The sequence below is a fragment of the Podarcis bocagei genome (genome assembly GCF_964188305.1).
Source record: "Podarcis bocagei genome assembly, chromosome: 2".
Classification (NCBI taxonomy): domain Eukaryota; kingdom Metazoa; phylum Chordata; class Lepidosauria; order Squamata; family Lacertidae; genus Podarcis; species Podarcis bocagei.
The window spans coordinates 25,987,085-26,094,195 of NC_138126.1; the positions used below are offsets into that span (position 1 = coordinate 25,987,085).

At 46.0% G+C, this 107,111-nt stretch overlaps 3 protein-coding genes and 1 long non-coding RNA gene across 10 annotated transcripts; all 4 read left to right on the forward strand.

The window, feature by feature from the left end:
* The first annotated feature begins 11,744 nt into the window (after nucleotides 1-11,744).
* Nucleotides 11,745-46,197, forward strand: QARS1 (glutaminyl-tRNA synthetase 1). Its single transcript, XM_081182116.1, has 24 exons — nucleotides 11,745-11,903; nucleotides 15,473-15,620; nucleotides 18,220-18,329; nucleotides 19,246-19,321; nucleotides 20,217-20,281; nucleotides 21,461-21,514; nucleotides 22,402-22,462; nucleotides 25,089-25,160; nucleotides 26,570-26,655; nucleotides 27,757-27,843; nucleotides 31,310-31,409; nucleotides 31,865-31,943; nucleotides 32,050-32,158; nucleotides 33,095-33,225; nucleotides 34,064-34,156; nucleotides 35,160-35,297; nucleotides 36,411-36,498; nucleotides 37,627-37,773; nucleotides 37,900-38,004; nucleotides 40,357-40,449; nucleotides 41,910-42,037; nucleotides 43,518-43,584; nucleotides 44,889-45,014; nucleotides 45,985-46,197. The coding sequence occupies exons 1-24, from the start codon at nucleotides 11,781-11,783 to the stop codon at nucleotides 46,033-46,035; spliced, it is 2,337 nt and encodes a 778-aa protein (XP_081038242.1). The 5' UTR covers nucleotides 11,745-11,780; the 3' UTR covers nucleotides 46,036-46,197.
* Nucleotides 46,198-53,096: 6,899 nt separating this feature from the next.
* On the forward strand, nucleotides 53,097-82,206 carry QRICH1 (glutamine rich 1). Of its 4 annotated transcripts, none has more exons than XM_081184780.1 (11): nucleotides 53,121-53,221; nucleotides 55,499-55,561; nucleotides 61,780-62,112; nucleotides 68,206-69,231; nucleotides 74,295-74,472; nucleotides 75,258-75,412; nucleotides 76,024-76,138; nucleotides 77,472-77,580; nucleotides 78,445-78,596; nucleotides 80,193-80,283; nucleotides 81,211-82,206. In XM_081184780.1, the coding sequence occupies exons 3-11, from the start codon at nucleotides 61,801-61,803 to the stop codon at nucleotides 81,401-81,403; spliced, it is 2,331 nt and encodes a 776-aa protein (XP_081040906.1). In that variant the 5' UTR covers nucleotides 53,121-53,221; nucleotides 55,499-55,561; nucleotides 61,780-61,800; the 3' UTR covers nucleotides 81,404-82,206. The 4 variants fall into 4 exon arrangements, with proteins under 4 accessions (XP_081040905.1, XP_081040908.1, XP_081040906.1 ...); XM_081184781.1 differs by lacking the exon at nucleotides 53,121-53,221 and adding an exon at nucleotides 53,494-53,877; XM_081184779.1 differs by lacking the exon at nucleotides 55,499-55,561 and having other exon boundaries at nucleotides 53,097-53,221.
* A 4,590-nt stretch (nucleotides 82,207-86,796) lies between these two features.
* IMPDH2 (inosine monophosphate dehydrogenase 2) lies at nucleotides 86,797-105,678 on the forward strand. Of its 4 annotated transcripts, XM_081182728.1 has the most exons (16): nucleotides 86,797-87,015; nucleotides 88,184-88,237; nucleotides 91,177-91,225; nucleotides 91,479-91,580; nucleotides 92,571-92,645; nucleotides 93,339-93,545; nucleotides 94,830-94,917; nucleotides 95,569-95,768; nucleotides 95,992-96,082; nucleotides 96,846-96,941; nucleotides 97,396-97,467; nucleotides 101,335-101,478; nucleotides 102,648-102,792; nucleotides 103,145-103,288; nucleotides 103,540-103,623; nucleotides 105,361-105,678. In XM_081182728.1, exons 1-16 carry the CDS (start codon nucleotides 86,918-86,920, stop codon nucleotides 105,380-105,382), a joined length of 1,671 nt encoding a protein of 556 aa, XP_081038854.1. In that variant the 5' UTR covers nucleotides 86,797-86,917; the 3' UTR covers nucleotides 105,383-105,678. The 4 variants fall into 4 exon arrangements, with proteins under 4 accessions (XP_081038854.1, XP_081038856.1, XP_081038855.1 ...); XM_081182730.1 differs by lacking the exon at nucleotides 97,396-97,467 and having other exon boundaries at nucleotides 86,798-87,015; XM_081182729.1 differs by lacking the exon at nucleotides 88,184-88,237 and having other exon boundaries at nucleotides 86,799-87,015.
* LOC308581376 lies at nucleotides 97,474-98,616 on the forward strand. Its single transcript, XR_014005029.1, has 2 exons — nucleotides 97,474-98,473; nucleotides 98,522-98,616. It is a non-coding gene; the product is annotated as an uncharacterized lncRNA (long non-coding RNA).
* Nucleotides 105,679-107,111: the final 1,433 nt, after the last annotated feature.

A 107,111-nucleotide genomic window follows, 5' to 3' on the forward strand; every position in this document is an offset into this window, starting at 1 on the left:
TCCTTCATTGAAGGTTTATCAAGAGAGGCTAGGTGGCCGTCTATCAGGGATCCTTTTAGCTGTGATTCCTGCATTGCTGGGAATCAAGACTAGTTGAGCCTTGGGGTTCCTTCCAGCTCTACAGATCATCTTTAGGACATTGTCAAGAACAGCGTGGAGAAAATACAAGTCATTTCACTGCTCTGGCTCCCGAATGTCCTCGTTGTTTCTTCTTGCTCACGCTGTTGACCCTTGGCTTGCACCATGCTAGTATTAAACTATGACCCCTCTGGGGTTGTCATGCACTTGCATCATGTGAGTTTCAGGTGCACGGCAGAATAACACATAGAGTTGCCAGAGAGGGGGAAAGGTCCCTGCTGTTCATTCAGGTGTTAAGGAAAGCAACTCTGCACTTGCGCCCCACTCCCTCTGTGGGCCTTGGTCCACCCATTGAGCTTGCGATGGGGGAGGGAGGCAGTTAATGGGGTCTCTTGATGTTGCCTCTGGAACCGAAAGTTGGCCCCTTTCTGCTCTTCGAAAGGGTCAGGTCACCACTACTTGGTGATTCAGTGCTGTCAATCATTGATCCGGCGGAGACCTGGCCGTGTCGTAACCTTTGGCCTAGTTAAATGTTCTGCAAGGAGAGGGGAGGATCCTGCCTGATGAAATTAAGCAGCCCTTTGGTCTCAACAAGGCATGACATTGATGACTCTGTGGAAAAGACGCGGACATTTGGCCCAAATAAAAAAAAATGTTTACAGCCTTGGGAGCCCAATCCCTCTCTTGCAGGGACTGCTGAATCAACTTCGGTGAAAGGACTGGATTTGTACATGCGGAGGAATGAGTCCACCTCCTGATATTATTCTGGAAGGCCTCATGTACAATAATATGAAGAGTGTTCCCTCTAGGATATCCCCGTTGTCCCCTACCCATTAGTTAACGGTTGTCGCGTCCATATAAGATGTGTAAGAACGAGAATCGGCGTTATTCATTTTTGAATGTGATGGAAAAGCTGCCTTAGTTCTCCCAGGTCTTGAAAGGGAAAGGTTCCGAGCTCAGTTTCTGGAGCCTCAAGACCAATGTCCTGGAAAAGATCTCTGCTGTAGACTCCAGAGAGGTGCTGCTGCTGCTCAGGGGTAGATCCTTAAAGCTGATCCAAAAACACCAGCGGGTGCAGAATGCTGCGGCGAGGCTCCTTACAGGGTCCTTGCCGCAGGATCACATTCATCCAGTGCTTTACCAACTGCACTGGCTCCCGGTGGAGTACAGGGTCAGGTTTAAGGTGCTGCTTTTGAGCTTTAAAGCCCTATGTGGCCTAGGAACCACGTACCTAAGGGACCGCCTCTCCTGTTTTGCCCCGCAGAGGACCTTAAGGTCCACAAATGACAACATTTTGACGGTCCCAAGTCACAAGGTGGTTAGTTTGGTGTCCACTAGCGCCATTGCCTTTTCAGTACTGGCCCTGACTTGGTGGAACGCTCTGTCACAAGAGACTAAGGCCCTGCGGGACTTGACATCTTTCCGCAGGGCCTGCTGTTCCATCTGGCCTTTGGTTTGGACTCAGTCTGACCCTTATGTTTCCTTCCTCTTATGGTTTTGATCTATGGGCTATGATTAAAATGAGGCTGCATTTTAAATTGTATTTTTAACCTGTATTTTAAATTGTTTTTTCCCCCCTATTATGTTTTTATTGTAATTTTACTGGTATTAGCCGCCCTGAGCCTGGCTCTGGCCGGGGAGGGTGGGGTATAAATAAATAAAAAAAATATTATTATATTACCGATGCCATGTGTAAGCCAAGATGTATAGAGGGGTTTAAAATCATATAGAGAAAGTGGCTTGGGAGAGGTTTTTTCCCCTTTTCTCCTTCTCTCTTATAATGCTAAGGTCACAAGAACAGGAGCCTGGTGGGTCAGGCAAGTGGCCCTTCTAAACCAGGATCCTGTTTGCACTGTGGCTGACCGGATGTGTGCGGTGAGCCTACAAGCAAGACTTGAGTGCCACCGCCACTCTCCCCACCTGGGATTCCCAGGTACGCAGAGGCATCATGCCTCTGGCAGTGCTGGTAAAGCAGATCCTCCATGAATTTGTCCTAGTCCTCTTTGAAAGCCATCCAGCCATCTAATGAATCTGAATGGCTGACAAAATGAGGTCTTCAAACACCACACAGTTAAACTAAGTTGCTCCCGTGTAATGTGATGGCGGCCACCAACGCGGATGGATTTAGAAGAGGGCTGGACCCATTCGTGGAGTATAAGGCTTCTAGCCACGATGGCTATGATCTACGTACCTCTAATGTTGGCAGCAGTATGCCTCTATAGCAGTGCTTCCCCCCCCAAAAAAAAATGTTTAGGGGTACTCTCATTTTGACTCAAGAAAATCACAATTTTTATAGTTCAAATCGGGAAAAATAAATACAGTAAAGGGACAAAAGTACAAAGATTCACAAACTGTTTAGGGGAATGCGTACCCCAGCATCCCCCCAGAAAAAAGCACTGCTCTATAGTAAAAATAATAATCATAATAATTTGATTGTTTATACCCAGTCCATCTGGCTGCGTTTCCCCAGCCACTCTGCGCAGTTTACAGCATACAGTGGTGCCCTGCAAGACGAATGCCTCGCAAGACGGAAAACTCGCTAGACGAGAGAGTTTTCCGTTTTGGAGGTGCTTTGCAAAACGAATTTCCTATGGGCTTGCTTCTCAAGACGACAATGTCTTGCGAGTTCCTGATGGTTTCTCCCCCCCTTTTTCTAAGCCGCTAAGCCGCTTATCAGCTGATCCGATCAGCAGATAAGCCGCTAAAAGCCACTAATAGCGCTAATCCGCTAATCCATCAATGGGCTTGCTTCGCAAGACGAAAAAACCGCTAGACGAAGAGAATCACAGAACGGATTCTTTTCGTCTTGCGAGGCACCACTGTATATGAAAACATAGCAAAAAGTCAAACATTCAAACTTCCTGATACAGGGCTGCCAGTTGCTGGATATCACAGTTGGGGGTATCCAACATTTGGAGCCAGTGTGGTGTAGTCGTTAAGAGCGGTGGACTCGTAATCTGGTGAACTGGGTTCGATTCCCTGCTCCTCCACATGCAGCTGCTGGGTGACCTTGGGCCAGTCACACTTCTCTGAAGTCTCTCAGCCCCACTCACCTCACAGAGTGTTTGTTGTGGGGGAGGAAGGGAAAGGAGAATGTTAGCCGCTTTGAGACTCCTTCGGGTAGTGATAAAGCGGGATATCAAATCCGAACTCTCCTTCTTGGCTCCTGCTTGTGGGCTTCCTAGAGGTACCTGGCTAGCTGCTGTGAGAGCAGGATGCTGGACTAAATGGGCCTGATCTGCCAGGGCTCTCCTTATGCTCTGATTTCACCTATGGAGGAGGCGCATGGTTCCGTGTGACAAGACTGTGCCTCTGCCCCTCTTGTCTCCAGTTCCGCATCTGCCTCCTGCTTGGCCCCCTCCCATTGACTGGTCTAAGTTCTCTCCCATCCCAAAGGAGGCTCAGTGCTCTCAGGAAGGGCAATGGAGAGTGCTGGTGGATCTGCTCCCCTTTTTCCAACATTTGGAGTCACAAAGGGAGGACCTCTATACCCAGAGAAAGACCTTCAAGCTGCCCCACCCTGCTTCTTCCCCTTCCTCCTCTTCCTCCCGCAGCCATCAAACCATGCCAGATCCTGATGGAACAGAGGGCTCATGGCAACGTCTCCTTTTCTATTTTTCAGCCATTTTGTACTTTTGGGGCTGAGCCTGACTTATCCTATGATCTGCATGGTGCCTCAACAAACTATTTCAAGCATAATAATTTGTGTGATTATTAAAACAGGCTGGTGCTGTTATTTCAAAACCCTTCCCATCAGTTCAAAGTACTTTCAAAGTGGTTTATGATCCACAAAAATTTAAGTGTATGTAAAGGTAAAGGTAAGGGACGCGGGTGGTGCTGTGGGTTAAACCACAGAGCCTAGGACTTGCCGATCAGAAGGTCGGCAGTTCGAATTCCTGCGACGGGGTGAGCTCCCGTTGTTCAGTCCCTGCTCCTGCCAACCTAGCAGTTCGAAAGCACCTCAAAGTGCAAGTAGATAAATAGGTACTGCTCCGGGAGGAAGGTAAAGGGCGTTTCCGTGTGCTGCTCTGGTTCGCCAGAAGCGGCTTAGTCATGCTGGCCACATGACCCGGAAGCTGTACGCTGGCTCCCTTGGCCAATAAAGCGAGATGAGCGTCACAACTCCAGAGTTGGCCACGACTGGACCTAATGGTCAGGGGTCCCTTTAACTTTTAAAGGTAAAGGTAAAGGACCCCTGGACGGTTAAGTCCAGCCAAAGGCGACTATGGGGTTGTGTCGCTCATTTCGCTTTCAGGCTGAGGGAGCCGGCATTTGTCCACAGTCAGCTTTCCGGGTCATCTGGCCAGCAGGACTAAACTGCTTCTGGTGCAACGGGACACCATAACGGAAGCCAGAGTGCACAGAAACGCTGTTTACCTTCCGACCACAGTACCTATTTATCCACTTGCACTCAGGGACGCGGACTTAGAAAAAATATTGGGGGGGGGGGCCGGGAAAGCTCATGAATAATAAATAAGCTCATGAATATGCAAATAAAGTGGCTCTGGCCCTAAATAGGGCAAGCCACGCCCCCAGCCAGCCGATTGGCTGGCTGGGAGGTGTGGCCAGTCGGGATTCCCCTGTTCTCGCGGGATTTCCGGCAGTGCCTTGGCAGTGGCGGTGGTGCTGCGAAGCAGCGAGGCAGGAGCCCCCGCCCCCGGGGATTCCCTAATCTCGCGGGGGACGGCCGGGGCTCTCCGATTAGGGCACGCGGCTGGCTGGCTGGCGAAGGAGCAGGTGGGGAGGAGGCGGGGGACGGCGGCGGCGCTCTGCTGGAAGGGCGCCCGCCCGAGATTATTGGGGGGGCTGAGCCCCCCCATAAATTTTTTTGAGGGGGCTCGAGCCCCCTCAAGCCCCATGGAGTCGGCGCCTATGCTTGCACTGGCCTGTGTCAGGGAACTGCCATCGGAGGGACAGGAGGTGGAAGGGCTCACAGAGGTTAGGAGAGACTCAGCAGCTGAAGAGGGAACCAGCAGGGGGAGAGGAGGAGCTCCGAGGGAAAGTGAGCAGGAGGGATGGCTCAGAGACACATCCAGCGAAAACAGTGGGGAGGTTTCAAGACCTCCTGTAGGGACACCTACTCCTCGCCGGAAACTGTCACGCCGAGAGTCCAGGAGACGTGTTTCCGTTAAGGAGCTTTTATGTTGGAAGAGATTCCGTAAGCAACCACTGTCGGAATCTGCCAGCGACTGACGGAGCCATGTTTAAGGGGCTCCGTTACAGACAGAGGTTTGCAGACTTGAACAAACTCTGAGGGACTTGGCTTTTACGCACAAGCAGCTCATCATCCCATCACAGCCTGCTTTTGAACTGCTAGGTTGGCAGGAGCTGGGAGAGAGCAATTGGAGCTCACCCCATTGCTGGATTCGAACCGCCAACCTTCTGATTGGCAGTCTCAAGAGGCTCAGTGGTTTTAGACCACAGCGCCACCTGCATTCCCACTTAAGTGTATGTATGACACAGCAAGGACAATAACTAAACCAGGGCAACAGAACTGGAAGAAAACAGAAGCCTTGGTGCTTTTAAAAGGAATCTGGCCTAACCAGACAACAATCAAAAGTGGTTTCACCAGATGCCTTATTTTCTTTCACATGATGTTGATCTTTATCTTCTAACCTGCCCTGGGACCTTGTGGTGAAGGGAGGGCAAGGAATCAAAGTAAATAAATAAGTTCAGTCCTAAATCAAACAGACCTTGCATTTCTGTAGCAGTAGTCTGCTTTAGGCCTGCTATTCTGTTGTGAGATACAGAAATGTTATACTGTTAAAATGGACTATAAATTAAATTTGCTTCCATTTTTTGTTTCCCCCTCCAGAGCTGCTTGCCCCAAAGTCAAATAGTGAGTTAAGCCTTGGATTTTTTCTGGTGAGCAGCAATCAGGGTCGGATGTTTCATCAAACAAGGAGTGAAGGTGCTTAGTCTAGCCTTTTACTGTGTGTTACTCTCCTAGTAGGCAAAAATTGCTTCACATCTTAACGCAGGCACTCTCTCCCTCTCCCTCTCCCAGACATAAACAAGTCCTAGACTGACAATTATTCTGTCTGGAGATGGGACTTCCTGATGACTTTTGACACCATTTCTCTTCTCCTTTGAAGGTTGCAAGTGACAGCTTGCTCCCAGGGCTCTATGATAGCTATGATTTTGCAATAGCACATGGTCTTTAAAAAAAAATAAAGTTTTTTATTTATACAACAAGAAGGGGAAAAAACAAAAAACCCAAATACCAAATTACACACAAATTACAAAAGTAACCATAGACACATAATTTTCTTAGCAAACAATAAAACATCTATTGGTCTTAACACTAAAGACCCAACCTCCCGTCTATTCCATATTTCAAATTCATATTACTTATTGCCAATACACATTTTTTTCATGATTAAACTTATTCTCAATAAATCTAATTTCTTATATCTACCATGCAACTATTACTGAAGTTCCTTGAATGCTGCAACAGAATTTAAACTACTATATTTATTTTTCAGATATTCTTTGAAAATCTCCCATTTAGAAACAAATTCCTGTTTTGATTTATTCTTTATTTTTTCTGATAAACCATCTAATTCGGCATATTCTGTCAGCTTTTGGATCCAATCTTGTATAGAGGGGATTTCATTACTCTTCCATTTTGCTGCGATCAAAACTCTTGCTGCCATCGTCACATATAAAAAGATACCCTTCCTCTTTTGTGGAATATCCAAATCTGTTATTCCTAGGAGGTAGGCCTCTGTTTTTTTATTGAAAGAGATCTTTAGCATTTTTTGCAGTTCTGCATGGATACTCTCCCAGAATACCTGTATTTTCCTACATGTCCACCACATATGGTAGAATGTTCCTGAGTCTCCGCATCTCCAACAATTACTTGACACATTTTTATACATTTTTGAAAGTTTCCATGGTGTTAGATACCATCGATGTTGCATTTTTTGAAAGTTCTCTCTAATCGTGTAACAATTTGTGAATTTCCAATTGATCTTCCATAAATTTTCCCATTGGGCCATGGTTATTGAATGGCCAAAATCCTGGGACCACCTCACCATTGCCACTGTTACGTCCTCCTCCTTGACTGTCCAGTCAAGGAGGAGTCGGTAAGTTTTGGAAAGAGTTTTTCTTTTAGAATTTACAAGATCAGATTCGAATCGGGAAATTTCTGTTGAGATCCCCTTTTGTTTGTCAGATTTAAATTTTTCAAATAACTGATGGTATTGGAACCAGTCTGAAATGTGCTCTCTTATTTCCTCAATTTTTTTAATTTTATTTGATTACCGTATTTTTCGCTCTATAACACGCACCTGACCATAACACGCACATCGTTTTTAGAGGAGGAAAACAAGGAAAAAAATTCTGAATGAAACAGTGGATGTATCATTTTTGTGCTTCATGCTGTGGCCACAGACATGTGATCTGATGGTGAATTTGGGGTAGCTCAATGCAAAGATCCTGAGGATCCATGTGGATCCATGCTTTTTAACCACATTTTTGCACCATTGCAGCCCCAGGCAACAGTGGGTGTGTGATTTTTGGGGGGCAGGCTGCTATGTGATCTGATGGTGAATTTGGGGTGGCCCAATGCAAAGATCCTGAGGATCCATGTGGATCCATGCTTTTTAACCACATTTTTGCACCATTGCAGCCCCAGGCAACAGTGGGTGTGTGATTTTTGGGGGGCAGGCTGCTATGTGATCTGATGGTGAATTTGGGGTGGCCCAATGCAAAGATCCTGAGGATCCATGTGGATCCATGCTTTGTAACTACATTTTAAGTGGGGAGTGAAGGAAAAACACAGAAGGGACAAGAGAGCGTTGTGCAGAGAAGCAGCTGGCTAAGAAAGCAGGAGAGGGATTTTACGGGAGGGAGGAAAGAAAGGCAAAAGTTTCCACAAACCGAAGCCAGCTTTCTCTCTCCTCCTGCATGTTTTCTGGCTGCCTGCGAGGAGCACAGAGAGGAATTACTAGAAGGAAAGACCTCTGCTTTCCCCTCTGCTTGCCTGGAGGGGAGGGGATTTGCCTGCTCTTTGTTCCGTTTGAGCAAACACAGCAACGAAACAGAGGAGGGTGGGCAGTAAGACCCTGAGGCAGAATGCAGGAAAGCTGCAACTTCCTCTTTTCAGGTTTCCCTCTCGGACACAACGCACAATTGATTTTTGCTGATTTTTGTTCCTGCGCTCCCCTAATCGGCTCCAGGGACCCCCCCCCCCACATTCGCTCCATAATACGCACAGACATTTCCCCTTCCTTTTTAGAAGAAAAAATCTGCGTGTAATAGAGAGAAAAATACGGTATCTTCATATGTTGGCCAGCTTTCCTGAGTATTTTTCCATTTTACTGCTATGGCTTCTACTGGAGAAGTCCACCATGGGACTTTAGGCTCCATCAGATCTTTATATTTTTCCCATACAGCAAAGAGTGACCTTCTTATTATATGGTTGGTAAAATTTTTATGAATTTTCGCTTTTCCATATATTAGGTAGGCGTGCCTGTTAGGATATTTCCGTTCCACCTTAAAAGGGAGCAGGATGTTTGTGTCACAGCCTGTGTATTTCCTGTTCACAGGATGTTTCTGTTGTGTCTATGCTTTCGTTTTCTCTCTGTGCCTGAGACATCAACGCAGGCAGTTATGTTTTCTTTGTTCTGACCAACGCTGAATAAACTTGTAAATAATGCTCTCCTGCGTGCATCTTTCGCTGTGCATTATCTGCTGATAGAGCGTGCATCAGCTCTGGAATGTGGCAAGCTATTTCTGGAGCTCGTGTCGCTAATTGCTGATACTGTATCTACGGGAGATCGATGGATCGTCCGGAGGCGACGTGGCGTCATGATGGACTTTGTCTCCCTGGCAGTATCCCAACAGTGCCATCCCCAACAGTTGTCAAAACCTTCCAGGTCCAGGAGGTCCGGATCCTGCAACGTGCACCAATATTTTAACCAGGTGAAACAGGCAGCCTCGTAATAAAGTTTTAGGTCGGGTGCCATAGCATATGGTCTTATTGTGTTGTGAGAAAGCAATTTCTGTTGGTTTGTAAAACATTTCCAGTCTTCCATCAGCCTCTAGCAAAGGGAGAGATGAGACTGCAGGGCATCTCTGTCAGCTCTGATGAGAGATCAACAACTTTTGGCTCCTTTTCTCCAAATGGTTCTGTTCCAACTGGTCATTACAAGAACAAGTTGCCAAGCTTCTTTTTCCCCCTCTGCCCTCTCAATCACTTTTCCTTTTGTGTCATGTCTTTTAGATTCTAAACCTCAGGGTAGGGGCTGTTTTATCGCTAATATTTATAAGTGGTCCTGGAAGCCTTTTCTGACGAAGATGAAATATACTCGGAGTCGAGTGTGGATTTCATGCTCTTTATTCAGCTCATAGTAGTGAGGAATGAAAGTTTCCCCAAAATATCTGCTTTATATACATTATTTACACAATGGGCCGCACGTGATTGGCAAATTATGGGATTCTCCTGTAGGCCAAACAGGTTGCAGATTCATTTCCACCTGGAGCTGGATTGGGTGGCTCCTGCGGACCAATCATATTGCTGCATTGTTCTAGGACCAATCAGACTGCTGAATTCTGGACCCTATTGTTCTAGGACTGATCAGATTGCCGCATTCTGAATCCTATTGTTCTAGGACCAATCAGACTGCTGCCTTTTGGATCCTCTTCAACTCAGTACATAACAGAAGAGCAGGATGAAAACGCTATAAATGAATATTTTTTTAAGCCCTGCAAATGCTTCCTGACTGAGTGGTCAATTAAAATCATTCTTATTGAATATAGGGTGGGAAACGTTCAACAGTATTATCTCCATATTGTGGGTAGTGCAGTTATATGTATTGTGGGTAAAGGTAAAGGGACCCCTGACCGTTAGGTCCAGTCGTGGCCGACTCTGGGGTTGCGGCGCTCATCTCGCTTTATTGGCCAAGGGAGTCGGCGTACAGCTTCCAGGTCATGTGGCCAGCATGACTAAGCCACTTCTGGTGAACCAGAGCAGCGCACGGAAACAGGCTCTGTAGTTTAACCCACAGCGCCACCCGCGTCCCTCTTGTATTGTGGGTAGTCCAGAATTATTTGTATTTCCAGATGTGGAGAGAAGATTCGTGATAAGAGAGAGATGATACTATGTAGTCCAGAATTATTATTCCCCACATTTTGTGTGTGTGCTGGGTCAGTTCTGACAATCAACAAGAGCATCCTTACTGAGACAGAAAATTAGGGATGTTATCAGAGTTTAAACCGCTGGCTTCACTAATGTCCAAAAACACTGCTGCAAAGGATTCCTCCAACGATTCCTCCGGTTGCTGCAAAAACCCAATGCCAGTTCTCAAAAAGCATGTAGCTGTGCACATGCCCCATTTACTTGCACAACACTCAAGACCTCCCATAATAAACATCTTTAGCATAAAAGGTTCTTAAGTGACCATGTAGTGCACGCCAAGGTTGCAGGTTCAATCCACTGCACAGGACAGTTGCATAGTCCTCAGGGTCCCTTCCAACTCTACAATACTATGATTAAAATGTAAAGGGACCCCTATGGTTGTTGTTGTTGTTTAGTCGTTTAGTCGTGTCCGACTCTTTGTGACCCCATGGACCAGAGCACGCCAGGCACTCCTGTCTTCCACTGTCTCCTGCAGTTTGGTCAGACTCATGCTGGTAGCTTCGAGAACACTGTCCAACCATCTTGTCCTCTGTCGTCCCCTTCTCCTTCTGCCCTCCATCTTTCCCAACATCAGCATCTTTTCCAGGGAGTCTTCTCTTCTCATGAGGTGGCCAAAATATTGGAGCCTCAGCTTCACGATTTGTCCTTCCAGTGAGCACTCAGGGCTGATTTCCTTCAGAATGGAGAGGTTTAATCTTCTTGCAGTCCATGGGACTCTCAAGAGTCTCCTCCAGCACCATAATTCAAAAGCATCAATTCTTTGGCGATCAGCCTTCTTTATGGTCCAGCTCTCACTTCCATACATCACTACTGGGAAAACCATAGCTTTAACTGTATGGACCCCTATGATTACACAAGTCAAAGTACTGGCCCATCTAGCTCAGTATTGCCTAATCTGACCGGCAGCAGTCTGCCGGGATTTGGGGCAAACCTACCTGGAGGGGTCAGGGATTGAACTCAGGACCTTCTGCTGCCTTTCTCTCTACTCTCTTTCTTTCTTTCTTTTTTGATAACAATTTATTAATTTTCCAGAAATAACAATACAAAAAAACTAGGAAAAAAATCATAACCAAATTAAACCATAAATTTGGGTCGACTTCCCTCCACTCTCTGTCTTGGTTCCATTATAATATACTTGTTTATGCACGTCCATAAAACCTTATAAACAATCCAATTTTAAAACCTCCTGCAACTTATTACAAGTGACTTTTAATGTAAAAATCTGTTCACAAAGCTCTCTCTACCCTCTTTCTATCTCTATGGCCACCTGATCCCTCGCTCTTCAAAACAAACGTCACCTTCGAGTGATGATGCAACGAGAAGCAACCCGCCGGCCCCGCCCAGCGCCACATTCGCCTCTCTCGGATTTGCCGCGGGGCCATGGGGAGGCGGGCGTTCCTGGCGGCGCTTCCCATTGGCCGAAAGACCTACGGCAGCTTCGGGTTGGCTTTCCCCCGCTCCTTGCCCCGCCCCCTACCCACTCTGCGCATGGTTAGTTGGGCTGGGAAGCCGGCGCGCCCTACGTCGGGCGGAAGTAGAGGCGGCTGCGAGGAGCAGCATGGCGGCCGACGAGCCGGGCGCGCTGGAGCTTTTCGTTAGCATCGGTCTGAGCGAAAGCAAGGCTCGCGAGACCCTTCGGAACCAGGCGCTCAGCGCGCTGCTTCGCGAGGCCGTCGTGCAGGTACCGTCGCTTTGCCCCTAAGAGACTCCGTTGGTTTCAGTTCCCAGGCTGCCAACTCTCCCCCTCTAGTCTCTCTCCCCACACCGGCAGTGCTCCTGTATCTTTGAGAGCAACCTGACAGGCTGAAATCCAACAGGTGTAGCTCACCCCCATCACTGCATTTCCAGGCCAGAAAATGCTGCAGAGGGGTTGAAGTTCTGCTTCTCATATAACTGCTCGAAGAAGGAATGGGGCGACCCTATCCCCTTCAAAAAACCCTTCACTCTCCTCCATTCCTCTACAGTGGTACCTCGGGTTACATACGCTTCAGGTTACAGACTCCGCAAACCCAGAAATAGTGCTTCAGGTTAAGAACTTTGCTTCAGGATGAGAACAGAAATCGTGCAGTGGCAGCAGGCCCCATTAGCTAAAGTGGTGCTTCAGGTTAAGAACAGTTTCAGGTTAAAAACGGACCTCCGGAACGAATTAAGTACTTAACCCGAGGTACCACTGTATACAAGTGGTACCTCTGGATACAAACGGGATCTGTTCCGGAGCCCCGTTCGCATCCTGAAGTAAATGTAAGAAGCGACTGCGCGGGTCACGTTTCGCTGCTTCCGTGCATGTGCGTGATGTCACTTTGAGCGTCTGTGCGTGTGTGAGCGGCGAAACCCAGAAGTGACGCGCTTCGTTACTTCCATGTCGCCGCGGAGCGCAACCCGAAAATACTTAACTTGAAGCGACTTCAACCCGAGGTATGACTGTATATGACACAGTTCTGAATGATCTCTCATTTTTATCATGCTTCAGTGACTCTTCACAGAGATAACGCAGTTTGGCAAACCCTCTAAAATTAGGAGATCTGCAAGTCTTTGTCAAAGAGAGGGCAGAGGATAGATAGACTGGATGTGACTGTAAGAAAGGATGGTTTCCGAGTTCAGTGTTCTGTCCTGTGATCTCCTGCAAAGGGCGAGAAGATATTTTTTATTTTAAAGGTTTATTTCAAATCTGAACGTGCTGCACCATCATGCCTCAGGAGCTGTCCCTAGGTATTTTAGCAATGCAATCTTAAATGCACTTCCTAGGCAACTGGACCTCTTGAGCTAAATGGCAGTCACTTCTGAATAAGCCAGCATGTAGTCCTGTCCTACTCAAGATGTGACTACTGTTGAATTCAGTGGGGCTTCCAGGTCAGTGGGGTTAGACTGTGGTTTGGGGAGACCTATCTGTGAGTGAGGCCAGTTGAATACAGTAAGACCTATTTCTAAATAAACATGCTTAGGATAGGCTGTAAGACTGGATTCTGTCCCGGTAGATTCTGTATGGGGTCACTCTGGAATCTGTTCCCTGCCACTTGTTGGTATATGTTTTAACTGCCTGTTTTCATCTGAGACTCAGATTGATGCTCAGTTTGAAAATTGGTGGTCAGCTATACCTCTGCAATTTGAAACTCCCAAGAATGAAAAAGAAGAACAGAATAATAATGTCAAATGTTTAATAAGTATTATCTGTTGGGTTAGGAACCGAGTTTTGGAACTGAACTTATTAGGGCCTCCTGTGAGTCCCCAATGGAGGTGATTCAAAGCACGGATAACGTCTCAGGAGCCTTTTGTAAGTCCTCTGACTTGTTTACTGTTGTAGGCTGGACTCAAGTTCTAGCTGTGGTTCTGTCCCATTTCATGAACTCTCTTGTTTTTATTGGCCTTACATAATCCACTTTGGGACTTTTTTGGGATGAGGAAAGAGGTAGAAATGCTTCAAATAAACAAATTTCAGTTGTTGTTTCAGATGATCAAGTTACTATGAGTTTTTTCCTGCTGCTACATGAAGGATAGGGACGCGGGTGGTACTGTGGGTTAAACCACAGAGCCTAGGGCTTGCCGATCAGAAGGTCGGCGGTTCGAATCCCCACAACAGGGTGAGCTCCCGTTGCTTGGTCCCTGCTCCTGCCAACCTAGCAGCTCGAAAGCACGTCAAAGTGCAAGTAGATAAATAGGTACTGCTCCGGCGGGAAGGTAAACGGTGTTTCTGTGCGCTGCTCTGGTTCACCAGAAGCGGCTTAGTCATGCTGGGCACATGACCCGGAAGCTGTACGCCGGCTCCCTCGGCCAATAAAGCGAGATGAGTGCTGCAACCCCAGAGTTGGCCACGACTGGACCTAATGGTCAGGGGTCCCTTTACCTTTACCTACATGAAGGATACATTTCATTTGCTTGTAGCATGGCTTGCAATTTGTGGTGGCATGGGAAGAAGAGAGAAAGGGAGCTGTGTGTACTTGGGCTTAATTCAGTTTCAGGATGAGGACTAAAAAGCAGGTGTGCGTTCAGATTTACTTTCAAGGTCAGCGTATGTTTCCGTGTTTATGTGATTAAAAATAAGGTTGGTGGAAACGTTTCCGACATATTCTAGCTTACCACGTTGCAAGCAGTGACTTTTCAGACAACATCAGCCTTGTTCTGCAGCGGAATTTCCTTCTGGAAATGTTTCCAAGAATCTGAAAGTGAAAGTTCTGCTGGTGCTGAGAAGGAGCTCCTTGAGAATAACCAAGAGAGCAAGAAGTCAGCTGATTTTTGCGCTTGTTTCCTGTTTTTCTTGACCAGGATGAAATCATTGGGGTGGGGTGGGATTGGCCGGTGTCTACTTACAAAGCAGGGTGTACCCATTCATTCTGTCATTGGAGAGTAGACTGTTCAAATTATAGTTCCCAAAATATAGATGATTCACCTACATTGCTGCAGAGAGATGCAAGGGTTTCTTCACAGAGTTTAATGAACCACAGCCATATCCGTTTGGGGCTGCCGTAATACAACAGCATGCTGGGAATTGCTTGTTGCATAGTTATCCCTTGTGCATAGGCACCCAAACACAACGGTGCAGCAACCCAACAAAACGACACGGGCGTTGCATAAAAACCCCTCTGCTGGTTGCTGGGACTTTCCCCTCTGCAACCAGGGCAGTTCTGTAATGCTGGCTCTTAAGTTGGGAAGGGGCAGGGTGGAGATGGTGTCCTCCTGATGCACAAGAAGTTAACTGGGAAGAGAATGATCATAGCTTAGTGGTAGAGCATCTATCCAAATTCAATCCCTTGAAGGTACGATGGGGAATGTTTTCTGCCTGAAACCATGGAGAGCTGCTGCCAGTCAGTGTAGACAATACTGAGCTAGATAGATCTCAGTGATCTGACTCAGTATATGGCAGCTTCCTATGAGCTCCTCTGTCTCATTCTGCAGAAACCTCTCCTGTCACCTCTCCTTAACATCTTTAGACGGACATCAGCCATTACAGTGGTACCTCTAGATGCGAACGGGATCCATTCCGAAGCCTCATTCGCATCTAGAAGCAAATGTAACAAGTGACGCCATGCCTGCACACGCATACGTCGCTTTTCGCCGCTTCTGCACATGCACGTGACGTCATTTTGAGCGTCTGCGCATGCGCAAGCGGCGAAACCTAGAAGTAACACGCTCCATTACTTCCGGGTTGCTGCGGAGCGCAACTCGAACGCACTCATCCCGAAGCGCATTCAACCCGAGGTATGACTGTACACCAAACCAGCTTTTAACTTTTGTTGACCCCTCTCTCCCTTCTAGGCTCAAGAAATCCTTGGCTCAGTTGCTGACAAGGCAGTTGGCACCCTGTTATACAATGTGGCCTCCAGGCTTAAGGACCCAAAGCACCTTGGCTTCCTTGTGGAGTATATCGCTACCAAGAAAATCGTTACAGACCTGCAGCTCAACGGTACACATTTAGGGTTTATGCCGGCTGCGGCAAAGATGCTCCTTTCATGAATTTCACCCTTTTAATTGCACAGCTCTGTCTTAAGTCACCAAGCATCACGCTGAATGAGCAACCAGGTGTTAGGGCAAAGGTCGCCGACGTGGTGCCTTCCATGTGTTGTGGACTACAACTCCCATCATTCCTGATCATTGGCAATGCTGAATGGGAGTTGTAGTCCAAAACATTGGGAAGGCACCTTGTTGGCTGTCTGTATATTAGGGTTGTGTCTCTCTTGAGTTTCTGGAACAACAAAGTTCTCTGGCAATGTAATTCACATTCCATCAGTATTTTTCTTCTCCTGCAGCTTAATCCCAGTGTAGTCAAAATGGTGCCCTCTGGATGCTTCACAAACTTGAACATGAGCCAACAGTGTGACGCGGCAGCTAAAAAAGCCAATGCAATTCTGGGCTGCATCAATAGGAGTATAGCATCTAGATCAAGGGAAGTAATAGTGCCACTGTATTCTGCTCTGGTCAGACCTCACCTGGAGTACTGTGTCCAGTTCTGGGCACCACAGTTCAAGAAGGACACTGACAAACTGAAACGTGTCCAGAGGAGGGCAACCAAAATGGTCAAAGGCCTGGAAACGATGCCTTATGAGGAACGGCTAAGGGAGCTGGGCATGTTTAGCCTGGAGACGAGGAGGTTAAGGGGTGATATGATAGCCATGTTCAAATATATAAAAGGATGTCACATAGAGGAGGGAGAAAGGTTGTTTTCTGCTGCTCCAGAGAAGCGGACACGGAGCAATGGATCCAAACTACATGAAAGAAGATTCCACCTAAACATTAGGAAGAACTTCCTGACAGTAAGAGCTGTTTGACAGTGGAATTGGCTGCCAAGGAGTGTGGTGGAGTCTCCTACTTTGGAGGTCTTTAAGCAGAGGCTTGGCAACCATATGTCAGGAGTGCTCTGATGGTGTTTCCTGCTTGGCAGGGGGTTGGACTCGATGGCCCTGGTGGTCTCTTCCAACTCTATGATTCTATGATTCTGTGCTTCAGACTACAGTTCTTATTGGCCCCACTCAATGGGGCCAATTGTCAGGGATGATGGGAGTGGTCGCCCAAATATCTGGAGGCCAGCACATTGGCTATCCTAACAGCCTCCTGAACCTAGGGTGTTCCATGCGGAAGGCAGTGTTTGGCCTGGTTCTCCCATGCTGGAGGCTTCTGAAAGTGGCTTAGTAAAACAGTCCAGGTGGTTCACACAGACTGTCACAGGGAAACCTGGCACAAGAACCTGCCAAGGTTGCTGGCTAGTCTTGCCTGTGGACAAATCCTTCCTTGAGCCCAAGCTGCGAAACTTACCGGCAGAATAAGAAATCAAGATAACCAACTTTTTATAAAATAATGGAAATGGTTTGTTGAATATTTGCAGATACATTGTAAACAGATGAAAACGTTAGCAGGATTATTGTAATAACCTGCAGTTTTATAAGAGTATATATTTACAATAGATAATTAAATGAGCAGGTTAAACGCATTTGGATATGCAGAAGATATTACAAAATAAATTTAAGGAAGCACAGAAAGGGGGGGAAGGAAGTCAATTTTTGAAGTGTTAAAATGGTCGTAAATCTAATGAAATGAATAAATTTGAAAAGTATAAATAAAAAACTTTTTAAACAAGGAACTGAATCCTGAGCATAATGTAAAATGCCGCCGCCAGCCTTGCCTTGAGAAGGCTTGTCTTGCAGGGCCAGGGCTGCTGCTTGTTTCTCCCAATGACTTTTCTTTCCTTTGATTTGTTAATGTGTTGATTTATTGGGGGTAGCTCAGTCGGTAGAGCATGAGACTCTTAATCATAGGAACGTTGGTGCGAGCCCCACATTCTGCACATTATTCCTCTGTTTCCAGGTGATCCTCGTGGTCCCTTCCAAATCTTCTACAATTCTATAGTTTAATTGTAGTCTCGCCCTCCAAGGAGTTGGGGGTGATGAAGATTGGCGATTCCTCTCTCCCCACCCCGATGTTACCTTCATAACAACCTTGTAAGGTTGGTTAGGCTGAGAGACACTTAACTGGCAGAGAAACACCAGATGAGCTTTATGTTAGGATATAGCTCCGTTCCACCTTAAAAGGGAACAGGCATGACTGTTGTGTGTCCCATGCCTCTTTAATTTCAGCGCAGTCTGCTGGAAACTTCTGTTTGTATGCTGCTTTTGCTATCTTGTTGTTTTGCTGGAGACGAAGGGAAGCAGACATGTTTTTTCCTTTGTTCCTGAACTATGCTGATTAAATGCTGTACACATGTCTCTGTCCGCCACTTCTGTTGTGAGGATTTATTCACTCTGCTGATAAGAGCGTGCACAGCTTCTGAACGTATCTGAGCCTCGTGTCGCTGATTGATCCTGTACCGGGAACCGGAGTGTCGCCCGGCTGCCGACCGGTGGCTAGAGCCAGCTGGGGGCCTGCCAAATGCCCCCCGTCTCCCCAGCAGCATCCCAACACTTTATAGCTAAGTGGGGATTTGAACCCAGGTCTCTCTCCAGTCCACTTTATCCACTCTTAACACACAGGCATTCCTTCTCGTAATACATCTGCGTTCTTTGTGCCTGCAGTGGCTCTGGAGTACGTCAAAAGCCACCCCGTGGAGCCCATTGACGCAGCAGACTTTGCCAGGGAATGTGGCATTGGCGTGATCGTGACGCCAGAGCAGATCGAAGAGGCGGTGAGTGTCAGCCCTTGGTAGGAGCAGCAAGTGGCGCCATGCTCCAACATGGGCATGTCCTCCACGCTTGCAGCTGGGCAAAGGGTGTCTACCCAGGCTTCTGTGTGTCTTTGTGTTTTTGTCAAGAGAGACGTGTGCAAGGCAAGGTCTGTGTTGTTGCTTAAGCCTGAATCACAGAGAATCCTGCCAAGCACATCCACTTGGGTAGTTGCCTGGCCAAAAGAGGATCAGGGCTTTTAGGAAGACTCAGATATCCAGGCCCAAAGGTGGGAAAGTGTCCTAATGGCTCAGTAACTTCCCTCCCGTGTCGGGGAGGGTTTGGGAAGCTCTGTCTGGCAGGAAAGAGGCTCTGTTGTTCGGCAAAAAAGGAAGAAAAGTGTGATGATGATAATGATAATTATTATTATTATTATTAGTAGTATTATTAGTATTATTATTTATTATTTATACTCCACCCATCTGGCTTGGCTTCTCCAGCCACTCTGGGCAGCTTCCAACAAAATATTAAAATGCCGTAATTCATTGAACATTAAAAGCTTCCCTAAACAGGGCTGCCTTCAGATGTCTTCTAAAAGTCTGGTAGTTGTTGTTTTCTTTGACATTTGATGGGAGGGCGCCACCACCGAGAAGGCCCTCTGCCTGGTTCCCTGTAACTCGGCTTCTCACAGTGAGGGAACCACCAGAAGTCCCTCATCGCTGGACCTCGGTGCCTGGGTAGAACGATTGGGGGTGGAGACGCTCCTTCAGATATACTGGACCGAGGCCGTTTAGGGGTTTAAAGGTCAGCACTAACACTTAGACCTTTCCCACCCCACCTTATTGCCTTGTATTTAGCCTTGTCTGGAAGCCACTTGAACTGGCTCTAGTTTCTCTCTCTCTCTCATTTTATAATCATATTTTCTCTTTTCCTTCCTAGGTGGAAGCTTCCATCAGCAAACACAGAGCCCAGCTCCTTTCGGAGCGTTACCGCTTTAACATGGGGCTTTTGATGGGTGAGTGACAGGCTGGGCAGGGGAGTCTGCAAGTACGTTCCCATTGTGAGACACGTGCTTCCTGCTGGCGCGTCACTGTGCTCATTCCCCAACCTGACCCTGTGCGTTTTCCAAACTCTGCTCATTTCTTCTTAAACCCGCCCACTCCCTTTGCAAACTCAGCCAGTGCACTCCGCCATAGGACTAACCGTGAACACAGGAACATATTGGAAGGGGCTGTAGCTCAGTAGTAGAAAATCGCCCTTGCATGCAGAAGAAGATCTCTGGTTAAATCCACCCCAGGTAGGGCTGCTTCCCTGTCTTGAAATCCTGGAGAGCCGCTGCCAATCCGTCCTGTCCAGGGTTCCCCAAACTGGGGTCTCCAGCTGTTTTTGGACTACAACTCCCATCATCCCTAGCTAGCAGGACCAGTGGTCAGGGATGATGGGAACTGTAGTCCAAAAACAGCGGGAGACCCCCGTTTGGGAAACCCTGCTCTAGACAGCGCTGAGCAAGATGGGCCAATGGTCCGATGAAGACAGCTTCCTGTGTTCCTAAGGTACGAAGAGCCCTGCTGGGCCAGACCAAAGGCTCCTCTAGTTGGGCATCCTGGTCCTGCAGTGGCCAGCTAGGTGCCTGTTGGAATCCCACAAGCAAGGCATGAGGGCAGCAGCCATCTTCCACCTGTGTTTCCCAGCTGCTGTTGTCCAGAAGCCCTAAGAACACCAGAAGATCCCTGCCAGATTAGAGCATCATTCCAGTGTCCTGCTCCCACAATGGCCAGCCAGACGTCTCTGGGGATCCTGCAAACTGGGCATGAGGGCTGTGTGTGGCTCCATTGGGCCCTGGACCTGTGCTTCAGAGTCCTGTTCAGCGGATTGTCAACGACTGCTCTGATTTCCTTTCTCTTTTGCAGGGGAGGCGCGGAGCAAGTTGAAGTGGGCTGATGGGAAAATCATTAAGAATGAGGTGGACCTTCAGGTGAGTCGGGGGGGCCTGCAAATCTGGACAAGGGATTTTGGAGAAGGCAGGTGGGGATTGGCTGGGTCGTTGCAACAGAATCAGCAGGTCCTCCCCCTTAAAGAACCAGGGTGATGCAGAGGCTTCTAAGTGCCAAGGGTCAGCCCTGGGGAGACCTAGGTTCAAATCCCCCATCGGCTGTGAAGCCCAATGGGCCAGCTGATCTCTCTTAGCCTAACCTACATCGCAGGATGGTTGTGCAGGTAATATGAGGTGTGGAGAGAGCCTTTTGCACCACTAAGCTCCCTGGAAGAAGGGTAGGGTTAAAAACGTGTTTTAAACAAAAAATAGGTTCCATAACCAAGACTCGGCGCTGCAAATTTCTCCTGCAGTGCTGCCCTGTGACCTGTGTATATTATGTAACTACATTTGCATGCCCCTGTTTTGCATATCCGTTTCTCAGATTTTTGGGAGGGGCCAAGGTGCTAAAAGTTCTGCGCTTTGCACACTGGGACTCCTGCTAAGTCTACAGTGATGACCAAACTTGGCCCTCCAGCTGTTTTGGGACTACAACTCTCATCATCCCTAACTACCAGGACCAGTGGTCAGGGATGATGGGAAATGTAGTTCCAAAACAGCTGGAGGGCTAAGTTTCACCATCACTGTGCTAAGACAACTGCCTTGGTTTCTGAGATCTTCATCAGCATCACCCACATCCCTTCAGGTCTATTTTTGTAACTGGAAACTTAAAACAAAAAATAAAAGTCCTGGCAATCTCAGGATGCTGTTTTTTCTACCGCATGCTTCCTTACCCGGTAGAAACACTGCATTCACAGTGGAACCACAACTGTATCCTCCTATGTGGGCTCAAATCACGAAAAGATGCTGTAGCATCAGACTAAATTTTGTGCTCCTACAGAGACACGCTGACATTTACGCCGGATCAGTGGGTTTTGCTTTCTTGCTTTGGCCTGGTGTGTTTTTTGTAAGGCAGTGTTGGGCCAGCTGTCGCTGAACTCCATTGGCTAGGCTGAGTGGGGCTGGTGGGGGCTGGAGGCCAGCAGTATCTGGTTCCCCATCTCTGACATAAGAAGAGTTCTGCCCTGGGGAGGGGAGGTAGAGAGAAGGAACTTAAGAGGGCCAGGTCAAACCCAAGGCAACCAATCAATTCCTTCCTTCTGTGCTTTTCCTCTCCTGCAGGTGCTCCACTTGCTGGGCCCAAAGACAGAAGCTGACCTGGAAAAGAAATCAAAGGTAAGTGTTTATCTTCCTTTCCCTTCCTTCCTTTCCCTTCCTTCCTTCCTTCCTTCCTTCCTTCCTTCCTTCCTTCCTTCCTTCCTTTCTGGAGTGTGTTAGTGGTTTCCACTTCAGGTGTGCAATAGAGTGCAGAGGATTCATCTAAAACCCCCAATCCCACAGCCCTCCCAGATGCTGACTACAACTCCCATCATCCCTGACTCTTGGCCATGCTGCCTGAGGCTGATGGGAGCTGGAGCTCAGCAACATCTGGAGGGCCCACAGGTTCTCTCCATCCTTGCCTAATATGGGCAGAAACCATTAATGGTGGGGATGTGTGAGCCTTTCTTTGAAACCTCCGCTACCTTGGGGTATGTAGGTAGCGGCACCCGTGCTCAGGACACGGTGTCTGAGGGGCCAATGAAACATCCATCCCATCCCACCTCAGTCTTTAAAAGCATGCTTTATGGATTCTTCCCATTTATTTTGGCCTGTGTGTCTCTGAATCTGGGAATAAGGCAGCGTTGCAAACTTGTGATTTCCATTGTATGCAGTAAGCCGGGGAGAGCAAAGAATTGTCACTTGACATAGGGATTCTAGGGCAAAGGTTTTTTTAGGAAAACATTGACCTCCTCGTCTTTAATTCCCCACTCTTTCTTTCACTGCCATTTCACTCTTTCTTTCACTCTTTCACTCTTTCTTTCACTGCCAAGTTTTAAAGGCAGCCCCGCACACAGAAATCTAGCAAGTAAAGCTTCCATGGCTTGTCTCTGCACCAGGAAGAGCTTTGCCTGCTAGATTTCCGTGTGTGGGGCTGTCTTTAAAACCTTGGCTCCTCTTCACCACGGAGGCCCTCAAGGCCAGGTCCAGTTAAACTCAGTAGCTCTTCCTTGTTGCTTTGTCAGGCCCCGAAGGCCCGTGCCACCGAGCCAGACAAGAAGGGAAGGGCAGCAGTGGTGGAAAACGGTAAGTCCTTGGCTGAACCTGCTCCCTCTTGTGTTTGTTTTGGAGGCCTCCGAGCTGCTCTGGATGTTTGCCTGGCAAGCACACAGCTCTGCCGGACCCAAGCGCCCTTCTCTCTTAGGAAAGGGCACACAGAGGACTGGGAGGGTGGAATGCTGGCAGCAGTATCTTCCCATTGTGTTTGCTGTGTCGCTTTAAAAAGAATAATCACGCAGCACACTATGGAACCCGCTCCCCCAGGAAATCGCAGGAGGGCAGCGTGCTCTTGTGGTTCCTGCTCTGGTCGCTGGTTTCCCCACAGGCATCTGGTGAGAACTAGATGCTGGGCTGATCCAGCGGGTGGTTCTTAAGTTCTTAATAATAACTTGCTGCCGTGGAAAATTCCGCTCACCTGCTGGAATCTTCATGTGATGAGCTTTGGCAGAGATCTAGTGCGCCCTCTAGTGTTCTCGAGAAGTAATTCATTGTGACAACAGCCTTACAAAGGCTTTCTGTAGCTGTGACAAAACTTGGTTTTGCTTCTCTGCCTTTCTCCTGTTGTGAGAAGCTGAAGATCGTATGTATAGGTTTCCCAAGGAAGGGCAGTAACTCAGCGGTAGAGCATATGCTATGCATGCAGAAGGTTTCAAGTTCAGTAGGGCTTGGAAAGGGAGATGCTCTGCCAGCCGGTATAGTCAGAGCTGAGCAAGATGAACCAATGGCCTTTGTCCAAGGCAGCTTCCTCCATTCCTGTGTAGGGAGATGTAGGCATGAAGCAGACCCAGGCCTGCATTAGGGAGGCTGCTGCATCACGTGACCTCTGACCATAGCCAGGGCTGTGAGTCCTTCAGGCTGTAGCATGTAACGGCTATGAGACTCCTGACAAATGCTTTCCTTTTACTTCTGGCTGCCCCCCCCCACTATGAATGCTGTCTCTCTGTTCTACAGTGTTAGTGTTAGTTAAGGCAGTGTTTCCCAACCTTTTTTGGGCAAAGGCACACTTGTTTCATGAAAAAAATCTCGAGGCACACCACCATTACAGCCCCGTGACGTCAGCGCGCAGCGTCACGCCGGGAGGGACATGAATTGCTAGCAAATTACATAATCACCTCCTTGAGGGCTGGCTCATCTTCTCCGAAGGCAGAACCCCATTAATTAACAGCACAGACTCACACCATAGCCAAGACGAGGGGGGAAAACCTCAGTCATGCACAGTCATGCACATGTGGGGGCTAAATGAGGACGAAGACCGGGCAGAGAGCAGGGTTCAAATCACCCCACCTGGCCAGGACAATCCCTGGGTGCTCCCTTGGGCCACTCGCCTGACCCACCTCGCAGGGCTGTTGTTGCGAGGATAACACGGGGAGAACCACGCGCGCCCCCGGGAGCTCCTTGGAGGAGAAAGCGGGCGATGAATGCAATGCACGAAATATATGAGAGGCGACCAGGTTTTGCAGGTGAGGGGCCCCCGCCAGCCTCCGCTTCCAACACCCGGCGCAACGATGCCGAAGTTTCCCCCCGGGCTCGGCTCGGGGAGCAGCGCTGCTCCCCCCGGCTCCCCTTTGCCCTCCCGGCTCTCTCTGCCGCCGGTGGAAGTTGCATGCATGCATGCAGGGCGCCGCGTTGCCATTGCATTGCACTGCACTCCATGCAACGCCTGCACGCATGCATTGCCTTGCACGCCCGCCAAGGGGTCTCCCCGCGGTCCGATGCGTCCCCTCCGGCGCGGATGCAGCATTGCAAAAATAAAAAAACCCCGACGCAGCCCTACCTGGGGGGCAGCCTCCGCCTCTCCGCCTCCGCGGGGATCCCCGGGCTCCATCCTGCCGCCCGATCTCCGCGGGGGCGCAGGCAGGCTGTGCGGGGTCTGTGCGGAAGAGCCCCTGCCCGCCCGGCCGCCGCCGCTGCGCTCATTCCATGGCCGGGAGAAGAGCACTTCAAACAAAACGCCCGGCCCGCCAGGCCACGCTGGGAAATGTAGTTTGCGCACCCCGCGCGGGCGCGGAGCCCAAGGGCGAGGGGACTACGGATCCTGGCAGCCCCCGCGCCGGGGACGGAGGGGGATAGGCCGGGTGCAGGGATGGAGGGACGGGTGGGCGAGCGAGTGAGTGAGTGGCAGCTGCCAAGCCTTGGCCGAGAGCCAGGAAGGGCCTCCCCGGAGGAGGAGGAGGAGGAGGAGGAGGGAGGCGCAGAGTGGGAGGGAGGGAGGGAACCCCAGGGGTCATCTAGTGACGGCGCCCCAATCGAAAATTTGACTTTGAAAAAAAAATCTTTCGAATTTTTTAATTTTTCCCGCGGCACACCAGGCAACATCTCGCGGAACACTAGTGTGCCGCGGAACAGTGGTTGGGAAACACTGAGTTAAGGTACGTGGCCGAGTGACGAGCAACAAGAGAGAAGCCCTGCCTGGAGGAGTTTCCAACGGGAGGAAAGACATAGGAAGCTGCCTTATACTGAAACAGACCATTGGTCCAGCTCAGCATTGTCTACACGGACTGGCAGCAGCTCTCAGAATTTCAGGCAGGAGACTGCTAGCTGTATGTGGAGATGCTAAAAGATGGCAAGGGAAGGAAGTTATCCCAGTTGCTGCTGCGAAAGGGGGTCTGTTTCTTGAGTCTCTGGCTTCTGACCTCAACTGCTTTCCCTCCAGGCGATGTATGCCAAGAGACGAAATCCCTTATGGAGCAGCTGAGGGGCGAGGCGCTTAAATTCCATAAGCCAGGTAAGCTGCCCTGGAGGTCGTGTCTCTTCTCACCTTCACCGATGAGCTCCCTGATATGCCAGGAAACCACAGATATCACCTGATGTCAAGGAAAGGAGTGATTGGGGTCAGGAGGGCCAGTATCCAGTTGTGCTGTGCTCATGCATATGGTTGTGGGAAATGGCACACCCGGAGCCTGCCTGTGAGTTTAGGAGATACTTTATTTATATATTGGGATATATTTGCACCCTGCATTTCCATGACAAGACAGAACTCAAGGCAGCTTACCGTACAAATCCTTGAATGTTATCATTGTAGGCTGTGGTGGGCCTATAAAGACAGATGAAAACAAAACCGTACAGCGTTGGTCAGTATCGGGTTACAGTTTTTTCTTTGATCATCATCATCATCATTTATTATTTATACCCCCGCCCATCTGGCTGGGTTTCCCTAGTCACTCTGGGTAGCTTCCAACAAAACACTAAAATACAACAACCTATTAAACATTAAAAGCTTCCCTAAACAGGGCTGCCTTCAGATGTCTTCTAAAAGTTTGGTAGTTGTTTTTCTCTTTGACATCTGGTGGGAGGGCGTTTCACAGGGCAGGTGCCACTACCGAGAAGGCCCTCTGCCTGGTTCTCTGTAACTTGGCTTCTCGTAACGAGGGAACCACCAGAAGGCCCTCGGTGCTGGACCTCAGTGTCCAGGCAGAACGATGGAGGTGGAGATGCTCCTTCAGGTATACTGGACCGAGGCCATTTAGGGCTTTAAAGGTCAGCACCAACACTTTGAATTGTGCTCGGAAATGTACTGGGAGCCAGTGTAGGTCTTTCAAGACCCGTAATGGAAACGTCCCCCCCCATAAAAACTTTAATACATGCCTACAGGCGCACGGATATGCATATATAGAAGCTAAATCACCGCAGAATTTAAAACAAAACAGTAGCAAAACAGCATCATAGCACAATCTGATTTGGGGCAAAATTGCTGTGGCCTTGCTTGTGCTTTTGAGTGTGGACCGGGATCCCTGCTTCCAAGTCCTGCTCTGATGGTAGCACTGCTTATATTTAGGCTTTCGGTGGCTTATCTCTTGTAGGTGGAGTTGGCCCCACTTGCCACCAGGCGGCACCCAACAGCACCTGACTCTGCCAAAAAACAAGTGCATTTGGGGGTGGTAGGTAGGGGAGATCGCTTATGAAGCCACAACCCCACATTACTAAGCCCCGCAAACCTGGGCAAATGATCAACTAAAGAATGACAGTGAAGAAACTTTAATGCAAAATCATCCCGGTTCTGTGACTGGTGTGTTTTGATTTGTTCCTTCTGGGCACAGAGATTTGATTTTAATGCAGAAGACTATTCAGCCGCCACTGCCTGCAGTTCGCTGATTTGCATACCGCGTGCTGATCATGTCCCTTGTACCTTTCCAGGTGAGAACTACAAAACGGAAGGCTACGTTGTCACACCCAACACCATGAACTTACTGAAGCAGCATCTGGAGATCACAGGCGGACAGGTGCTCTTGGGGGGGTGGAGATCTTCCATCCTTCTTCCTTCGGAAGGCTGGGTTCACGGAGCAGCTACCCCCGTAACTTGCATCTCTCAGTCCCTGTGAAACCTTGTGACCCCTGAGCTGCTGTTATGGCAAAACCGATATTTGGGGAAGCAGTGAGATGCCACAGATGCATAGCTCTAGCAGGCCTAGGACAAGGGTGTCTGTGCATGGGAGCAAACCCCCGGCATTTTCCAGGTGCCAGATTTACTCTTTCCTGCCCAGCAACAGAATAAATTTGATGCCAATCATGTGCAGGTGAACAAGGGTTCGCCTTTGCAAAGGTTTTTGAGAAGTAGCAGAGACCTCTGTTTTCCCTGGTCCTCACTTCCTCGGTGGTGAAGCTGCTGTTTTCCATGTCCTAAATCCCTAAGGATGTACTGTGCATAACGAGAGGGACCAGAAGCCCTGCAAATGAGGCCTCATAGACAGCCAAATTCTCCCCCCTGCCTTTAGCACGTATGTGATGTCAAGTTGTAAGAAAAGAGGACACAGCCATGGTTGCTTAGTGAGCTGGATGTTGCTGCAGACTCCTGCAGGGTCCGCTGTGGTCTAAACCACCGAGCCTCTTGGGCTTGTTGATCAGAAGGTCAGCGGTTCAAATCTCCATGACAGGGTGAGCTCCTGTTGCTCTGTCCCAGCTTCTGCCAACCAAACAGTTCAAAAGCAGGCCAGTGCAAGTAGATAAATAGGTACAGCTGTGGCGGGAAGGTAAATGGCGTTTCTGTGTGCTCTGGTTTCCGTCTTGGTTCTCCGTGCACCAGTAGCAGTTTAGTCCTGCTGGCCACATGACCCGGAAAGCTTTCTGTGGAGAAACGCTGGCTCCCTCGGCCTGAAAGCGAGATGAGTGCTGCAACTCCATAGTCACCTTTGACTGGACTTAACCGTCCAGGGGTCCTTTACCTTTACCTTTTTACCTACATTTTTGTCATAGCATATGATCTGGGGGAGGCCCCATCCTGGCCTTTGGGTGGGGCTGGGTGTGGGGTGTCTTTGAGGTTTTGAGGAGGAGACTGCATCCAGAGAGATCTCAGTTAACTGCATTGAAAATGTCTTCTGCCACAGGTGCGCACTCGGTTCCCTCCTGAGCCCAATGGCATCCTGCACATTGGCCACGCCAAGGCTATCAATTTTAACTTCGGCTTTGCCAAGGTGAGAGACCGGGCACTTTTCCACACTCTGCCGTGCTGCAAACTCAGCTTTTTGCTGAACTGGGGTCGGGGTGGAAGGCGATGGTGAGTGGGGAGGGACAGCCTCATCTTCATCTTTTCAAAAAGATAGGCCCCAAAGTGGCTCATAGCATATAAGAACATATGATAGATATATAGGCCAGAAGACATAACAGTAGGATTATATGTACCTTGTTTGAAAGCACACATTTATTAATTTGCTTCAGTGTTTTATACATTGTTAGTGTGCACTGTACTCCCTACATGTTAAATTGAAGTTTCAAATTGGAACATGTTAATTCTACTTATTTATTTTTTGAGGTAACATCATTTTTCTCCATTTTCATCTTTAAACTGTTTTAACACATTTGCGCTGAGCTATATCTTTGTTCACATTAAAGCATATGACGTGCAACTATTACATAAAATTAAAACTAAAAATTGAACAGTGAACACTCAGATAAACATTTCCGAATATATCGACCAAGTTGCGTCAAAGTGTGTGTGTATGTATGTGTATATATATATATATATATATATATATATATATATATATATATATATATATATATATATTTGCTTTCGTAGATTTTCACGGGTACAGGAATGTAGGTTTTGGTGTCTTCGGGTGTCTTCCCGTGTAAGAGTTGGGGTGTCTAGGCGACGTTTCGACGAGGTCTCACTCGTCATCTTCAGGCTGGTGCTTTCGGCTTCTTGTTACTAGAACAGAGCAGGATCTCAGTGTTTGAGTTCCTATAAATACTGTTGAGGGGGTGTGGTGTATAGCCTCCAACGTTCTGGGCAGAGAGGAAGTTCCTAGGTTAATGTGCCTTTTCTTCTTTTGTTCATTAATTACTTGAGGGATATCTTGAGTGATTACTTGAGTGATATTCTGAGTACCACTTAGGAGGGTCATTAGGTGTGGATTAGTTGCTAAAGCTTTCGTGTCTTGACCTCTTGACCTTGTGAAGAGTTTTTCTGAGAAGATGGCTGTACTGCACTTAGTTGTGCTCTGGCTTGGCTTCGTGTATAGGGGCGAGCTGTGGTTTTGTGCCCTGTGCCAGCCAGATCTGTGTAGGGATTGCAGGGGGGTGCAGCATCCGGAGGTGCCACTATGGTTTGGCTACTGGATGGTGTCTGTAATTTATCTGTGGAGAGGGTCTGGGTTTGGGTCTGGTGTGGTTGATTGGAGATGGCGTTCTGTGTGCCTCTGGTTCTGGTGTCGGTTTTTGTGGGGAGGGCTAATTTCCAGATGTCTGGCAGGCGGGACGTGTCGTCACGCTTGTTCATGTTGTGAGGGTGTTTCTCTATCTCGATGGCTTCCATGATTATTCTCTTGTGGTGATGTTCCATGTTAAAGAGCAATTTGGAATCTGCAAAATTAATTTCGTGTCCTGTTTCTTTCATGTGTTGGTAAAGAGAGGAAGTTTTTTCTTCTTTTTTGACGGCATTCTTGTGTTCTGCGATACGTGCATTTATTCGTCTGTTTGTTTGTCCAATGTACGTGGCTGGGCAGACTTTGCAGGGTATTTCATAGACCCCTTGGTTTTCTGATAAAACTGATAAAATCCAGTTAGAAAACCAAGGGGTCTATGAAATACCCTGCAAAGTCTGCCCAGCCACGTACATTGGACAAACAAACAGACGAATAAATGCACGTATCGCAGAACACAAGAATGCCGTCAAAAAAGAAGAAAAAACTTCCTCTCTTTACCAACACATGAAAGAAACAGGACACGAAATTAATTTTGCAGATTCCAAATTGCTCTTTAACATGGAACATCACCACAAGAGAATAATCATGGAAGCCATCGAGATAGAGAAACACCCTCACAACATGAACAAGCGTGACGACACGTCCCGCCTGCCAGACATCTGGAAATTAGCCCTCCCCACAAAAACCGACACCAGAACCAGAGGCACACAGAACGCCATCTCCAATCAACCACACCAGACCCAAACCCAGACCCTCTCCACAGATAAATTACAGACACCATCCAGTAGCCAAACCATAGTGGCACCTCCGGATGCTGCACCCCCCTGCAATCCCTACACAGATCTGGCTGGCACAGGGCACAAAACCACAGCTCACCCCTATACACGAAGCCAAGCCAGAGCACAACTAAGTGCAGTACAGCCATCTTCTCAGAAAAACTCTTCACAAGGTCAAGAGGTCAAGACACGAAAGCTTTAGCAACTAATCCACACCTAATGACCCTCCTAAGTGGTACTCAGAATATCACTCAAGTAATCACTCAAGATATCCCTCAAGTAATTAATGAACAAAAGAAGAAAAGGCACATTAACCTAGGAACTTCCTCTCTGCCCAGAACGTTGGAGGCTATACACCACACCCCCTCAACAGTATTTATAGGAACTCAAACACTGAGATCCTGCTCTGTTCTAGTAACAAGAAGCCGAAAGCACCAGCCTGAAGATGACGAGTGAGACCTCGTCGAAACGTCGCCTAGACACCCCAACTCTTACACGGGAAGACACCCGAAGACACCAAAACCTACATATATATATATATATATATATATATATATATATATATATATGCAGGTTTTGGTGCCTTCGGGTGTCTTCCCGTGTAAGAGTTGGGGTGTCTAGGCGACGTTTCGACGAGGTCTCACTCGAAACGTCGCCTAGACACCCCAACTCTTACACGGGAAGACACCCGAAGACACCAAAACCTGCATTCCTGTACCCGTGAAAATCTACGAAAGCATATATATATATATATATATATGTAGGTTTTGGTGTCTTCGGGTGTCTTCCCGTGTAAGAGTTGGGGTGTCTAGGCGACGTTTCGACGAGGTCTCACTCGTCATCTTCAGGCTGGTGCTTTCGGCTTCTTGTTACTAGAACAGAGCAGGATCTCCGTGTTTGAGTTCCTATAAATACTGTTGAGGGGGTGTGGTGTATAGCCTCCAACGTTCTGGGCAGAGAGGAAGTTCCTGCCCAGAACGTTGGAGGCTATACACCACACCCCCTCAACAGTATTTATAGGAACTCAAACACGGAGATCCTGCTCTGTTCTAGTAACAAGAAGCCGAAAGCACCAGCCTGAAGATGACGAGTGAGACCTCGTCGAAACGTCGCCTAGACACCCCAACTCTTACACGGGAAGACACCCGAAGACACCAAAACCTACATTCCTGTACCCGTGAAAATCTACGAAAGCAAATATATATATATATATATATATATATATATATCAGCATTATTACAGATATGAAATTATGTATAGCAACGTGCATTGCTTAAGTTGGCGGCCATAAGGGAGAGGTATTTTGTATCAGTAATGATTAGAATTTAAAGGGATTTGTAGGAAGAGGGGAGGGAGGGGAATGACAAAATGGAATTACTTTTAGGGACCAAACTGACGTCTTGCTGAACTCATGGGTGGCTTAATTGTACTGCTTAATTCCTCTCCCCACAACCAGGCAAATGGCGGGATTTGCTTTTTGCGCTATGACGACACAAATCCTGAAAAGGAGGAGGAGAAGTACTTCACAGCCATCAGGGACATAGTGGAATGGTTAGGTATGTGCGTCCTGTGCTACAAAATGTGGAAATGTTGCCTGGGCGAAAGAGAGCTATGTCTCTGGGTGGGCCGGGGTGGGGTGGGGGGAAGGCCGTTGGCTTTGTGGACCCCATACTAGGTTAACATCAGTGCTTTCCTAGAAAAACAGATGCCAGTACACAATTACAATCTGTGCCACACTTTTAACCAGTGGCTTCTCTTCTCTTTTGTTGGAAGCCGCCCAGAGTGGCGGGGTATAATAATAATAATAATAATAATAATAATAATAATAATAATAATAATAATAATAATAATAATAATAATAATACCACCAGTGCTGGTAACCTCAGAAAAAACAACCACTGGTTAGCCCAATTTGCACCATGGTGTGAAGCTCAAGTGCAACAATGAGGCCCTTACCAAGTATGGCATGAAGGGGGCACACTTTTTTATGACCTGGCATTATTTCCCCCAGGATACACCCCCTATGCGGTGACGCACGCCTCCGATTACTTTGACCAGCTGTACACCTGGGCGGTGGATCTCATCCGGAGGTGAGGAGGCTGGATGCTGAAAAGGGGGAAAGGGTTAACACCTGACTTCCGCCACAGGTGCATTCTTCCTCCCCTTGTGACTGGTTGTGTCCTTTCCCTCCCTCAGGGGCCATGCTTACGTTTGCCACCAGAAGGTGGAAGAAATCAAGGGACATAATCCTCCTCCTTCTCCATGGCGAGACCGGCCGGTTGAGGAGTCGCTCCTGCTTTTTGAGGTACTCCCATTTCATGTGGGCAATCTAGGGTGGCTTCCCCTGCTAGAGAATTCAGCATTCTCAGCCTTGCCTTTTTGGTTTGTTTTTTTTAGAACAACCACCACAAGTTTCTAGCCCCCATGGTTATGCCTGTAGTAATCAATGATGGCTCATAAAATTATACAGGTGTGCTTCCAGCAATCAGAGTCCTTATTTTATACACCTTTCTCCCTGCCCTCCTTAGATGGCTATTGTCCTTTGTCCTAATCTGGGGATAGCCAACATGGTGCTACAACTCCCATTAGCTTTAGCCAGCATGGCCTATGGTCAGGCATGATGGGAGTTGTAGTCCAACAGATAACTGAAGGATCGCATGTTGACTACCTCTATCTGGGCCCTTCCACTTAGTTTATTTCCTTTCATTACTGGTCAAAAACTCATTGAAATAACCAAATCTTGGAAGCAGGATTAATTTTGTAAAATAAGTAAAAAAAAAACAACGTTGCTCTGATTGCATTCCTTGGGCTTCATTGGCATGAATTTGGCATTTTGGGGAGCAGCCTTTGTTGCACAGTACAGTGGTACCTCGGGTTAAGTATTTAATTCATTCCGGAGGTCCGTTCTTCACCTGAAACTGTTCTTAACCTGAAGCACCACTTTAGCTAATGGGGCCTCCCGCTGCCGCCGCGCCGCCGGAGCACGATTTCTGTTCTCATCCTGAAGCAAAGTTCTTAACCTGAAGCACTATTTCTGGGTTAGCGGAGTCTGTAACCTGAAGCGTCTGTAACCCGAGGTACCGCTGTATATACATGTGTCTGCCTGTAGAGCAGAACAACTGGAAGGCTGCTCCTGCCGGGGCAAAAACTGAGGCGGCAGAAGCTGCTGTTTTTTAACCTCGTGGCGAGCTTTTAAGTCTTTTACTGGCTTAAAGCTCCAGTGTGGGTTCCTCCGCTGCAGGACATGCGCAAGGGGAAGTTTGCGGAGGGCGAGGCCACCCTGCGCATGAAGCTGGTGATGGAAGATGGGAAGATGGACCCCGTCGCCTACCGCATCAAATACACCCCACATCACCGCACCGGGGACAAGTGGTACGCGAGGCGGGGTGTGTGTGTCTGGTGTGGGTACTGGAGGGTTGGGTGGAAACCCTGTGGAACATCTCGCTTGGGGTTGCTGGTTCAGAGATGGGTTAGATGTTTCTGGCCCGCATTTTCTGTTGGGACGGATGACTGTGCCATAGGGCTTAATGTGTGTGCAGCAGCCCCTCCCTCCCGTCCCCGGGGCTGCTTAAGAAAGCCCTGCGTGCCCTGAAGGGAAATGGAAGTGAGGGAGACTAGGCCAGGGAGCACACCGATCACCAGGCCCTGACAGAACCATCCATGGTCTGAGGAGAACCATTTTGGCGAGAACTTTCCCTGGGGCTTCTAAAGACCTGCGTGCTCTGAGGGAAGGTGGAAGCGAGGGAGGCCAGGCCAAGGATGCCCCCATACCACCGGCTCCCTGTTGGCCCCCATGGGACTCTTGTCTCTTTACGTTTCATATCATGTGTCTATTTTGCTGTTTAAAACTTACAAACCACCTCAGGGGCCTTGGCAAAATGGTGGCTCACAAATCCAGTAAACGTTTTTGACAACTGTGGCTGGCGCTCTCGGATTTGGGAACGAAGGGAAGGGGGAGTGCTTCTGAATTTGAGCAGGATGGCTACAGTTGACCCTTGTTCTCCTCAGGTGGGAAGGCTGGCCTTTCCCCTAAACAGACTTAAAAGCAAGGGCACACGCCATGGTAGTGCGGTGGATCTGCAAGAGCATTTTGAGGGATGGGGTTGATGGCTGGGTAGGCTGTGGGGGTGGGGAAAGAGTTGAGCTGCATAGAGGTGGGCTGGTTCTGGTTCTGGAGATCTTGACCTTACAGCTGTACCCTGGGTTCCAGGTGCATCTATCCCACCTACGACTACACACACTGCCTCTGCGACTCCATAGAGAACATCACTCACTCGCTCTGTACCAAAGAGTTCCAGGCCAGGTGAGAGACAACAGAGCTCCTTGCTCGACTGGGAAGTGGCTGAGACGCTCTCCTGTCGTGGGGAGCAACCACAGGCCTGAATCCCTTATCCTATGTGGAGAAATAGAATCCCAGATTTAGGAGGCTTGGGTTTCTATGGATGTAGACTCCTCATCTGTACAGGGGCAGAATCTGCCACTTGGATATCCTATCCTGAGGATTCTGCTTTTACCTCTAGTGGAACACAAGCCTCTGGCCCTCATGGCAAAGGTGAAAACTAGATCTAATGGGCTTAATTTAGAGAAGGGAAGATTTCAATTGGATGCTAGGGGAAACTTCCTGAGGATGAGTTCAGTGGTGGAACTAATGACCACTCACTCCTTCAGTGGAGGCCTTTGAACAGAGGTCAGATAGTCGGCTGTCTGTCAGGGGCGCTCTGCCTCTGGATTTTCTGCCTTGAGCATCCAGCAGGATTTTAGTAGGTCCCCTGTGACTGGGTCTCTGTCCTGCTCTCATCCTGACCGCGCATAATTATTTTTGCTCAAAAACAGGAGTCCCGAAAGCCAAACAAATTCTGCAAAGCTAGTCACAAGCAGGTAGCCGACATCAGCCTCTTGACAGGAACCAATCTGCTATTCCCTGTTATAGAGGACCTGTCACAGGGGTGTGGAGTCTTAGGCCCAGGAACCAATGTGACTGCCTCAAAACTTTTTTTTTTGTCCAACCCCCAGGACTCACCTCTGGCCACACCCCTCACTATCCAAGCTTTGTAATTTCCTTGACTTTTTTTTTTTTGCCTTGTTGAACCTCTTGGCTGCATGTAAGCAGGATAGGGAAAGCTGTGTGACAGCGTAGAAAGCAGACTGAAGGCAAAATGCTCCACTTGCTCCTGTGACTGGTTTTGCCTCTGGCTCTGTCCACCATGTGGCCCTCGGGAGGTTGCCCAGCACGGAATGTGGCCCCCGGACTGGAGAAAGTTCCCCACTGCTGCTCTGACAGCTGCTGCTCTTCTCTCTCTTGGCAGACGCTCCTCCTATTTCTGGCTGTGCAACGCCCTGGATGTCTACTGCCCCGTGCAGTGGGAGTATGGACGCCTCAATCTCCTCTACACAGTGGTCTCCAAACGCAAGATCATTCGCCTGGTAGATTCAGGGGCTGTCAGGTGAGGAACAGAGTTTGATTTTTAAAATTATTATTATTATTTGAAGTACTTGTACCTTTCAGGGCAAAGCACCACTTCCAAGGTAGTTCACGAAATATAATTGGCTTCAGATTCATAACAGGAACATGAGGCTCCCAAGTACAGTGGTATCTTGGGTTACATACGCTTCAGGTTACAGACGCTTCAGGTTACAGGCTCCGCTAACCCAGAAATAGTACCTCAGGTTAAGATCTTTGCTTCAGGATCAGAACAGAAATCGTGCTCCGGCGGCGTGGCAGCAGCAGGAGGCCCCATTAGCTAAAGTGGTGCTTCAGGTTAAGAACAGTTTCAGGTTAAGAACGGACCTCCGGAATGAATCAAGTACTTAACCCGAGGTACCACTGTAATTTTATGGAACAATCCACTTGCAATATACCCTGAATGAGCTTCTTTTTACCCATCTCTGGGCAAAATCTGTGATCCATCCCCAGAGTTGTTCCCAGCCCTTATTGCTGCCCCTCCCCACAGCCCTGGGTTCACGTCCCTCCTTGGATGGCCCAGCGCCTCAGGCTGTGAAGGTTGGTTAGAACAGCGGAAAGGGCTTTTGTAATATGAGCAGCGCTCCCTTCCTGGTATGGTGGGGAACCAGGTGCCTGCAGACGTCGTTGGACTGCAGCTCCCATTATCCCTTGCCATTTAGCCGTGTTGGCTGAGGCTGGTTGGAATAGCAGTCCAAGAACACCTGGAGGGCTTTCTGAACGCCAGAGCCCTTCACATCTGCCTAAGAAGGCAATAATTCAGCTGGATAGAGGGGTCCGTTGCTGCTGCATCCTCTCCCTCTGGCAGCCTCAGACATTTGAAAAGATCTATAATCCCACCTTTTGATGTAAGGATCCTCAAAGTGGCTTGTAGGAGAATCTAGCACATGCATACTTCAAACCCACCCATCCAAGCGGCCCTTAGGCCCTTGGTTGCTGAACAAGGCCCTATTTCACTTCAGCGCTGTAGTCCCAGGTTGGGGGGGAGGGAAGAAGGGATGCATGAATGGCATGCTGGGAAGAAACTAGGCCGGTATGTTTTGGAGCAAGGCTTCTTTCTGCCTCTTGCCACTCACTGCTGCCATTGCCATTCCAGGGACTGGGATGACCCACGACTCTTTACGCTGACAGCTCTGCGGCGCCGGGGCTTCCCGGCAGAGGCAATCAACAACTTCTGCGCCAGGGTAAAGACATGTCCTTTGGGGTTCGGTGCAGCTTGGCCAAGGGGAAAAGCGTGGGTGCCTAAATGCCATGGGGTGCTGGGTACAGAGTTCAGGCCCTGTTCCGGGTTTTGCTTGCGTGTCATGGAGCTTACGTGCCACTTTTTCCTTTGGGGCATGGTGTGAGCAGCAGGGCGCACCCCCAGCACCTTTGTTGTGGAGATGCTCCTCAGTTCCATGGCTTCAACGTGGACCTGGCTAAGGAAGCTCTTGGATTCCTGCTAAGCAGCCACAGGGTGCCACCTCTGTCTCCATGCCTCCAGAGGCAGCAGGGAAAAGTGCCATCTCCCTGGAGCCATATGGGCATTGGAGAGATTGGGATTGTGGCCCCTGAAAACGGCCTGGGTGTTGGCATAGGAGCCTGCCTTAAACCGAGTCAGGCCATTGGTCCATCTAGCTCAGTATTGTCTGCCCTGATTGGTGGCGTCTCTCCAGGGTTTCCCAGCACTGCCAGGGATTGAAGCTGGGGCCTTCTGAATGCATAGCAGATGCTCTGCCTCTGAGCGACATGGCGGCTATCTTCCCCTTAGAGCCGGGATGAAGAACCTCTGCTTCATGGGCCTAATCCATCTTGTCAGACTTCTTAATCGAGACTGCCCCACACCCCCTCCAAGCCGTGCCTCCTTCCCCCTGCCGTTCCTATGCTCAGTGAGCTGATCATTCAAGAAGAGATTTGTTCCCATGTCCTCAGATCCCTTTCTTTCCAGTTTCCTGTCTCTGTGTGGGAGCCGAGCAGAGGAAAGTTTGTGAGCGAATAGGGTGTGCGTCTTCTGGCACCTCCCACTACAAGTGTGTAGCCCCCCCCAATTCCCCTGGGGACCACTTTCCCCAAAGGGAGTTCAGCCCTTGGAGCAGCGGTTCTCAACCTGTGGGTCCCCCGATGTTGTTGGACTACAACTCCCATCACCCCTGAGCTCTGGCCTTGCTAGCTAGGGGTGATGGGAGTTGTAGTTCAGCAACATCTGGGGACCCACAGCTTGAGAAAGGCTGCCTTGGAGAAAGAGAGAGAGAGAATATGTCCCCCACCTCTTGCTTGGAGCTGGTAGCTTGCCTTTCCCTGTTGCTTGGCTCACTCCAACCTCTTCTCAACAGGTGGGCGTGACAGTCGCCCAGTGCACAATGGAGCCTCATATGCTGGAAGCCTGTGTGCGGGAGGTGCTGAACGAACAGGCACCCCGGGTCATGGCCGTGCTGGAACCACTGTGCGTGACCATCGTCAATTTCCCCGCACCGCACAAAGTAAGCCTGCGGCCTTTGCAGCGTGGGGACTGGGTGGCTTGCCACCTTGCCCACCTCCCTGTAAAATCTAGACCTCTCTTAGCACCCCCATCGAGTGTGCATCAATCCTTCCTTTCTTCCTTACAGACCTTAGAAGTTGACGTACCCAATTTCCCAGCTGATGAGACCAAAGGTTTCCACAAAGTCCCCTTCCAGCCAACCATCTATATTGAGCAGAGTGACTTCCGGGAGGTGAGCCTGTGGATGGTGGCGGGGGGTGGGGGGAGGGAGAGGCAGTGCATTGAGGAAGAGAAGAAAGCTGATACTTGTGACGCTGGGGGCACAGAATGGGGTGCTGCAAAAATTGTGGGCTCCTCAACCGCATGCCAGCTGGGCGTACTTCATCCTGCTGTAGGACTCTGGAGCAGACGAGGCATCATCTCTTCCTCGCTAGAAAGCGGGGTTTGTAAAATGTGTCAGCACAAAGGCTCTCTCTTATTTTAAAGGGACTTTGCTGTCTCCACTCATCCCTCCTGTATGGGAGGGTGTTTTAGGTTATGTATCTTCAAGTTGCCCATAGTTCCTGGTGGTCTTGGCAGTCACCACTGTCATTTGCGGTTCCACCTTTATCATTTTTTTCAGCAATTTTGTGTAGCTTTTGCATTCTCTGGACGGCAGCCATGCCTGCACTGCAGATTAATTCACTTCTCTTGGTAGCGCTGGCTCCTCTGACTCGGAGAGTGTATTTTGGATCTGTTATTGGCTGTTTGTATTAGAAGTCCACCTTGTGGCCACTTCTACTGGCCTGGACCATCTCTGCACGATCTTTTAAAAATACAGATTTTTAAAATTAGAACATGTCTCGTGGCACCCAAAGGGGCCCTGTTCATGTAGGTTGGCTTTCCTGCCAAAACTAGGCCTGGTGGTAGATAAGCTGAACCCCAGATCCATGTCCTTTGCTCTGTGCTTGGACAGATTGGCAGCTTGCAATCGGCACCTGTCTTACTTGGGAAGATGCTCCTTGTCCAATAATACAGTGGTACCTCAGGTTAAGTACTTAATTCGTTCCAGTGGTCCGTTCTTAACCTGAAACTGTTCTTAACCTGAAGGACCACTTTAGCTAACTATTTCTGGGTTAGCGGAGTCTGTAACCTGAAGTGTATGTAACCTGAGGTACCACTACATGTGACATAAAAAATATAAAAAATTACTGCACTGCCCAATATAAATGTTATGCATTTATATGTTCCTGAGTGTTTGTATACACACACGATTATATTATTAAAAGGTATGTTTTGTCATGCAAACACATTATAATGAGGCTTATTTCCACCCACCCCCCAGTCTTCTAAGGGCACACCTTTCCCTCGGCTCTTGTTTTCTGTCTGAGCTTCATTTGCCAGTCTGTTAAACTGGAAGCAAATTGTTTGCCTTTTTCATCTGGAATATCCATGCCCACTTCTACTAAGGGCTGTTCTCTGACCGCCCACACCAGGCTACATTCTGCAGGCACATTAACCAGGTCATCATCTTGGCCAGATTTCACCAGGAGCCCTAACTCTGCCCCCTTCCTGTGATTGGTGAATCCTGAGCCAAGACAGGGCCTGTTCGTACAGAGCGTTGGAGAGTTCAGGTGCCCAGCTGATTGCTAGCTATGTGGTTCCGGCTGAGGCTGCCATGTCCTGTGGAGAGATGCTTCTGAAGAAGTGTCTCCACCACCATCGTTCAGCCCGGACACTGAGGTCCAGCTCCGAGGGCCTTCTGGTGGTTCCCTCCCTGCGAGACGTGAGGTTACAGGGAACCAGACAGACGGCCTTCTCAGTAGTGGCGCCTGCCCTGGGGAACGCCCTCCCGTCAGATGTCAAGGAAATAAGCAATTATCTGGCTTTTAGAAGGCATCTGAAGGCAGCCCTGTTTAGGGCAGTTTTTAATGTTTGATGTTCTATCGTGTTTTTAATATTCTTTCCGCAGGGTCTGTAAGACAGAGTTGTTCCGCCTGGCCTTTGGCTTGGAATCAGCCTGATCTCCCCACCCCCTTTCCTTTTCCTTCTGTGATGGAACTCCTATTTGGGGACTTCCCTGGCTTTTTTCTGGCCCACGTGGGACCAGTCTGGATAGTTGGCCTTGGTGAAGATTTGACGTTTTCATCCCCAAAAAGTTTTTGAGTTTCTACTGAAATGAGGCTGCATTTTAATGTTGAATTTTAATCCTGTTTTTAACTTGTATTTTAATCAGTTGTTTTTATACCTGGTGTTAGCTGCCCTGAGCCTGGGGAGGGCGGGATATAAATAAAATTTATTATTATTATTATTATTATTATTATTATTATTATTATTATTCTGTTGGGAGCTGCCCAGAGTGTCTGGGGAAACGCAGCCAGATGGGCGGGGTATAAATAATAAATTATTATTATTGTTATTATGGGGATCTCTGAGAATAACTACGGGGAGCTACGTTGCAGATCCCTGCTGTGAGGGAGGTGCCTGGCCCCATAAGAATTGGCAATTTAGTACAGAACGTTTTTACATCCATGTGCCAGCGGATTGAAGTGATTTGATTCCCCTTGTTTGGTCTCCACTGACGTTAGCATCTCTTCCCTGGCAGGTGCCAGAGAAAGGTTACAAGCGCCTGGCGCCCGGCCAGCCAGTGGGTTTGAGGCACACGGGCTACGTCATTGCTGTCCAGAGCATAATTAAGGTGAGTCTGCCGTGGCATCTCCTTACAGCCCTCTTACTGCAGCTCTGCAGCTATCCCTGTAGATCAGGGCCTAAGAGCTTCCCATAAAAGAAAACATCAGCTGTGGCACTCGGCTTAGATCAGCCTCATGGACCATTCCAGCAGCTATGCTTACAGCTCTGTAAGACTCCTTGAGCCAGCTGTGGCTCTGCTAGGTCTTTCTCCCATTTCGCTACCTGCTTAGTGGTTTTCGTCTGTCTGCACAAGCAAGCGGTGAAATCTAGTTCTTTTTTTAAAAAAACAACATAGATCTCACACCTGCCTTTTGATCAAATAAGCCTTGAGGTTGCTTGCAGTAGTAGAAAATGAAATCTCTCTCTCTCTCTCTCTCTCTCTCAAAATGAAATCTCTCTCTCTCTCTCTCTCTCACACACACACACACACACCAGTTCCTTGGCTCTCCTCCAGTGATTTCTGAAGCTTAAGTTGTATCTCTCTCGCTAAGGCTAGAACTACCCAAAGTTGCTGCAGGCACTGTGTGATTAAGCCCATCTGGCCCAACATCCTGTTCCTACGTTACATTCTCCAGTTGAATATTTCGTCCCCGAGATTGGAGTAAAAGAGGAGGAAATCCATTTTGCTGCTGCCTATGCAGTTGCATAAACCGGTACTATTACTATGAGGAGTTAACTGCAAGAGCACAGCAGGGCCTTTTCTGTGGTGACCCTATAAATTTTTGTAAATGAAATTCTGATGAGCCCAAGTCTGTTTATTGGCGTTTCCCGCCCCCTGCCCCCACCCCATGCTTTTAAAAGAAAGTGTTGTATGTCCAAACATTTTCTGGCATTTGATATATTTGTGGCCTGATAATTTTGCTTTTGGTTCCTGTTGGGATTGTGATTTTGATGAATAGTGTCTTGAAGCATTTCATATTTGTAAGTTCCTAGTTTCTTCTGTGTCCTGTTGAAATAGCTTATATGTGTGGCAGATCAACTCTGAATCAACTTTTTTGGGGGTGGGGGGGTGTCATCCTGCAGTTGTTGAACAGCCATAGAATCCTTTTTCTTTCTCCCTGATATGAAGAAACAACCAAAATGTCTCTTGATTATGAGGCAGAGTGTGGAAAATAATTTCTTGACTTCTCTGCAACTGGCCAGATAAGCTAGCACCAGTCAGTTAAATGGAATTGCAATGAACTTTTAGGGAGATACAGACATGGATTTGAGGTCTGCAATGTTAAATGGAACTGCAATGAACTTTTAGGGAGATACAGACATGGATTTGAGGTCTGGGCTCATGCAAGAGCAAGTGAGCTGGTCGTTGCAAATTCATTCCCCTCCTCTGCACTGAGCAGAAGAGACGAGGAAGGCAATCTGCTCCACATTGCAAGGGAGTGTTTTTTGAGAGGAGCTAGATACCTGAAGCATGATGGCAAAGTGGCTGGGTGGCCACATGGAACTGACCTTCATCTCCTTGCCTAGGACACCAATGGACGTGTGAAAGAGCTAGAGGTGACCTGTACAAAGTCGGAGGCAGCAGAGAAACCCAAAGCCTTTATCCACTGGGTGTCAAATCCTCTTGTGTGTGAGGTTCGACAGTATGAGCGACTGTGAGTATTAGGATCACTCCCTCTTTGCAAATCTGTTGTTTGAGAAGGCTCCCCATGTACCTCTTGACCTTGGATATTATTATTCCTGGGAAGTAGAATAGGTAACAGGGGTCAAAACCACTTCCTTATCTTGTCTCTCTCCTCCCCTGGGTTTAGCTCACAGATGCTATATATTCAAGCATTGCATAGTGGTGTTATGTATTCAAAGGTGGGTTGACAGAACTAGGTACCAACACTTTTTGAGTTTATCTTGAAACACGGTTTGTTTTAATCAAACTTATAACTATATCTGGAAGGGGGGGGTGGTTCTGGGGAAATTGATTATACCGTTCCAATTTATTTACTTGTTTCCTTAGGGAATTTGTACGCTGCTCTTAGGACTATTCTTTCGAAGCAGCTCAAATAACTAAAATAGTTCTGAAACTCATCAAAACAGAGACAGCAGAGCGATGAAGACTTTAGCTAACATTTCCCAGTTCTGACTACAGTTAACTATGGATTCCTGGTTGTTTGCTCAGTTGCATGAAGGGAGCAGCAAAGCAACTATGCATAGATGTAGCCTTAATAAAGCAAGATTCACTAATCTGTACTCGGCCATAGTAAAAGTCAGGTTTAAACCTGTGGAATTCTGGGTAGTCTGGGCAAAAAGAAAGCCATCTGGCACCAGAAAGACTTCAGCTCAGTGCCTCAGAAGTCTCCAGGTGAAGGAGGGGGGAGGTGTTCCAGATGCTACAGCTGAAAGAAGCCTAATACTGGAGAAAACACACACACACACACACACACACACAGACACACACAGACACACACACACACACACACACACACACACCATGTAGGGCCTCGGAAGATGATCGTCATGTTTCATCCTTGATATTCAGACAGATTCATAGGCAAGTAGGACAGTCTTGGAGGCCGCTGGGCCCAAAGATATATAGCACCTGGAAATGAACTGGAAACCAGTGCAGATCTTCATAGATTGGCAAAAGAAGACTTCCGGCACTAATCTTGGCAGAGAAAACCCAAACAGGCAAGGCTAATTGCCTCCCGACCTAAAGCAAAGTGTCTCCACTCCATCAGCTTAGTAGCTAATGGGGGAGTTTACATCAAGTTTGTCAGCTGCCCCATTACAAAAAGAGGAGTTTCTCCCTGAGATAAGGGTTTTGCTGTTGCTTCCTGCCAAGTCAGGGTTGAGATGAGCTCATTGAACATGGGCTGGACCTTCTGTGAGGCTGGCCCTGGCCGTCTGCATTGCCCAGCTTTCTCCATTCAGTGAGTAGACTTGACACCATAGGTAGAAGTAACATCGAGCCCAAGAAGGACTTGGCTCATTCCCCAGGGCCTACAGAGAGCATCTGGAAGAGCCATGCTTGGGATACGAGAGTGCCATTGGCCGGCCTGTGCAGCAGAAGCCTCTTGTCTTCTGTTCCGGCAGCCGAACCTCCTCCTCAATGTGACTGTAAACCCATTTGTTGGCTTGCAGGTTCCTGCACAAGAACCCCGAAGACCCTGCAGAGGTGCCACAGGGTTTCCTGAGTGACGTCAATCCTGTGAGTGCTGAGCCCAGAAGAGTGTTTTATTATTATTAATGCCTTGGACTAGGGAAGACAGAATCAGGGAGAAGAAAGAGGTGGAGCAATGTTGGGAGAAAGAAATGGTGTGGCTTGAGAAGCAGGGGGTACTCAATTTTTATTTTTTTAAATGGAAAAGTAGAAAATTGCAAGAACAAGAAGGTATCACATTCCATTATATAATATGACAAGATTAAAGGAGAGGAACGAGAGGGCATAAAATATTAGAAATTGACATTTTTATTATTAAGAGGTGAGGTTAACAATGCAGAAAGAAACTGCCAGGGAAGCATCTCATTGTCCTAACAATGCACACCTTGCTAAGGAGTTTTGTAAGGTGCTTCCTGCTAGGCCAACACCTTCTGTGTGTGCAATTTGGTAGGAGGTATAAGTGAATTAAGGGACGCGGGTGGCGCTGTGGGTTAAACCACAGAGCCTAGGACTTGCCAATCGGAAGGTCGGTGGTTCGAATCCCCGCGACGGAGTGAGCTCCCGTTGCTTGGTCCCTGCTCCTGCCAACCTAGCAGTTCAAAAGCACGTCAAAGTGCAAGTAGATAAATAGGTACCACTCCAGCGGGAAGGTAAACAGTGTTTCCGTGCGCTGCTCTGGTTTGCTAGAAGCGGCTTAGTCATGCTGGCCACATGACCTGGAAGCTATACGCCGGCTCCCTCGGCCAATAAAGCGAGATGAGCGCCGCAACCCCAGAGTCGTCACGACTGGACCTAATGGTCAGGGGTCCCTTTACCTTTACCTATATAAGTAAATTGGAGCGGATCAGTGTGCGCCTGCCAACCTGGGCATCTCCTCCCAAGCAAGCCATGTAAAAATTGGTGAAGGCAAGAGCTCATGCGCTGCACCCGTGAGTAGCAGGGCCGGCCCAATTCCGGGCCAGGAAAGAAGGGATGAGTGAAGATCTACATCAGGAACAAGGGCAGGAGAAAGAGACTGCTGTAGAGGCAGCATGGTGGGGGCTTCCAAGGTGGCGGCAGATAGGGTCTCAAAGGAGCACGCCACACCCGTCCCTGCCACCATGGCAGTAGCAGGTAGCGCATTCCCTGGAGGCCGGATCTGCTGTCTCTGTGGATCCCGTTTCCTGAGATGATCACCTCACTTTGCCTTCTGGGTGGGGCGTCCCTGGTGAGTAGAGAAAAGTTGCATATTTTAATCAGCAGGGCTAAAGACTCTTTGGCCTGCCCATCTGAGAGAAGTTCTGTTGCCTTGTTTTAGTCTTTCCTGCCCGCTCCTTTCCATCTTTCTCTCTCTGTTCTCTCTCCCATTCCAGAACTCACTCTCTGTGATTGAGGAGGCTCTGGTGGACAGGTCTGTGTGTGGGGCCAAGCCTTTTACCAAATTCCAGTTTGAACGGCTTGGCTATTTCTCAGTCGATCCTGACAGCACGGGTGCAAAGGTCAGTTCCCAAAAGGGGCAAAAACCTGGAAGGGTCCCGTCCCCCCCGTTGAAATGGCAAGGAAAGGAAAATTCACTTGCACATGAGGGATAACTTCTTGACAGGACGAGCGGTTGGACGGTGAAACAATCAGACTGCTTTGGAAGGTGTCAGACTCTCTCCTTTGATAGAGGTTTTCAGCCAGAGGCTGGATGGGGCCTCCTGCCAGGGATGATATACCAGTAGAGACCCTGTGTTGACAGGGAACCTTTGACTTTCCAGGTGTTGCTGAACTACAACTCCCAAGCTGCCGGCTGTGTGGCCACTCTTGCTGCAGCTGATGGGAGTCGTTCAGCAATGTCCGGAGGGCCAAATGTTCCCCGGAACCTGCCTTTGAGCTTCCTTCTATCTTTTAACGGTTCCTGTAAAGGCCTCAAGGTCAGATTAATAATTATAATAATAAAATTTTTATTTACGGTATATCCCGCCCTCCCCAGCCGAAGCCGGGCTCAGAGCGGCTAACAACAATAAAATGATACACATTCTAAAATCATTTCATTATAAAATTAATTCAAATCAGATTAATGCCAACCAACTGGGCTAGAGTTCTGTGAGGATTGCCGAGGGAGGGAGTCAGGCTGTGCCCTGGCCAAAGGCCTGGTGGAACAGCTCTGTCTTGCAGGCCCTGCGGAAAGATGTCAAGTCCCGCAGGGCCCTAGTCTCTTGTGGCAGAGCGTTCCACCAGATCGGAGCCACAGCCAAAAAAGCCCTGGCTCTGGTTGAGGCCAGCCCAACCTCTCTGTGGCCTGGGACCTCCAAGATGTTTTTGTTTGAAGACCGTAAGTTCCTCTGTGGGGCATACCAGGAGAGGCGGTCCTGTAGGTACGAGGGTCCTAGAGAGAAAAGCCGCTCTCTAAAATGGGAGGTGATGGGGAGGAAGAACTTGGCTGGCAAAGGACTCTTGCTAATGTTGCTTGCTTTCCCCCTGCAGCTTGTGTTCAACCGGACGGTGACTCTGAAGGAGGATCCTGGGAAAGTGTGATGATGCTTCTGCAGGCGGTTTCTCACCTTGCCCCAAGTTGCTCAGGAGTCACGTTCTTCCCCTGCATGGCAGGGGGTGATGGTCGCATGCAGCACCAGCACAGTTGCCTTAACATGCATCCTGGTTTCAGATCCATCACATCAATAAAAGGGAGCCTCTTTATGTTTTCCTGTGTTATTGGCTATTGCATGCAAGGGTGTGTGTGTATGGGTGTGTGTACACTGATTTGAATCTGCAGGTTCAAAGAATATTTATTGCCTTTCTGAAGTGGGGCTGCAAACTAGAATTATGATTCCTCCCCTTCAATTTCTTGGTGCTCGCCCCGCACCTGACGGGTGTGTTTGGAGAGGAAGGCATGTCGTGGAGAGAGTCCCGATGGGCAGATAAGTCGCATCTGATTCTGAGCCTCTCCACACCTCCTCAAGCCACAGTTTCCCACAGAAGTAAGATTCTAGGTGGGTTGTATGTCTAGGACTAAGGATGAGGCTACCACCTGCACTTAGATGGGGCTAAAGGTATGAATGATTTTTTAAGAGTTGTCCTCATCTCCTTCAGAGAGCATTTCCAGCTCCCATTCCTCCTTGCAGTCTTTCCTTCTGGCGGTTCCCTCACTGCGAGAAGCCAAGTTACAGGGAACCAGGCAGAGGGCCGCCTTGGTAGTGGCGCCCACCCTGTGGAACGCCCTCCCACCAGATGTCAAAGAGAACAACTACTACCAGACTTTTAGAAGACCTCTGAAGGCAGCCCTGTTTAGGGAAGCTTTTAATGTTTGATGCATTACTGTATTTTAATATTTTGTTGGAAGCCGCCCAGAGTGGCTGGGGAAGCCCAGCCAGATGGGCGGGGTATAAGTAATAAATTATTATTATTATTTCCGCATTTCATCTCCATCTGAGAGTTGCCTTGCACTTCAATAACAATGGATCAGAAATGGGCAATGGGGAAGAGAGCCTTTCTCGTCGGTATTTTAAATCAGACCACTCTTTCAACCAGTGTTGTTTTCAATAGTATTTGTAAAAGAAGGCAGCCAAGGTCTGACCTCGTAGCTCTACGTTTACAAGGGAGGACATTTGTTGGCCATATGTCGTCCTTTTCCAGGACACATCCTCTTTTTTCATGGATATGTAAAGTGAGAGTTGTGTCGCAGCAATCCATAATTAAAAGCAGAAGTCGGCAAACGTGTCCTCTTTTTTGCTCTTCAAAAAATGGCAACCCTATAAGGAGTGCCAGGTGGCACAAATGGTTCCCCTTGCAACTCCCCATTTTATCTTTAGAACCTTGAGTTTTGGCCCAGTGTTGATTTTGTTAAATTAAACAAAATCAACACTGAGGACGTAAGACAAGCCTGCTCCATCCATCCAGGGTCCCACCTCGTCACCATCCTGTTCTCAGTGGCCAACCAGAGGCCTTTGAGCAGCTTGAAAGCAGGAGCTGAACGCAACAGAATCCGACCCACTTATGATTCACAGCATCTGGCATTCAGGGGCATACTGACCCCAATTGTGGAGGTACAGCCTTGTCCTCCATGATTTAGATCTAGATACCCGAAATTCTTCGTAAAAATTATGTGGGCTTGAAAACGGAAATGTCAACAAATCCCCACGGACTGAGAGCAGCTATTAAAATATTCAGAATGGGCAGAAATGGATAAATTAACTGATAGAAGAGAAGATGGCAGAATACCTACTTTGTTGGGAGGTGGACTTGATTTGCCAGTTACTGGAATTTACGACCGATGGCAACAAAAATAAACCATAGCAATAAGCAGCTGAACAGAAATTTCAGCGACCTAGAGTATTTGGGGGGGGGGGTAGCAGAAGCAATCTTGGGGGGCAGGGGGGAGGAAGTGCACTCAGCTCTCACCTGTGGCTCCTAAAAACTGTCAGCATGTGACACAACCAGCAGACAGCTTTGCTGGCTCAACCAGGTGGGAAGTGAGGGGCAGATGGGGCCAGTCAACCTGGGAAGAAGGCAGACTCTGATCCTAAACTTCTGCCTTGCCGTACATTTGGGGGGACGGACCCTATGGAATAAACCCTACACAAATCCCTAAGCGGGTTGCAATTCCTGCAGCAAAGCTGGTGCATTGTTCTGCTTTCCTTTGGACCGCATCGGCGAGTCTTGTCGCCTGGGCAGCCCAGGACCGCCATACACACTGCCCACCCAGACTTGCACCCTGCAGAGGTCACTTTGGTGCTGCTAACGTAGCGTTTTGGCTTCAGCCCCGGAGGTGCACGCCATTGTCTCTTTAGATCAACGGATGCCAGCAATTCCTGGTATCCCGTCAGGGCCGCCCCCCCCTTTCCCCCGCAAGCCCTTTATCAATGACAAAGGCAGGAACGCTCCTTCCGCGCCTGTCCGGCTCTGCAAAAGGCAACCCTTTCAAGCGCTTGATTTGCAACCGCCCAGCCGCGCGGTGCCCTTTCGGGTTTCTCCCTCTCCTCCTCGCCAAGCCCCGAAGCAAGCCCGCCCTCCACTGTCAAGGCCTGTCCGGCTCGCAGTACCCATTGCGGCGCTTGCTTCTGGGAAATGCGGACTGCTTCCCGGCTCTCCGCCCTCGCCTTGCCCGCTTGAGCAAAGCACACGACACCGGCTGCGCCATCGGAGGGTCCGCGCGCGTAAGAGCCGCCGCTGCGCACGAGGCTAGGGATCCTTCTCTCTCTCCCTCCCTCGGTTCACCTTTGGCCCTGATCGGAGAGGCCTGATCCCGGGCCATCGCTCGCTCCCTCTTGCACGGGTGACTCGCCCGCCGCCTCCTCCTCTCCTCCCAGAAAGAAAGGCTGGATGCGGGAGGGTCGCTGCACCTTTAAAGTCCTGCACATTTTCTGCAGTGTGTACAAACACCGAGGTCTAGCTGCGAAGTTAGCAAGCCTAGGCCCTTGTTAAGGTGGGCTGGAGGAGGGTTGGCTCGGAAAGCCGCGCGGGTCGCTCTGTGCGCGCCCCCCCCCCAGCAACCCACGCGCGACGGGTGCTGGCTGAGCAATGTCGCTGCTGCAAAAGAATAAATAGAGAGAGTACGAAATGCAAAACCCGCGCGCCAGGGGAAGCTTGGCCGGAGGAAGCCGAGCAGCGGCGGCGTCTCGCTCTGCTGGAGTGATGGCAGCCGAAGTTGTGTCACCTGCTGCTGCTGCTGCTGGCCCGTGCCACCTTAAGGGCCGGTTGTTGGTGCTGTGGAGTGGGAGGTTGTCAGCAAGCACATGGGGATATTAAAGCAGCCTGTGCTTTTCCTTTGCAGGCTTGGCACAGCCCGGCCTGGTCTCTGGGGTGCGGGCCGTAAGAGATGGAGGCAGGCTGGGCCCTCTCCCTCCTGGGTGAAGCACCTGCCGGAGGCCTCGTGGCAATCGTCCCCCCGGGCCCACGCGACAGACACCGGGGCCAACGTAGCGTGGTGGGTTAGGATGGCAAAAGCCTCTCTGAGCTCCGCAGGAAAGCTGAACTTACACCAGAGCCACCCACATGATGGGCTATTGCAAGCTTGTATTTTAGGGAGCTGGTTTCTTGTTTTCAGCCTTGCAGCAGCAGTACCTAGCTGCACACACTTAATGTGATCTCACAACAATCCTATGAGGTAGGCTATGGTTATTCCCATTGTAGAAGAGAGGAGAAACGGAGTGATATAATGCCAGTAGTAGTAGAAATATGTCCCCAGACATGGATCAGACCACCATACAGGTTTTCCTCCATACTGGAGAGAAGGTATATTTGATACTTTTCTAGCAAACCATGCACATACCTTACATTTAAAGCACATCAACTCCCCCAAAGGATCCTGGGAATGGTAGTTTTTATAAGAGTGCTGAGAATTGTACCTTCATGAGGGGTAAACTACACTTCCCAGCACTCACTGGGGGACACCATGTGCTTCAGATGTATGGTGCGTATGCCGCCTGTGACAAAGGGGAGGAAGCTAACCATGTAATTTTTAAAAAAGTACCAACTAGTACCACAAATATGGTTTAGATGCCTTGAATGCTCTGCTGCAGCAAGCTGGAAAGAAGTAGTTAATAGTGCCAGCCAAGCGGTGTAGAGTTATTTCATCCAGATGCTAAATCATTTCCCATTTTAAGCAAAAAACCAAACTTGGACATGTTTATTAATTTTTCTGTACTGGTCTCTGTGTGGCATGTGAGCTGGCTAGGTTTGGTTTGTCAATAATGTGATACTCTTCAAGAGAGAATAGCTTTACTGTAGGTTTGGGAGAGAATGGTTGCTTTCATGTGATTGACTGTCCTCTCTCCAGCCATAACTGGTGTGATGTTTCTGCATAGTATCAGTGAAACTAAAATATTCAGCCTTTGGTTGAACTGGCTTCAAGTTCAGGTGGACTCATATTGGTCTGCTGAGCCCACAGCTGCTTCTGTTGTCATTTCAGATAATAGAGACAGTTTTAGTAGCCACTGGCAGCAAAGAGCAGCATAATTTAACAGCAGGAACTGCTTAAACAGTCAATTAGCCCATCAGAGATATATTGCTAGGTTAGTTACCTTTGTTTTCTAGGGGAACTACTCTGCAAGAAAGGAGAGGAAATGTGCTTGTCATAAAAGAATGTGCTTTCTAATTTCCGTTTTGTGCTGTGGGATTTTGTTGGAGATCAATTCTTATTTATTAGCTTGCCGGTCTCCCCACTGCTGAATCCCTTTTCACTTGAATAAGGCTATTGGGAACAAATGGAAATCAAATTAATGTTGCAGTCCTGTATCCACTTACCTGTCCCACTGAATTCAGTGAGAATTCGGAGCAGATTTTACATTATTTCATACAAATGTTGTTTTTGCATCTGAATGTCACATATTTGCATAAATCTCAAATGAGCAAGCTGCATTACTGCTATTAAGATTCCTTATAAACTATTTGTATTGCTAACATGCATGGGGAAGGGCGGAGTTCTGTGTGAACCAAGCTGGGGCTATTTCTCTGAATTTCTTAAGAGAAACTTTGCTGAAGCCTAGGGAAAGGTTTTGGATGGTGAGGATTGCTTGAGATGCAGCTCCATGTTTCATAACTGTGGACTTGCTGGGGAGATGCGGAACACTGTGTTGATCATTCTCTGAATTCTTTATTCCTGGAACAGACTCTGTGTCTGCAAAAGTGTTTCCTTTGTTCAGTACTGCTGCACAGAGCAGGTGTTAACCTCCTTTATTATATGATCTGATCTCTCAATAGCTGTAAAAGATTTGTGCCATTCTGAAAGCTCTTCTACTGAATCGTGCCCTAGAGAGCTCTTCAGCTGCTCCATCATGAGAACTCTTCTAAGATTTATCTATTACTTTGTATTAGCTGAAAATTAGGGATTTTTTCTTCCTTAAAGGCATGTTTCTGTAGATTCAAACTGTGAGTTTTCAAACTGTGGCTATGAAGCTTTAAATTTGTGATAGCAGGATTTTCCCTCTTTGAACTGAACTCCTGTGGGTAAAAAAAAAAAATCTTTTCATTGCTGCCACAAGCCTTTACCAGTAGCTATAAAGTTTCAAAAGGGGTGCAACTCTATGCAAGCTGCTGATTAGATATTACAGCATTTTACCTAAGCTGCAGACAGAGGCCTATAGCTGCTTGGCTTTTCTTCACTCCAAACTAGAATTCATTTCAACTGAAAAAGAATACCAATCTGCTCCGCAGAACGGCATTTCAAATCTCAATGTGCATATTGCCTGCTACTCATGAAAACAGTGTGCGACAGTTTGGGATTTTCTCTGAACCAGCATGTTATGGAAATCTAGGTCTTTTATATAAGGTTATTTTATAATACAAAACATAAAGACGAGCGATTAATTGAGATTGGGAATTTCCCACAAGGTTTGTTCGCTCCTTTCTTCTCGAATAAAAACATTGTATATTTTATGAAACTACTCTTCCTGGCCTAGGTAGTGTTTCTTTCTTTTAGGAATGATTCCTGTAATACTTTCACAGCTTCCTAGACTCTCTGTCAGGCTTGCCCAGAAGCAAGGGACTTGCACTGGAAACTATGGCCTGCTTACAAAAATATACTGCGGAAATATGTCAGGTTACAACGGAGGGGTGTGCGGGGGGAGTGCTGTCTAACAAAAAAGGTGATTTCATAGTTCTGTAATGGCTTATACAGTTGTAGAAGGGACTGCTTATTCTTGCTAGAATATCTACTAGAGAAAAATCTTATTAATCTGTAAGGTTGTGCATGATTCCTCATTCGTTGTGGGATACCAACTCCCATTAATCTGTGACTATTAGCCATATGTCTGGCTGTTGGGACGTTGACCCAGCCACATCTGCCCTAGGAGTAAGTGTACAGATTAACACTGGGGGGGGGGTTGTCCTTAAATCCCTTGGTGCCGCTAGCTTTTCTGAGCCGGCACAAAGGAGCAGAAAGGGATGCCCTATGTAGGGGTGAAGCAGAATTTAACCTTTTGGGGGAGGGGGCACAGTATGCCAGGGAAGGGGAACCTGTGGCTCCCCAAATGATGCTGGACTGCAAGACCTATCCCTAACCACTAGCCCTGCTGGCTGCAGCTGATGGGAACTGGCATCTAACAACCTCTGGAGGGTCCCAGGTTGGGGGGGGGAGAGCTGTAGGATTGGAGTGGGGCCTTGAATTAGAGATGGGCAAGAGCAGGCGAGCCGGACAACCTGCCCCTCAGCCCTAAGCTACTGATGGTAATGGGGCCCTTTATATGTCCAGCTGTCCTTTGTCAACAACAAATTGTCACTGTTTTTTGTGTTGAATATATGCTATATGGCAATTTATGGACCTAATCGGTATCTAAAGCCATTTGCACATAACAAAATATGTATTTTATCAAAGTAACTGTTGAACTGAAATACAATGAAGAAGTATATTAATAGTGAAATACAATTAAGAAGTAGTATATTTTGGGGGGGGGCCTCCAAGAGAGTGGGGCCCTAAGCTATAGCTTTTTTATCTTATGCTTAAATCCGGCACTGGGGCCCCTGGCACCCTCATCCCTCATTCCCCCTTTCTGGTCCCTCCCCCGCCTCCTACCCCTCCCGTCCCCTCCGTCGTCCGCTTTAAGGCGAGGGGCGTCTACTCGGCGCGCAGCTCTCGCGCGGCTTGGAGGCGGAGCTGTCGCGAGCTCGAGCCCGGGCGCCGATTGGTTGCGGCGGGTTGAATGTAAGATGGCGCCCAGGGACCTGTGAGGGGAAAAAAGACGCGGGGCCTGAGGTGGCGACGGCGCGAGGCGGCAGAGGGGCCGGGGTGAGGCGGCGCTGGGCGGGGACGTTGACAGCCGAGCGGCGGACGGGAGGGCTGGAGTGGGGGCGGGGGCTGGTGAAGAAGAAGAGGAGCTGCCTCAGACCGGGCGGGGTGGAGGAGGAGGAGAAGAAAAAGAATAGCGGCGGCGAGGGGGAGGGGTAGCGGGGCCGAAGCGCGCTCCCGCGAGCCCGGCTGTTGTGTGTGTGGCGCTGGGGAGCGCGTGCGCGCGCGTTCCGCGGTGGTGGGGGGCGGGCGGTGGGGGGGGCAAAGAGAGAGGACCTCTTTGCGTGCGTGTTGGAATTGGAGACTCGTAGGGCGGGATCGGGCCGCGGCGCGCAGACTTCGAGGCCTTGCGTCGTTCGTTCCACGGTGCCCGCGGCCCCGCCTTGCGCTCCCGACTCTTCCCCTAACCAGCCCCCAGCTCCCCCTCCCCGGTTCCAGAGGCGGCAGTAGGCGCGCGCGTTCCCGGCGTTTCGCGCGCTGGGAAGTCCACCACCAGGGCCCTGTGGGGCCGGGCGCGCGCCTTGGGTTTGCTGCTGCGGGCGCGCTCGCGCCGCTTCTCCTTCAAAGGCGCCGACTCGGGTGCAGCAGCAGTCGCAGGCGAAGTTCCAGGATGAGGCCGGCGGGCCCTAGTGCTGCAGAGACCCTGGGGAGGCGGGGTGAGCTGCCACGGTTGTGGCCAATTTTCCTCACTCTTCCCAAACCCCTTCGGCCGCCGCCGTTGCTTCTTCTCCTCCTCCTCCTTTTCACCTAGCCATTCGCGCGCCAGTTTCTTTCGACCAAGGATGCTCATCCCCACCCTTGGCCAGAAGGCTAGAATAAATGGAGGCGAGGCGGATCAAGGCGGGGCCTTTTCGGTGTGCTGGCCTTGTCTAGGAGCCTGCAATATTTACAAATACTGTACCTAAAAGCGCTTCGTGCTGTGCATTACAGTGGACCGTTGAGTGTAGCCTTGTACAATACCTCTGACAGGACAGTTAGGCTTACTTGAGTGATTCTCTCTCTCTCTCTTCCCCCACCCCATACACAAGCTGAGTAACTTTCCCTATTCAGCTGATTTCAGCTCTATGATTATCGGTCTCCGGATTTCGTTTTCCTTAAAACCGATAGATACCTTTTAACACTGCTGTTTCCCTGCAACCAGTGACTGGGGGATTATTTGCCCTATTTATCATTACTAATGATAAAGAGATGAGTGGAGGAATCTACCATGGGCCCTTTCCTGGCTTTCAATTCCTGTGGGTCTGTTGTGTGAACTATTCCTTTAGCATCCCAAAGAGAGTTTTGTAGTACTTGAAAACCTAGGTTTTTGTGGATAAGACCACCTTTTGTTCCTGTGCATTTTCTTAGGGCTCTTCTAGGCTTTCGGACCCTTGGCTGGAGCATTTGTAAATGTAAAGCACAATATGCTACCATTACTATGGAAATGCACTAATCAACTTTTATGCTAGCATGTGCCTAATGTCACAAACATGTCTTGATCAGTAGGGTGGGCAAAAGATTTGCCCAGATGGAACTGAGAATCTTGCTGCTTACTTGAATAATAGCACTAGTAATAAACAACTGTAGTGGGTGGGTGCATATAAACAAGAGGTTGCAGGTTCAGCCCCCCCACAATCTCCAGATAGGTCTGGAAGTTACATTATTCTGAAACACTGCGGTCCTGCAGATGTTGCTTGACTACAACTTGCTTCATCCCAAAGCATTGGCTGTGTTGCTTGGGGATGATGGAAATTTCATCAGTATCTGCAGGGCCAGAAGTTTCCCACACCTGGTGTAGACGATACAGATGTTCAATACTTCCTGTATCTACTGCAGCCATGCCTGTGTTCTTTCACTTGCTTCCTCATTCAAGGTTTCTGAAACCTTATCCATCTGCAAGCTTTTATGCTAACACATTTTTACCAAGTTAGTTTATATTCTCCTATTCCTCCATCACAGAGCTCAAGGCAGCTCATAGAAGTAAAGGGAGCATGTCACATACACATCACATAATTCAGCATGGAATACTGAGTAGTTCTTGTTTCAGAAAGTTTGGGTTTTAATTTTATTTTCTTAAAAGGCACTGGAATTAGAAAAGCTCTAGAATTGCCCTTTTAAAACAATGAAGTAGCTAGAAATGTGAAAAAAATGGGGAAAGGTGGGGGATTGGACTTTTTTGGAGGGGCCTTCACATCTCTACCAACTTTGTCATATAACATTGCCTTCTCCCTTTATATTTCTTAAATAAATACAATTAAAGTGGGGATGGAAAGGGTTTCTTTGTTCTGTCTTCTCCAGAATGTCACGAGTCTAAAAGAGTTCAGGACACGAATATCAGAAATACATACAGCATGGTGCCTGGTGAGTTTAGATTGTCTGCATACTACAAATGTGTGTGCTTTCAATAATGTTTAAGTTCTGAGAACTAACTGCTTGCTAATCAGTTGGCTTGGCCTGACTTTCCAGATTTAATATTTACATGAAAATGCAGATAAAGGAATACTTGTTTCCTTAGGCAGGAGTTGTTGTTTTACATATCATTTATTTCAATTTTTCCTGAAAGTTGATGGAATGCACATTATACCAAGGTCATGTAAGGATGAAAGCTCAGTAAACAAACAACTGATCTTTGATTCATATATGATTTCTGCAGCAATGGTATCATTAACATAAATGCATTTCTATATTTATGGATGTTGGCTAAAGCATTAACGCACTTGATGTGCATTACTTTTTTCTGGATGGTATCTTGGCACAGTGACACTAGGCTGAAGAATATCTCCTGCAATTCACTGGTGCTTGTAGCTTATATAATGGAAGGTGATTGCTTCAAGACTGGAAGATTCCAAGGAGGTAAAATAGCTTGTGATGGTTCAACTTGGGGTGAGCAAATTTCCATTGTAGAATTCTTGTCAACTTTTGTCCTATACCACTTTAAGCTTCCTCCAGAGTTGATCTTGCTGCTTCTAAAATATTTGGTAAATGAAAGCTTCAAATGTTTAACTACTAATCTGCCTCAGTTTTATGAAACAGTGGTAGTGACAGTAGTACCTGTGAAAAGAAAAGTTGTTTCCTACCAGTAAATTACCGTATTTTTTGCTCTATAAGACTCACTTTTTCCCTCCTAAAAAGTAAGGGGAAATGTGTGTGCGTCTTATGGAGCGAATGCAGGCTGCGCAGCTATCCCAGCAAGAGGGATCGCTGATTTCGCTGCGCAGTGATCCCTCTTGTTGTTCTGGCTTCTGAGATTCAGAATTTTTTTTTCTTGTTTTCCTCCTCCAAAAACTAGGTGCATCTTATGGTCTGGTGCGTCTTATAGAGCGAAAAATACGGTACATTAGGTTACAAAGGTGTGGACAAGGTAGGAAAATACTGTAACTGTGAATTTCAACTGTTCGCCAGTATTTAATTGGAAAAAGGATCTTAGAAGCAGTGGTAAAGTATTTCATGAGTTGGTCAAATCTTCTGAGGTAGAGAGTTATCAACCCTTACTGTATAATGTGTCTGGATGTGTCAAGATTTACAGAAAAGGAAAAATATATTTCTGGGTAACATCTGTCAAACAACTTAGACTTGCTGTTGCTTCTTTTTGAAGTGGTGGCAGAAAAAGGCAACAGTTATAATGTTAGGCCAGATTTTTATCTGGATTTCAATCATTGGTTCTCAAAAGTATGAGATGTGTGATCCACCCTTTAATAATTTCATAGAAATAGAAATTAAGATCTTAAGTCCTAATTGTATTTAAAGGTACAGTGGTACCTCGGTTTACGAACTAAATCCGTTCCGGAAGTCCGTTTTTATTTTTTTATTTTTTTATAAAATATTTATTGAGATTTTACACAAAAGAAAAACAGTGTGACAAACAATACCAAAAAACAATACAAAAAAATAGACATTCAAAAAAGTAGAAAAAAGAAAAAAAATCTTAAAAAAGAAATAATCCATTTTTCAATATCTTTAGGTTCATTTGCTTATTTCCTTGACCTCCTCACACCTCCCCTTTTTGTATTCCCGTTTACCAAGTCCTTTCAGCAAATCCTTACCCTCTTTCATTTATCTTTACTCTATATTCTTAACCTATTATAACTATAAATTCTCTTCCAAGTAACTATCTATATTTACATATTCTTATAAGCCTTAATACCAAAACCACTTATTTTCAGTCCAACATCACTTTAACATTCATTAATTTTACAGTATTTCTGCAAATAGTCTTTAAATTTCTTCCAGTCTTCTTCCACCATTTCTTCTCCCTGGTCTCGGATTCTGCCAGTCATTTCTGCCAATTCCATATAATCCATCATCTTCATTCGCCATTCTTCCAGAGTGGGTAAATCTTGTGTCTTCCAATACTTTGCAATAAGTAATCTTGCTGCTGTTATAGCATACATAAAAAAAGTTCTATCCTTCTTTGGCACCAATTGGCCGACAATGCCCAGAAGAAAGGCCTCTGGTTTCGAAGTCCGTTCTTAAACCAAATCCGTTCTTAAACCAAGGCACGCTTTTCCTAATGAGGCCTCCCGCTGCTGGTGCCCTTCCACCGTTCGGATTCCATTCTTAGACCGAGGTAAAGTTCTCAAACCAAACCAAGACACTATTTCCGGTTTTGCAGAGTTTGTAAACCAAATTGTTATTAAACCGGACTCTTCTTAAACCGAGGTACCACTGTACTTTGAAAGGCAGGCTCTTGAATATTGTATGACATTCTCTAGCTAGTATATTTGTGGAAATCATATCAGCCCTAGAAAATGGGGCCCATGAATATTTCCCAATGTTATAATAATACTTTATTAAGTAAGAATACTTTATTAAGTAACTCAGAATCTTATCCGTTTACATAAGATTGAGGCAAACTAAAAGGGTCTGCATTTCAAAATCCACTGATTTGAAAACAATGATGACTCCTTCAGTGTCTTGATAGCCATAATGTTCCAGAATCCATATTGCCTTCCATTGGGCCAACCCAAATGCCCACAAAATAGCATTTATCAGGCTATTTGACTGGGGAAGCTACTTTGTCTGCATCTGGTCAGAGTCCTAAATGGAATGTGGGAGGTAGTAGACATTTAAATGAACCTCTCTTAGATATTATACAGGTTTCAGTTTTCACCTAGGACTTATGGGAAGAAGGAATGGTTAATTCCTCAAATCCAGCCATATGTCTCCATTGTTAGCTACTCCTAAAATTTGCAAAAATTGCAAAATTAAGGCGGTGGGCAGGGGAGACACACAGACTGTTCTTGTAACTTTTCCAGAATCTGACTATCCTTAGCAGCTTGATTAAATGTAAATTCCCTTGAGTAAGTGGGGCTTAGCAGTATGTTTGGAATTGGAGTATAATTTTATTTCAGTGTGAGGTCCAGTATTAAACCTTATAATTATTACCCCATTCTGTGACAGCAATGCATTTGAAAAGGCTACTTCTTTGGCTAGAATCAGCTGATTCTAGCCAATGCCACCAAATGCTTTTTTGCTGGAAAAAGTGGTGTGTCAAAATGTTAGATTTAATCTCCTTTGCTGTTGGGGAATTGTGTTTACTGGGTCAGCAGCAAAGGGAATAGCATCATTAGTTCTGCCTTGCACAGCCAGAACATTTTTGCCACCTGGAACCTTGATTGGAAAAGTGGGGATCTTTTTTATTAAGCATCTTAATTTGAATACTTAAGTGGCTAAAATATGGGAGCAATATGTTTAACTTACAACTTTCTAGAAAAAGTAGATCAGATTTACTAGTTAAATATAAAGACTTCTCTAGGCAATGTGTATACCCTGTATTCTGCCCCTCTAAACTTTAACTATTAAATAGGCCTGATTTGAAAAACATTCTGTGACAGTGGCAGTCAATTTATGTGTCTTATTTTAAAAACATAATTACATTTTTGGCTTGAGTCTCTTACTTTTTGGATCCATCTGCATCTGATGATGTATCTGGCATGGCAAGTTTGCAACTATTCTTGTAGCAATTGGGCCTCATGTACGTTAAATGTAATTGATTCCTTTAGGTTTGCTTGGTGTGATATTGATGCCCATGATCTGTGGGAAAGTTTCTAGTGCTTTACTTTTCTGCAGAAAATTTTCCATAAATTCAGTAGCAACAATGAATGGGTGCCAATTACAGATACAATATTGTGCAAGTGTGGCAGTTTCAAAGTTTTTAGCCTTGCTTTCTAAATACAGGTAAAATGAGTAATATTTTATATATAATAAAATATATGAATTAGATCACTCTCGTAATTTGCATAGGATCCCACCTGAAAATCTACATAATTGTTGGGGCCTCATTTATACATGGAGTACTGCATTTGCTGCCTTCCTGATGGTTGCTGCCACATGACAATTGCTAATAACTGCAATTTCCATCCTCACAGAGTGAATCATGTAGTTATACCATGATGCCAATTTGACCCAATTTGGTTATTCATTGCTGGCATGGTATGTTCCATCCTAATAATGTAGATGGAAGTTGCAGATGACACCAAGAGTAGTGCAGGGAGCCACCATGGGGCAGCAGCATTCACGGTGCTCCAAATAATATGTAGCCAGGGCCAGAGACGTCTGCCTGACTATTCAAAAACAAGAAATTTGATAGAGGGCCCAGACATCATCTTCTGGTCTCAATGGTAGCTGAAATCTGAGACATGTGTTTGAGTCCTACAGTAGTCCACCTTAGGTGATTATTGTTAATATATGTCTTGTGAGCAGCTCTAGAGGTGATACGACTGCATGCAAGGCTACCTTTGTACAATAAATGTATTAATGTGAACAAATAAATGCCTAGATGCTGGGTGGCTTCACTTCAGTGATTATTGAAGTGATGACTTTTCTCTCACCTCAGGCTTTCTCACTGTGTAGTAACTGTGGCGGTGTCTCTCTTGAGCCTTCATTTCTCTTTAATTGCAGAATTTCTTTGGTAGTGGAAACTACAGTATAATGCTTTATGAGTGAGACACTGGTTTGTATGTTGCTACGCCTTGTCACTCAGTACTGTTAAGCGTTCAGAATTATTAGCAACGCTTATGTTGCTTAAAAAACAAATCCTGCTTCTCAGGGTTTATGCGTATTGACCAGGGATGTGTGTGTTCTGTATACATTTTTCACCCCATTTCATCTTTTTCATAAGGAAACACAAATTCTATACTTATACCGTCGTATCTTGGAAGTCGAATGGAATCCATTCCGAAAGTCCGTTTGACTTCCAAAACGTTTGGAAACCAACATGCAGCTTCCAGTTGGCTGCAGGAAACTCCTGCAGCCAGTCGGAAGCCGCAGAACCTGTGTTGGACGTTTGGGTTCCAAAGAACGTTCACAAACTGGAACACTCAATTCCAAATTTGAATCGTTTGGGAGCCAAAATGTTTGACTCCCAAGGCATTCGACTTTAAAGGTACGACTGTAATATGAAAAATATTAGGCAACCTAATGTATATATATATATTTACTTTGAATTTATTTTCCAAAATCTTTGGACTTTTTGAATGGCCTATGTTGTTCAACTGTAAGTCAATAGATTTGGCAAAGCCTTTCCAAAACAATTAATTTTGCTTAATGGAAACTTTATCACTGTGGCCTGTCCACCAATTGAAGGAGGCCTTGCAGCCTGCAGATTTAGTGAATCTTATGCAAGACTCAGTGGGTATACAGTAAAAAAAATACTCTAGCCTGTATGAGCTATGCAGATTGATTACCTTGCTTTGCATAATTATTTTAGTCATTAGGATACATACTAGGCTAAACAATAAGGTCCTACTAATCCCTCCCAGTTCCTGAAATTTCGCTGGGTGCTGACCCTTCCACACTTTAAATAGAAACTTGGTGTGCATGTTTAATGGAAGCTGAGATCATTTAGGCATTAAATTGTACACTTGTGCAAAATTTCCAGGCCCTGATGAATCATTTCTACTTAGTGTGTGGTTGATACTGAAGCCATGAAACAATGTGTTAGAGCATCCACAAAAAGGAAGGTCTCTTTACTTGGAGCAATGATCCACTTATTCTCTGAATCAGAATTAGCCTGAATGTTTCCCTTTTGGAAATTGGGAACCTTCTGGAGGGATTCCCTCATCTTCCCTCTCCCCCCACCCCACTTCCTTTTAGATTTTCCTGTCCTTGCACCATTGTGACTTGGTTTTGGGTGCTGAGCAATGTTATGCTACGTTGCTAGGAATGGTTACCTTTTTTGCATGCACAGAGAGACAAACATTTCAGGGGAATCAGTAGCCTGTTGGAGTTGTGGAACCTTTTTTAAAAACAACAGCAACAACTTTTATTCCATGCCTAGTGGGAACTCCCCAGTTTTTACAGAGGGTACCATATATCAGTGGAGACTTTAATCCTCTGATTTGGATTGGGCTTGACTCTGCCTTGAGTTGAGGTTCTCATTGAAAGACAATGGGTTTGTAGATTAGTGGATCTTAATAGAAAGCTGCATGTGTCTGTTATGCATGACTTTTCAATAAATTAACCTGTGGTGAGTAGTCAGAATGACCCGAATAATATTTCTACCTTATTGATAAAGACATCAGAAATGTAGAGAGAGTGGCTTAGAGTGTAATTGTAATGGCTTGCTTTGTTTTTTTAAGGAATCCTGAGTACCTTGCAATATGAATAATTCTTTGGATAACACCATTTCCTTTGAAGAATACATCCGTGTCAAAGCACGAACGATCCCACAGCATAGGATGAAGGAATTCCTGGACTCCCTTGCCTCCAAGGGTCCTGAAGCCTTACAGGAGTTTCAGCAGACGGCTGCTACCACCACCATGGTATATCAGCAAGGTGGCAACTGCATCTACACAGATAGCACAGAAGTGGCTGGATCTTTGCTTGAACTTGCTTGCCCAGTTACAACAAGCGTCCAGCAGCAAACACAGCAAGAGCAGCAAATACAAGTGCAGCAACCCCAGCAAGTTCAGGTAATCTTAAAAGGTTGCACATCTTACTCTTTGCTGCTTTCATACATAAAAGCATGCAGGAATTTGTGCTCTGGGCAGCTTTCATAGACAACTGTAGAGACACACTCCTTGCATTTTCTCTCCTCCAAAACAAATTAATTGAAAAAGAATGTAGTTGTTAGGTACAAATGTTTTTGTTCGTCGCTCAGATAGGTTAAAGAGTTTATTTAGTTTTCTATATATCTGTTACATGGACCAATCTAATTCAAATCAGAAACTTAATTTAAATTTCTCCACCCTGCTAATTTTGCTTTTTCTTTTCATAGTGCACAAAGTACCTGTGTTAAGTACTTGGGTGACATTCAGCTGTCCAAATGTTGGGCATGAGTGGGGCTGCAGAGGAGAGGAAGGGGAAAGTCCTCTCAGTGTTGGATATCTGTGAATGTTCTTTAAAAGCAAACATGACCATAAGATAAATTATTAAGAGTATTGTATAGTCCAAAGAGCAGAGGAATAAGGCAAATCAATTTTAACTTTACTTCCCAAATGCCACTCTTTCAAACAGTGTATCCATATTTCTAGAGGCCTGGTGTATCTTGAATTTTCAGACATATTCTTCTGCAGAAGTGACTTTTAAAGCACATTTGCACAAAACTTCCTGACTGCATCTAGTGTTTCATGTAAACCAATAATACCCATCATTCTGGTGAATACCTAATGGAAAACAAATGGCTTACTGTAACTTATATGATTCAGTGTTAATAACTGAGTCATGCGTTCCTTAGGAACTTTGCATTTGCCTGCTGGTGAAAGGAAAGCAGAGAGGGGGCCAACCTTGTCTCCCATGGAAGAGAGTTTACAATCTGGGAGCAGCCACTCAGAAGGCCCTCTCTTGTGCCTTCACTAAATTTACCTGTGATGGTGGAACCAAGAGCAGGGCCTCCCCTGAAGATAACAAAGCCTGGGCAAGCTCATATAAGGAGGTACAGCCCTTCTGATAGCCTGGATCCAAGCCATTTAGGGCTTGTCTAGCAGTCAGGTCCATAACTTCTCTGTCTTCTTCCTTTCCCTTTCAACCCTGAACTGAATTCAATCAACATAAACCTGATCACAAAAGTTTTGAGTTTGTCATCATCGAGCTTTACATTTTGAATAGTGACTGTGGAGAGATTCTTTCAAGGCTCTGCATCAGCACTGGCAGTAGGACTCCTGGGGTCAATTGGCTGTCACCCAAGGCCAAATTCTACTTGTGGCCTTATGGTTGCCAGTTCCTACTGTATATGGAATTATAATTGCATACATACATGAATCTGAGTAACAGGGACGATTAACCTTAGATATGGAATCATAATTGCATACATACATGAATTGTGAGTAACAGGGACGATTAACCTTAGATTTGTAATACTGACTCCTAATATTTGATTCTGCCAGTCCCCAGTAATTGGAAACACAGTGAGCAGTTTAGTTCACCCTTGATTTAGGAATTATTAATTTTCCCTATGGAGGAATTTAGACCTTACTTTATTATACTACTTGAAGCAAACACATGTTTTGTGGCCATATTGTGTTTAACTTGAAGTACAGACAATAACAAACTAGCAGAAAATGTAGTCATGCTTCAGAGCTTAGTAGACTAATCCTATATTTCTCTGTATTATGAAACCTAATGTGAATCAAAAGTACATGGCTCTTTGCTACTGTGTAAACAGTTACAGGCTAGTGCTTTCATTTGGATTTCTTCAAAGAGTTTTATTTACATTAGAAAAACAGGACTTGTTCAGCAAACCTAGGTGCCCCTGACATTTAATTAAATGCAACAATACCTAGGCAAAGCACTCAGCTGTAGGTCTCCATTGGAAATTTGAGTTCTAACTATGTTGTCTTGCCTAGATGCTATTTGCACTTTAAACCATCTATCTATAATAGTGAACTTAGCATATGATAGTCCTGGCACTGATATATAGATAGAATCAGTGTAAGAATCAGTTGTGGTATACTGAATGCTTAAATATAGAATTAGGCCAGTCTTTTTTTAAAAAAAACACCCTATTGATGCACAGAATATAGAAATATCTAATAGATGAAATAATGAGGGTGTTGAACAACACTCTAATTATTCGAACCTTTTCCATTGGACCTTGTATGTCTTGAAGGTATCCCAAATATTGCTGCTCTAAACCTCTTCAGACCATTAAAAATAAATTTTAACGAAAGAATACAATCCATTTAAAAAACAGCAGCACTGAAGTATAATGCAATACAAAATAGAAAGCACTGTGGATTTCATTCGTTGTGAACAATGCATAAGCAATGTATTGACTACTCTACATGGCTATTTTGCATTAGCTAGTTGCATATTACATTTCTTTGTAAACATATAAAACAATATAAAACTAGTCACTTTAAGTATTGAACTTAATTTAAGTATTGAACTACAATGTTCTTACTCTGCCCTCAAATATGAAACAAAAATTGATTCAACTCTGTGTGGCAAGGGGGTTCTATGGACAGATAGTTACCATCACCATGATGTGAGAGGATGATATAGGAATGTGCATTTGGGGAAATTAGTACACCCACCCAATTCCAGACACAAAAAGATTGTCAGAGCTGTTTTGTTCAGAGTTGGGTTGCCTTTGCATGACTAAAAAAATGGGACTGCTTTTTGAAAGATAAATAGCTCTGAATTTGTGATGTGTACCATTTTTGCCATTATACCTTCTGAGCCAACCTAAATGTGACTAAGAAAATGCTCTGTGAGTGTCCAATTGCATATATGGTTTGGCACTTAAACTTGTCTCTGGATAAAATACATTTTATTTTTCAAATATGAAAACTGTTGCAACCCATAAAAGCACCTGTGGGCTGCTGAAGATTTTTTTTTGGGGGGGGACTTGCATATTAGCAGTAAGGCATAATAGAATTGAGGAATACTAGTGCGAAATGATTTTATAAGTTGATACCAAATTTTATCAAAAGTACGAATTGTGTATCATATAGAGGATTAAAGCAAACTAGTCTTCCTTTTTAGTTCATATGATTCTATACTTGTTCTCCATGTGCATGTAAGGCATTCCTAGTCAGGTACCTGAAAGAAAGTTTTCACAGATGAGCACTAAAGCTGCTGAATGACATCTATATGGTCGTACCTTGGAAGTCGAATGGAATCAGTTCCGGAAGTCCATTCGACTTCCAAAAAGTTTGGAAACCAAAGCACGGCTTCTGATTGGCTGCAGGAAGCTCCTGCAGCCAATCAGAAGCTGTGGAAGCCCCATCGTACGTTCAGGTTCCAAAGAACGTTTGCAAACCAGAACACTCACTTCTGGGTTTGTGGCGTTCGGGATCCAAGGTATATGCAGTCAAGGTGTTTCCCATCCCACAGTCTGCCCTGAAGCACAGCATTAAAAACAAACAAGCCTGCAGTGTGATATTTGCTGGTAGTCCTTTCTAAGCTTCAGAAGAAACCAGTTTCACTACCTTCCTGAGATACACTTATATGTAAGATAATAAGGAGCTGCCAGCAAGGAAGCCTATGCCCAAGCACCAAGGAGCTTAAACAATACAAAGCTTTGTCTTAAGGAGGAGTAAGAAGGTGCCTCGTTAAATATTTATTAAGCTAACAGGAAGCTGTCTAATTTTAAGAACAAGATAAGCAGTTAGCACCTATGAAAATAAAGCTCAGGAAGTTTTAACTTGTTTGCTTTGATAGGCTCCCCCAAACAGTTTGACTACACAGTATTCCTGCTTCATACATGCATATACGTAGCTTGGTTTCTCATTGCTTAATTACTCAGATTTGTTGGTTTTCAGCTGAACTATTATTTACTAAAAACATTGTTTGAGTTAGCACAAAAGTCAGTCTGTTTGATATTTGATGCTGCAGCCATGAGTGATAAGCATGCATTTGTGAACTATTCTTAGATTGTTCTTCTGTCACTCCACCCCCTTTGCCTTACACTTTGAGAGTATCTTTGAAACAATAGGAGACCTTTTTTGTCATGTTCCTTCACCACCACCACTTTGGTTCTATGTTCCATGTATAGCTGGAAACTAACAGCAAATGCTTCTGTATTGATTATATCAGTGGACATGAGAGAAGTCTGTCTGATTATGCTTTGGTTTGACCAGCAGGATTATTACAGACACATTCCTTTCTACTGCCTGTGTAGAGTTTAGGTGGGATTAGTTCATATTCTACATACAGATTGCTTTAATCTTCATAGAAAACTATTTGGAGCCTTTTTGTGAGTGAGGGGAACTTCACAAATCTTGTGCGTGATAGGAATGTAAGTATGTGCTTGGTAGCTTCTTTTAAAATGGTCAGTGAAGTTTAAATTAGACAACACATGCTGGACAGAAAAAGGTAAACTGTTTGATGCATGTGGCACTGAGAGAGCTTACTGCTTATAAAAAGGAGCTCTTGAATTCTGCAGCTTTAATCCCAAAATCCTAATTTGGGATAAACCCTAGATTTTAAGCATGTTCAGTTAACTGAGCATATAGAATGTAGTTCAACACTTGTGTCTTATTATGGAATTTGGAAACTGCTGTGATTAAGTCAGAATTTGTTGCTGCTTCTCGTCAGTTTCATAACTGACTTAGAGCATTTTTTATCATATCTAGAAATGTGGTTTTGCTTTGACTTATTTCTACATTAACTTAGCTGGTCTTTGGATAATCAGCTATCCTTTCCGTTTTCTGATTTTAACTGTTTCTCTTTTCTGCATTTCAAGATTAGCATAAGAGTTTTGAGTGATAGATAGCATGTTCTCATTACTATATTAATTTTTTATATCTAGTATTTCCACCCGTAGTTATTTTTGTGGGTGGTATCTGCAGAATATTTTGGGACTCAACACATTTGCAGAAAAATTAGTAGTTTGTAAATTAAAGACCTGTAAATGTTAAAATCTTCTAAGAAACACCTCTGTTTAATTTGGGGAGCAATTTGTTCACAGGTTTTCCACATAAAGTTACCATGTTAGATTTGTGACTTCAGACAAAAGTGCACCATTACATTTCCCATAGGAGTATGCAGTGCCAGAAACACATGTAAGAATTTGCCCCTAGTTTGGTGTTAACAAGAGGATAATAATGTGAAGTTTGGAAAGTATTACTGCCTCTGTTGCAGGCTTTTAAGTATTATATGTGATACTATTACTAAAAAAAAAGTAAGAATTTCTTAAGTTTTGTTGAGTGCTTCAGTTATCACCTCTTACTACAATTTTGTTGTATTATACTCATTCAAAAACACTTTCTTCCAGTATAGCAAGATGCCTCTGTAGGAAATCCATTCCTTCCATTTTCTTATAGTTGCGCTATTAAGCTTACGCCTTTTTGAGAAGTTCTAACTACACACACACACTTATAAGAAAACGTTGTCTGAATAATAAGTTTATGGTATCCTGGGAAGGTGCTATTCAGCTCTCAAGCCAGCCTAGAATAGAAGATTCATAGTGCTTTTCAGGACTCCTGGGATGGTGGCTGGTTGGAGAGGTTGGGGAAAAATCTCCTTTTATCATCATTCTGAAAACATCCCTTGCTCTTCTGTACATCACTAGAAATTTACTGCCTGCTTCAAACCAGAGTGTTTTTTCTGGAGAGTGGGAAAATGAAAAAGTGCCTGTTCTCTCCCAACTTCTCTTCCCTAGCCTCCACATATAGCGCAGGGAAGATGAGTTATTTAGCCTCAGATGCACATTCTCTGATCCCAATTTCTGCTGCCACCAGCCCTTTTCCAGGATGCTGCATGTGAGCTGTTTACAAGCTTGAGTACACTAAATTCTTTCATAGTCAAAAACTGATGTACAGCTGCCTTCAACATTCTGTGGCTAAGAGAGCTCATTCTTCACTGGGATATTGTCAGTTTTTCTCTCTTGCCTTAATTTACAAATTAATTTGAAATATTGGGTGGTCCCCAAGTGTACAGAAATGACTACTTTTTATGTATGGCCACATTCTGATACCCAACTGATAGTTCATTATACTTTCTCTTTGGCCTAATCACAGGAGTCAGTAGTTCAGAGGTTTAGGAGTTAATGAATGCTAACCTTTTTCCCCCATTTAATTTTTCATTTAATGAATGCTAACTTTTGAATCCTTGTTTTACAGGTGCAAGTTCAGGTTCAGCAATCCCCTCAGCAAGTCTCCACTCAGCAGCTTTCTCCCCAGCTCACTGTTCATCAAGCCTCCGATCAGCCCATACAGGTCCAAGTGCAGATCCAAGGTCAGGCGCAACAGCCGGCACCTCAGACGATACAGGGCCAAGCGCTTCAGAGTCCTAGCCCTTCTCAGTTGCAGGCAGCTCAGATCCAGGTGCAGCATGTGCAGACTGCTCAGCAAATCCAGGGTGCCGAAATCCAGGAGGAACATATGCAGCATCAGCAAATCCAGGCACAGCTTGTGGCAGGACAGGCTATTGCTGGGGGCCAGCAGATCCAGATCCAGACAGTTGGGGCGCTTTCCCCTCCTCCATCTCAGCAGGGCTCCCCACGCGAAGGCGAGCGAAGGATCAGCACCGCCAGTGTCCTCCAGCCAGTAAAGAAGCGCAAAGTGGATATGCCTATTACTGTGTCATACGCTATTTCAGGGCAGCCGGTTGCCACAGTCCTGGCCATCCCCCAAGGCCAGCAGCAGAGTTATGTATCGTTAAGGCCGGACTTGTTAACGGTGGATAGTGCCCACCTGTACAGTGCCACTGGGACCATAACCAGCCCTACTGGAGAGACTTGGACCATCCCTGTTTACTCTGCGCAACCACGTGGCGACCTGCAGCAGCAAAACATAACCCACATTGCCATCCCCCAGGAGGCCTACAATGCCGTCCATGTCAGTGGCTCCCCGACGGCCCTAGCCACTGTGAAGCTGGAAGATGACAAGGATAAGATGGTGGGAGGTGCATCAGTAGTGAAAAACTCTCATGAGGAAGTGGTGCAAACCCTTGCCAACTCCCTTTTCCCAGCACAGTTTATGAATGGCAATATCCACATTCCAGTGGCAGTGCAAGCAGTGGCAGGGACATATCAGAATACAGCCCAGACGGTCCATATATGGGACCCACAGCAGCAGCAGTCCACACCGCAAGAGCAGGGGCAGCAGCAGCAGCAGCAACACCAGCAGCTGCAAGTTACTTGCTCTGTAAGTAAACTACTTTAATGAACAACCTGTCTGCATTGTGGAGTGTTCCAAATGTAGAGAGCACTGGCTAAGCCCAAGGGCAGAACTGTCTGCAGTGTGTCAAAGACAGCAAAACTTTACTCAGAGTAATATGTACGTTGTTTTTATGTAAAGTTACTCAGCTTGCATGCACTTGGATGTTCTTCCAGAATTTTGTATGGAGAGGTGGGCATATGATGAGGATTTTGAGTGTTAGGGGTTCAGGTAGCAGCATGGGGCACAGATATTCTGCTCTTTCCTGCTGTAAAGAACTGTGCAGAAACTTGACTGCACGTTTTGAAATGTAATGTCTATATTCTCCTCTTCCCCCTTTTGAGGACCATGTAATATACTTGGGTTTCTGCAAATGGTTTTCTGCCAAAAACAACAACCCGAGGGTGTGTTTTTTTAAAAAAAGCAAATGGACTTGTAAATTGCAAAAGGTAAATGGTCCTTCCTCAGGGTGCTAACTATCAGAAATGCTGAATTAGTATAAATTTCACTGATTCCCAAATTTGAAACTCTGGACTGGGAGTGGACATATATTACTGTTCAGGGTGAATGAAACATTTTTTGTTCTTTTTCTGGGAATGGCAGAATGGGGTAGGGGTTAGTATTACACTAGCATGCAGAAGGACAGTGTTGGTACTTCTTCCTACCCTGCATTTAAGTATTTCATAATTCTAATGGTGTACATAAGGCAAACATTCTCACCTTTCCAATCTCTCCAATATTTATGCTAAATCTTCTGTTGGGCTAATCATTAAGCTTTATTAGCTGCCATTATACTGGGTTGTGTTGAGACTAAATCACATCAGTGATTTGCAAAACACTAACTCTAGAGTCAGGTGCTGTTACTGAGAGAGTCCTTGTCTGAAATCTGTCATGGATTGTAAAGGTAAAGGGACCCCTGACCATTAGGTCCAGTTGCGAATGATTCTGGAGTTGCGGCACTCATCTTGCTTTATTGGCCGAGGGAGCCGGCATACAGTTTCCGGGTCATGTGGCCAGCATGACTAAGCCGCTTCTGGCGAACCAGAGCAGTGCACGGAAACACTGTTTACCTTTCCGCCAAAGTGGTACCTATTTATTTACTTCCACTTGGATGTGCTTTCGAACTGCTAGGTTGGCAGGAGCTGGGACTGAGCAACGGGAGCTCACCCCGTCGCAGGGATTTGAACCACCAACATTCTAATCGGCAAACCCTAGGCTCTGTGGTTTAACCCACAGTGCCACCTGCGTCCCGCGTCATGAATTGTACCTGGGGCTATATACAAAGCATATCCCTGTTGGAACTGCAATCCCTCCTTTGTACGTGTTAGTGAGGTTCATATATGTGAATTTGCAGGTTGTGGTGTTTTGGTTGAAGTAAGAACAGGTTCTTTAGTAAATACATGGTGACGTGGCCTTTGAAAATACGCCTCACCCCATATATGGAATGGCATATGATAGAGCATGCTGTACTCCTGCTAAACTCACTTCATAATTCAGTTGTCCATACAGCAATATGGGGTATGGATAAAAAAATGGGTGTGGCCACAATTGCCATTATAACGGAATACACTTTGACAGAAATATTCCACTATGAGTTAATGTTAGGAGTGATTACCACTGGTTCAAAATTTTCAAGTGCAGTTAAGAAATTACATGTAGATTTTTTTTGTTCTAAGCTCTTAAGTACGTGTAGTGAAATATAAACTTAATTGGATTTCTCTGTTCTCTATTTATTGTGCCAATTTTTTGCTAGAAAGCAAAATGTAGCATTTTTGTGGTTCTCTAACATAACTTGCAGCCTGACTTGCGAGAGTGTTGGGTTCCCACAGCTACTCTGATATTAGTCCATGGGATTTTAGGAGGGTTTTGATGTTGTCTTAGAGCATGTAGAAGATTGCAAGTTTTTTGTTCTAGACTTACTGAGGCCAATCCTTGTTGGGTCCAGTAGCATCGCCAAATTTTCTCAACTCCCATGTTGTTTCTTGCATTTCTTTTGTCTTCAACAAGACTACTTTCTGTGTGCCATCTACCCCACTGGAACAATTTTCACATTAGAGAATTGATCTTACACAACAGTAACTTTATCAACATTGCTTGGTAAAGTACCAACTATATATTTAGTAAATTGGGAGCTAAAACAGAATGGCTCTTGAGACTAGCAATAGAAATTAAAAGCTATTATTGTTTTGGGGGTGCAAGTGTATACTTCTAGGGAGATTATTCTGATCACAGCTTTTAGAGTTGGGTCTTTGAGATATTAAAAACTCAGAAGATTCCTTAGCTGCTGTTGCTTTTAACCTTAGTAGTTTAAAATAGAGCAGGAGTTCTCAAACTTACTACCCTCAGTGCTTACTTGAGAAGGCAGAAAATTACTGAGACTCATCAGTCACAAAATGACACTGTAAGGATTGAGGAAGGCACAGAATCGAGGCAGAGTTTGGCATAATCATGTGGCGGTTACTGCCCTTATCTTCTATTGATAGCCAGTCCTTTTTCAAAATTGCTAATAGTTCAGACTGCTCAAATTAAGCACAGAGATTGGCTGAGGAGCTATTGTGACTCAGCATTCTTCTTGTAGGCAGAATTTGCTGATCCAGAGGCTCAATGTGGAATCGGCTTCTTATTTTGTTTTTTTAATCTGCTGGGGTATTCTTACTATAAGATCTCATATATTGATCACAATTTAGAGCTAACCTGTGTCCCAGCTCAGATAACAATTCTCACTGCCCCCAGCCATTGTGACTGATGGTCAGGAATGATGGAAGTATTCTCAATAATATCTGGTGGGCCACTGGTTAGCCACACCTGCTTTAGAGGTTTTTATCATAATGTCAAAATACTAGCTCAATTCCTCTTGAACTGAAAATGCACCATTTAAAATGAATGAATTGTATGTTAAACGTGGGATATGAAAAGAGGGGAAGGAAAAAGTAGAAGAGAAGGATTATAAGAAATTGGGAGCAGGGCACTGCTATCAGTCTTGTATAGGTTTCAGTTAAGCTATTCAAACTTCTAAATGTTTATGCTTTCTTGCCCTCTCACTGCTAGGCATGTCAAATATGGAAGGGGGTCAAGTATTAAAACATGGGTCAGCAAACTAAAGTCCGCTGGCTGGATCAGGCCCAATTGCCTTCTGGATCCGGCCTGCGGACGGTCCAGGAATTGCTGCATGGATTGCCAACGCTTGCGCTCTTTCCCTCTCCCTCCCTCTCCCTCACATGGTGGCGCTGGCGCCTCCCCCCTCCTCCTGGCTTCTCCCTGCCCTGCCTAGAGGAGGAAGGGGGCTGGGCTTTGTTGGTGCCAGCAGCAGCAGCAGCGCTCGAGCGGCCGCCGTTTTAAGCAGCCCCTCTCTGGAGCCCTTTCGCATGCCGCTCATCGTCCCTTCACTGCCGCCACTAGCCCCTGCCACTCGCAAGACACAGGTAAGCAGCCACTAGGGCTCATGGTGCTCTTGCATCATTCCCCCTCCCCCCAAAAAATATAGTCCAGCCCCTCACAAGGTCTGAGGGACAGTGGACTGACCCCCTGATGAAAATGTTTGCTGACCCCTGTATTAAAACTTAAAACTTAAGCTATTAGCCTTATTCCCTGTTGTTTTGGTTAGTTAAGACTTTAGGTAAGTGTGTATAATCAATGACCGAAGCATTCTCATGTTTTGCTATCACATTGTTTTGTTCTGATCGTAGTCTACATCCAGGTAGGTAGGTAGCCTTATTTTTGGTTTTATTACTATTGTCTTGTTTTGTCAAAAGGATTGTAACTGAAAACTATAATAATTGCCTGGCCAGCATTAAGATACAAAATCACAGTTTGGCAGGGCACCTTTATAGTATGCTACTCTTAGGCACAGGGCCGCCTTGTACAAAAATCTATTCTAATGGAAATATTGCACTTAGAACTGTGGGCAAACTGATGATGCAGTGACCTTCAGATCCTGTGTTTCTGTGCTAGCAGATGTATTTTCTAAAATGATTAGCATTCAGCTTTCCCCCAGCAGAGGGCAATCTGTTCACTCTGTTTTATCTCTAATTATTCAAGGTTTGTTGACATATTCTCCTTCTTGTACCCAGCTGCAAAGACGGTTTCTTACATCAGTTTACAGTAATGTCTGAACTAGGAAACTGGTTTGACAGCAACCCACAAACCAGAATTGAAGTAACTTTATGGAAAACTGGTTTTAAGAAATTAGCAGTGTGCTTTGCAACTGGCCTCATTAGAAGAGGAAGGAATGCTTGAACTTGACAACAAACCATGGTCTTTTTGCGGGGCTGGGGTGGCGCAGCTTATCTTCTCTGAACTAGACCTCTGTAGTTGCAACAAACTACAGTGGTACCTCGCAAGACGAATGCCTCGCAAGACGAAAAACGCGCAAGACGAAAGAGTTTTCCGTTTTTTGAGTCGTTCCGCAAGACAAATTTCCCTATGGGCTTGCTTCGCAAGACGAAACGTCTTGCGAGTTCTTGCGAGTTTGTTTCCTTTTTCTTAAAGCCGCTAAGCCGTTAATAGCCGCTAAGCCGTTAATAGCCGCTAAGCCGTTAATAGCCGCTAATAGCCGTGCTTCGCAAGAGGAAAAAACCGCAAGACGAAGAGACTCGCGGAACGGATTAATTTCGTCTTGCGAGGCACCACTGTAACAAAGGCAGTAGCCACTATGTTACACAGGGTTTTGATTCTGCATTTTGACTTTGTAAGACGGGTTCACAGTGGTCATGAGGTAGCAAGCTAACTACATGGAATTGAGAGTGATTAGTATTTGTAGCGAAATATCAGGGGCTTCTGAGTATTAGAATTAAATGAAGAGCAAACAGCCTGAACCCAACTCCTGTGAAGATTACCATTTTTATTATCTTTACTTCTCTTTATTGAAATATTTTATAAGCCGCCTGGAGGACCGTTCAGTTAAAACTGCCAGGGTGTAAATCAAATATAGTACAGTTCTTCTAATGAACTGAAGTCAGGTGAGTAGTTCTGCAGGCTGGAGGAAGATGCTACACTACTGGTAAGCAAAAGCTTTTCATACCTATGTGATCAGAATTGACTTTTTTCCACAGGCTCAAACTGTTCAGGTTGCTGAAGTTGAGCAGCAACCACAGCCTCAGCCTTCACCTGAACTTCTCCTTCCACACTCTCTCAAGCCAGAAGAGGGACTAGAAGTGTGGAAGAGCTGGGCACAGACTAAAAATGCAGAGCTGGAGAAGGAGGCTCAGAACAGGCTTGCACCTATTGGCAGTAAGTGTTGTGAGCAGGGAAGTACTGCTCCATCTTTCAAACAATAGGAATCTTTTGCTTTGTAAAGATTAGTTAGAGTGTTATAGGCTGCTGAATTACAAGGGCTTTGGGTGGGTTATCATATACAGTGAGTGTGTGTAGGCCACTATAATCAACAGTTTCTAGAGTTCTTGCTAATGATCAGGGCTTAACTTTTCCTTTCAGGCAGCTCAGCTCATTCTCTAATAACTTTTCTGCTAAGTGATGGAGTCTCTGCTCTTCTTGCTGATTTCATTCTTAGCTGCATTCTTGAATCTGTTTTGGTGTGTTTACAAAGCAAGGCAAACTTTCATTATGTATGTTAGGTTTAAAGTTTAAAATAAAAATACAAAAGCCTTGTTAACTTTAAAAACAGTTAAGCTTATATGCAGTGTTTGTGGCACCCAGGATTTTTTTCATTGACACAGCAATACAGATTTAAAAGGATACTAATGTCAGTCATGCTTTGAATTGTCTCTTGGTATTCTGACCTCAGACTCCTTCCCATTGTTATTGAGGAATATTCAACAATTTTGAATTGTCAATTTACTATCTGAGTGGCAAGTTGTGTGTTTGAAATCCATTCAGTTTCCATTTGAAGCAAATTTTGGGGTACCTTTATATATGCTGGGGACAAGGAGAAATATTTGCAAGTGACAGTATAGGCTTATTGGGAAGGTTGCAGCGGGAAAGCACGATTGAGTCTACAAAAAGGACATCTCTGTTGAGAAATGCCAATTAGTAACCTTCTGTGCCGTGGTTTGCAGGACGCCAGCTGTTGAGATTCCAGGAAGATCTCATATCCTCTGCTGTAGCAGAGTTGAATTATGGGCTGTGCTTAATGACTCGTGAAGCTCGCAACAGCGAAGGTGAACCCTATGATCCAGAGGTTCTGTACTATATCTTCCTGTGTATTCAAAAGGTATGGTATTTTGAAAACCCTTGCTGCAAACAATGTTAAAACTGGTATGCTAGGCATATGTTGTCCCTAGGAGGATTCTTGTGCAAGGCTGGAGTGAGAGAGGCAGACATTGGCTTCCACTCCTGAGATCCTTAGTTTTCTCTTTCGCTTGATAACTCTTGACTGGATGCTGTTCTGATCTTTAGAGTGGCACATTACTAAACATACTCTAATAATTATTGTGCATAGAAACAAACTATTAATAGCTGCAAATTCTGGAAATTAGCCCAGTATCACTTTAATGCTTTGTAAATAGTAATCCCATTAAACTCAGTTTCAGGTGCTTCATGGCCTAGCCTTTCAGGCTCTTTGAATAAATGTGTTTGTTGTGCACTATGGGATTTACATAGGAAGGCGTGATAAGTAAAACTGAACCTAGAGAGTTAATGTTGAGTTTGTTAGGTGATTCCTAATCTCTATTGTCAGCAGGGGGGTGAAGGATTTCTAATCCTCATGTTTCACATGTGCACTTCAAACACACAGACAGTCTAACTAACTGATTGTTTTTTATTTTTAAAAAAAATTCTATGAGGAGCATGTTTGCCTGACCTCTGTGTACCTGTTTCTTGCAGTATCTATTTGAAAATGGGCGAGTCGATGACATTTTTTCTGATCTATATTACATACGGTTCACTGAGTGGTTACATGAAGTGCTCAAGGAGGTGCAGCCTCGGGTCACTCCTCTTGGTAAGAGACTCTTCAGTCCACAGATAGGCTTGGTGACCACTGTCTAGACACAACGGTCCTCAGAGAACATTTGAAGAAGAATGCTCCCTTAATTGACCTAGGAAGAATCTGCAATAAATTCAAATAATGGCTTTTTGTACTAGACTTCTAGGCCCCAAATTGTCCTTGCTTTTCTGCAGAGAAGTAACATGTATCCCTGTATAGCTGGACCCATATTGTCACTTTCCAATGTATTGTCTATAGTACAAAATGCAAACTTGCATTACAGTGGTGCCTCGCAAGATGAAATTAATTTGTTCTGCGAGGTTTTTCGTCTTGCGAATTTTTCGTCTTGCGAAGCATGGTTTCCTGGGTATTAACGGTTTTAAGAAAAAGGAAACAAACTTGCAAGACGTTTTCATCTTGCGAAGCAAGCCCATAGGGAAATTTGTCTTGCGAAGCAACTAAAAAAACGAAAAACTCTTTCGTCTTGCAAGTTTTTCGTCTTGCGAGGTACCACTGTATTCAATATGGATGGAACCACATCTGGGCACACATTGTGCAGCCTTCGCTGTAGTTTTTGCCGGGCTCATCCCAGGTATCTGGTTCTCTTCTTACATCTGCCCAAACTCTCTACTGATCTGATGCCCATATGGTGGAATTTTATAACAGAGCTTGAAACAATGAAAATGTATGGTAAGGCTAACATTCAGAAGCAGAACAGAATAGTCCTCATCTGTTTCCAGAATGTCATGAGAGAGTGGGAGCACAAATGAATAACTCTTAGAAGTGTCCCAAAGCTCTGGGGTGCTAATTGAGAAAGGTCTTCTGCTCATAAAGCCTGTTCTGGTGAGATGGAATTTGAAGTTGTTGATTTTTTGAGGAAGTGGCATGCTCTGTGAGAACTGGTTCTAGAATGTTTAGGGCATCATAAGTTAGACAAGCCAATGTCTCTGCCTTTATCTTTGTGGAATGGTAGGCTTGCATAGTAGTTGCAACAAGATAGCATGAAGTATTTTTGAGTGTATAATGATACAGAGCTACATAAGGTCAAACAATCTTCTCGGGCACACTAAAAGTAATTAACATGGTTAACTTAGGTCCATCAGTGTCATTGGGACTATTCTGAGTTGTATCCAAATAAGCTGTACTTACAAACTATTTGTTAGAAACATCAAACCAGCTAATTAGACTTGATGTCATTAACTGAAATGTATGCTATGTGTAGGAGCTGCTGTCGCTAGTCAAACCTTTGTAAATTAGTTTTCTCTCTTAATAGGAACTTTGGGGTAATTGATTGGAGATGCTGCTTGGTTTCCATACATCTGTTGAAATTATCTTCTGATCTTCACAGGCTATGTTCTTCCAAACCATGTGACAGAAGAGATGCTGTGGGAGTGTAAGCAGCTTGGAGCTCACTCTCCTGCCACCTTGCTGACGACGCTCATGTTTTTTAACACAAAGTAAGTACTAATAAAGATGCCTTCTTTGTGGAAGCCTATTCTTTAGTGAACTGTGAATTAATGTGCACATGTGAGCACAAACTACCAATGAAGAATTACTTAGATGCATTTTGGTATGAGCTATCAGAGCTAGTTTGGCATAGTTAAATACAAGATGAACCAGTGAACCAGCAGGTCTCCAGTCTTCCTTCTTCAGTGAACTTACTAGGTGGCCATGGGAAAATCAAGTCTTCCCCAGTGTGCAGTATGGTCATTCATTCATTCATTTATTTACGGCTATTAGCCCATAAAACAGTATGGTCATAGTTCTGACTTCTTTACGTGGTTGTTCTAAGTTTCTCTATCACACACTCTCACACGCACATGTGTGTGTATGTGTGTAAGTATAATCAATCTTTGAATGCATGACAGCAATCAGTCTAGCATTCTGTTTCCAGAGTGACCAGCCCAGTGTTTCTGGGAGTTCACAGAAGTATGATGTTGGTGCTCTATCCTGCGACCGCTTCCTGTTATTTGGGTTATACTGTCCCAAAATACGGAGATCCCATTTAACTATTGAGACTAATAGCCATTGTTAGCTGTATCCTTCATGGATTTGTATGACTACCTTCTCAGTTCACATCACCCATTTGATGCTAACTATTGCTTATAAAACATGCCAGATGAGCTGTCTATTGAACTGTATATGTCTGTTGAAATAAATGCACGTTTCAAAAACCTCACACGCCATCAAATGTTGGCTATTAAGAGCCTTGTTTTGTTCCTGATAGGAAAAAAGGTTTTTCTGCCAGTGTTGGAAAAGTTAAGATTTATTGTGCATCTTTAACTGATCTGTGCCCTCCACCTTTTCCACTTGATGTTCAGATACTTCCTGCTGAAAACAGTAGACCAGCATATGAAGTTGGCCTTTTCAAAGGTTTTGAGGCAGACCAAGAAGAACCCTTCCAATCCCAAGGATAAGAGTACGAGCATCCGGTACCTGAAGGCACTTGGCATACACCAGGCAGGCCAGAAAGGTAGAACTTAACATGGAAAAATAAAGCTGTGCTTTAAGTAGCTGATCATATTTGTTTTGCGGCTCTCTCTCTCGAGAGAGAGAGAGAGAGGGAGAGAGAACCACAGGATTAAAGGAAGACAAAAAAATGGGATTTGTAATTAAATTTGCAGCCCAGTAAGCCTGGGTGGTGAGTATGGCTAGACAATTTCTGGTGCTAATGGTGATTGATTACAAAGCCACCTTGTGGGACTGGGACTTGCTATATCATGGAACTTTATTATGAGATATCACAGGTATTTGATCTGCAGATGCAAGTCCTGTTGCAGATGCCATCATCCCTGAAGGTCAACTGTAGCACACAGTGGGGATTTTTTTCTTTTGGTAATGACGCTTTTCTCTTACTTTCTGCAAACAAAAATATTTCTTTGCATTCATACATTTTATTGAAGGTCCTTTGCTGTCTTACCCTGGCATTTACTGAAATGAGTGCATGTGTGTAGCTTACTGTTATTAATTGGGTTATATCAAAGCTAGTTGTTTGTGGTTGGAAAATGGAATATTAATTAAATGTACCTCCCCCCAAAAAAGGTAAAGGACCCCTGACAGTTAAGTCCAGCCGCGAACGATTCTGGAGCTGTAGCGCTCATCTCACTTTACTGGCCAAGGGAGCTGACGTATGTCTGCAGACAGTTTTTCTGGGTCATGTGGCCAGCATGACTAAGCCGCTTCTGGCAAACCAGAGCAGCACACGGAAACACCGTTTACCTTCCCGCCAGAGCGGTACCTATTTATCTACTTGCACTTTGACGTGCTTTTGAACTGCTAGGTTGGCAGGAGCTGGGACTGAACAACAGGAGCTCACCCCGTCATGGGGATTCAAACTGCTGACCTTCCGATCGGCAAGCCCTAGGCTCAGTGGTTTAGACCACAGCGCCACCCACATCCCAAATGTATCAAAACAGCATCTAAAAGCTTTAGATATGCCAAGCTTCTGAGATGACAGTGTAGTGGTGCTTGTTTCCTTGCTTTATATGCCCCTGAACTTATGTTGGGCTGCTCTTGGGGGCACAGTTCTGTTACTGTTAATTCAGAGAGTCTCTGTGGAGCCCCAGTTGCTTTTCCTTCTTCTTTATTTATTACCTTTTACACTTGTCTCAGGGCAGTTTAGAAACATACCATAAAAACAGCTATAAATAGTTTTAAAACAGTACATAAAACAGCTAAAGATAGGTTTAAAATGAAGACTGGGACCTTTTAGTCCAGCTGGAAAACCTTTACATGAATGATACTGCCATGGATCCTACTGCAAAGAAGGTGAAACTTTGACCACCAAACTGTTCCTGGAATGCTTTTTGATAAGTAGGACTCCTACCTCCTTGCTAAAAACTAGACAACACACTGAGGTATTTATGTTTGGATGTAAACAGAACTACAAAAAAGCACAGGTAGAAGTGGATGTGTTCTTCGTTTAATGGTAACATAATAGTTGTCCATCTGCAGCAAGAAAGCCATTGTGTTGCTGTGTCCCATCTTTTCAAATTGTGGGATTACTTAGGTTTTACTCACATCAACTTCAAGGTTTCTGATGGTCTGTATTGTTGGGATTGACTTGCAGTTACTGATGACATGTATGCAGAGCAGACAGAGAACCCAGAGAATCCCTTGAGGTGTCCTATAAAGCTCTATGACTTCTACCTCTTCAAATGGTAAGTGTTCCTGACATCCAGAGCCGCAGAAGGATAACTATCTGGATGTTCAGGGTTTGTGTGTACTTTCTACTGTTTTAATCAAACTTACCTATTAATTTATTGGAGTGATGACCTTGTATAAAGAAGACTACCTTATGCTTCCTACTTGAATTGTCAAAAATGCAAACTTAATGGCACGCCTATTGAGAGGCTTGTAGTGTAGCTTATTTTATTTTATTTTAAATGCTGGGCATCGCATAACTCTTGACACTGTGTTTTACTGGAAAGAGTTTGGGTATATAACATAGTGTGTTTGAAGTGGGCAAACACTTTGTATTGAGTTAACTGGAACTTGATGTCCCTGGCAGAGGTCTATAAAATAGATGGAGGTATATTGGTGTGGCACTGTGGAAAAAGGTGCCCAACATGTCGATTAGTGACTGGCAGTTTCTAGTCTTTAAAAACATTTTTGGACTTGCTCTTCATTTCCAAAGCCCGGTGAAATCCCCAAGTTAGTGTGAGAAGTCTGTGGTGTAGAATGTAAAGAATGCACTGTACAAATTGGGCATTTCAGATACAACCTGAATTCCTGTGCACTCACAATTCACCCTTTTTTCGAATACCTTGAAATGTATTACCAAAGGCTAGAGTTGCAGATGTAGTGCGGGGGGGGGGGCAGACATAAGAGGGGAGACAGGTGCTAGAGCAGAAAACCTCATGGGAAGGCCTGTCCTAACTCTCCAGTTTTAGTCTTCAATGCCACAGCCAGCTTAAACTGTTGTAAAATGGAGGTTGAAATGATCAGGACGTCACTTTTTGTATTGTGTTACATGTGGAACCTTTGGCGGTTCAGCAAAAACGTAGATGTTTGTAAGATAGTGTTCATAGCTGTTTCAAGTGTATGCTGTCAAAGTAATTACTTAACGATATTCTCTGTCTTCTCAGCCCCCAGAGCGTGAAAGGCCGGAACGATACATTCTATTTGACTCCTGAACCAGTGGTGGCTCCCAACAGCCCTATCTGGTATTCCATCCAGCCAATCAGTCGAGAGCAGATGGAGCAGATGCTCACCCGGATTCTGGTGATACGAGAGATTCAGGCAGCTATTGCTGTGGCGAATGCCAGCACCATGCACTAAGGCATCCCTCCCAACTCAGAAAAAGGGTGAGGGTAGGACAGGGTGGGAGGGAAGGCCAGGCCATAAGGCCAGGATCAATTGTACAGCCTTTTACACTAAAGGAGATGCCTAAGGTTTTTTTCCTGGTTTTTTTTTTTTTAAATTGGTGTAGTTATGAAGCCCTTTTAGGCTTCTTCTGTTTAAAGGAGACCCTCCCCATTGTGTATCTGACCCAACTGCATCAGCCTTCTGGACGCATTGGGGGCTGCGTTCTTTCTCTGGGAGCTGTGAGGTGCTGTAGATTGACTTTGGGATTTTTTATGATGTGAAGAAAATGAAACAAATCTAATTGAGGGACTTGGCCTAGCTGGGCCATTGCTTTGGAGCTCATGCACTTGGAAAGAGCGGGAAATGGTGGATATTGGCCAAGAGAGGCAGTTTGCAGTTTCCTTGTGCTTCGAAACTGACATGTTCTGGAAGGGAGAGGAGAGTGACCTGCAATTATGATTTATAAGGAAAAAGCAAAACTATTTCTATTAAGAACTTAAAAGTGACATTTTTAGATGTTAAGTACAAACTACCACACTTCTCTCTCTCTCAATCTCTCTCTCTCTCTCTCTCTCTCTCTCTCTCTCTCTCTCTCTTTCTTTCTTTCTTTCTTTCTTTCTTGGCCTGATGTTGAGGCCTTAAAACCTTGAGGCTCCTGTGCCTGATGGAATTCTTGTAACATACACTTGTGTATCATATAAAGATACCACCCTGTTTCTCTTAATGTATTCTTATGCTAGTTGTTTATTAAGAATGACGAGCACGTCTTTTCAACATGCCATTGAACAATGTGTGTTTATTTGGGGGGAACAAATGTAAAGGTTTCCACAGAATATTAGTACAGCGGTACCTCGGGTTATGAACTTAATTCGTTCCGGAGGTCCGTTCTCAACCCGTTCTTAACCTGAGGCGTGCTTTTGCTAATGGTGCCTTCTGCTGCCGCCACGCCACTGGCGTGCAATTCCCGTTCTCGCCCTGGGACAAAGTTCTCAACCCGAGGTACTACTACTTGCTTTAGTAACTCGAAGCGTTTGTAACCTGAAGAGTCCTGCTGGATCAGAGTGAAGGCCCAGCATCACCCAGCATCCTGCTCCCACAGCGGCCTAACAGATGCCTTTTGGAAGTCTGCCACTGAACATGAGTACTTTCCCCACTCATGTCGCTCCAGCAGTTGGTGTTCAAAGACATGCTGCCCCTGAGACTGGATGTAGTAATATACAGCAATCATGGCGAGTAGCTGTTGATAGCCTCCTCCTCCATGAATTTCTCTAAACCTCTTTTAAAGCCATGCAGATTGGTGGCCACACTACATTTTGTGGGAGTGATGTCCATAGTTGAACTCTGTGATGTGTGACATTCTTTCCTGAATCTTCCAGCGTTCAGCTTCCTTGGATATCCCCAACTTCTAGTATCATGAGAGAGGTAGAAATACTCCTTTCTGTCCACATTCTCTACACCATGCACAATGTTACATGCTTCTGTTATGTCTCTTGCTCATTTTTCTCTAAACTAAAAAGCCTCAATGTGATCTTTCCTCGTAGGGGAGTTGCCATAGCCCTTAAAGCATTTTGGTTACCCCTTTCTTAAACTTTTCCAGCTCTACGGTATACTTTCTGATGTAAAGTGACCTGTAGACAGTATTCCAAGCAGTTTCACCACAGATTTGTATAATGTCATGATATAAGCAGTTTTATTTTCGTTTAATTTCCAAATGATAACTGGTATGGAATCCACCCTTTTCAACCGCTGCAGCATAATGAGCATTCATTCATTTTAAAAAAAATATTAAATTGTTCAGACCCATGAGTGTATGTGAAATTAACACACACACACACACCTGGTGTACATCACATCACGCTTTGTTTGCATTGAATTGCTTTTGCTATTTTGCTACACGCTTCTATGGCCCATTCCCATTGCACCCCTTTCTATCTGAATTTGGCATTATGTATAACCACTGCAAATCATATTTTAATCCAGGGTTGGATTAACTGCATTTAGGAGCTCCACTTTGTTGTCTTCCTTGACAACAGTTGCATGTAATGCCGAACTTGGAAAGGGGAGAAAAGCTGGGAGCACGTGTTCGCATGTGGGTTCACTTTCAGTAGCTCCTATGTATTTTTCAGATAACCAGAGATTCCTGTATTAACTACCAAAATCAAATTTTGTGCTGGGGATAAAGCTTGGCACATAGGATAAATATCAATGGGCACAATTCAGATCTCGTTTATCCAAATTGGTGTTAAATCTTGGCAGGGAAGGTGGCAAAGTGTAATCTAAAGATTGGGTTTGGGGTTAAGGTAGGTCTGGGGAAATTTAGGTCTACTGCTGTTGAACTGCAGCTATTATACCTGACCATTGCCCATGCTGGCTGGACTGTCTAACAATTTCAGGAGGGCCAGAGGTCCCCCCCCCCCCGAGTTGAAGTCTCTAATCCTCTACTATAATCTCCACATTTTCTGAAAAGTGTGTAAATTTAAGGCTGCAGTTGCAGGTAGATTGCAGCAGAGGGCAGCTTTACTAGCTGTTAAAGGTTTTATTGGCCTCTCCTTCCTTTAATGCAGAATTTGGAATGAGGGGGGAGGGACTTTTTAGACTTGGAAAAAATAGCCAGTACATGAAGCCTGAAGAATAACAGATAGCCCAAATCCCAGAAAAGGGTTTTTCTCTCTCGGCTCTCAAACACACCTGACCCTCAGATGTGTTTTCCTGGGTCAATGTAATTCTCATGGGGTTGTCTTTGATCAAAACAGATGTCTAGCATCCTCATGTGTATGTATGAAATAAAAGGTAAAGGACCCCTGGATGGTTAAGTCCAATAAAAGGTGATTATGGGCTGCAGTGCTCCTCTCACTTTTCAGGCCAAGGCAGCTGGTGTTTGTCCGCAGACAGTTTCTGGGTCATGTGGCTAGCATGACTAAACCACCTCAGGCATAATGGGACATCATGATGAGTGCCAGAGCGCACGGAAACGCCATTTACCTTCCCGTCGCAGCAGTACCTATCTACTTAACACTGATGTGCTTTCAAACTACACACTTTTTGTCATGCATGCTATTTCAACAGCACCTCTAGTCCTTGAATTTAGAAAAGGGGTAAGTAATTTCTAAGTGCTGCCTAATTTCATTCCCTGAACTTTTGAGCAACATAATTTATGTAGGCAAGCTTGGATATAAACAAATTCCACAATTCAATTGGGCTATAGAATATAGTACCTTATGTAAATGCAAGCAAATGAAGGCAGTTGGGGGAGATTTTAATGCAGCACAGATATCTAGATCTGAGAACTCTGAAGACTTGTTTCATACTTACACAGGTGTATCTAGCTGGGGTGGAGTGGGAGGAAGAGAATATCCATGGCTATGAAGCCCATGATCTTTCAGCTCACCTCAAAGTGGTTAATGATGAAAGGAAATGTGAGCTCCTTGTGGAAGCACATGAGAAAAAATAAAATTCCTTACAGCTTTAATATGGTAAGTTTTGATGCTGAGGTTCTTTTCTGGACCAGAGTGTGTGTGTGTTTTTTTTGGGGGGGGGATGAGCGAGTTGTGGCATTTTAAATGACATAACAAATTTACAAGAGTATAAGCTTTTGTGAGCTGCTTGCTTTTTCAAGAATGCTAAGGTGAGCCAAAATAATTACGTAATGGTGTTTGGACATGCTTTGTTCCTTAATTCTGAGCACATCTCAGGCCACGAATTTGGTTTTCAGTACCAGAACTGTGAGACAGGCTGGAAGAAGAGTTTGGATTTGATATCCCCCTTTATCACTACCCTAAGGAGTCTCAAAGCAGCTAACAATCTCCTTTCCCTTCCTCCCCTACAACCAACACAGGTGAGGGAAGCTGAGAGACTTCAAAGAAGTGTGACTAGCCCAGGGTCACCCAGCAGCTACATGTGGAGGAGCGGAGACACAAACCTGGTTCACCAGATTACATGTCCACTGCTCTTAACCACTACACCACACTGGAGTAGTGGTTTGCCTGTTCGAGGAAGAACTGCCAGACTAGGGTTTTCACATCACCCAGCAATGGAGCTCCCTGGGCGACCTTGCACCACTCTTAGCCTAGCCTACTTTAAAGGCAGTTGTGAGGGGAAAATGGGAAGAGAGCCATGTGGAAAAGGGGCTATTGCACTCAAGCAACAAAATACTCCTGGTGGTTCTCTCCCTCTCCCTCCCAGCAGCCTTTTTGCGGGGGGGGGGGGACAGTCGAGTACCTCGATAAACTGCTGCAAAAAGGTTTTCCACTAAATCTCTCTCCCCCACCCCCGGCCATCCCTCAAAACTGTTCACGGTTGTTGATTACTGCAAGACTTCTCGAGGTTGCCTCTGGACCAAAATCGGGGTGGGGTAGTGGCGAAGCGAAGTGGATACCCTCTCTCCCCTCCCCAGTTTGAAGGGAAGGAGGCAGCTAGTGGCTGAGTACTGGCGCCTGCGCTCTACTGCCAAGGCAGGTTAGCACAGCTTGCTTGACGTGTTGGCACCCCATGGCAGTTTTTTTGGAGAATCTCGCGCCTTGGGTTGGTTTGTTTGTTTTTAATAAGGAATTTAACCTTCATTCTTCAGAAGCCGGTGCCCCACCACCAAACGCACCCGCACACCAGGGCTGGATTTAGTTTTCATGAGGCCCTAAGCTACTGAAGGTAATAGGGCCCTTTATATGTCCAGCTGTCCTTTGTCAACAACAAATTGTCGCTTTTTGTGTGTGGAATATATGCTATATGGTAATTTATAGACCTAATAAGTATTTAACTAGTGATATCTTAGGGAGCAGGCTAGCTTCATAGGCGCCTACATAACACAAAACACTTGCTGTATGTAGGTTTTATTTTATTTTTTATCTTATATTTTGGAAATGTACATCGATTTTTTCCCTTTAAATTTTTTTGGGGCCCTAAACTATAGCTTGTTTCGCTTATACGTAAATCCGGCACTGCCACACCATGTTGCGGGGGCCGGTCCACTTCTCTGCACACAGGGCAGCTAATAAGAAGGGCTCTTAAAAAAAAACAAACAAAAGGGGCTACTGAATAAAATTGTTGTTCTGCCCAAATGACCTCATAGAATCGAGGAAAATGAGTGGGGAAAGGAACGTCTTCTGTTTTCCCGCTCTTAACTCGTTACTTCGGGACAAGAAGCGAGGGGAGGGGGGAGGGGTAAGAGGAAGGAGGGAGGCGAAGCCCGTCCAGCCTGCCGCGCATGAGCCCGCGCGGCCGCCGTAGCCCGCTCCGCCCCCCCGCACCCACAAGGCAGGGTGGGGGCGGGGAGGAAGAGAAACCTGTGCGGACGGAGCGGCGTGACGCAAGGACGCGTCGTCGTCTGGGGGGGGCGGGGTTTCCTCGAGCTCCGCGCTCTTGTACCCGGCGGCGCCGACGCTTGACTCTCTTGGCGAGGGCGCGTGGCAAAAGAGACAGAGCCTCGCGCGCGCTTTCTGCTTCTGAGGCCGCGAGGGAAGAAGCACACGCGGCCCGCGCGCCTATCCGTCCATGGCCGATTACCTGATCAGCGGCGGCACCGGCTACGTGCCCGACGACGGGCTCACGGCGCAGCAGATGCTCAACTGCGGAGATGGGCTCACCTACAAGTGAGGAGGCGCCTGGGAAGGCCGTGGGGCGGGGGTGGTAATGGGGTGGGGGGTCGGCACTACGTGTCCACCCGCCTCGAGGAATTGCCACAGGTTCTTCTTTTCTCTTTTCATGTTGGGGGGCATTTGACGCCCCTTTGGACCCCGCACGCGGAATTTGGGGTGTGTGTGTGTATTGCACCCGCGACATGCTATCATAGCCCGAGGAAAGGGAAGGTTATAATGATGGCTTTGGCACGGGGTGAAGGAAAGTGGGGCTGGGGGTGCTCAAATAATAATAATAAATAAATATTTTATTACTTATACCCTGCCCATCTGGCTGGCTTTCCCCAGCCACTCTGGGCGGCTTCCAGAAAAAATATTAAAATATTGTAATACATCAAACAGTAAAAGCTTCCCTAAACATGAATGCTCGAATTAACCTTTCACCCCAGGGGGTTCCTCTGGGTCTTTGAAAAAGGATTTACCCGATCCCCCCCTTCCTCTCTCTCCCCACCCCCACACTTTTGTCTATTTTGAAGCCGAGGGCGATGCTAGTTCCAGTAGTAGGGGCAAATGTCCTTCTGCCCATTGCTCCCTATGGAGAAGCAGAGACTCTCGGCCTTCAGCTTCAGAGAGAGAGAGAGAGTGCCCTGAGAGGCAAAACCCTCAGCCTGAACATGCAGACCTTGTTTCTCCCCTGCTGTAGAACTTCCAGAAAAATCTCGTGGAGTAGATTCCTTTTTGCGTTGTAGTGCAGGTAGCACAGTCGGTAGACCATGACACTCTCAATCTCAGGGTTGTGGGTTCAAGCCCCATGTTGGATGAAGGATTCCTGCTTCGCAGGGGGTTGGCCTAGATGACCCGTGTGGTCCCTTCCGACTCCACAGTTCTTTGATTCTATATGAGATCACCTTTCTCAGTTCTTCATTGGGTGAGAGGAATGTGTCTGTTGGCTAGTACTGTATAAGTAGAACTGTTGCCAAGTATCCCTCTTCCTGTGCAAGATGTTCCCTGAAAGCTCATGTTTGAGGAATCCTTTCTGCTTAGCGGATCTCTCCTCTTGCTCCCCTCCTTGGCCCTTGCTTTTCTTAAACTTCACCTTTGACATAATTCCACAGAATAGTCAGTCCTCCTCAGGGTCTGTTGAATCCCGCACCCAGCAAGACCTTTTGTGTTTTTTATCTAGTAACTGCGCAGATGATCCCAGCCCTTGCGAGAGACCATGGAGCCAGAATATCATGTAACAGTTTCTCTGATTACACTTGTGTATCGGTTTATGTTCCTAAACCACCTGCTGATCCATATGACAAGTCTTGAGCACATTTAGTCATAATCCTTCTATAAGAAGAAAGCCGTGAGCAGTATAGAATGTACCCCTGATCCAACCTCTTAAGAACATGAATCGGCAGTATAAAGTTGCTATCTTGTTAGAGTTGTATACTGTGGGTTTTTGGCGAGAGGAGGTTTTTATTTCCATTTTTCTGTCTCTTCCACCGCTTAGTCTCTTCCTATCCATGTGGAGACTCGCGTGATGCCAGATGATCTGTGGTTGCACACAGCCTTCACGAGTTCCTCCCTAACTAGACGTGCAATATGAACCCTCTGAGAAACTTACTTGGAAATAATTCCTGCACGAGAAAGCTGACCCTCTTTTTAGCAGCCACAACCCCTCACCCCTCCCCTTTTAGAGAACAGCAATCTATAAATAAATTATTTCTGTTTGGAAACAAACTTTGCAGTTGGAGAAGCAGCTTTTTTTTTTAAAAAAAAGGAAGAACATGAGCAGTCACCTTCTACCCAGTGAAGTATGCTATAAAGGACAAGGATAAACAAACTCATTCTGAATTTTGGCAAGACTGAGGTGCTGCGAGTGGGTGGTTCTGCCTTGTACTATCTAGGTCAGCATTGCCAACACTATCAGTGGCTCTCCCTGGTTTCAGTTAGGAGTCTTTCCCTAATTTGGCAGACGCTAGGGTTTGAATCTGGGACATTTGGCATGCAAGGCAGACGCTCTACCACTGAGCCTACAGCCCTTCACCAAAGCTAGGGATCATAAGGAAGCTGCCTTATACCAAATCAGACCACTGGTCCATCTAGCTCAGTATACACTGACTGGCAGCAGTTCTCCAGGATTTCAGACTAGGGTCTCTCTCCCAGCCCTTGCTGGGGATTGAACCAGAGTCCTTCTGCGTGCAAATCAGATGCTCTGCTACTGAGCTTATGGCTCTTGCCATTTCCTGAAAGTCAATTGCTTCCTGGAAAAATAGTACAAGCTAGTGCACACACATAGGACGCGGGTGGCGCTGTGGGTTAAACCACAGAGCCTAGGACTTGCTGATCAGAAGGTCGGTGGTTCAGATTCCCGCGACGGGGTGAGCTCCCGTTGCTCGGTCCTTGCTCCTGCCAACCTAGCAGTTCAAAAGCACATCAAAGTGCAAGTAGATAAATAGGTACCGCTCTGGCAGGAAGGTAAATGGCGTTTCCGTGCACTGCTCTGGTTCGCCAGAAGCAGCTTAGTCATGCTGGCCACATGACCCGGAAGCTGTACACCGGCTCCCTCGGCCAATAAAGCGAGATGAGCGCCTCAGCCCCAGAGTCGGTCATGACCGGACCTAATGGTCAGGGGTCCCTTTACCTAATGCACACATATACCAATGCCTTTAAACTGTGTCTCGGGTCCACCAACATCGGGACATAAGAATCATGTTTCAGGATCAGACCAAGAGTCCCATCTCATCCAGCATTCCGTTTCCAACAGCAGTAAGCTTTTGTGGGGCTTACAAACAAGGCATGAGGGCAACAGCATTGTCTCTTTCAGTTGCTTCTGGCAAGTGGTGCCAGCAGCACTCCCGTATGATGCCCCTGGTATGTGGAAATTCCCTTTAGATTTCTATGACTTAATAGCTGCTGGTAGAGAGGTAGTCAATGCAATAGGAAGGTCTTCACAGGTCTCCTGGAAGGTTTCCAAGTTGGGGACATAGCATTCGTTAAACATCAGCTAACTTTTTCCTGTAGAACATTTTGCTCGGGAGTTTCACAACTTTGCTTTCTTGGAGACTTTCTGGGGGTGGGGGAAGCTAAATACAGCTGGGCATGCATGTGGTGGGGGTTTTTCTAACTTCTAAAACTCAGGAGATGCCAAAGATTCAAATTTTCGTGGAAGATTCCTCTTTTGATTTGGGAATCTTTGCATTGCATATCTTACATTGTCAGACCTCTGGTCTGTCTGGTTCAGTTTTATTTACTCTCTGTGGTAGTAGCTCTTCCAGGGTCTCTAGCAAGACATTTTGCCCATCACGGCAACCCAATATTCTGTTCCTGGCAGTGAATCAGAAACATTTTGCTGAGCTACAAGACCCTCTCTCAAACAGTAAATAATGAGGTTATAGGCTTGGTTGGGAGAAGCAGTAAGTTCAAGCAGAAGGCAATTGGTGCAATCAAACCACTTTACCTCTGCCCACTCATTGCCATCCCAGAGGCGTGTATTATGTGAAGTTGTATGACTAGAACTTTCCACTTGATTTCCCTCTGAAAAATGAAGCCAGTGAGGTTGGGGTACAGGAGCAAGGGCAGTCTGATGTTTCCCCTCTGCACCAAAGCCCTGATTCAAACCCCTTAACCTCCCAAGAGTGCTGTTAGATGTGGAAGGGAAACCATATGAACACTAAAATCGTGACTGTATATTTTCTCCTACAAATTTAAAAGTAGCTTGGGAGAGATTTGAGGAATTGCCTTGAGGGTAAAGGACCTTTGGCTCTCCATATCAGTTGCTGAACTACAACTCCCATCAGCCCTACACTTTTGAAACCCTTTCTCTTACCTAAGCCATGTTCCTGATCCAACTCTTCCCCTTGTAGGCACTGTTTCTTAAAGGAGGAAATTTTGTTGGGGGTTCCAATCACAGAACTTCAGGAGGTTCCCCAGGTGGTATTCAACTGAACTTTTCTCAATAGTAGACCCACTGAAACTAATGATCATGACTAAGTTAGTTCCATTAATTTCAGTGGGTTTGCTCTGAATAGAACTTAGTTGAAAACCCCACACACAGGTACAGTCATTATTTATCTCAGCAACATGCTGCGGCGAACCACAAATTACATTATAAAGCCTTTTACTTGTTAAAAGTTCTGTATTAGGCTTCCAAAAATAACATTTTTTCTTCTTTCCTTTGTTATTCAGCGACTTCCTTATACTCCCTGGCTACATAGACTTTACTGCAGACCAAGTGGTGAGTATGAGACTAAAGTTTGTATAATATATAAAATCAGTGTCAAGAAGGAAGTGCTTTCTGCACTGTAGGATATTCCTTTCTGTTTGTCTCTTTTTATAGTACTAACTGTGCGTTTTGGAATCTGCAGTGTTAGTTCTGCAGTTCTAGTTCTGATGGGTCACTAAGTGTGTGAAGGTACGATGACAATGCTGCTTGAAAAGATCGCAAATAAAGCTGCCTGCTGTTTCAGCCAAACTCTCTTTATTTTAAGGACCTGACTTCAGCTCTGACCAAGAAGATAACCCTGAAGACTCCCTTGGTATCCTCCCCTATGGACACTGTAACAGAGGCTTGCATGGCCATTGCAATGGCGGTAAGAAACCAGGGCAGAAGGGAGAGAGAGCTTACCTTAGTTTAGAGTGCGGCATGTGTGTGTGAAATACTTCTTGGTATCTTGGTAAATCCCTATGGGATATCAAGAACATTTTTCCTCAGATCATTTTGTCTGCAGTCCTAAACACACATGGTTAGGAGTGAGGCCTGTTCAACACAGTAAGGCTTAATTATTAAACATGCATGGCATTGTACTGTTAAAAACATATGGCCGTTCATTGTACTGTTAAAAACATATGGCCGTGTCTGTAATCATTTTTTCAATATTAGCCAGAAAAGTAGTAGTCCCTTCCAATTCTGCTTTTATGCTTTTTCCCTACAGTATTTAAAATTCTTAGTATATCAGTTCTTACCTGGGGGTTTTGTTTTTGTTTTAAATGCAGAGCCTTATTCTGCACAACAACAACAGTTTGGCTTCTGAGCCATTCCTGCTAATCTTCTCTCTGCCCTTGGTCAAAGGCAGCAAAGAAGTACAGTGGTACCTTGGTTTACGAACTTAATCCGTTCCGGAAGTCTGTTCTTAAACCAAGGCGTGCTTTCCCATAGCAGCGGGGGACTCAGTTTACAAATGGAACACACTCAGCAGGAAGCGGAATATGTTTTGCTTCCAAGCCAAAGTTCAGAAACCAAAACACCTACTTCCAGGTTTGCAGCGTTCTTAATCCAATTTGTTCGTAAACTAAGTTGTTCTTAAACCGAGGTACAGTGGTACCTCGGGTTACATATGCTTCAGGTTACAGACTCCCCTAACCCAGAAATATTACCTCGGGTTAAGAACTTTACCTCAGGATGAGAACAGAAATCGTGCACCGGCAGCAGGAGGCCTCATTAGCTAAAGTGGTACCTCAGGTTAAGAACAGTTTCAGGTTAAGAACAGACCTCCAGAATGAATTAAGTTCTTAACCCGAGGTACTACTGTACCACTGTATTATTTCTGTTCCAACTTAAACTTCTTTCTATATCTTCTCAGCTCACAGGTGGAATTGGATTCATTCATCATAATTGTACCCCAGAATTCCAGGCCAACGAAGTACGGAAAGTTAAGGTAAAACCAACTTCTGTTTATATAAACGTCCCTGGGGAGAAGGGTTTGATAACAGGTTTGGCTATTACTGCTTTGTGAGGTGGGTATTCTGCTGTAGACATAGTTTACTCACCTGTGCCTTTACCACAAACGTATGGCTGCATGATTACGTGCCCTCTCCCCTCTCGTGTACAAGTCCCCGTCACCTCCCTTGGTTCTAATTAAGTTAATAGCTGCATTTGCGCCGACGTTCATGGTGATTAATGTGGAACAGAGTTCACTTTGTAGCCATGCTTTGAAATGTGTGCTGTTTGTTCGCTAAGAATCTTGGCTGCTGGACTCTTAAAAGATGGTCCTGTTGCATTTGAGGTATACAAAAAGATCTGACTGGTGTTTTGGCATTAACCCATAGTAGCTGTTGACGCCCTCAGTACATTCAGGCAAGATGCTTTGGTCTCCTGGATCCCTGTAATTCGGAGGAACTGGGCATAGCAGGCTACCTGTCTTATTCTTTATTTCTGTACTTGCAGCTGTCTGGATGAGCCCCTAACCATGTTTGAAAGCCACACACTACAATGCTGCAGTTACTGATGGCCATTCCCCAGGAGAGTCCTGTCTGGCTCCGCAGACGTCTGCTTCCCCCAATGCATATCTTTATGTAACTATTTTGTATGCGGCTCAAAATTCTCCTTCTGAATTCGTGTCTTGCTCCAGAAATACGAACAAGGATTTATCACGGACCCAGTAGTGCTGAGCCCCAAAGATCGCGTGCGAGATGTTTTCGAAGCGAAAGCCCGCCATGGGTTCTGCGGCATCCCTATAACAGATAATGGGAAGATGGGCAGCCGACTCGTGGGGATTATTTCATCCCGAGACATCGACTTTTTGAAGGAAGAAGAGCATGACCTGCCTCTCAGCGAGGTCAGTGGGGTTATTTCTTCTGGGATCAGCAAGCAGGGCTAGAACTTGTGCTGGGGTAGTGTGTGGACCTCTAGCATTATTTTTATTTTTGCACTGGCCAAAGGAATTATGTTTAATGTCTTGGAGCACTAGCGCATAGCACAGGTTGGGTTTTTTTGCAACTTTTTCTGTTCGCTTGGCTCATTTCCCCTCGCATTGCATAATGAAAGCCTTCTGGAGCTAGCATTAGTGTAACCGCTGTATAGCTGGGCATCGGATTTCAGCAGTGCAACGTTCCGCAGTGCCTTGGAGCCCATTCTGCTCTCCTGCGCTATCTTTAGGCTGTGCTGACACAACCAGCAGTGTGCACGCTGCCCAAGAGCGGCCTTAAATCATCTCTGATTACCCTCAAGTGGGAGTTGGGAGTGACATGCTTTGAAAAGAGCTCTGGAGAGATGTGAACTTCAGGGAGGGGGAGAGATGCTGAGCAAGGCTAGAAGCTTTTGTTTTCTGCTGCTCCTGTTTGGGTGAGACACTTTAAGGCCACTCTTCTCAGATTTCTTACTCTGGAAGAGTCATGTGTGGAAGTTGATAGGAAGTAGTTTGAGGACTGGACTGGACTTGGGATCACGAATACAATTAAGCCTAGAAAATAATTGTTGAGTCTTAATGGCAGATAGCTCAACCGCGCATACTTTAAACGTAGGGTACATGAGCCACTGAGGTTGCAAATGTTTGTGGGTTGTTTTCAGACTGCAGTTGGAGGATTGCGTGATTTACTTTATTTAAATATTTATAAACCACACTTTCATGGAAAATACAACAAGGCAGGGCACAGCATAAAAACACACTGCTACTATAATACCAGGGCAAGCTTTAATAACATAGCAATAAAACTGGTTAGTAAAAAAACAACAACACATTTTTATTTGCTGCCACTGACATTACGTTGCTTTTAGGTGGTTGGTTGTTACCGTATTTAAATGCTTTCTTGTTGTAAGCTGCCCAGAGAACACGGTTACTGCATGGCATACAAATGCTTTAAACAATAATAAATAATATTTCTGACATGCACTATGATGTTCTCAAGTACCACTGCCCTTCTCCCTCTAGCAATTTTTGCCTAGTCTGATCAAAATGCTGTCAACTCTCCTTTAACTGTGAACAAAATAAAAATTCTGCTGCTGTTTGAGACTCTCCTGCAGCTCTCTTCGTTCCTTGAGACCCCATCTGCTACTCAGAACGGCTCAGTTTGGCCCAGACGCAGAGGACAGCATCTTTACTTTGCTCTTTGGTTTTCCCTAGATCATGACCAAGCGGGAAGACCTCGTTGTAGCACCTGCAGGAGTTACGTTAAAAGAAGCTAATGAAATCTTGCAGAGGAGTAAAAAAGGTCAGTGGGAATAGATGTGTGGTATTCCGTGCATACTATGCTAAATCAGTGGACATGTGGCGCATCCCACGTTTTAACCTCATAATTTGATGTGCACAAATTACAAGTAATGGCACAATTACTTTCCACTCCTAGGACATGAATTTTACCAGCGTCTTGAGCAAAGGCTTATAATGTGACCCAGGGGTGCCTCCAAGTACCTTGAGCTAAGCCCAGTTTGCTTTGAGTGGAGAAGATGAAAGGTTCAAAGAATTGTCTTGCCCCTTGTGGAGGGAGATCAAAACGTCAGTGTAGTTAGTTGTACAGAAGCTGCAGCTTCCAGGCTTAAACCCTTATTCCACAGTGGACTTGTTCAAGTGCCTTGTTTAAGTCATTACCTCTTCCGGCTTGGATTCTCAATAAGGAGCAGCATTTTCCCTTTCCTTTCTCTGTATTTTGGTCAATTTGAATATTTTGTGAATAGGTGCCTGACAATGCAGACTGATTAATGGGCTTGTGGACTTCAGGTTTTGTATTTATCTATTGCTCCAGTTTACTCTGGTCGTTATTTTTTTGCCGCTGAAAAATCAAAGAGAATGAAAAACAAAAGCAGATGAAAAACCTTCGGGAAGAGTTAAAATTGCAACTCATAGATAACTTTTGGCATTCCAGGAAAACTGCCCATCGTTAACGAGAAGGGGGAGTTGGTGGCCATAATTGCACGCACGGATCTGAAGAAGAATCGGGACTACCCGCTTGCGTCAAAAGATGCCAAGAAGCAGCTGCTCTGTGGGGCTGCCATTGGGACCCATGAAGATGACAAATACCGTCTCGACTTACTAGTGCAAGCTGGTGTGGACGTTGTTGTTCTGGTGAGTCCTAGGGGTGGTAAGCGAGTTTTAGTAGTATGCAGTAGGGGTGTTGCCTTCTTAGTGCAATCTGGACTTTTCTGTGTGGAGCTGATTGCGTTTGAGTCTGTGCAGAGGAGGTCTTGTCTAGAAATCTCAATAGCTGTTTAATCTTTCTATGATTGCTGATGTTTACTCTGATGAAGAGCAAGCTTCTAGACCTCATTCCTCTTCTTTTCAATCCCAGGATTCCTCTCAGGGGAATTCCATCTTCCAAATCAACATGATCAAATACATCAAGGAGAAATACCCTGAGCTGCAGGTCATTGGAGGCAACGGTAACAAGATGTTTGCTAATATAAGCATTAAAATGTGGTCATGTTCTTTGGGTTGTAGAACGGACTTATAACTAAATCTACATAAGTTTCTAGCTTTTTGGCTCCCTCCCCCCCCAAAAAAAACCCCCAAAACCCCTGGCTGCAAGCTGGCAGAGGAGAGATGAAGGGCTTTCTCTAACAGCCCATGGGCTGGCAGTGATAGAGAGACAGAAAAAAGGGGGTTCCCCCATTCACTTTTGGCTCTGGGGCGACTCTCTGCTGTCATACAGCCCTGAGGAAATGCAGCCCTCTACAGAAGAATAGGCTCCAATCCCTTTCTTTAAAGTCATGAGTGCAACCACTGACATCTCCAAATCCTAAACTTGCTGGAATGCCACAAATAAAAACATGGGATTTAGCAAGACACACTTTTCATACCAGACAAAACCTCTGGTGTAACCAGAGGTCAAACGTCTGGCATGCCCTAACTGCTTACCTCCTCCTCTGAATTAACAAAAGAAGGCACTTTGGTTGTGCAGGTTGTTCCCTTCTCTTGTGAACACCATCACATTGGTGAGATGGCCGAAGGCCGGCCAGCCAGCAAGAACTGGAATCCGAGCCTGCCCTTTACAGCTGAGATTGCAGTGGCTTCCTCTGTGCAAAGCCGGTCCCGTCTGTTTGGAAAGGAAAACATCACTGTCGCAAGCGCAGAGTGACGGAGACCGGTTTTCTATCTCTTCCTCCTCCCTTCCCCCATTTCATAACGTTTTCCTCCTTTTCCTAGTGGTGACGGCGGCTCAGGCGAAGAACTTGATTGACGCCGGGGCCGATGCCCTGAGGGTCGGCATGGGCAGCGGTTCCATCTGCATCACGCAAGAAGGTATTCAGTTCCCGCTGCAGATCATTAACACATTCTCTTCCCCAGTGCCTTGTTTAAAGAACGTAGCCCTCCAGAAGCACTAGCCCAGAATCTGTACAGTGCCTGGAAAGGAGGGGAATTGTATCTGGTCCATTGAGTCCTTCTGATACTGAGGTGGGCTTCTGCCCTTTTGCCATGCCAGCAGTACAGAGGCTGTCCCTGTGAGCAACCAGGACAGGGGAGTCGTGACTCTGAGCATGCAGCAGATTAATTGTGTCTAAAGTCAGCAATGGAACAGAGAGGAGAGATGTGCTGGGCTGCCTGGCCAGGGCCAATTTTGTACTAATGGAGTGCAGCCCAACTGCACAGTGCCGTGCCAGCATGCTGGCGTTGCGTCAACTCTTCAGGGCATCCTCCTGGTTCCTGAGCTGCTTCCCTCTTACCTCTAAACTGTATGTGTTTTTGTCTTGTTCAGCTGCTCCAAAGATCCCTCCAGACCTAAAGTCCCACAGCCCCAAATGCCCTTCCACAGTCACTGGCACCTATAGTAAGTCATTGCCCCCTTCCCCTCACCCCTTAATTTTGTGCCTTGGAGCAAGGCTTTGATTGGCTGCCCATTGCCCCCCCCCCGCCCCCCCTGCTTGTTTTGAGAATAATCTAGTTGTAGACGCACTTGGGGTTTTGTGGCTTTGGATACTGGTTGTTAAAGCTGAGACACTCTCTTGATTCTGAGCCTTTCCTAAAGCAGGGTTTCAAAGTTGCCCTTAATGGTACTAGCTGGAGTTCTTTCTCTCTTCTTAAATCCAGGACTATGTGGATTTTTTTTTTAATTACCTTGACTGCTTCCTTTCTCTTGGTGGGCAAAGGTGCCATAATTAACGGCACGTGCGGCAGCAGCAGCTGTGATTCTACAAGTTAAATTAACTAAATTCCAGCCATATATACAAAATAGTAAATTGTAATTTTCAGAGGGTTAATTAGATTGACTGCTGTTACCAGTAGGGTTGGCGGGGGATTGTTTACATTTACTAGGAAGATCCCAGTTTCATACAGGGTAGCCTGAATATTTTCCTTTATAATGATGGAAGGATTTTGTCTTGCACTGATGACCATATCCATATTGCAGCATTGATAATGGATAGAAAACCTTTTTAACAATGCTCAATTTCAGCCTACTTTAAGTAATTCTAAGCTTTTATTGTGAGTAAATTAGGTGATCATTTCTAGGCAGCTTCTTAAGTATTTGAAAACCACAGTCCCTGTCTGTATGTTCCCCATCCTTAGGCCATGGTAGTTCCCCCCCCCCCACTTATGGGCTTGTCCACGCAGCTTTAAAGTGCCCCCAAAGTAGCCACGCGGAAAAGGGCTTTAGCTACTGTTTCACACAGATGAATGAGAGTTTCCTTTTTGAGTATGGAGATTCTCCGTGGGAAGTGGGAATAGCCTTTCCCCCAGAACCCCGGCTGCTCTCCTGTTTGCTTGCCACAGGGAATACCAGTAGCCATTTGCTAGGCGTTCCATAGGGAAAGTATGCTCATTTTTCCTTGCAATTGGTTGCCATGAGAGGACTGAGGTCATTCTCTTGTCCCATACAGAACTAGCTCATTCTCCTTTAGAGAGCTATATCTGATATGAAGTCAAAGGTGCTGTTTTTAAAAGTAAAAACAGTCATTTCAGGTATTGACCTGATTTGGGGGGAGGGGAAGCATTCGGTGTCAGATTTCTGTAACAGCCCAAGAACTATGATCTCTGCTCACCTGACAGACAGCAAGCACAGCTTCCCACGTGCATTTTCAGGTTTCTTTTCCATGAGCATGTGTACTTTTTTTGGGATCCCAGCTGTGGTAGTCAACACAGTTATGGACTTTATATCCCTGACATGCCTCTTTGAGGTTTTTGACACAGTTGCAATGAGGGCTCTGGGCAGGTTAGTCCAGTAAAAATTCAGCATCGCCCACTCTGGACCCCTTATCTCTTTAAGGTCAATATGGCAACAGATGCCTGATACATGCATGGTGTAATATTAACCTGCCTCCAAGTTGGATACTTTGACAAACGTGAAGGCGGCAGAGAGACTTGTAGTGCTGTAAATCCACAAAGTACATAATGAAACAGAAACAGACCAATCACACACACACACACACATTTACAAGGTCATAGAATGTTAATTGGCCAGTGGCCTGGTTGAAGAGAAGCATTTTCACCTGGTGCCCAAAGATGTAAGCAACCCCCACCCCACCCCTGGAGAGCATTCCTCAGATCCGCAATTGCTTTTGCATTCTTGTAACTGTCAAAGCTCAGGATAAATTATTATTATTATTATTATTATACGGAGCAATAGCTATACAATGAAGTTGCTAGTTGCAGTAGCAGAACCTTCATATTGTAGGTTCCAGTTGCAATCCTGATATCTCTGTATTAAAGGATCTTGAGAAGCTGAGCTAGGAAGAACCTTTTCCTGAGACTCTGGAAAACTGCTACCGGTCAGTGTAGATCAGTGAGACCTCTGGGTATATGGCAGTTTATAAAATTTTAATAATAATAGACAACCAACAGGCTAGGATAGGTGCAGCCTTAAGATAATATAACCAGCTATCTAACAGGGTTACCAGCTGGTTTGTGATGACCCAAGAACCCAACAATCTAATTTTAATCTGTTATGGCTCTTAAATGCAGTAAGAGTCTGTGAGCATATATTCCCAGGCAACTCTTAAGCAAGGTGGCAGGCTTCAAAGGGAGAGAGATAAAAGGGGTGTTTGCATCTGCTTTAGGCCTGATCGCAACCAGTATGTGGTCCTGGAACTCCTCCTCCAAGGGATTATGGTCCTCTACTTCAAAAATGTTGCCCGCCCCTGCTTTACGACAATGAAGAGTTTGTCTAATAAAAGACTAGGCTTGCCCATTTTTTGTTTTATCTCTTATTCTGTGGAACTCCAAATGGCAGTGACGTTACCATACCAAATTATTACGGCAAATTTCAAACCCTGCTTTGGAAGTCAACACCTGTGCAAGGCACTAGGTTGTAGGACTGTGTCTTGCTCCCTGGTGCCAACATGTTAATTCATAAAGGGCTGGTCTCAGTGTACAGTTCTGTACACCATTGTTGCAAAGGTCGGCTACACACATGACCTGGTTCTTACAACCAGAGTATAGGGTGGGTGTTTATGTATGGAGCAAACTGCTTCATTGGCTTGTCGGCCATAACATGGAAACACTGCTCTCAACATTAGGCAGCCTCAGCAAAAGCGAGACCACCTCTTTAGCACTAACACTGTTTCATCTTTTTGGCAGCCCATTTCATGATTGATTTGAGTTCCAGTTCAATGCAGTTGATTTCAGTGAATTTGAAACTCGCATTTCCTAGAATGGACGAGATTCCCTTTCCGGGCTGCCTGTACTGAGCCCTAGAAAGTGAAGGGGAATGGATGAAACGACAGATGAGCTGGTGCAAAAAGTGGCTTGTGTCTGGCTCGGTTTCTTGGTGAAGCACTGAGTTAGCTTTGGCGGTGCAGATAGCAACCCTGAAACCCTGCATTTAACAGGAAGTTTGCACTCTTTGACTAATCTTGCATGGTCACAATCTCATCTGGTACACTCTTCTAATCGTGGCAGAGAAAAGCCTCCCAGTTATTTGTGAAGTGTGGGGGAAAGAAAGCCCTCTTTGGAAGAAAGGGCGGTACACTTCTGGCAAGAGTTTTTGCATGTCCTTGGCTGTGCAGTATGCATCGCTTCCAGAATGCACATCCCAAGTGGCACGTGGGTGGAAACAGCTAGCAAATCCGGGACAAATTGATGAAATTGAGCACAGAAGAGCTCCTATTGACACACGGGGTGTGTTCTGCAGGAACCCTTCATTTGAGGAATGTTCACTTCCTGTGCCATCTTGTGCTTTAGATGGAAACAGTGAGGCCTATACACAGCCGCCCTGTGTGCCAGGAGATAGCTGGCTTGATAATAACTCCCATGTGAGCCCTCATGTCCCCTCCACCAAGCATAAACAGGGCTTTTGTTATATTCCGAAAGTCTCTAGTATTCCGGTTGGATGCCAGATGCAAGCAAGGTCAGTGGGACTCAAGACTGCATGGATTTTTATCTGCTCTATGGGCTATTCCAAAAGCCTTCCTTAGCCATTGGAGCAGCACACAGGTGCTCCATAGGTTAGTTATGTCAGGTCCCCCCCCCCCCGTGCCTTCGCATCTCAATTTTAGTTGCATTCTGGGATGAAGATCTGGAGGGTGCTTCCCCTGCAGGCTGACTTTGCTTTACTCTGCCTCCTATGTAAAGGCAGTAGCTGAAAGAAGCCATGTGCCTTTCTAAAACTTTGCGTGCTGAAGACGGGGATTCCGTCAAAGGGCCTGCCTCAGACCAGACTCTGATTGTTCTTCCGCTTCTTTTTCTGTCTCTCTGGATTTAGTCCTGGCATGTGGAAGGCCTCAGGCCACAGCAGTCTACAAAGTGTCTGAGTACGCCCGGAGGTTTGGCGTGCCGGTGATTGCGGATGGCGGCATCCAGACTGTTGGGCATATTGCCAAGGCCCTGGCGCTTGGCGCTTCCACAGGTGAGATGGCAATGGTGGTCAACTTGGATTTCACTGAGAGCTTGCAACGCTTGGTTGTGCACCAGGGAACTCTGCCACAGTAGTATCTCCAGATGTGCTGTACCAGACACATCTGTCCTGCATGGGGCAAGTGGTTACTAGGTAGAGCAGGTGAAACAGCTATAGGTTGTGTTGCATTAATGCACTGCTGTTAAACCTGTGTGTACCTCTGGGAAACCAGATTGGGCAAGATTTCCCGGTACTTGGAGGTGTGTGAATGCCCGTATAAGGTCCGCCCGGGATAATAGAGTTAAGGGCAGGTGATAAATGAAATTAAAAAAACACATTTTCACTGAGAGAGAGGCTTGTGCGACACATAAAAGTTTCCTCCAGTGATTGTAATGCCTTACGGCAGTGTTTCTCAACCTTGGGTCGTCAGATGTTGTTGGACTACAACTCCCATCATTCCAGAGCTCTGACCTGCTAGCTAGGGGTGATGGGAGTTGTAGTTCAACAACATGTGGAGACCCAAGGTTGGGAAAGGGTGCCTTAAGGAATGTGTTGCCCTCCAGATGCTGCAGGATTACAGCTGCTGTCACCCCTGACCGTTAAGCTACCAGAAACATCTGGAGGGCCATAGGTTCCCAGCCCTGCCTAATAAAGCTGTAGAAAGATTTCAAAAATTGCAAGAGAACAGGCAGCAGCAGCCATGCAGTTCACACAAACAGCTTCAGTTCAGAGCTGTAATACTCTAAATAGCACAGGTAGCTGCCATGCAGATGTGTCCTAGGCAGCAGCAGTGTTTCACCATTGCTCAGAGCGGGCTTTCCTCGGTGAAGGAAGCCCCATTCCAGACTGGTGGCACACAAACCCTTGGGGGCTAGTGGGAGGCTGGATCGGGGCCAGGTTGGCTTGTGGTGCATGTAGCATCTCCTTAAGTACATAAAGGGAGTGGAGGTTGTTCTGTTGGATCCCAGCTCTAACCAGACCACACACACACACACACACACACACACACACACACACACACATATGAAGGGGCTAGATCACATGAATGTTTTACCTAGCCAGCATCAAAGTTTACCCCCCAACCCCTCTAGAGCGGACTGGAAGTGCAAGCCCAGTTCCCCATTGCTTTGCTTTCCCTACAACGTCACACCACTTGTTCTTGCTCTCTTCGTTGGCTTTAGTGATGATGGGCTCGCTCCTGGCCGCCACAACCGAAGCCCCCGGGGAGTATTTCTTTTCTGATGGGATCAGGCTGAAGAAGTACCGGGGCATGGGGTCACTTGATGCCATGGACAAGAACCTGGGCAGTCAGAATAGATACTTCAGGTAGGAGATGTGTATCCTTAACAGAGGGACTGCTTGAATGGTACCAGGCTGGGCTGCATAAACAAAATAATGCATGCAGATTGTGGAAGATAATAAAACTGACATTCGCCGCTTCACCTCCATGGAATATTCTCCCACTGGAGGCTTTTCAGAATCTTGCTTCGATGGCGTTTCAGAAGCAAGCCCAGATTTTTCTATCTGGGGTGGGCATCTGGTGACTTAGGCGGAAGACTTGCAGTGCACCCTTCCTTGTTTTCACCATAAACATTTGTTACTTGCCATCTCTGGAAAAAGCTTGCAAGCCCAGTTCTGCATTTCTCACAAGCCTTTTCTTGTTCTTTGTGATTCTCAGCGAGACAGATAAAATTAAAGTGGCACAGGGGGTCTCCGGCGCTGTGCAAGACAAGGGCTCCATTCACAAGTTCATGCCGTACCTGATTGCTGGCATCCAGCACTCCTGCCAGGATATCGGAGCCAAGAGTCTAACGCAAGTGAGGTGAGAGCTTTCTGCACCCCGCACCCTCCCCCCAGCCAGTCTTGTATACTTTGGGATGATGTATGCTGAAGGCATGTGAGCAAGCCACACACAATCTACCAGGCAGACCAAAACTGTCCCTCACTTCCATGATTGGCCCACATGGGTTGGTCAGCCCACACTATGGTTCCCATCCTGTGTTATTGCAAGAATGTGGCTCTTAGTAGGGGAACAGGAACACACTCTCACTCTCTTCGACTTTTTATCGCCAGGGCCATGATGTATTCTGGAGAGCTGAAATTTGAAAAGAGGACAGCATCTGCCCAAGTAGAAGGAGGGATTCATGGCCTCCATTCGTAAGTTTTTATGTGCAACTGATCCATCTTGAGTAAGCAGAGCACTTAGCAAACAGGGAAATTAAAAAAGAAAAGTGTGTCTCCTGGCTGCCAGCGTGAAAGCAGCCTGTGGCCAGAACCAACTAGGATCCCAAAGGATCCTGAGTGCAGGGAAGTAGCTGAGGTGCTTTAGACACTTCCAAGAAGGGACCAGCCCAACAATTACTTTCAATTCTGCTGCTTCTTAATACCTTCTGAAGCAGAATTAGCACAAGGCCGTGTTTACACCTATGGACAAATATCAAAGCAGAAAAGATCAAGGGGCTGCGTTTGTTAGAAAACACCCTGAACTGATCAGAGAGGGCCAGATAGTTTCTTTCCTGTTGAGGCTAGGTCCTTCTTATGTTTGGATTTTTTAGAATTGTGGAGTATAGTGGTACCTTGGTTCATGAACGGCTTAGTTGTCGAACAAATCGGCTCCCGGACACTGCAAACCCAGAAATAAGTGTTCCGGTTAGCAAACGTTTTTTTGGAAGCTGAACGTCCGACATGGCTTCCGCTTGAGCGCAGGAAGCTCCTGCAGCCAATCAGAAGCCGTGCCTTGGTTTTCGAACGGTTTCAGGAGTCGGAAGAGACTCTTGGAACAAATTAAGTTCAAGAACCAAGATACCGCTGTACTTCTAACTGTAATATATTTATGGGCTAATAGCTGTAAATAAATAAATAAATAAAATAAATAAATAACTGTAATATACAGTGGTACCTTGGTTTACAACCATAATCCATACCAGAGGTCCAGTTGTAAACCAAAACAGGTTGTTACCCAAGGTGAGCTTTCACCAGTGGGGCCTCCAAAAAAAAAAGAGTGGGGGTTGTAATAATAATAATAAAGGGTTTTAGTCCCAAAAAAGGGACACACACTTCCAGGTTTGACGTGGTTGTAATCCAAAACGGTTGCAAACCAAGGTACCACTGTGAGGGTGTTCTTCTTACACCCAGTACTAGTACGTAATTGGAGGTGGAGACCGTGTGAAGATACAGTCAAGGTTCATTGCACTGAAACAAGCCTACGGTCATGCTGTGACCATGCAAATGGATGGTAGTAAAAACAGTTGGGTTCTTTCTTTTGCAGCTGCTGCTGCAGGGTCTAAATCCGGACTACTGCTCTGGATTGGAGCCCATGGCAGGGATTACAGTGGTGCCCCGCAAGACGAATGCCTCGCAAGACGGAAAACTCGCTAGACGAAAGAGTTTTCCGTTTTGGAGGTGCTTCGCAAAACGAATCTCCTATGGGCTTACTTCGCAAGACAAAAATGTATTGCGAGTTCCTGCGGGGTTTTTTTCCTCCCCCCCCCCCTTTTTCTAAGCCGCTTATCAGCTGATCCGATAAGCCGCTAAAAGCCGCTAATAGCGCTAATCCTTCAATGGGCTTGCTTCGCAAGACGAAAAAACCGCTAGACGAAGAGAATCACAGAACAGATTCTTTTCATCTTGCGAGGCACCACTGTAGTTCCGAGCAGAAAATAAATTTTAAAATCATTGGGTTTGAGCTGACATTGTGAATGGAGAGTCGAGGACAAGGGCCAAGACTGCCGCCCACTTCTTCCTTTACTTTAAAACGGCTCCTGAGGTTGTGAGCAGGGGAGTGGAATTAAGCGGGAGACCCCTATCTAATTCCATTTGGCAAAAGAGAGCAATAATTTGCTACTTCCGGTGAACAGCGCGCAACTTCAGCTTCCTTTTCCTTCTCTTGCCTAGGTATGAAAAACGCCTTTTCTGATGAAAGTCCCTTGCGCTTTCCCTGAGCCTCATTTTTGCCCTGTGGTGCCTGACCTTTGCTGCCATGATCATGAACTGCTCCCTTCACAGAAGTGCCATTTTGCCGGAGGGGAGGAGCTGCTTGCTGCTCCTCCTTCGCATTATCAGCCGCTTTGACCAAGGGGCTGAAGGTAAAACGCATCAGCCTATTCCAGAAGTGTCAGCTGAACGAGGCTCTGGAGAAGGGTCCTGTGTCTCTGTCTCTGTATTTCTTTTTTTACAATAAAACAAAGAGGCAAGAAGGCCTCTTCCAACTTCTTCCTTGTGCAATTACAGCTATCAGTGTCTTTTCTTTTGGCAGTCGTGGATGAGAGTATATAGCCTTCCAACTGTGTGCTGCTGGGCCTCTACATAGGTACATCCAGACATACCTTTTTATTTTTAGAAGCCCACCCCAGCCTGTGCTGTGCCGCACATTATTTCTCTGCTAAAGTCACATTCCACTTGCTGCTTCTACCCAGATGAACAGGTCAGAAGACAATGCCTTTAATACATTCCTCAAACTATAGTTTCAGAATTATGGCTTAAGGGTCTCCAATTCCGGCCCCAAACGTAGCTGGTATTTAAAACAGGTGTGGATAACCTTTGCCCATCCTCCAACTGTTCTTGTACTCCTGCCCAGCAGGGCAGTAATCAGAGATGATGGGAGTTGTAGTTCAATAACTGCTGAATGGACGCGGGTGGCACTGTGGTCTAAACCACAGAGCCTAGGGCTTGCCGGTCAGAAGGTCGGCGGTTCAAATCCCTGCAATGGGGTGAGCTCCTGTTGCTTGGTCCCTGCTCCTGCCAACCTAGCAGTTTGAAAGCACGTCAAAGTGCAAGTAGATAAATAGGTACCACTCCGGTGGAAAGGTAAATGGCGTTTCCATGGTTCACCAGAAGCGGCTTAGTCATGCTGGCCACATGACCCGGAAGCTGTACGCCGGCTCCCTTGGCCAATAAAGCAAGATGAGCGCCACAACCCCAGAGTCGTCCACGACTGGACCTGGTGGTCAGGGGTCCCTTTACCCTTTACCTTACTGCTGAATGACCACCCCCACTGTAAAGGGGGCAAGTAAAGTTGGACTTGTGTGCCTTTGCCAAGAGCATGCAGTCTGACCTTTTAGGAGAACGGGGCTGCTCTTGCCAGAACTTGTGGAAAGATCTGCGGCTTGTTAAAAGGGGCCACCTGTTCAGAGGCAATGATGCTTAGATGTCAAGCCTTTTAAGGAAGCACAGGCACTCCGATCATTCGGGGAAGGTCCCTTCCAGAGAAGCAAATAATCCAGGTTAAACTTCTTTCCCCTCCATTCATAACAGTAGCGAGGATCTGCAGTTTCTGGTGAATTGCAAAGGGCCCTCATATTCAGAGAATGCATCATTGAGAGAAGGAATTTCTGCTCCTCTTGCCTGCTGCTACTGCAACCTGCCAAGTGGGTTCGCATGTTTCATCTGGGAGAGAGAATTGCAACATGCAAGGGAGCTGCTGGGACTAAAACATGACATATCAAGAGCGCCAGCTCTGCAGAGAACAGCTCACATAAGTGTTTCCTTTCCCCTTTTTGACATATTTGAACTTCAAGAGGTGTGTGTGCCTGAAATGGCCCCAAGATCTCCTTTGAGTAGTCTAATGGTCACACCATTTGCCTCTCTTCCCCTGGCTTCCACTCCTTCCTCCCTCCCTCCCCCCCCCTCTCTCTCTCTCACACACA

Coding starts and splice junctions, on each gene's coding strand:
- QARS1 (XM_081182116.1), top strand. CDS start 11,781: ATGGCGGCCGACGAGCCGGGCGCGCTGGAGCTTTTCGTTAGCATCGGT. Junction 21,515..22,401: donor ACCTGGAAAAGAAATCAAAG/GTAAGTGTTTAT, acceptor TTGCTTTGTCAG/GCCCCGAAGGCCCGTGCCAC. Junction 26,656..27,756: donor TGGAGATCACAGGCGGACAG/GTGCTCTTGGGG, acceptor CTTCTGCCACAG/GTGCGCACTCGGTTCCCTCC.
- QRICH1 (XM_081184779.1), top strand. CDS start 61,801: ATGAATAATTCTTTGGATAACACCATTTCCTTTGAAGAATACATCCGT. Junction 77,581..78,444: donor CTCATGTTTTTTAACACAAA/GTAAGTACTAAT, acceptor CTTGATGTTCAG/ATACTTCCTGCTGAAAACAG. Junction 80,284..81,210: donor GACTTCTACCTCTTCAAATG/GTAAGTGTTCCT, acceptor CTGTCTTCTCAG/CCCCCAGAGCGTGAAAGGCC.
- IMPDH2 (XM_081182728.1), top strand. CDS start 86,918: ATGGCCGATTACCTGATCAGCGGCGGCACCGGCTACGTGCCCGACGAC. Junction 91,581..92,570: donor GCATGGCCATTGCAATGGCG/GTAAGAAACCAG, acceptor ATATCTTCTCAG/CTCACAGGTGGAATTGGATT. Junction 93,546..94,829: donor ATGACCTGCCTCTCAGCGAG/GTCAGTGGGGTT, acceptor GGTTTTCCCTAG/ATCATGACCAAGCGGGAAGA.